The sequence below is a fragment of the Urtica dioica genome, chromosome 6 (assembly GCF_054948205.1).
Source record: "Urtica dioica subsp. dioica isolate 48M chromosome 6, U.dioica_male_clone48M_v1_H2, whole genome shotgun sequence".
NCBI lineage: Eukaryota > Viridiplantae > Streptophyta > Magnoliopsida > Rosales > Urticaceae > Urtica > Urtica dioica.
In genome coordinates, this window is record NC_142761.1 from 1,949,497 (window position 1) to 2,071,392 (window position 121,896).

The following is a 121,896-nucleotide window of genomic DNA, read 5'->3' on the forward strand; positions in this document are numbered from 1 at the left end:
TTTGCTGGATATTTGCCTTGATTTCGTTGTTCTTTTTGGACGATTTCTTCAGAGTCGTGATTTTATTTCCGAATTTGATCAACTGAACTGCGCAGTCTGGTAAAACGGACGTGGGCAATCCGATATGATCTGAGATAATTTTTGTTAGTCTTTTTCCTGAATCGTAGACTTCATGAAGTTTCTAAAAAGTCCAAGAACGTGTAAATCCGTTAAGAATTTAGTGAGAGATGATTTTTTTAAAATGGTGATTCGGAGCAGTGAAACTGGGTATCCCGAATCTGTGTTATCATAGTACGGAGTGTTTTTGAGATAGTTATCGTGATTCAAATTCGGCTTATAATATCTCGTTGGACAGCTACAGAAGTTAGCTTCGTTATGAAATTAGAATCGTTGCGTTTCGATTTGTGTAGCTAAAGTTATGATGCATTCTTTAGCTAGTGTCGGATCTGGGATTATTGAGTTTGTGTTTCGGATTTTCTGTTTGGCTGCTTGCTTTTGGTAACTTGTTTCCGTTTGCTTGTTATTGTATTGTACCTTAAAAAAAAAAATAAATAAATAAATAAAGAGATTGTTATTGTAAAGTTTGTCTTTGTTTGATGATGATTCGAGTTTTTTTTACGAGTTGTTCTCGTGTTTAGTTTTCTGGCCAAGAGAGTTGATTGTGTTGGCCGTGAGTGTTTATGTGCTTAGCTGGATTTTGTGAGCTTGTTTGGCTAAATATCGTTTTGTGACTTTAACTGGCTATTTGTGTGAGTCTCGGGTTTGTTTGGCGTGTTTTGCCCCGTGTATGTGTTCCGGCTGAATGTCATTTTATCTCGTATAATTACGGAACTTGGTCGGATAACGTGGACGTAATCGAATCTGAGAATCTGAATGTTTGTGTTTGTGTAAATTGATACGAGATTGAATTAGCAAACCATTTTCAAAACTTAAATACAAACTAAAGAAAAGAGAACCCCTAAAAAGAAAATCCCAATTCCATTTCTGTTCATCTTTCTCAAAACACCGTGTGGGTTGTCGCAGAGTCATCCGAATCGTGGTAAATAGGTCATCAATCAAGTTTCACTCCGAATTTTTTTTTCTTGCTCGAGACGACTGTGAAAGCCAGGGTTTGATTGCAGAGACGGCGTAGATTTCCGATGGCTTTACCGGCCATAAAATCCGGGGAATTGGTTTCGCTTCAAGAACTGAACCTTTCGTCGCCCTACTTCAAGGAAGGCGCTTCGCTTCGGGTCACTGCAAAGTAAGAACTCTGCTCTGTCCCTTTTTCTCCACTATTCGTATGAGTTTCCATATATTTTGGTTGGTATCATAGTAATTGAAGTGAGGTCGGTTTTCCGATTGTAAGATGAACTCGAAATAATTGAGAACTAAAGTGTTTGGATTGAATGGCCTAAGAAAAAAAAGCTTCTCAGCTCTATTGTATTGAATTGACTAAGTGCATGACAATCTTGGGCCGTATCAATTTTGGTATCAAAGCCGCTCGAGATGACGGAACGCTTTTGAAGAACATGGACCAAGGATCTAGAAGCCGCAGCGTCTCAGGCGAGCTCGGGATCGGAGAAGAACAAGAACAAATATGCTGAGGAAAATGCCAACAATGTGGAGCTCGGATCTACGAGGAGTAAGGGGCAGCGCAATAACGACCAACAAGAACAAAGATCCGATCGAAACAAAGACGAGCAAATTCAGCAAGATTTTCGAACCCTAAACGCAAACACTAGACCAGAGGATCGGATCGGCCAGTTTTCCGGTGCAGGCTACGGAAACGGCGAACTCATGGATCGTGGACGCACATAAAAGAATTTTACAAGATTTATAAATTCATGGGATATAACCTATACTTAACATGGTTGGGTGATTGCCTATTTGCATAAAATATAAATATCATTATCACAATAATCGATCTCTCTAATAATAAATGGTATAACTTGGCCATATGTTTTATTTTGTTTAATGCCGGGACTTAATTTTCTTTTTTCTTTTTCACATATCCTAGGCTACTAGACTATTCCGTGGAGACAGCCATTGCCACGGTGGTCGAAGGAAATGCCAAGTTAAAGATCAACACCGAGCACCTAAGGGATATCAGTTTTCGAGTTGGGTCTGTGTACCAGTTTATCGGCGAACTTCTTATTCAGCAAGATAACAAGGTTACTCTCAACAATGGTTCGTTAATTATATTAATCTATAAAAGTTGGTATTTCTTGTTTACTTCGATGTTTGCTTTTGCCCAATTTTTCAGGCAGTTTTGCAGGCTCGGATCGGTAGGAATGTTGACGGGATTAATCTCAGTCTGTACCATGAATCTTTGCAGCTTTTGAGACAGTTTCAAGCCGATCGTTTGAAGAGTCCAACTACTTGAACTCTGCGAACACGAAGTATAGTAAAATTAATGGTTTTCATTCATAAATGCGCTTATCGGTCTGGCCTTGTGAAACAGAAGTAGTTCATGTTTTTTTTAATCAGTCACAATTTGTAAACTAGGTTCAAGATATATGAGCATGTACCAAACTTTCCGCTTATATTAGTTTAATACAATGCAAACGTTATGGTATGCAATTCTGTCTCAAGGAGAATTTAAATTGATTGGAACTACAATTCCCTATAAATGGCTTATGTTATTTGTCAAGGTCTCTTTGATTTAGGCAAAAACAATTCCCTATAAATTCGTAACGAATAGAAACGTAAAAATAACATCATATACAGCCATCCTAAACAAATAGAAATTAGGACTATTTTATAAATTGAGTTCGAAAAATTTAGATAAATTGACTATTGTTCTCATTTAACTGCGTCAAATGGAGATGAAAGAAACCTGAGTCAAGCAAGTGATGGTTATCGGTTCGTGATGATTTAGTTAGCTAAAACCATTTATATTTATGATTACGACTTCACTAGTTGCGTGGTTGCGGGCTTAGTTTAGCTGTAGTTTCACACGCTTTCTACCATAATCGATATTTAGGATTCAATTCTTAAGTGGAATTTTTGTATGAACTAGCCATTTCAAACTTAGTGTTTAGCAAAATAACCAAAGTTTCGTAAGTTAGTGAATTTTGGCCACTTATATCATAAAAGTACTAATATACCCTAAATTATTTTCAAAATAATTAATCTAAGTTTCCAAAATTTTAATCCACTGTACTTTCTTCATTAATCTACTATTCGATAAACCAGTAGAAGAAGACGCCAAAAAATATAATCCTGCTTTCAAAAAATATAATCCACTCTTCGATAAACCAAAAGTAGAAAATGAAGAAGAAGATGTCAAAAAATTTAATCATGCTTTCAAAAAATTTAATCCACTATTCAATAAACCAAAAGTAGAAAAAGAAGAAGAATAAGATGTCAAAAAATTTAATCATGTTTTAAAAAATTTTAATCCACTGTGCGATAAATCTGAAAAAGAAGAAGAAGAAGAAGAAGAAGATGTAGAAAAACTCGACGACGATCTCCGACTTTCGATCTCTGACGGTGATCGAACACGAACAGCCTGCTTCGCGACTGATACGAAGAAATCGATAATGATGATGATGATGACGACGAGATGTAACAAGATCCTGAGCTCGAATCGAGGCGCTGAAGGTCTTCTAGCAAGATCGTGGAACACTCCGTTTTTCTTCATTTTCTTAGATCTCCGGATTCTGATCAGCACAGATTGACATGCCAGCTTACTTTCTAATGAACTCAACTAGCGATTTGATTATTTTGATTTGATTTGTTTTGGTGCAGAAATCATTGCGACGACGGGGCGGGGAATCTTGGCGGTTGATGAGTTGAACACGACGTGTGGAAATTGGTTGGGTTCGATCGGTTTGGAGAACAACGAGGTGAACAGGCAAGCGTCCACCACCGACGGCAAGAACTTCGTCAAGTGCCTCAACGATGCTAACAAACAGAGGTGAACAGAGTTGAGGTTTGGGGAGTTTAGCAATAGGGATATTTTGGAGGTTTATAAAATTTTGGTTATTTTGCCTCAACTTGTAAAAGTTGAGCTATTTTGCTAAACCCAAACTTTAAAATGACTAGATAGCCGCATCACCCTTCTTAAGTCGAGTATTTTTAGAGACACATTATAACATGTTGGGCATGTTATTTATCTTATTTATAAGGTATTTCCAATAAAATATAAAGGACAAAAAATATATGAAGATTCAGTATTTACGTGACGTGAACATTTTGGACGACAATGTTATATGTATTAAATTTAAAAATAAAATTGAAAATGCATGACATCATGAATCAGGTTCATAAAATATCTCGAGTTAAAAAAAAATTATGTAGTTATTTGAAAAACATAAAATTAGGAAAATAACCAACTTAAACGTTTGACATTGGTAAATAGCAACGTTTGGTAAATCTTAGGTAAATAGCCATTTTCAGACATAAATCTTATGTAAATAGCCAACGTTTGATATGCAAAAGTGGTAATACCTAAGATTTACGTCTGAAAGTGATTATTTATCTAAGATTTAACAAACGTTGGCTATTTAGCAATGTCAAACATTTAAGTTGACTTTTTTTTTCCTAATGGACCCTTTGAAATATGATTCATAATTCTGAGAGGAAAAAAATTACATGTTATTCTTTGGTTATCTTGGATGGGTACTTGAGCTTGTCACACCCCCAAATCCTTTATAAACATATGGTTATGCTGGCTTGAGAGAATGAGACGTTTAAGATGAGAACGATGAGTATATCTCGTGTAAAATATGACAAGATTTGAAATATTCAGGCATATATTTTTCCACAGACCACGAGGTCGAGGTTACCGGACCTTATGTTATGTCAATGATTGTTATTCTAAGATACTTTTAAGGTTGAAGGTTTTGGTCTCAATGGTTGTTGAATGAAGCTCAAACCCCTCATCGCCGATGAAGTTGTATATACATTGTCCTCTATGAGGACCATGACTTGCAATAAACATTGTCCTCTATGAATGCTTCCATACTTTAGTTCATAACAAGTATAACAAAGAGTTTGACCTTCTCGGACTGCCTTAAATGAAAGGGCGTAATCTAGTCATGTTCTCACGAATAAAATAAAAAAAATTAAACCTTCCATTCTAACTTTGGGATCTAAAATCATTACATAACATTATAAGCTGAGCTTATGATGAAAATATTTAACAAAAAATTAGCTAAATAAGCCGTCGAAAGTCTAAAAATTGCTAAATAGTCAATTTTTTGTAATTTTTTTTGTAAATAACCATCTCAACTTATTTACGGTACTAAAAAAGACAAAAATAACCAAAAACATTCTTGGCTATTTTGAGGTTTTTTTGTCTTTTTTAGTGCTGTAAATAAGTTGAGGTGACTATTTATAAAAAATTTACAAAATGTTGACTATTATATAAAACGTTATAAGTCAAATGACTATATAACTAAAAGATCCAATATTTAACCTATATCTCCATCATTTTGTATTGAAAGAATGTGTCGGTGATCTCAGACAACTTGTCTATTTCAAGAGGAGATCTCGGGTTTTTAGAAGGAGATGGTAATATTTCGCTGCAGTAAATACATTAAAAAAAAAAAAACAATAACCGCCTAAACCACAACCAATCTTTGTCTTTGTCTTTGTTTCATCGTTTGCTGACCTTGAAATGTTGGAAGTTTGTAAACATGGTAGACAAGCGTGTCGTGGGCGAAGAAGTGAGAATAATTTTGTATGTTTCAAATAATTTGACTCTCGCATCTTTTGGTTCATCTACGTCACATCCAGATGAAGTCAATGTAGTGCTAATTTTTTTTTATCATTAATTTGCCCACTTATATTTTATTTTACCGCATAACTTTTTTAATGAATTAATTTTGTTTATTATTACTGAAGAGTTGTTTGATGGTATTGTCTTTTAATGCTTACCATTGTTTACAACTTTTGTTTTTTTTGGTCAAAGCCATTGTTTGGGTAACAAAGAAGAAAGGGGAATTTTTATTTTTTCGGGTAAAACTAAACTTGTTGATTTGGGGTCAGCAATGGCGGAAACAGCACGATATGAAGAATATATTGTAGCTCAAGTCAATACAAATGTATACTTTACCTCAAGTCAAATCGAACTCATCAATAAAATCATGTGAAAAATGTTGATGTCGATTTCAACAATCACAAATTATAATAGGATATACATTTGATTTATTTAAATATGAGTCTCTAAAGACTTCGTATTAGAAACAAATATTTTAGTTAGGAGAAATGAACAAGGACGAATAAAAGAATAACAATATCTTTAGTGATGAACGAATAAATTACAAATGGGTGAAATGCCGAACTCTAGCAGGCGAACTCAGCAATGAGAAAATAGTAGAGAAATAATGAGAATAACTGCGTAGGCTTGTGTGTGCGAAAATCAACATATCGGTTTCTATTTATAGCGGAAGATAATTCGTCGAAGAGGACACGTGTTGACCAGCTCGGCTCTGCCACGTCGCTTGTCGAAGTCATCTTAGCTCTGGTTTTCGCGGCGAAGTCTTCTATCTGATCAAGACTGGTTCCTTCGACTGGGTCAACACGGCCGACTTGTCCTTCCTTTGGCGAACTGGGCCGTTGATTGAGCTTGGGCCGACCTTTAAGAGTCGATCTGGTCCTGGAAAAGTCGTCGAGAGTCGGACTGGATCGGTTGTTGGGCTTTGGTCGAACTAAAGCCCAACTAAAATGATTTTATTTTTAGAAAATTGATTTTTAACCCCCCCACAAAAAACCCTCATTAGATACGAGGAATTGCCACAAGCATCTCATAACATTTTTCTCATTTCTCATTAAAATCATAATTTGGACAAATATACTAGTAGGCTCAGTGCGCGAATAGTCTTTTACCCTTGGGTTTTTTACTTTTCTTTTCTTTCCCAATTCAGTCTCTCAATCTTATGTTCTCTCGTTTTCTCTCTTTCAATCGCAACGGTCCGTTGTGTCACTCGAGGAGCTCGCCACTCCTTCGCTGGTCCTCGAGCCCAATTCCTCCGCCGAAGGAAGCCTCTCCACCGACTCTCCGCATCTCGATTCTCTGCCGCCTCCGCTCGCGACAAGTCTCTGGAGAATCTGTTTCATCCTCATTCAGCATTCTCAGGCAGTGTTCCGTCATCGGAAGTTTGTCTTCAATCAGGTCAATCTTATATAAGTCGGCCTTCAATGGACCGATTTGCAAGGCCCGACACACATAATGATCTTCGAGCCTGGTTACACAGGGAAAATAAAGGGAGGAATGCTCTTTTTTATTAAGGAAAATGATAAATATATTCTCTTCTTTTTTTTTTCACTTTCCGAAATCAGGATATGTTTTTTCTTAATAGTAAAATAACGTTTTGGAGGGTTTTTCTTTCCGAAATCATGATATGCTAGTCAATCTAATACCGTGAGAGGAGATGTGTTTCTACTAACGAATTTATCTTAAAGAAAAACTCAAATTATAATGACTCACAAACAATAATTTGAGGATCTAAGTGTGACGATCTGCTACAACGAACATTTTACATCTTTAGTGTACAACGGGTATTTCTGCATGATTTACAATTATTATTATTAGTATTAAGTCTGAACTGATATCATTTTATTTATCCTGGACTGATATCATTTTTTTCCATGGTATGGATACGTGTGAAAAAGATGAATATATGAGATTGTTTATGTTATATTAATGCAGGCCCGGCCCATCCTTTAGGCAACTTAGGTGATTGCCTAAGGCCTCACCACTTTGAAAAACTAAAAGGCCTCAAAATGGCGTCTAATTAACAGATACGAACATACATGCGTCACACGTGTGGAAAAACTCGTTCCATTTTATAGCACTATAGACTTACTTTACCCTTGTCTTTTGCCCGATGTGGGACTTTGCCCATGCCTCAACAAGATGTGGTAATGCCAATTATATGACCATATGAGAAAAACAAAAATAGTTTTGACGTTTTTTATTTTTTATTTTATTTTGTATCCCTAATTTCCACATTATTCTTTGTTTTATTTTATTTTCCTTAGTATAAGATTCAACACAAATAATAATAATGCTTGATAACTTTAATTCATATAAACACTCTTAAATGTGTACCCAAATCAAACATTAAAATTATAACATATGAAATCTATTATTAATAAGAAATCTATTATTAATATTTCTCTTGTTTTTTTTTTGTTTTTTTTTAATTTATGTCTTGCAACATATTTTTTATTTTTGCCTAAGGCCACAATAGATATCAGGCCGGCCCTGTATTAATGTACCCTAATCCAATATGTATAGTTAAACAAAACGCACAAAACGTTTCTACAAGTCAAAATGAGCTTTGATGTTTAAATATGGTACACATAGTAATTTAGTTATATGTGTTTCATTTCTACATTTTTTATTTTATTTTAAGGCGTGGGTAGCTTAAAAGTACACTTTTTCTTTAAAAAAAAAAAAAAAAAAAACGCTCAAATCTGTCGATCATAACTAGTAAAATATGTTATGCTACTTGTAAACATTTCATTAAGAACACAAGTTTTAAATAGATAGTATGGGATGAAATATCTCATATTATTAGACAGCTGAGAAAGTACATGTCCACACGCAAAAAAATTAAATTCAATGTAGATGTTTTCTTGATTTTTGATCCACTCATATTATAAATTCAAAATCATAGATTACTAGTGAATTCAAAATCTATTTAATATATATATATATATATATATATATATATATATATATATATAGTTGATGTTGTACTTCGTCCTCCATTCATATGTAATCGTTCAGGTCCAAGGAAACAATTTGGTCCGGGCCCATGAATGTAATATGTTAAGACCGCGTGGTAGGTGTTGCATACAATCAGCCTAAGGTCTTGGAGAATGATCAAATTGACCGAGCTAACTTTAGTAAAGGCCAACTCGATCCGCATTCGCGAGATCACCTTAACGAAGGTGACCTCGTTCAACAAACTTAATCGCGTGCCCGAAGACCCGTACAGCACACATCACCCACAATTCGAATTCTTATACCGTTCATCTCAGACCGGGTCAAAGGAGACACGTGTGAGGTGGTACTAGAAAACCGGAGCTCGCCAACCGCCTCCTACAACTATAGATACAATATTATAGAGCATATTTCCACATGTCACATCTTGCGAATATTATTGTCCATTTTCTTTACATATTGTGTTATTGAGCCCTTGTCTTTAAGCTTATAACCTTTTGTTCATTATTTCGAATATTTGATAAGAAGCCCAGAGCCACCTTTTGTCAATTTATTTCTTTACATATTTTGATTAATTATTTTGGAATTGGGTTTAATCTCATTACGAAATTTTGAAGCCTTTATCTATAAATCTGAATCGACCCATCTTGATCACAAATAATCGACCCTTCATACAAATTATTTATTCTTTTACCTCCATCCCAAATACAAGCGGGAAAAACACATAATTTGTGTGTGTACGAAATAGCATTTAAAAGATATCCGAACATTTAATTTGGGTGACAATACTTCACCACTTCGCATGAGGATGTGAATTCAATCAATTGAAATGACGATTTGTCTTTACTATTTGAAGCCTAAAGAATTCATGAGCTGAAATATTTCATTTAATAAAATATGAAAATGAAGATGGGATTTAAATATATAAGAACGTGAATCACGGTCTCCACTACTATTCACAGATTATATCAGCCATGAACGTCTAATAACTAATTACGTACAACTATATACGACACGTGGCAGTTAGCATGGTTACTTGCATGTTCACTATAACAACAATCATTATCATTTACCTAATATAATTTATCTAATCCTGATTTTGTGGCCTAATTAAAACAATCTTTCCAGAAATTATGAGTGTCCTATATGAACAACGCTTGTCATCATCAAACAATTTTTGCAACATATTACCCTTTCAAAATCTCAATGCGTGTGTGTGTGTGTGTGTATATATATATATATATATATATATATATATATATATATATATATATATATATATATATATATATATATAAAATTTAAATTAATCATTCTTACTCCTAGATATAGTTACTTTTGTAGCTAGTTTTTTTTAACCTAAATTTCTTTATAGGCAATCAATACAATACCTAAATTCATTGAATTATATTAGTGATTTAATCTTCTGTGTATATGTTCATGCATAAATCTTCGAATTAGGTTTTATTTAGCTTGTAGGGACCATATAACGAAATATTTCAATTGTGATTACATTTGAAACTTAAATGAAACGTTGGTTCTTGCAATACCAACATTTCAAGTGGTTTAGTTCGTGTAATTTTTCTTTAATGTATAGAGTTTTTCTATTTCTTTGTTTTATCATAAAAATAATTCGTTGTGTCTAGTTAACCAAATTAAAAAAAAAAAATTAGCAAACCTACTCGTAATTGGCTTCCATATTGTCGTGGTGCTCAAATATTTTTAAGTTATTTAAGGAGATTATTTTTTTTATGTCTGCCAAAAAGCTTCATGATCCAGTCAGAATCATTAGGATTCTTATATGTATACATCTATAATTAATTAAAGTTTATCAGTTAAGTGCATTGACTCGGTCAAATTGGGATGAGATTAGCATCTGGTCCCCTTAGTATATATTCAATTATTTAAGAGGTCATTTTCTAAGAGTGCGTAATGAGAAGTGAAGAAAATGGTTTTATTAACGAATACTATATACATATATAAATATACTTTTTATTTAACAAGATAAATAAATACAACTAAATAATTTCATGTGGCAAAAAAAAATACTAAATTAATTAGTTATTTTACCAACAATATGTTAAAGATCTAATATGTCACATCTATAGAAATTTCCTAGAAAAAAACAGCGAAAGTTAGGTAAAAGACATAAGTAAAAGAGTCACTAAATATCAAATTTATTGGTTTATATATTAGTATACCCGAAAAAAAGGAGTCATTTTACCAGAACCTATAAAATTCAGGAGCCACAAATGTGAATATAAATAAAATAAAGGGTTTTATGGAAGCAATAGTCTAATAAAAAATCGAAATAACTAACTACCAATCATTCAAAGTTGTGAACGTCTTAGACAAAAAAGAGTGGAGGCTTTTAGACATTCTGAAAAAATCCATGCATATATAAGAAATCCATTTCCTTGCATGATAAAATTAATCTTCTTAGCCAATTAATGAAAGCAGCATCGTTGTGCTAAAGGTCGTAGGGAAATCAAAAGCAAATATAGTGCTCCACGTGTGTACATATATGAATAGTGCTTCATGAAATTAAATTATACAAGAAAGGCAATGGAATGTAATCAATATATTGGCCATAAGTCATGTATAATATAAGCTAAAGTTGATCGTACTCTCCAATTTATATATCCACAAATTGATAACCTAGTATAAACACAAATATTAATAATTAGTGACGCATAGGATGACGTAGTTTACTTCTATTATTTATTTTTTTTATAATATTTTGTCTCTGCAAATACCATTAATCAAAATTAAATCCTAATAAACAGTATTTAAGGTTTACCAAATAATATTGAATATAAAGCTGAACTTGCAACAAAAACAAAATAAAGCCTTCTCAGCATCCATAATGAAGTTTTTATAGTATTACTTTTTCTTTTTGCATGCGATTAGCTTAGTCCTAAATCATAAACTATATTGACATCTCGGCGTAATTATTCTTTCATTTCCTATGATAATTTCATTTGTGATCTGTCTAGCTGTGGATTATGTATCTCTATTTTTAAACTTGGACAATCGGACGGAATCGAAATTTTATTTGGCTATAAAAAATACCCACCAGAAACAGTAATTTTTTGTTTTTAGGAAGAGAATTTTCCATTCCGTATTTATCCTGGAACAGAAATTCCATTTCCGATAATATTTAATTATATAAAAATATATATAAATTTCTGAATACATATATATTAATGGTTTCTTTAATGAAACTACTGGTACTATTAAATAACACATTTTAAGACTAAGCTTTAAAATATATACAAGTTTTCATTGAAAATATATATATATTTTTTTTGAATAGTACGGATTTTCCATTAAAATTGGGTAAAAAAAACCCATCAATACAGGAGAATAACACCTTAGTACATTGATTACCCAGACCTAAGTCGAGGTGAATCTAACACTAAATTCCGGTAAAAGTACGAAATGTGCAAACTTCCGACAACGGGAAGAATTACAAGCACCAATAGAGCACACAAGAGGCTCGTTAAAAAACCCAAAGAATGGCGATGGAAAAATCCAACCAAACTCGGTCCGAAAACCACGAATAGGGTGGCTCTTCAACCTGCATAGATAAAAACCTAACAGGAAATCCACTACGGGAGTTGAGACTACGGCTAATCCGAGTCCAAAACAAACCAAAACAAAACAAATATAATAAAAATTAAAATGATCCATACTCCAACCAAGAACCCTAAAGTTAAACTGAAAATCAAAAACCAAAAGAAATTTTTAGAGCAACTACAAATTAATAAATAAAAAATTTAGAGAAGTAAATTTTAAGAAAACGTTTGAAGGACTAAATTACAACTACAAACTTATTTAAGAGCCACCATATTGTAAAAAAGAAAAGCAAAAAACCGTTTTTTTATATATAGCCATTATCCTATCAAGCACATGATAGGCATCCACGGAAAAAGACTATGACAAAAAAAAAAAAAAAAAAAAAAAAAAAGTAGAGTAGTTCTAATTTTATTTTATTTTTGTCCGTGTTCAACAAAAACAGTTTTATTTTTCATATATATATATATATATATATATATATATATATATATATATATATATATATATTCTCGTGTGTGGTCGTATATATAATGATTCCAAACCATGGCTCATACTATATATTATGTATCATAGGAGAATCGTCACATACCAATTTTTGTACACTACATTTAAAAATTTCTAAGAATGCCAATTTTCAATTTGAAAACCGCAACAACAAAAAATTCTAAATGAACTATAGCAGTAAAAGGAAAAAAAAAACCGTAAAAGAAAAAAACTAAATATATTAAGAAAAATAGATGTGTACCTCAAACATTATATTATGAGATTAGAAGAATTTGATTGGTATTTTCAGAATAAGCTTTCAAAAATTAGAATGCTATATTATAAGAACAATCCTACTGTATTACTGCATATATCTAGAAGAGCCAGGTGGAGTCTAGGCGGGCTTTAGTCCTTGACTTAGTTCTAAAAAATAATTCTTCTTAACTTATTTAAAAAAATAATACTCACATAACTTATTTAAAAAATATATTACAGTCTATAACTTCAATAAAAAAATGTTTAATCAATTTATTTCATTTGATAATTTATATTTAGGCATTAATTATACATTGATTTTAGGATACTGAGCTACATAGTTAACTGAAACTGATAAATTTGTAAAAACAAAATTGGAAATTTCGTTGAATAGTCATTATTTAGCTATTTTGTTCTTAGAAAAAACTAAAAAAAAACTTTGCCAATTTGCTTTTATAGATTAAAATCTTGGCTATTTTCTTAATGAAAATTTAGAACGATCATGTTGTCTAATTTCTTCTTAAATTTTTATATCTCCAATCGTATCATCATATTTTTTTTTTAATAATTTAGCCCCCCTCACCAGGGACGGATTTACATGGGGGGTTTAGGGGGTCGCGTGACCCCCTCAAATTATTTTGTTTTTACATTTTTTTATCTATTTTTAATTTGTTTTTAAAAAAATACCCTAAAAGTTTATAAATTAGCCCCACTTAAGATTTTATTTTCAAATTAGTCCCTGTGAATTATTTTTCCAAATTCGCACCCCTCGTGAGCTTTCCAATTTTTTTTGTACAGAAGGACCAGATATTCACCAATACGGGAGTTCGAGGGTATGGATGCTATTTTTTGAATTTCAATGGCCGAGTCGTTACAATGGTAAAAGTTGAAAGGGAATTCAAGTAAGTAATCCTTTCTTTAATTGATATTATTACTAAAAAATAATAATAAAACTCACGCCGCCGCCTATACCACAGTACACACGACCCTCTCACTTATAAAAGTGAAAAGAAACACAACCTTGTATAACACCACACACAACAAAACCAAATCAGAGAGAGAGAGAGAGAGAGAGAGTTATACATATATATGGCTAACAATTACAACAACAACATAAACTACAGAAATGATGACAATGATGATGATGAAGATCATAGCGGTGATTTAGAGGTGATGATTCCGATAGCGAATGTGGGGCGTCTGATGAAGAAGATATTGCCGATGAACGCGAAGGTGTCGAAGGAGGCCAAAGAGAGGATGCAAGAATGCGCTACGGAGTTCATCAGCTTCGTCACCGCCGAGGCCTCTCATCGGTGCCGCCGCGAGCGCAGAAAAACGCTCAACGCCGACGATCTCTGTTGGGCCTTGCAATCGCTGGGCCTCGACCTCCACGCCGGGCCCACCATCGCCTACCTCCACCGCTACAGGGAAGCCCTTAATAGTAATAACACTCCTCCGGCGAACGCCAACGCGGAGAGAGAGTGAGAGTGAGAGAGAGAGAGAGAGAGGTGGTTTAATTTTATCAGCACTAATTAGTATTACCAGTAATTAGTATTATTATGTGTAGTACTGTGTTTGTGTGGTGTTGTTGTTTTGCCGGGGTAGAATTCATGGTACTGATTAATTAAAATGAATCCCATATGGAAGTGGTTTTTAATTATTACTTTGATCAAGAAGTTTTTTTTTTTTGCTAGCTTTTTGTAGTGCCGGGATTGAATTCAGTACTTATATGGAATGAATCCTATGGAGTGGTTTTTAATTATTTTGAGAGGAAGTGTATTTTATATATATTGCTAAAGTAATATATATATATATATATATATATATATATATATATATATATATATATTGTTAATCTGATTTTTTTTCCTGTTATGTTGGTTTTGCATTAATCAATCTGTAGTTGAGGAACTTGGTGAGATTATTGGTTCTTTGTGTGTGTGTGTGTCTTAATTAACTTTGAATTTATATGTATATCTAGTATCTTATATCTCTTTAATTTGTTTATCAGTACTGCAATGAATCCTATCATATGTAGCGTTTTCTATTTATTAGTTTGATCAAGAAGTGTATTCACACACACCCATATACACACACACACACACACACGCATACACACACACACACATATACATACATACATATATATATATATATATATATATATATATATATATAAATCCATACTTATATAGCTTTGAGATGTACTAATTTAGTAAACTCTGTCATAACTTTCGCCTTAATTAAGATTATGCTTTGTGCAGTGATAGATTGTGGTTTTGCAAGCTAGGGATCTATCTTCAATTCTTCACCATTGTTGAGGTTTTATGTTACACTGATCTGAATTCTCTTCTCAGTAACGCCGACACTGAATAGGACGGTAAAGAGTCATTATCTATATCTTCTATACATATGATGTTGACTAGAGATATAAGAATCAATAGTACAATAATACTAAAAATATAGTTTGTTAAAGTGTTAGGGTTTGTTTAAGCGATTCTTTTGGGTGTTGGGGACCACTATATACCCATTGGCTAATTAATCACGCCCTGGTAATTAGTTAAGAAATTAACTAATCTCATGTACATTGTATCAAGTCTTCATTGTTTTTGCAATATATATACGACAAAGGCAAAGCTAGGAAAAGAGAGATTTGGTATTGGTTTCTACTTTCTGGAGCCCTGCTATAATAAATTTTTTATTGTTAGATTATTGTTATTTTTTTAAATTTTTTATATGGAAATCTGAATGTACTTAATAGACTTCTAGTTCTTCAACAAATATCTATTAGGGTTTTGGAATGTGTTAGGGTTTCAAAAACCATTTATTTTATATATAGTTTTAAAACCATTCTTTTGTAAGGAAAGCTATATATCAACCTATATGTAAATTTTGAGCTTAATTACTGGCTACTAATTTTTGGACATCTTTACAAAAAAAATAGATGGCCGGTATTAATAATTTGATAATCTTCAACATATATATATATATATATATATATATATATATATATATATATATATATAGCACTGCTTGGATCAATGACTTTGGTGATTGTGTTATTTTCAGCATTTTTCCAAATCAATTATAACTAAATTATAATTATACGTTTGCATATTTCAATACATCTTATTTATTACACACACACACGGATATATCAGATTTCATAAATTTCATACGTACGTATATATGTGTATTCTAATTCATGTTTCCAGATCCATTAATATATCTTGATCATGCCATGTAAATTTACCGTATTTCTATAACTCTTTATTTTGTTAACCCAATAATTCTATAACTGCTAAGTTTGCATAAACCTAAACACCTTTGAACTTATTTGATACATTTATACCTGTATAAAAAAAAAACTCTTTTTATAATAACCTGAAAAACTAAAAAAAATCAAGGTTCTCTATATGTTTATAAACTATTTATAATGATACTTACAGTTTTAATTTACTTTACATGAAGATCAATGGATAAATGGTTTTGAGTTACGACTCGTGTTCCTATTCTTTACAAAATTTAGCCTACACACCAAGATTTTGATTATAAGATTTTTTTGATATTGGTGTTGTCCATGGACCCGAGTAATTTTCATAAACAGATCAATAATTTTGACACATTGACTTTTCAATTTTATAAACGATTATTTATACTTTATAACCTAACTTTTTGTAGGTTTATAAACGATTATAAATTCATTCATTTCGTTTTTAACATAAAAAAACACCCAACCATTAACATTTAATAAAAAAATGTAGTTTAAAACCATTTACTTAGAAAAAATTTCTTCAAACTAAGGCGACGTCTTTTAGTGGACACCATTTTAACTTGTTTCTCAAGTAGTATCTCATATTTTCCATTGTCATTTTTTTTTTCTTTCCGCAAGAGACCTCAAAAAAGAGCATTCTAAGCTCTTAGTATACCTAATGGACACCATTTCAACTTGTTTCTCAAGTATAGTATCTCATATTTTCCATTGTCTTCTTTTTTTTTTCTTTTTTTTTTTTTTCCGCAAGAGACCTCAAAAAAGAGCATTCTAAGCTCTTAGTATACCTAATAGTCACCGACACTCCATAAACATGAATGAAACGTACATTGCATCCTCTCTCACACACATATGCCAAGCGCTTCACTCCCTTAATAAAACTAACAAAATGTTAAAAGTGCCAAATTTTGAACTTTAATTCAAGAAACGCCATGTTTATCATTGATTTTATATTGTTCGTTTACTCTCTTATCAATCTTGTGAGTTAGCTAGACTTTTTTATGAAGACCCGGCTTTCCGGGCCATCATACTGAGGTTAATTCTTTTACTTTAAAACATCATTTCAATTATTAACAAAATGTAGACTTTAAAATAGATCAACTTTGAAAATAACCACAATATTTAAAGTCTTACAAAAACATTTGATGAAAACAAGAGAAATACTTAAATCGGAATTCAAAACCGAAGTAGATGGTTGGAATACTCAACGGAAATAAAACCATGAAAATTCAACTTCAGTTTTGCAAAACTAATTAAACTTGAAAATATCTTAAGCATAAAAATCTTAAATCGAGTGTTTAGAAATTTGCGTAGCAGAAGTCTTTTAAATAAACGAGCAGAACTACAACCTCACCCTTTAGTCATCGAACGCCGCTGATTTACCTTCGTCACTTGTTCATATGTTGATTACCTACAACACAAACAAATACACATAGAATGAGCTAATGCTTAGCGAGAATAACTATATATAACTCACAAAAGGATGAATAATCTGTGTTGCAATGAGATTATTCTTACCTAGATATCGGATGTTACGATCGTAGATCGTCGAATGAATTGGACGCTTAAAACGACTCGGAACCTAAAAGGGATAAAATGCTACCGGGGATCAGATAAGGAAAGGATTTCAAGACATACTTTAGATTATGGAAATTTTCAGAAATAACATCCAACGTGAAATTACTAAAATACCCTTGGCTACTATGGTTCCGGAGGAAAAATAAAACTTTGTAAAAATTTCTGTAAAAATTTCAGTAACTATAAAACGTGATTTTGAGAACCTTTTGTGAAGGCGCCACGGCCAAAAGAAAATCGGAACTATTTATTAATAATAAAACAAATATAACATCTTACTTTAAGAACTTGTGAAAAATTGGTCGGCGGACCGATCATTAAATAATCAGAAAATATTTTGTATAACATGTAAATATTTTTTGATTACTTTTATAAAAATAAGACATATAAAACTAGCGTTTCCAAAAAGAATCAACGCAAAATAATAATTTTTGAATTCACAGTAAACGTTTTACGAAATAATTTTTATTAAATCCGAACTAGATAGAAGAAATACATACCTATTTTATTTTTCAAGGATTGATTTGCCTAACTAGAGCTACGAATTTCCAAGAATAAGAAGAAAAGGAGAGGGAGATGACTGAGAGAAAGCGTTAAAAAAAAAGGATTAAATGTTATATATAAGGCTTTATTAAACCCTAAAAACTCAAACCCTGCTAAAAGTCCAAACTTAATCCTACTTCTACACTTAAAATATTAATTATTACTTTTATTATTATTATTATTATATTAACATATACACATGCGCTGAAAGTAATGTATGTATTACGTAATATTATGTTATATTGTATTATATAAAATAACGTAATATATATATATATATATATATATATATATATATATATATACGTATTACATAATATGTATATATATATATATTACTATATTACTTACGTACATCTATATTATGTATTACGTACATATATATATATTTATATAATAATCTATAATATATTACAAGTCAGAATCACAAAATCAGTAGACTGATCATTCTTTTTTAACATATTAGATCGTGACACATCATAGCTTTTTTTCATCATTTAGACGCAACTCTTCGTATCCTAATTATTTATCAAACAAAACAAATACCTTTCTTATCGTTAAATGAAAAAAATAACTATATTCCAATCGACACAACTAACAAACCAATTCATCACTTCAAAAAATTATTCATCCCGCTCTCGCTCGCTTGCGCCAAGCCCCTTCCTGTTGGTTCCAAATATAAGATCGTTACCAAAGTAATGATAAAGAGTTAAAAGGGGAATAAGGAGAACACTATATTGGGAGAAAAGTTCCTTCTCTTTGTTTAGAAGATAATATGTCAAATACAAGTTTCTGAGTTAAAATGAAATGCATACAACTATGGCTATTTATAGGAAATGAAATACTACATTAAAATCTTTGCTCATCAAGTATCCTTGCTCATCAAGTTTACTTGCTCATCAAGTTTGCTTGCTCCCCAAGTTTGTAAAGACTTGCTCACCAAGTTAAGCTTATTAATCTCACATTCTCCCCCTTAAGCTTGACTTGGTTCGAGGTTCTTCACGCTGAGCAGCTCTCTCATCTCTGCGAATTTAACTCTCGCCAGAGCCTTGGTGAGTATGTTCGCACGTTGCTCTCTGGTGCTGACAAATTCCACGATGATCTCTCGCTTCTCCACACACTCGCGAATAAAGTGAAAGCGGGTGTCGATGTGCTTACTGCGTCCATGAAACACCGGGTTTTTCATCAATGCGATTGTGGACTTGTTATCCACGTAGAGAGTCACTGGTTTTTGCTCGGCTCCAGTCACTTCACTCAATAAACTTCTCAGCCACAACGCTTGACATGTTGCTGCAGTTGCTGCCATAAACTCAGCCTCACAGGAAGATAGAGCCACAGTTCGCTGCTTCTGAGATTGCCAGGTGATCAAATTCCCGTTGAGATAGTATGCCATCCCTCCGGTACTTTTTATGCCATCGACATCACCGGCTAGATCACTGTCGGTAAAACCGACCAGTTCTTCAGCTTCACTTCCTCTTCCATATTGGATCACGTAGCTCGTCGTTCCCTTCACGTAACGAAGGATGTGCTTCACTGCCTGCTGGTGTAGACTAGTAGGCTTCTCCATGTGACGACTCATCATGCCCACTGCATATGAGATGTCAGGTCGGGTGTGGGTTAGGTACCTGAGACACCCGATGACACGCCTATACTCTGTGGGATCCACTGGTATTCCTTTTTCATCCTTCCCGAGCTGTAACTTTGCTTCCATCGGGTACTTGCTCGGGTTGCAATCCGCCATCTTGAACTGCTTCAAGATCTTCTTCGCATAGGCCGTCTGTCTCAACGTGATGCATTCCTTCTTTTGATCGACTTCGATGCCGAGGTAGTATGAAAGTAGTCCGAGGTCGCTCATCTCGAACTCTTTCATCATTTGCTCTTTGAATCCGTTTATGCCTTCTGCACTAGATCCAGTCACGATCAGGTCGTCGACGTACACACCGACGATGAGGGCCTCCTCTCCGTTATTCCTCGTGTAGACTGCTTGCTCCTGAGAGCATTTCTTGAACCCAAGACTCTTCATACTCCTGTCGAGTCGAGTGTTCCATGCACGTGGTGCTTGTTTCAATCCATACAGGGATTTTGACAACTTGTACACCTTGTGCTCTGCAGTCTGATCTACAAAGCCTTCTGGCTGACCAACGTAATTCTTCTTCCAATTCACCATTTAGGAATGCCGATTTGACGTCCAGGTGATGGATTTTCCAGCCTCGATGAGCTGCGAGGGCTAGGATCAGCCTGATTGTGTCAAGTCTGGCTACTGGAGCAAAAACTTCCTCGAAGTCAACTCCCTTCTTCTGTACGTATCCTTTTGCGACCAATCTGGCTTTGTGCTTGAGGACCTTGCCTTCTGAATCCTTCTTGAGCTTGTAGACCCACTTCAGACCAATGGACTTGTGACCTTTTGGAAGGTCGACTAGCTTCCATGTCTGATTCTTCTCAATGGACTCTAGCTCTCTCTCCATTGCTTCCTGCCATTCCTTCTCAGTTGCTGCTTCGCGATAGCTAGCTGGTTCATCTTCACTAAGCAACAAAAGCTCATCAGGGCTCAACTCAAGCTCTCTTACTTCCCCATAGACATCGGATAGGGGACGGAACCCTCTTGGTCCGTCCTTGATTGACGAGTCTCCCGAGATGGTTCTTCCTGAGCTAGAACTCTCTGGTATCGGGGTGCTCATCCTTGATCCTGGGTTGGGCGAGCCTGGTGGTGAGCTGGTTCCAAGGGAACTAGTTTCCGTTGAGCTGGACATTGTTGGTCATTGGCTGGGACTTTCCCCCTCTTCCTGCTCGATCGCTTCTGTCTCTTCGAGGATGAACTCTACTGAGTTTTGTTCTTGCTCTCCTTTCTCGTCGCGCCAGTCCCATTTCTTCTCCTCTTCGAACACAGCGTCTCTGCTCACATGCGCTTTGCCGCGTCGGGGGTCGTAAAACATGTGCGCCTTGCTCCCTTCTTCGACGCCAAGGTACACCATCGGAATACTCCGATCATCAAGCTTCTTGAGGTGTGGTCCCACAGTCTTCACATGTGCGGTGCACCCAAAGACCTTCAAATGCTCCAGATGAGGTTTCTTCCCTTTCCATGCTTGGTAAGGGGTACGCTCGCCTAGCGCCTTCGTCGGCAAGCGGTTGAGCAGATAGACCGCGTGTCTAACTGCTTCTCCCCAGAACCTTGCCGGGACTTCCATGCTTTTCAGCAAACTCCTTGCTGTGTCCATCACAGTGCGGTTTCTTCTCTCCACTACACCGTTCTGCTGAGGCGTGTACGGTGCAGTAAGGTGGCGTTCGACTCCCTCTTCATTACAGAATTCTTCGAACTGCTGGGACGTAAACTCTCCACCTCGATCGGTTCTCAAAGTCTTCAACCTGTGTCCAGACCGGTTCTCCATGAGCCTCTTGAACTTCTTAAAAACTTCAAAGACTCCACTCTTCTCCTTGAACGTATATACCCACATCCAACGGCTGTAATCGTCAACAAGTATGAGAAATTACTTACTTCCGGCTAGGGTCGCCGGGGTAATTGGACCACACAAGTCCGCGTGCACCAGTTGGAGGGGTTGCTCTTCTCGGAACTTGGCCTTGATCGGAAATGGCACTCTTGCCTGCTTCGCGACCATGCAGCATTCACACAGCTGGTTGGGGTGTTCGATCTTTGGTACCCCAAAGGCCATCTCATTTTCTCCCATCATCTTGAGCGCGTAGAAGTTTACGTGCCCAAGTCGTGCGTGCCACAACCAAGCCGGGTCTGCTAGGGACGCCATTAAGCAGACAGGTTGGCCTATCTCTAGGAGTATCTTGTACAACCTGTTTGACGTTCTCTTCACCTTCATCAACAGGGCACCACTACTGTTCCACATCTTTAAGTACGAGCCGGCTAGCACCACTGTGTTTCCGACCTCCGTCATCTGACCAAGGCTGATGATGTTACTCTTCAGCTTCGGGATGTAGTACACCTGGGTCAATAGACGTTGGTCCCCGTTTTTGCCCTGGAACAGGATGGATCCTCTGCCTCTGATTTCGACGATTGATTCATCGCCAAACTTCACGTTCCCTGTGATCTTTTCATCGAGCTCTTCAAACTTAGCTCGGTCTCCCGTCATGTGGTTGCTTGCACCATTGTCTAAATACCAAACGTCGGTATAGACTTTCTCTTCTCCGTCTCTGAGGAGGTTCGCAATAACCTTGTCCTCGACAAGCATCACCGTTTCGGTGGCCGTCTTCTCTGGGTTGGGCCTCTTCTCGGCCATCATCAGCTCGGGTTCCGGGCTCGACTCTACATCGACTGACTCCTCCAGGTCGGTCTTCTCTCTGACCGGTTCTCGTCCGGGCTTGGCGTCTCTCTCGCCGACGACGCTCGTCTCCTGTTCGTCCCTGCGCACTTTCAAGTTCACTATCTGCTCGGTGAACATGAGTGCGGGTTGCTCGTCTTCATGGAATCTCATCAGATTCGCTTCCTCGCCGTGGTTCCTGTTGCGGCACTCCGATGCGTAGTGCCCGAGCTTCTGACAATTATAGCACTTCACCGTGCTCTTGTCTCTTCGGGTCGTGGTGCCTTCTTGATGGGGTGCGCTGCTGCCGCGACCTCGCATGTCTCGACCTTGCCCTCGTCCTCGGCCTCTACCACGTGGTCGGTCATCTCCGCCGTACCCGCCACGCCTCGATGAGCTGGAAGAAGACTCGACTCCATGGTTCTTTTTCTGCTTGGCCATCCATTCTTCATGCGTGAGCAGGAGGTGCTTTTCCTCTTCCTTGTCGCCATAGCCCCGAAGCCTCTCCTCGTGGACTTTTAGACGACCGACAACCTCTTCGACTGACATAGTCTTGAGGTCACCGAACTGCTCGATCGACGTCACGATCTGCATGTACCTGTGAGGTGCCGCTCTTAGGAACTTCTTGACCACGCTGGTCTCGTCCACTTGTTCACCTAGCGAGCGGATACCTGTTACAATGGATGTAAGCTTCATGGTAAACTCGTCCACAGATTCACCGTCTCTCATACGGAGAACCTCGAACTCGCTCTTCAAGGTTTGAACCTTGGCTTCTTTGACGCGGTCTGCGCCCATGTGCATCGTCCGCAACGTCTCCCATGCCTTTTTTGCGGAATCCTTCTCGGCGATCATGAGAAGGACATCTTCCGGAACTCCCTGATAGATGGCGGCGATAGCCATTCTATCCTGGCACACTTCGACAACTCCATCTTCTAAGGCCTCCCAAACGCCTTGCGCCTGCAGATTCACCCGCATCTTCAACGCCCACACTGAGTAGTTGCTCTTCGTGAGCATCGGATAGTTGAGCGTCACGTTTCCTTCCTTCCCGATCTTCGTCGCTGTTGTGTCTCCTCCGATGGATTTGCTAGGTGACTCCATATACTTCGGCATCGGCTCTGATACCAAATGTTGGTTCCAAATATAAGATCGTTACCATAGTAATGATAAAGAGTTAAAAGGGGAATAAGGAGAACACTATATTGGGAGAAAAGTTCTTTCTCTTTGTTTAGAAGATAATATGTCAAATACAAGTTTTTGAGTTAAAATGAAATGCATACAACTATGGCTATTTATAGGAAATGAAATACTACATTAAAATCCTTGCTCATCAAGTATCCTTGCTCATCAAGTTTACTTGCTCATCAAGTTTGCTTGCTCCCCAAGTTTGTAAAGACTTGTTCACCAAGTTAAGCTTATTAATCTCACACTTCCGTCCCCGCAGCCGACTTCAGTCCCGTAAACATATACTCAAAATAATGTATGTTATTGATATAGTATAATATAGTATTAATAATTATGATTTAAATATATATATATATATATATATATAATTATACAAAATATATTGATAATTAGGTTTACTAATATTGATTCGTATATTATATATGTTATACAGTATGGTAAAATATATTTATAGTAATCATTATGATAATTTACGAAAGTCTTTCATTATTAGGTATCAACATCAACTTATTTACATTTCTTATTTCTCTTATATATTGTCATATTTATTTTACCAATAGCAACTAGAGAGAGAAAGAGAGTAATAAATATAAAAGAATGACAAAAAAAAATCTTCTGGATGAAAGTAAGAAAAAAAGCCGCAAAAAAAACCGCCATGTGTCGCCGCCTGGCAACGCTACATGACGGTCTCTGGATGAAAGTGGGAGAAAAGTTCTCTTTATTATATATGCTATAGATTTACCCTTGAATCGTTAAACCATTGATTTATAATATATAAAGTATGTATATATATATATACACACATAACTTATTTATAATATATAACTTATACATATTATATCCATATTTTATAATGTAAAGAGTATATTAAATTCAAAAACACACTAAAGCACACATAAAAGAAAAACTTCAAAAACTATCACATAAATAAATCATTCACTACTACTTTACTAAAAAAAAACTAACGTCACTCGAACACAAATATTTTAGCTTTTTAATTAAGGTTAAAATTTGGGATTTTACACTTCCATTGAAGTCCCGAAAGAAAGAAAAAAAAAGTATTGCCTCACTAACTCAAATACACGACATAAAATCATGTGGAACAAAATACTCTTTGAACAAGTTTTACAAGTTCGATTATTACCCGTTCGATCCCGAGGATGGCATGACAAGTTCTGCAAGTCGGTGAAACTTCATTATCTTTGAGCTCCAGGATATCATACCTCAAAGTTTTGTCGTGGTTGAACACCACTCCAAATGCGTACAACTCATGGTCCGAGTCTTCGGTTATTCCTTGCGCCACAGGACGTGATTCGCAATGCACACATGTGCAAAGATTATCCTCCCTCGAAATAACAGAGTAATCACATTCAAAGAGCATGTGTATTAGATCAGAGTTTGTTATAAAGAATACAATATTGTATTTATACTCAATTGTAACTCTAATCAACTCATTCAGTCATTCTCTCGAACACGTTCTCAACAGTGACAACCGTCTCTCTCTACTTTGTTTCCCTCGTCTCGTCTTCTACATATATCGATCTAAATTCATTGTAATAATAGAATCAACGAAAATTCTAATATACTCGCATCATCAATACAAGCCTCTTTTTTTACATTAATTTTATTATCGTACCATTATTATCGCGCCAAGCCTCTTTTTTCACAAAAATTATTCATCCCGCTCTCGCCCGCTTGCGCCAAGCCCCTTCCGTCCTCGTAACCGACTTCAGCCCCGTAAACATATACTTAAAATAATGTATGTTATTGATATATTATAATATAGTATTAGTAATTATGATTATAATGTATATATAAAAAAATTATACAAAATATATTGATAATTAGGTTTACTAATATTGATTCGTATATTATATATGTTATACAATATGGTAAAATATATTTATAGTAATCATTATGATAATTTACGAAACTCTTTCATTGTCAGGTATCAACATCAACTTATTTACATTTCTTATTTCTCTTATATATTGTCATATTTATTTTCCCAATAGCAACTAGAGAGAGAGAGAGAGAGTAATAAATGTAAAAGAATGACAAAAAAATCTTCTTGATGAAAGTAAGAAAAAAAAAGCCGCAAAAAAAGCCGCCGCCTGACGACGCTACGTGACGGCCTCTGGATGAAAGTGGGAGAAATGTTCTCTTTATTATCTATGTTATAGATTTACCCTTGAATCGTTAAACCATTGATTTATAATATATATATAAAGTATGCATATATATATACACACATAACTTATTTATAATAACTTATATATATTATATCCATATTTTATAATGTAAAGAGTATATTAAATTCTAAAACACACTAAAACACACATAAAAGAAAAACTTCAAAAACTATCACATAAATAAATCATTCACTACTACTTTACTAAAAAAAACTAACGTCACTCGAACACAAATATTTTAGCTTTTTAATTAAGGTTAAAATTTGGGATTTTACACTTCCATTGAAGTCCTGAAAGAAAGAAAAAAAAAGTATTGCCTCACTAACTCAAATACACGACATAAAATCATGTGGAACAAAATACTCTTTGAACAAGTTTTACAAGTTCGATTATTACCCGTTCGATCCCGAGGATGGCATGACAAGTTCTGCAAGTCAGTGAAACTTCATTATCTTTGAGCTCCAGGATATCATACCTCAAAGGTTTGTCGAGGTTGAACACCACTCCAAATGCGTACAATTCATGGTCCGAGTCTTCAGTTATTTCTTGCGCCACAGAACGCGATTCACAATACACACATATGCAAAGACTATCCTCCCTAGAAATAACAGAGTAATCACATTCAAAGAGCATGTGTATTAGATCAGAGTTTGTTATAAAGATTACAATATTGTATTTATACGCAATTGTAACTCTAATCAACTCATTCAGTCATTCTGTCGAACACATTATCAACAGTCACAACCGTCTCTCTCTACTTTGTTTCCCTCGTCTCGTCTTCTACATTTATCGATCTAAATTCATTGTAATAATAGAATCAACGAAAATTCTAATATACTCGCATCATCAATACAAGCCTCTTTTTTCACATTAATTTTATTATCGCACCATTATTATCGCGCCAAGCCTCTTTTTTCACAAAAATTATTCATCCCGCTCTCGCCCGCTTGCGCCAAGCCCCTTCCGTCCCCCGTAGCCGACTTCAGCCCCGTAAACATATACTCAAAATAATGTATGTTATTGATATAGTATAATATAGTATTAGTAATTATGATTATAATGTATATATAAAAAAATTATACAAAATATATTGATAATTAGGTTTACTAATATTGATTCGTATATTAAGCTATCATGTATACTGGAAATTATATTGGTAGAGTATGAATTGAATTTGTTACATTTTGAATTGAAATGAAAGTAGTTTGAATAGAATTTATCGACATGTTGAAGAAAATTTTTTGATATACTGAAATGAAAGTAGTTTGAGTAGGATTTGAAATTGTTACATTTTGAATTGAAATGAAATTAGTTAGAGTAGGATTTGAAATTGTTACATTTTGAATTGAAATGAAATTAGGTTGAATAGAATTTATTGACATGTTTAAAGAAAATTGTTGACATATTGAAATGAAAGTAGTTTGAATAGAATTTATTGACATGTTGAAGAAAATTTGTTGATATATTGAAATGAAATTAGTTAGAGTAGGATTTGAACATGTTTAAATAAATTTGTTGACATATTGAAATGAAAGTAGTTTGAAACTTGAATAGAATTTATTGACATGTTGAAAGAGTTTTGTGGACATATTGAAATGAAAGTAGTTTGATTAGAATTTTTTGACAAGTTGAAAATGGATTGAAATTTTGAATTCAATGTGCAGGTATATCGAAGATGAGCGAGGAAGGAGTTCGTAAGCATTGCACCCCAGCAGCTGCAACAAACCCGAACCACTTTACATGTAATTATTGTGGGCGCGTTACGAGGGGGGAGGGAACACATAGATAAAGTTACACTTAAGTGGAAACGATCCGATGAACAATGTGAAGAAATTTCCGAGTTGTCCTAAAGAAGTATGCAAGGAGATGTTAACGTTACAAGCGGCGACTCTCCAAAAGAAGAAAAACAAGGTCATCCTTGATGAAACCGTAGACAAGCACTTGGCCGGACGCTTCGGTCCGACTCACATAGAGCTTGATCCCGACCAACAATACGAACATGATATGATGCAAGCTTTGAAAAGAAGCCGTCAAGAGACACAACCGGATGCTTGGAGATCTGGCTCTGGTGGGAGTTCCGGGATTGCACCACCATCTCCTCATTTTCGGCCAGATAGTGGACGACAACCTACTATTCCGGAAATTACAAATCCTAAATTGAAGCAATGACTAGGACAAGCCGTTAGCAGCTGCGTCATCCACGAGAACATACCAACAAACAAAGTGAAGTCACCGCACTTTCGACACATGATCAATGAAGCCGTGGCAGTTGGTAAGACTCGTGTATTTGAAGTAGCGGTTTTAATTTGACAAGTATCGTTGTGTTCAATTGTACTTGCATTTTCAAACTTCACAAGTCCAGGTATCCTGCTTTCGACTCCGTACGAGATTTATAACACGTACTTGAGAGACGGGGTTGCGTCCGTCTAGAAGTACATCGACCAGCAACGGGAAGTGTGGAAGGAATATGGATACACCATAATGTCGAACAGATGGACGGGACCGACGCGTTTGAGCATCATAAATGTTATGGTGTACTCGGCGGATAAGACTGTTTTTTTGAAGTCTGTTGATGCGCTAGATGAGATCAAGAACTATTTATACATCTATAAGATTCTGTCACCCGTGGTTAAAGAAGTCAGAGAACACAATGTTGTTCAGATTATCACTGGTAATGGTTCGGCTTACAAGAAAGCCGGAATGAAACTCGATCAACGATACAATCTGTATTGGACTCTGTGCGCCACACATTGTATTGAATTGATGTTTGAGGACGTGAGCAAATGAGCAACTGTCGCCGAAGTTGTTAAGAATTGTAGAGAAGTGACGAAGTTCATCTACAATCACGGGATAGTCATCTTGAAGATGCGAGAAAAGGGACAAGGAGAGCTAATCCGTCCAGGTCAGACGAGATTCGCCACGAACTACTTGGCCCTAACGAGTCTTAGGAGCAGTCGACCGGGGTTGAAGAAGATGTTCACATTGGATTGGTGGGACTGATGTTCCTTTCTCATAATGGTGGGCCATGTTTGGAATCAAAACCCCCACGTTGAGAAAGTTGGCGATGAGAATCTTTTCTCAGACCGCATCATCATCAGCGTGCGAGCGAAATTGGAGCACAATAGCACTTGTCCACACTAAGCAACGAAACCGACTGGCGTATAAGAGACTGGAGGAACTCATCTTTTATAGCTACAACATGAAGCTGTATACGAGATATCGAAAGTGACGTCGTCGACAGGAAGGATCTGTTGGATATGATCCAAAGATCAATGGAGGTAATGGTCGACAACGTCGACGATGATGAACTCCTACAATGGATCTGCCCAGTCACCTCGACGATGAAGACCGGAACCCGACCCACGCGTCGCCTCACAGGCCTGGGCAGAAGGTGTTGATGTGGACACTGTATTGAGTGAAGTCGTCGGTCACAGTTCGCATGGATCATCAGACGATGGACATGATCCTAACGACGGTGACGATGATGAAGGCGGTGATGATTTTGGCGGTTATCCTGCTAGTCAAGATGTTAGTGGTGGTAATGGTGGTGGCCAACCTTATGATCCATGGACTATGGAGCAAGTTTATCAAGCCACGCAAGTTTCAGATCACGGGTCACGACGTCAAAGATTTGACAGGTTAGTGTATTCGCATTTATTCATGTCGGAGTTCTCAAACAATATATGTATGTTGAATATGGAAAGTAATATAGTATATGTTTACCATACCCGGAGAATACTTTGACTTTGAGACCGTATCGTATTACGGTGGTGGAATACAGAGAGCGTCCGCGCATTACATGTCTTCTGGTAGTGATTACGGCGGTGACTTCCAACAAGGATATGAAGCGTACATGTCCTCTGGTAGTGAATACGTCGTCGACCACTTGATGTCTCAGTTCGACACAATATCATTCACTACGTCAGACACAGAGTGACGGTTCGTATAGTTGTCCTTCTTACCGTTACCCTAATCAATAGGAGTGTCACAACCACAAGGTGAATCCGTAAGGAAGCGGACGTCGTGCGTTCGGTGTACGCGTAGATCGGTTTGGTGTCGAACATGTTATAGCCTGTGTACCAATATCTCCACTAATAAGTGAAGCTATGGGGTACGATCAAGCCGACTACAACAACCATGTTCAAAACTTCCGACAATCGTACACGGGGCATTTCACTTGGTCTCAATATTGCGAGCTTCAAGAAAATCAACCGAATTTTATCTAACCGGGACATCCATCAGAATTCTATTGATACATTTAATTTTCTAGCGTAACTATTGTTAATCGTGTTTTTGGATTAGCATTCAGAACCGTCCGTGGTTCGATCTAGGATCGGACCCTGTGACCGCATGTAGGTTAGGTGTGGTGAAGTTCTTCTATTCTCGTCGTCTTTGTCTCACCAGAAAGTGGTTCCCGGCTCCTCGTCACTTCGCCAATAGTCGGCCTTCGTGTTCTTCGCGTTCTTTGCGTTCTTCGTGTTCTTCGCGTTCTTCGCGTTCTTCGTGTTCTTTGTCTTCTCGTCGGATTCTTCGTCTTCTCTTTGTTCTCTTCTCTTGGTCTTGATTCCTTCTTCTCTTCTCTCGGCCTTTGTCTTTTTATTTTTCTTGGTCTAATTTTCCGATCTTTTGAGTGCTTTGAGAGCTTTTGGGAATTTTGGGAGATTTGAGAGTTTTGAGAGCTTCTGGAGGTTTGTGAGATTTGAGAGCTTTTGTTCTCTTGAAATTTTTTGGATCCCCTTTTCTGAAAATATGAAGGGGTATTTATAGGATTTTGAGTGCAAAGTTATGGAAACTTGGTAGGAGAGATTCTCCGGTTTTGCGGATTTTACCGGAGGGATCCTCCGGTTTTGTAGGTTTTACGGGAGGGATCTTCCGGTTTTGTGGGTTCTACCGGAGGGATCCTCCAGTTTTGTAAGATTTACCGGAGGGATCCTCCGATTTTGTGAGTTTTACCGGAGGGATCCTCTGGTTTTGTGAGCTTTACCGCAGGGATCCTCCGGTTTTGTGAGTTTTACCAGAGGTGTCCTTCGGTTTTGTGGGTTCTACCGGAGGGATCCTCCGGTTTTGTGGGTTTTACCGGAGGGGTCTTCCGGTTTTGCGACGTTTTTGCATTTGGATTGTCGTTTTTTCCATACGAAAAATGACGCCATAACAACTATATGTTTGTATAACATATTTATTTCATGAATAATTTGGTAGTATGTCATTTAGTATGGAACATTTATGCTAAATATGTATGATTTGAAGACTTTGGTGTCATCACATCAAGTCCATGAAGAAAATCTCGCAGGTCTGATCGTTGAGGAACTCAAGGAAGGAAGACGGATTAGGAGAAAGCTTGAAGACTTCAGTAGCTGAGCCAAAAACTTTAAGTTTCCAATGAACTTGTCATTAAAATATTGGTTGCTTGTCAAAGGCTCTTAATATCAATTAATTAAGTAATCTAGATCTTGTTAATAACCATGCTTTAATTAGCTTATGATAGCGTAATTAATTCTTTCCATATTTAAATGGTTATTTGAGGTGCTAAAATCATCAACACATCCCGTGTCGAGAAAAGTCAATTATTCCGTTATACTTTTCTTGGCATCTATAAGCCGTAGGCATTGTTGCTTCCCAGTGAAAGATTCTTCCGAACGTACAAACTTCAAAAGTGCGCGCAATCTATCGGTTTTGGAATCAACCCTTAGGTGAGAGAATGTTTACCTTCTTTCAGGAAGGCTAAATTCCATATCTGTAAATCACTTCTCACTTGAACCATGTTCCGAAACTCCTAAAACATAAGCTGTGATTAGCATGATAGTGGTCTTTTAGCGAATGAGTCAAGAGTGCGGTAACATGATCCAGTGTCCATGATCACTTCAGGATTTAGATCAAGTCTCACTGTGACCATCATTAGCGACCTCGGTTGGTGTGTCATAATGGTCCTTAAACGATACATCTACAACCAAGACATGTCCGGGTCGTACACTTACCACAAGCGTAGAATGCTCCCACTAAGTGATCAACCTACACTTCTGTTCCACATATATGATTTTAAATTCAGCTACCCAAGCTTGAATCAATCATCAGAAGATGAAGAAGAAATTGAAAGCGATTAATGGGAAAAAAATGGGTTGTCGACATCGTGGAGCATAGGTGGAGTAGTCAAATGTGTAATCCATTACACATTGCAAGTACATTTATTATTGTAAACTTTTATTATTATAATGACTTGTTAACATTCTATCGTTTTGCAGCTGTCTTCATCAATCCAAAGTTGCAATTTAACCCGAAAATTACCATGGACAATACTCACGTATTCGATACCTTGCATCCGAAATTAGATGGGTCACTCTTGTAAAAGAGGTATAATTTTGCAAGGATGAATGTAGTTGAGATTTCTTACGATGTATATGAATGTATTAGTCTCATTTGATTTTGTAATAACAGTTGATCGCATTTCGAGAAGCTAGATGAGACTTTTCACAAAGAAGTGCTATTTCGACACGAGGGACATTCTGTGCAAGTAAGCGTTTTGTAAAATGTTATATACAAACTATGTCATAGAATGTTATGAAATGAAATTATATGATTTATGTCACATGATTGCAGGTGAGCAGATCTGGTGATAGTTTGGATTCAGATGGCGGATAAGATGGAGGTGGATCAAGCGAAGGATATGGAGGTGGATCAGGCGGAGGTGGAGGTTCTTATGGTGGTGGTGGAGGTTCCTATGGTGGTGGTGGAGATTCCTATGGTGATGGTGGAGGTGTTCGAGGCGGAATTAGATACGTACCGTCATCAGATGACGATTATGATCGTCTTCATCACCTTGCCTTTTTTTTATTCAGGATATGGGCGCGGATGTATGAATGAGGTCATGTCATTTACGTCTAGCAATGACACTGATGATTTGTCCTACAACTTCGGATCGGTGGCACTTGTTCCTCAAGACATATAGTCCTCGTATGATGAAAGATCTTCCTTCGACTTACAACTACGACTACTATTCACCACCCAATCTCGTCGTCGACACAATCCGGCCGTTTCCAAGTTATCTCATCCACTCATTGTCTGTTGCTCTAATTCAATGAGTACGACACTTGGACATGTACTTTCGTGCATGTGCTCATTACATGAGTTTGTATGATTATTTTATGACCGTTGCCCACAGGCGCTTTCCAGAGTAGTCATTTTTATTTATTATCGCTTATGGTGAACTATGTTATTTGGTTGATTGTGTTGAATTTTTTCATTTTAGTTTGTATTTGTATTAAATTTAGTTTGTGTTGTGTATAACTAATTCATATGTTTTATGACTTTAAGTTGAACTACTCGAATTATGCTTTGTAATGTATTGAAAACATTGTAAGCTATTTTCAATTTTAATATTATGTATGAATTTTTAAGTATATTTTTTCACTGAATTCCTTTCGGTAAATACGATATTTGATGGTATTTCTCAATAGTAACAGTAATTTCAACGACACATTTTATCATTTTTTTGCATTCCACGGTATTTTTTTTGACGTACCAGAGGTTACCAGTAAATTATGAACCCGAAACAGTAATCAGTATGATTATAATCGAGACTTTTGATATAATTATATAAAAGTTTAAGCTTACCTTAAAAGGGTGATTTGTCTTTTTTCTTAATTACAAGAGAAGTCGGAATTTCTTAAATATATATATGGAAGAGCCGAAGAGGTATGAATATAATAAGGGGTGTGTTTTAGAAAGAAAAAAAAATTGGGGTGCATATATAATATTTCTTACAATATAATAATACATATTAAAGAGAGAAAGACTCGAAATCACAAAGAAGTCCACATCTGATCTTTCATCTCTCTCTCTCTCTCTCTCTCTCTCTCTCTCTCTCTCTCTTTTCTTAATACCTTTTTTTTATTTATTATTATTTGGTTTATTTCGCACAGAACATTTTCCCCCAAAATTCCTCAATCGAGAAGACGGGAATTTAACCTCTATCGCCGATTCTCCATAGCTAGGGTTTTTCTGTCATTCTCTTTCCTCTCTGATTCGTCGATGAGTTCGCTTCGTGTTTGAATCAGGTATTTTTCCTTTGCGTTAGTGTTTTTGGTGGTTTTATTTTCTAGGTTTACGTTTCGCGGTAGTACTTCGATCGTTCTTTGCGTGATTGGCTGTGATTTGTCTCGATTTCCGCTGATTCTGAGGTTGAGTTACTGTGGTATGGTTTTCGTGTGCTAGTTTTTTGTTTGAGTGAGGGGTTTTGCGATCTCGAGTCTCGATGGTCTGTTTATCTCTCGAGGAAGTGTTTGGTTGAATCGGTTACTATTTATGCTTCGTTATGTCAAGAATTAGTTTTTCTTGCCTCATATAATCTGCTGAACAGTGATTAGGGTTTTCGTTTTTTCGATGCTCAAGCTATTTTTAGTGGTGTGTTTGGACTTTATCATTTGTTTGTATTTTCCGTGACAATTGGATTTATAATTTTGACGATGCATATTTCGTTCTAGGGTTTGGAATTGCTGATCAGGCCTTGTCAATATGGCGATGAATGAACGGAAGACTATAGACCTCGAGCAAGGATGGGAGTTTATGCAGAAGGGAATCACCAAGCTGAAGAACATTCTAGAAGGGCTTCCGGAGCCACAGTTCAGCTCCGAGGATTATATGATGCTTTACACGTACTTATTATTATACGCGATTGTCTCGTTCTTATTTATTTTGATGCTTAATTGTGTTTAAATTTTTTTTGTAGCTCAAATTAGGCATTTCATATCCTTAATTTAGGGTTTCTGCTATTGATGTAATTACAGAACGATCTACAATATGTGCACTCAGAAGCCTCCACATGACTATTCGCAGCAGCTGTATGACAAATACCGTGAATCGTTTGAGGAGTATATAACATCTACGGTGAGGAAATTTTTCATGTCTGTGTTAAAGCCTTTCATTGTGCTTCATGTTTATGGCACTTCGTGATTATCTAAAGCGCACACAGTATTTTCAAAATGAATGTTGAGGCATTAAATATATATTACCTGCGTGTGTGTTTTTTTACTCCCGTTTTTTTATTCATGGTCACCATTGTTTTAAAAGGCGTCTTCAAGGCGCACCTTGAGGCGAGGTGGTCGGAAAAAGCCTCAAGGCTTAAGCCTGGGAAAAAAAAGTCGACTTGCGCCTTGAGCGTACGCTTTGGGCCTTTTTTGGTTTTTTTTTTTTTTTTTAAGTAAAAGATTAATTTAGGGTTTTTTTTAACACATTACCTGAATCGTAAGTCTAAAACTAGTATTTTAGGGTTTTCAGTATCTGATATAGATTAGTCTAAAACGTAGATTAGGGTTTTTTTTGGATTTTCATTGTTAAACTAGTATATGAAGGTTAAAACTAAGCATTATCAGTCTAAATTTATTTTGGGATGATTCCAGATTTATAAAAAAAATTAATTTATGCCTATCTTTTGAGGCTTAAGCCTCAATACGCCTTGAGGCTTACGCCTCGCCTCTAAAACAGAAATCACCTCGATTACCTTTACGCCTTTTAAAACCTTGATGGTCATGCATATATATGTTCCCCTTGTGACTAATCTTACGATAACTCTGATAAATTACTGTTTAACTCAGGTTCTGCCCTCCTTGAGAGAAAAACATGACGAGTTTATGCTGAGAGAGCTTGTGAAGAGATGGGCGAACCATAAGATTATGGTCAGGTGGCTATCTCGTTTTTTCTATTACCTTGACCGCTACTTTATTGCACGAAGATCGCTTCCCCCACTCAATGAGGTTGGACTCACCTGTTTCCGAGATTTGGTGAGTTCACGAAATTTCACTCCTAAGACTCAAACATGTTGTTCTCCTTCTTTAGTTTGTGTCATAACTCTTCTCGTAATACAACCTTAACCTACATAATTGTCGTAGTAATGCTCTGTCTTTTATATTTTGGGAGTTTTTTTTTTTTACCCCATTTGGAGTTACTCTTGATATATAAGCTTTTGCGTATTTTTTTTTTCACCTTATTTATGTTCGCGAACTATGTGAACTGACATCACAATGCATTTTTATTATATTTTCAGGTCTATCAGGAGTTGAATGCAAAAGTTAGGGATGCCGTGATCTCTCTGGTATGTCAGAATTTTTTTTTTTTTTTTTGGGGTAAAATTTCAAGGTTAAAGTTATGTCATGTTGTGTCATGAGTCACATGAGAAAATATGTCTTCAGGTTGATCAAGAACGTGAAGGAGAGCAGATTGACCGGGCTCTGCTAAAAAATGTTTTGGACATATTTGTCGAGATTGGAATGGGGCAAATGGATCACTATGAAAATGACTTCGAAGCGGCTATGCTTAAAGACACTGCAGCCTATTATTCACGAAAAGCTTCAAACTGGATCTTAGAAGATTCTTGTCCAGATTACATGCTTAAAGTAAGCTTCATCTGTTTTTATGGACATCGAATATATGATATTGTGGGCTTAATGCCCTGTTAATATAAAGAGTCGTTTAAAATATATATATATATATATATATATATATATATATGATATTGTGTCTGATACTGTATGATAAATTCTAGGCTGAGGAATGCTTAAGAAGAGAGAAAGACAGGGTTTCCCATTATTTGCACTCTAGTAGCGAACCGAAGCTGTTGGAGGTTTGTATTCATTCCAGTAACATATAAATTTTCTCTTTGTTTTTCGGACAGAGCTTTGCCTTGGTTATTTCGTTAAAATTTTTATGTTCTGAATTGTGTAGAAAGTTCAACATGAATTGCTGTCAGTATATGCAACACAGCTGCTTGAGAAAGAGCATTCTGGGTGCCATGCCTTACTCAGGGATGATAAGGTTTGAACTCATTGTTTGAAGATTTAGAAGTCTATGTTGGGAAATCGATATATCATGACTAATGTTGAACTCTTTTTGTATGTCAAGGTGGATGACTTATCTAGAATGTTCAGGCTCTTCTCTAAGATACCACGTGGCCTGGATCCTGTTTCAAATATTTTCAAACAGGTTTGGCATATTTGTTTGGTTACTTGTGGAGTTGAAATTAGTCTTGAGATCTCGTTGTATATATTATCTCATCCTTTTTTAGACGATTTGTCATCTTAGAAGAATTTTGAAATTATTTAACACATCATCAATTTGATACAGCATGTCACTGCTGAAGGAATGACCCTAGTCAAACAGGCTGAGGATGCAGCGAGCAACAAGAAGGTATGTTAAGTCTGTTTCTTATCATTGTGGCAATATGTGATGTCTTCAAACCGTGTTTAGAGTTATGTGAGAAGTAAATATGTACAGCCTAATAGTTTCCTTTGATTTTGTCTGTGGATTCTTGTCCGTGATTTTTTATTTTTACGTTGTATCAGTTAGTTTGTAGTTAAATGGCCCTTGGTGATTATTATTCTGGCATGCTGATTATTGTTTTTTCTCCTCAGGCGGAGAAGAGAGATGTGGTGGGTTTGCAAGAGCAGGTAATTCTGGATACATATAAATCTTTAGACTGCTTTTTTTTTTTTTTTTTAGAATTGAAAAACTAACATTTTCTCTGCCCTGCAGGTTTTTGTCAGGAAGGTCATTGAGCTGCATGACAAATATCTAGCATATGTGAATGATTGCTTCCAAAACCACACTCTCTTTCACAAGGTTTGTTTTTTGTTAAAAAAAATCATTTGACCATCATAATTAATTACTAGTGATCCCTGTGTAGTTACTCATATTTTTTTTATGGTTTCGTTCTACAGGCTCTCAAGGAGGCTTTTGAGGTCTTTTGCAACAAGGGTGTTGCTGGAAGCTCAAGTGCAGAACTTCTTGCCACTTTTTGCGATAACATTCTGAAGAAAGGTGGAAGTGAAAAGCTCAGTGATGAGGCCATTGAGGAGACACTGGAAAAAGTACAGGCCATCACTAACATGTTTCGCGTTCGCCTCTATTTATCTGCTTAACTTGTAAAATCTCGGAATTGACTTTGAGATCAAATCTACAGGTAGTCAAATTGCTGGCTTATATCAGTGACAAGGATCTGTTTGCGGAGTTTTACAGGTATCTATTGACGTCTCCTTTATGCAATATCTTTTCGGGACTTGTATTTGAGGCTACGGTGCTTTCATCAGAAATAGGATGTTAGTTGACTGACCGGCTCATATTCATGTCTGGCAGGAAAAAACTTGCTCGACGCCTTCTTTTTGACAAGAGTGCAAATGATGACCATGAAAGATGTATTTTGACAAAGCTGAAGCAGCAATGTGGTGGACAGTTCACCTCAAAGATGGAGGGAATGGTTAGTTACTCTAATTTGAATTTTTTTATTACTTTTTCATGGCTGTGAGTGTTCGTGCTTACCAATAAGATATCCTTGTCGATCGATATTAGAATTTTTTTACAAATGTATTACCAGTGACCTGAAAAAGTGCATTTTTATCTGCTAGGTGACGGACCTGACCTTGGCAAAGGAAAACCAAAGCAGCTTTGAGGACTATTTAAACACGAATCCCCTTGCAAACCCTGGAATTGATTTGACGGTTACTGTATTGACCACTGGCTTTTGGCCAAGTTACAAGTCTTTCGACCTTAATCTGCCAGCTGAGATGGTATATTTTTCTGCCCCTAATCTGTCTGCCTTTTTTCTTTTTTAAACTTTATAACCTCTTTTTGTAATCAGTTTTTCTTTTCACGTTTTCTTTTCTAGGTTAAATGCGTCGAAGTTTTCAGGGAATTCTACCAGACAAAAACAAAGCACAGGAAACTGACATGGATATACTCGTTGGGAATTTGTAACATTAGTGGGAAATTTGAACCGAAAACCATGGAGTTGATAGTGACTACTTATCAGGTAAAAAAATCACAACGTTCTTAGAGCTCAACGTTTAATCCCCCTCGTACTGTTATTAGTGAGATATTCCTATGCTTAATAGTTGGGTCATTTTCTTCCTTTTCTTCTTCTTTAGGCCTCTGCGTTGCTTCTATTCAACTCAGCTGATAGATTGAGCTACTCAGAAATCATGACTCAGTTGAACCTGAGCGACGACGATGTTGTTAGACTTCTTCACTCTCTGTCGTGTGCCAAATACAAAATCCTCAGCAAGGAGCCGAGTACTAAAACCATCTCTCCCACCGATTACTTCGAGTTCAACTCAAAGTTCACAGACAAGATGCGAAGAATCAAGGTGGATTGCCAAATTTTTTCCCCCTCGTCTCTAGTTTATATATATATTTTTTTAATTTATGATTGTTTACCCGTTGTTCCTCTCGTCCACTTGTGACTCGCTTGTTTTAATCCCCAGATTCCACTCCCACCGGTGGATGAGAAAAAGAAAGTAATCGAGGACGTCGACAAAGACCGACGGTACGCGATCGATGCCTCGATCGTACGCATCATGAAGAGTCGAAAAGGTTTATGTCATCAACAACTAGTCATGGAATGTGTAGAGCAGTTGGGTCGTATGTTCAAGGTCCGTTTTTCGCGCCTGCCTAAAAGTCATTACATATTGCTAAATATATTAATGTCCCTGTTGTCGTTATCATAAATATTCCTTTTTTTTTTCTTTTTTTTTTTTTTTGCAGCCGGACTTCAAGGCCATTAAGAAGAGAATCGAAGACCTGATTACTCGGGACTATCTCGAGAGAGACAAAGATAACCCGAACTATTTCAGGTACTTGGCATGATCTGCCATTTTACGTTGCAATTCCTTTTTGCCCGACTGAATCGACGAGAGAATGGATTCCCGAACCAGCCATTAAAAAGAAAGAGAGATAAAAGAAGAGACGAGTCGCTTTCACGGTGGAAGGAATGTGTAGGAACACTCATATATGTAATACTCCGAAGTATGAGTGTGTTGAAATTTGTGACGCCCTTGGTAAAAAAAAAAAAAACAGGTAACAGAGAGGAGGGAAACAAAATTTGCAATGCTAGAGTACATTTTTACCTTTTGGAAGAAGAGCCTGGTTTTGGCAACAAATTATATTAAGATTTGTGGTTGGTTTTATCAATACCCTTTTGGAGTAAAAAAAAAAAAAAAGAAGATTGTAATTTAATTCCACAATGCGGTCCAGTGCTTCTGGGTGGGACCTCTCGGCCCTGACTTTTTATTTTCTTCCGTATATTTCTCTTTTATCAACGCCTTTCGTCTGTTAATTCGTATTTATATTTTTCTTCCTATCTAGCTCTCACTGAAATGCTAATGATGTGGTAAATATATTACGCCACCACAACATACAAACGGTCGATTATTAGAAACTTGTGAAGTTATGGAATTGTTCGTATTTTGATTTACGCTTTTTCTCTATCTATGGTTTTTGTGACCCTTGGTTTTTCCTTTTGCTTGATTGTCATGTGACCGGTTATGCAAGATAGGTGATTTATTAATCAATATTCAATACGTGGTGATGATAAGATAGAGTGGTATATATCATCCTGTTCATTTTTCGTTTATTGGATGTGACTGACTAGATAGATTAGATTAGATTTTAACTATATATCAACTTGACATGCTAAAAAGATCGATTGACTAGTCAACGAGGTTCTTGAAATGAAACTGACGTCGCGTATTATATACATTTTGACGAAGAGTTTTCTCTCATTTAGAGCATCTTTATATACTGCACAACTACAACGTCAAAACAAGAAGATGGACCAAGAAGACGAACAGGGCACAATTTTTTCTTTTAATAATGGAAGCAAGAAGCTTAAGACCTCATTAATGATTCACCGGAAGATTCACAAAGCGAGCTTAGTGAGAAGTTGGCCTTACCTTTGTCATACCCTAGTTTAAACAATGATGGGGGTGGTATTATCATTATCATCATCATTAACAACATTGTCATCATCATAAGATGAACTATGATTCATTTTTTTAGAGAAGGAAAGGGTAAGTGTTTAACGATAAGGAAAGTTTGAATAGGATACTAAAGTGAAAATGAGATATGTTTAAGAGATGTAGCACCTGATTTATAGTAGTATTCGTGGATAAGAAATCAGACAATAATTCAAAGATAAGAATAAGGAAATCTAATATGGCGGTGATAGTTAAGGATAACAAAATCAAATCTAAATCGCCAAGATTCATTTGTTCAATTTTTATTGATTGATCACTGTTTGGTAATGTGGCCATCAGCCATTAATTTAAAGATAAGGATAAAGAACTCAAATCCAACGGTTGTAGTTAAGAATAACAAAATCAAATCTAATCGCCAAGATTCATTTAGTCAGCTTTCAAATGTAATGTAACGTTTTTTAGAATTCAATATTTTAATTTCTATATTAAAGTAGTAATTTAAGCAATTATATTAAAATTTTATAATATGAATATGCATATAATTCTAACAAAAAAATATTAAAAATTTAGAATTATAAAAGATACATCAGTGAATAGCGTGATCCATATTTGGATCACCACTAGCTCTGTGCTATGGATTTAGCTCTATCTCTCCTTGATGATCCTAAGAAAAGAAGAGCACTTAAGCTATTGTGGCGCGGAGGTAGTGCCTCTTACACGCTATCCGACGCTCAACAATAGTGTGATTGCATTGGGGGGCGTAAGAATTTTCGAGAGAAGGATCTTAACGAAAAGTGATTTTAGCACTAGCTCTGTGCTATGGATTTAGCTCTATCTCTCCTTGATGATCCTAAGAAAAGAAGAACACTTAAGCTATTGTGGCGCGGAGGTAGTGCCTCTTACACGTTATCCGACGCTCAACAATAGTGTGATTGCATTGGGGGGCGTAAGAATTTTCGAGAGAAGGATCTTAACGAAAAGTGATTTTAGCAGAGTTTCTAAGTGTAAGGATTTTCGTTACATTTCCTCTCGCGGAGTTTCCTCTTGGATTTAGATAGCACGTGGGCCCACACCTTAACGTGCTGCGTGGTCGGTTGTTGGCTAGGTCGGTGGCCAAGAGCCGGTCGGGTGCTTGACGCGGTCATTGACCGAGAGCTGGCTAGGTAGTCGGCCAATCTCTGGCTTGACCGAGGAATCAAAGGCGGGCCACGTGTTTGGCTCCGTCATTGACTGAGGGCGAACCATGCACTTGGCTCGGTCATTGATCGAGGGTCGGCCAGTCTCTGGCCCTGTCATTGACCGAGAGCTGGCCCGATGGCTGGCGAGTATCTGCCTCAGTCATTGATCGAGGGTCAGCCAAGCGCTTGTCTAGGTCATTGACTGAGGGCTGGCCGGGTGTTTGGCCCAGTCATTGATTGAGAATTGGCTCAGAGGTCGGCCATTCTCTTGCCCGATCATTGACCTAGGGACGATTGGGCGTTTGGTCTGGTTATTGACCGAAGGCCGATACACTTAGTGGCTTATATATATATATATATATATATATATATATATATATATATATATATATTCCATTAATTGGTTGCTATTGTGAAAAACTTCATTCATATTTATACTAAATGGTAATTAAGTATAGAAATGACAAAAAGAAACTATTATCTTCTCTCTTCTCCAAAGTTTAAAATAGTATTGATTTGATAATTAGCTGAAATTTATTTCTCAATAAAAAAAAACAGGTAAAGACAGTATCTAGACGATATATAACCGATTTATAATTTAATATTTTTAGCTTTTATTAAAAAAAATGTATATTTATCGAGGGAACTCTTCATATTTATATTTGGATCTTGTTCAAAGTATCATTGATTAGTTATAAATATGTATTACTTAAATAGTTATAAATAATATTTAATTATATTGTTTTATGAAATATTCATCGCTAACGTATATGCCATCAAATTTAGATAAATTAAATTAGTATCAGTATTTTAAATCATTGCACTACACTTACCTATTATTACACTCTCTCTTTCTCTTGATTAGGTCCTTTAATTTTTAATTACTCTAGTATGTTAGCCGTTTCTTTTTGTAAAACATTACACAATTTATATCGATTAAGTTGAACTCTAATAATTATTTTGTGGTTCACGCCCGATTGAGATCCATGCCCAAAGAAGAAAATCATATCTTACATATGAGATTTAGATCTGAAGAAAAATTTAAAACCACACCGATTAAAGATCGATCGGTATAAAAGCCAGATCTTATAAATCTGGTTTATTGAAACATAATCAAAACATAAAACAAAACATGAAAAAAAAATAATAAATAAAAATTATTTTCTCATAGGTTGAGAGTCCTCCATTAATCGAGACCATCGGAGTCTCCCTTTCTCAGAGAAGGAAATGACACCGAAAATTAAAAGCTCAAACTTTTGATTTTTTGGAGAGAGACTAGATTTTTTTGGACCCTCTTTCTTTACCATAGGTCCATAGTACATTTTTGTAGATCTCCTCGCATAAGTATTATTTATGTGTGTAGATTAGTTAACAAACTATAAATATATATATATATATATATATATATATATATATATATATATATATATGTTCAATAAATTTTTATGAAAGCGAGGCCGTTTCAATGATCTTTAATGAATAATAAATATTACATGCTCTTTATATCATTATTCTCTTTAAATCGTCCGGCATAGCCAAAAACATTACATGCTCAATGAAAGTGAAATATGAACAAATTTAAATGAGAGAATTACAAACGTTTTCTTGGGAGACTATTGTATAATTTTTAATATATCACAATAATTTAACAATACACTTATATGTGCATCATATGAGAGAGTATACAAATTATGATACTATATTAAAAAATAATGGTAAAAAAAAGCATATGTTAAAATTGACGGACACATGAGTTATTTTAGATATAAAACGATTACAGGTGTTATTTTTGCGATAACTTCTAAAAATCTATCACGTTTTATTTTTATTATTCAAATTGGTTAAGTTAAAAAAGCAAAATCAACGGCTCTCTTTCCATTCAACAATTCACAGAAGAAAAAGACCAACTACTTTCCTTTAACATTTGGGAACATTTTATATAAATCCTCATATCTCTCTCTCTCTCTCTCTCTCTCAATGGGCATTATTTGTTTGTTTATTCCTAATTATTTATTTATTTAATTATTTATTTAGGACCCATAAGCTTAGATCACCTTCCTCAACACAAGGGTCTCTTCAACAGACAAGTTTGTGAAGAATTCGGCGACATCTTGCGTGAGCATTTTGCTTTTATTGAGTGGATATTCCAATTTTCAACCCAAGTCATCAATGGCTCAACAAAAGTGAAGTTTCGAGCGAAAAAAAAAAAAAAAGTGAACTTTCTTGTTCTTTCCCACGTACAATAAAAGAAAAGGAAAAAAAAAAGAAAAAAAAGATCTGTCAATGATCAAGCTCCAACTTTGAATAATGTTGTCACTTAGTTATTTGCGCATGGAATATATATTATGAATCGTTGATTCTAACGGTTTAGATTTGAGTACGGAAAATTGGTTATGATTTGAATTAAGCATTAGGACCATTGCTTTATTTTTTTTCCTTCAGATATTTGGGAACTAAAATGTTGATCACACTTTAAACTTCGGTTGATTTGAATAGTGTAAAACCCACCCAAATTGATGGGAGCTCTTTTGTAAATATTTTATTACGTCATCTTAGTACAAATATAATGTAATTGAAGAATGATTACAAGCATGGAAAAAGGACAAAAATGAGATTAAAAAAATAAGGCGTGATGCAATCGTTTATTGCTTGTTTACTTCCACTAAATTGATTGCATCACCTTTTCTTGGTTATTCCCGTCATAGCTATATAGCCATTTGACTTATAGCGTTTTGTATAATAACAAACTTTTTTATAAGTTTTTTGTAAACAACCACCTCAACTTATTTACGGAACTCAAAAAAACAAAAAAAAAACTCAAAATAAGCGAGAATATTTTTGAGTATTTTTGTTTTTTTAGTGCCGTAAATAAGTTGAGGTGCTTATTTACAGAAAATTTACAAAAGGTTGGTTATCTAGCAATTCTTAGACTTTAAGTGGTTTATTTGGCTAATTTTTTGTTCATTTTGCGGTTCAACATGTTTTGTAACTATTATACGAGTGTAAATAATTTTTTAATTATTTTAATTTTATAAGAGTGGTATTTTAGTTGTTTAATTAAATTTTACGAAAAATAGTTCTCAAACTAATGATTAGCATTTAATTCCTTTCTTATGAATGTTAATCTTTTTAGTATCAAAAGTGGAAGGAACGTATAATGGAAAAGTACAGTAACATTACATAAAATAAAGGGTTTCTTAGGAAAATAGTCAACTTAAACGTTTGATATTGATAAATAATCAACATTTGGTAAATCTTAGGTAAATAACAACTTTCATATATTTACAAACGTAAATTTTAAGTAAATAGTCACTGTCATATATTAAGTCACGTCATCATTTATGACTATTTACTTAAAATTTACGAAACGTTGACTATTTAGCAATACCAAAACATTTAAGTTGACTATTTTTCTAATTTTTTGTAAAATAAAATATGGAAGTTATAATCTTTAATTTGTCTTAAATATAACACCTCAAACTGGTGTGGCCAGATACTCACAAGTCACAACTTGAGGTACAGTTGGTCTCTTATATTCTAAGCCTAAAAAACAATAACAAAAGATAACAATTTTTAATTTATAGAATAATATTTATTTATAATTATTGGCAAGTTGTTTAAGTTCGTAAACATGATTTAAGTGATTTAGATGTCGTAGTTTATTAAAAAAAAATGGTTAAATTGATGACTATTTTTGCAAAAATAAAAGTTAATTTCATTACTAAGACACGATCACACAATAGTTTTGGAATTAGGATAAAAAAATATATTTTATTAAAGCTAGGCTTATACTCTTTTAATACTCAAATAACTTCTTTCTCACTTGAAATCAAATAATCTCCCGAACTGAATCAGTACTCTTAAATCACATGGTCATTTGAGCGTCCAAAGACATTTTTAGAAGATAAAGTTATAAGAAAAAAATATAAAATAAAAAAAATGTAGAAAAATATTGGAATGCTTATTTAGAAATTATAGTAATAGATTCTTATTCTTAGACATGCTCGAGATTTATATTGCTAGTTGCATCATCGTGTTCATCATATTCTTTGATCATTCAGCACTATAATGTGCATATTCAGATACTTTTTCTAACTTTTTCTTTTGTTATTTATAAAATGTTATATATTGTTTTGAGTGTCACTCTTCACTGACTGACAATCTAAAAACCACAATCTCATTCTCATTTCATAAATGGTTTTGCTCAGAGAGCACTAAAGGATGTCACTTCTGCTTATAATCATAAGAATCTACTCATCACTACCTTGCTTTTAATCTTATAGTGCTTTGATTTCATTGACTACATTCAATATAGAAACTATATAATAATTATAATTGTTACTATAATAATAAAATTACACACACAAACACATTTCACATGTATCTTGATATAATATAAGAGGGTCTTGCTCTAATATTCAAATCAGGATCCCAAGTCTTATTCTCTATCTTCTAATGATTTGATCAATCACAACTTTATTTTTCTCTCTCTTGTAAGTGCAAAGAAAAATAAAATCAAAGAGAGAATTTCATAAAACATTAAGAAATTTAGTGTGAGAAATTTAAAGAAATAATTTGTTAGACAAAAATATCCTTAATGATTAAAACAACACTGCATTAGGTACGGAAAACTAAAATGATAATAATTAGAGCTCAATAGCCAACTAGTCTATTTGAAACTTGAGTTTTCTCAAATAGCCATAGTAGTTTTAATTTTTATAGTCTAACCATTAACCACATACTAATGATGATGAAATAACACAATTACCCTATTTCATATTTTGGGCGCGTGTCACGAATTTAATAGCTGAATGAATTAAAAATTTTAAAAAGCACATTTTGTGTGTCGAACAAATCCAATGTAATCATGTGAAATAAACACTTAAAATTAATACAAAATGTAATAGTTGTGATATAGCAACTGAAATACGCATAAAAAAAAATACCCCACGCAGATCTCGACGCGAAGAACACCGTTGATGAGCCAGACCAAAAACTTGGTAATACTGTTAATGTCCGTAAATTTCAGTAATAATGATGAATTTCTGTTAAAATATTATGTGTGAAATTAATCGAAATAAACAAAAAATAAATTAAGAGATCTCGGATTCAACAATATTATGTGTAAAGACTATGTATCTATGAGGCAATTCATCAATCACCTTGCATGCCAAATAAGGGCTATAGGATTATAGTACAAATCTACAAGTGCAAACCCAAGAAACAAATATCAACCATACCCATCAGCAATGACGTGCACATGGAGAAAATAAGACTCAAACTTGACACAACGGAGACAAACTGAAATATATTTTTGAAGATGTTAATGTGGGAACGAGGAAGAATTTAAGAAATAAAATTAAAAAAGAAAGCATGGGCCGGTAATTATGGAAAAATAAAAATAAATGTATAATAACTTCGAAAAAAAATTGCTCTGCAGTTATGTGATTTTTTTTTTCACACACATGCTATACCTTCCTAAAAAAAATGAACCGAATAGTTTTTTTAATTAAATACAAGTTTAAGGTTATAATTGGGATTGAAATTTTACTTATATTGCCACATAAGTAAAATTGGTTATTTTATTAAACTTTGGCTATTTTGCAATCCTGAAATTTCTAGTGGCCTAGTTTAGTATATTTTTCTAATAATTATGCCCGGTTGCGGCTGTAGGTAACGACCATAAAATCATAGTTTTTTTTTTTTTTTTTAATTAGTATCGTATTTAGGGGTATTTTTGGTCTTAAGAGTCATATTTTTCTTATATTTTAGAAAAACTAAAGTTCATGTGTTTGGTCATATTTTTTTCGAAATTCTCGAATAAAAATAAAAGGAAAAAAATTTGTGGAGGAAAAACAAAGAGACACCATTGGGAATAAACGATCTTGAAACAAATCAAGCATCGATGATTTGTCACTGAGTTTGCAGATATTTTTCGTTATGCCTTGAGCAACGGAACAAAGATATGTTACTCTCTTTTCATTTCATATGAGAATCTAATCTCATAAGAAAAAAAAACACCAGTGAATTTCTTGTATTTGATTCTTGGGTTGTATTTCCTTTTCCTTGATGCCAATGACTTAGGATCTGATATAGAAAAGTGATGGGAATAAAAAAAAACACAGAAATAGACAAAATGGAAAATAGGTATTATGTTATTATTAATCACAGACCCCACAACAGTCCAAATCCAATGTCCTAGAGTTTAAGCTCCCACTTTGGCTAAGTAACTACTATTTCTTTATTGCTATTGGAATGGAATAGAACTAAAAAAAAAAAAAAGTGACACAAACACATTCAAACAGAATATGATTCTATTTTCTAACATAATGACAATGCAACAGTAATCTACATAACGAGTACTATGACTTGATCATTACAATCATTATTCTAGTAAAATTAATTGTTGGTTATTATTTATTTTGGTTCAAATCTTGGCAAATTCAAGAGTCCTTTTCCCTTCAAGCTTGCTTGTGACATAGTGCTTGCTATACTCTCCGTGATTGTACCGTTTGTACTTGCTCGGGTTTTCCTCGCCCACGAACTCTTCCATCGGACCGAGCTCAACGCTGTAGTCGGGCGCGAAAAACGTCGCTATCGAGAGCCGGTCTCTTTCCTCGTGAACCACGGCTCTGTGTTCCACGCTCTTGTACTTCCCGTTCGTAAGAACCTATTAAAAAAAAAAAAAAAAAAAAACCCCGAAAATATTTTTTATTATTGAATACAATAGTCGAATAACCCGAAAAAAATTATTGATTTGTTATTTTTTTTTTTTTCTTACTTCGATGGTGTCGCCGATGTTGATGACTAGAGCGTTTGGGACGGGCTGAACCGAGAACCACTCGTCGTCTTTGAGGATTTGGAGGCCCACCGGGCTGTTCTTCCTCTCGTGAAGAACTGTGAGAGCGCTTCCGTCGGAGTGAGAGCTAAGTCCCAAGACCAAGTCGGGTCTCGGGCAAGGAGGGTAATAATTCATCCTCGCGGCTTGAACGGCCACGCCAAACATCTCTTCGAACACGCTCTCTCTGACCCCGAGAGACGAGGCTATGCACTTCATGAGGTTCCAGCAAAGTTTCCTTATTTCGGCAGAGTATTCCTCCAAAGTCTCGCTGCCAATGGAAAGACAGAAAAAAGATGGTGAATTTCGATTCTCGGCGAGGTGAGAACAAAAGGGTTGTTTTCTTTTTTCGGGTTTTTACCAGAAAGACTCTGGCTTTTTCGGCCAGAGTATCGGGTTTCTTATACAGCGTGGCATGAGACCGAGAGCGAACATGTTACACCAGTCGAGCTTTTGGTCCTCGGAGAACACAAAGGCTTGACCGTAGCCTTGGACCGTCCCCGGGGCCATCGGGTACTTCTTCTTCTCCTCCAATGGCATCATGAAAAACTCAGTCGAAACGTCCATCATCTTCTCCAGCAAATCCGAATCAATCCCGTGATTAATCACCTTAAGAAGAAGAAGAAGAAGAAGAAGAAGAAGAAGAAAAAAAGGTCAGTCGCGTCGATATTTAAGTTAAAAGGACACGGCTTTCTGATGACTTGAATCGCAAGGCACCTGAAAAAATCCCCACTCTTGACAGGCGTTCGAAAGGCGGCGAATCTCGTCTCTGTCCCGAAGTGACGAGATCTTCGAGAAGTCTATGATGGGAATTTCGGCGATGGGTGGCGAAGAAACGGCTATAGGTTGATCGGTAATGTCTCTCACAAATCTCTCTGGCAATTTGATCTTTGCCTTTCTGAGCTCTTGGACATCATCTATGTGACCAACTTGGATAGCAGAAATCGGAGCTGGTGCCATAATTTTTTGTTGCTTGGGTTGGAAGAAAGACAAATATGGCTGTAATGCTCTAATAATGTATACCAAATTGCTATTTGATTATTTCCGGTTATTGTATGGCTTTGTTAAGCCTATATTTATAGGGCCATAAAAAGAGTAGTTTGATGGGTTTTTTTTTTTTTAATAATATATAAATAAAATAAGTGTTTTCAAGTGACCCGCATTTTTGCACTTTATGACCGAAGACTAGATTCTAGACAACAAGTCGGCCAACAATTGAGGCACTTTGATCAACCTCCATTTAGTTACATCAAAAGATTTATTCTCATAAAAATCTAATGAAACTTCACATGAATAAAAAGCTCTAATATTCATATCAAGGAAATGCAAAAGAGAAATTGCTTAATTTACCACCAATTTCATAACATTTTCTCATTTTCCACCAAAATGCTAATTTTTCCCAAAATGTCACCATCTATGTCAACAATGTTGACATCTATGTTTGCCATTCACTATTAGATGTTAACATTGTTGACATAGAGGTGGCATTTTGGGAAAAATTAGCGTTTTGGTGAAAAGTTGGAAAATGTTATGAAATTGGTGGCAAATTAAGCAATTTTTCAATGCAAAATAACCAAACTCTCTCTCTCTCTCTCTCTTGTTAAATTTCATCTTAAAACCAATTGGTACTGAGTGGAGAGACTCAATTAATATATATACACATATTCATTCACACACACGATCAATGTGAGACTATCTCACTTCAATATATCTCTCTCTCATCACTTCGATCTTACAGCTTATAGCGATCAAATTCCTATTGAGTTTCCGGAGACCGGTAAGAGAGAGGGTTAAGACATTGCCGTGCAAGTAAACGACATGTCGTTTGATTGACGTGAGACATCATTAGGGGTAATTAATTCCATTTTTATTGTTTTTTTATTTAACACATGTGACATTTATTTAAAACATGTACCGATCCGATACTAATAAATATAAATTAAATAGATAAAAATGTACCATCCTCTCTATCGATATTGAGATTCTTGTCCAATAATTAATTGGTAGCTGTACTTTCGCAGATGTTTAGCAAATTCAAATAATCAGCTCATTGTCTCAAATAATAGTGAGGAAAAAAAAAGCTTGAGCATTGTCATAGTATATTAATTGGTGTATTTTTTTTTTTATATAAGAACCTATAAATAATCAGGTTATTTTGTCATGTCATTTTTTTCAGTATTAAGAATTTGATATTAAATACATTCTTAAGCAACAAACACTCTCATTAGAAAAAGACAAACACTCGTGGTACTTAGGATAGCCCAGTGGTAATTCCACACCACCTCCTGTGTGGAAGTCGTGGGTTCAATCCTCACTGCAGCAAAGCTGCCTTAAAAAAAAAAAAAAAAAAAAAGACAAACACTCCAGATTCCAGATTTAAGAGGACATACATTATGCATATTAGTATATTACATATACAATATTTACTTTTTTTTTTACATATTGGACAAACACTCCAGACCGTAGTTTTTTTTTTTTAATAATTAATTGTTTTGGGTTAATCATGTTAGTTGACATGTGAAATATAAAAATAGTTGGTTGACCGCGGTTAATCATAAAATAATCGGTTAAAATTAACCGTTTGGTTAATTTTAATCAAAACGAACGGTTAAAATTATTCGCATGGTTAATTTTAACCGGATAAAATATAAATTAACAGACCAGTTAATTTTAACCGGATAAAATGCTCATCTTTACCGGTACCGCAAGGATGGTCTCTTGCTTAGTTGCAACCTCTTCGCTGGAATCTCCGTCGATCTCCTCTTGTCCGATGATGACAAGACCTGCGACACGAAGGTCAAGGCTAGGGTTAGGGTTCAAAGATCGGCACGATTAGCGGACCGCACAGGTGGAAATCTCTCAAGCATAGAGTTCCTTGACGTGATTGTGTTTCGGCTACGGGAGCGATGCTTCAGCGCTGCTACTACGACGGTGGCTGGAGATTCTGAGGAGATTTGGCCGTTATAGATGGGAGGCTTGCAGCCACGGATGAACGAAGACCATCTCATGAATTCCAGATTCGTTAATTAACCTTAAAAGGCGTTGGTTTGTATGCTTTTCAAGTTTTATACTTTCGAATCGTCAATAAATTTTCATTCATTATCGTTAATAGGCATTAGTTTTGTATTTTTAGGGTTTTTTTTTTACTTCTGAATCATCAGTAAAATTTTGTTAATTAACTTTAATAGGAACTGGTTTTGTTTGGTTTCTTACTTCTGAATCATTAGTAAAATTTATTAACGATAATTAAAGAAATCTTTAATGATCGTTAATAAATTTTATGCGTTATCATATTTTTGTGTAGTAATGATTTTAATTTTTTTTCGATGGAAGAGAAATCAATGATTTATTTATTTATTTTGAGAAATATTAATTGCGTGTATTTAGGAAAACAATTATTTAGTTGGTGGGATTCTAATTTTTTTTTTCTTATGAAATTAAACAATTAAGGATATTTGAGTAAAAAACTAACATGTTATATTAAAATTACAACGTTTCAAAATGACTGATTACAGGACGAAATCTGCATCATGCTAGGATTGGCCGAAAGTAGCATCAGTTTGAGTCAGGCATTCAGGCCATAACTCAACACTCTGAACTTAACTCAACTCAATCTTGTTTAATATATTTAATATAACCGCGAAGTATTAATCAGGAAATCTACAAGGATCCATTAATGGAAATAGGCCACTTGAAATCTAACCGTGAAGTATTAATCAGGAAATCTACAAGAATCCTCATTTAACCCTAGCCGTCACTGATTCCGTTTTGTAAAATCTCATGGACTAAACCACTTGAAACGTTGAATTTGTAATCTAAACAACGTTTTAAATATCTTTAAAATCTAACCACATTTGGTGACTTGGCCTCATTAATCATGTAGTATTTTGTGACGTGGCCTCATTAATCATGTAATATTTTACACGATTGTCCTAAGCATGTTCATACGTTAATTTTGGTAAATATACGTTAATTTTGATTAATGACTAATTTACCAAAATAAACAAAACGTTGGCTAGTTCCTTAAAATCAAGTTTGAAATTGACTAAATAGCTACAACGTCTTTTCTTTTTTCCCCTCCCTCCTAAGGCTTTTGTAGCTTTGGCGATTCTTGTTCGTCGGTGCTCCCTATGATCATAGGGGAAGAGATAAGCTTCAAGGTCTTACCTTTATTGAGTAATGATCGTATCATGTTTTGGAGATGTTGGAATGATGGTCCGAGTCCTCGGTATAGATATACGAAGAATGGGGCTGTGACTCCAACTAAGACTTTGGGAAAAGTGGTCCACGGCATGTTGAAGCATTCATTTTATTGTTTTGTGTTTTTTTATGTGAGTTTGGTGTGGTTTTTTTGTACGTCTGAAGGTGGAATAGTCATCGTTCGGTCTTCCTCAATGGAATTCCTATGATATATAAGTTTATGTAGGTTTAGGGCTTTGTTTCGAGGTCTTTTGGTTATGGTTGATCCAATTCGACTATCAACTATAGAGGTTATCATTAAAGAGTCATTGCCGTGCTCGATTATTTATATGCATTAGTGGTATTCTAACATTGGATTCAAGAACATGGTTTAAATGCATGGACGTTTTCATTCGATTCTAACATCGATGGGTCCGATTTGGTTTAAGATCAAGTTCATCTTTGTATTGAGATTGACAAATTCTGCTTTAGTGGTTGTATTTTCTTCCAACTTCTTTGATTATATAAAATCAAATAAAATATTGTGAGTTCGAAAATATGGTTATAAGATTGAAGTGCAATGTAGTGTTGAGACTTCGTTGAATATTTTTCTCTTACTCTTGTGCCAATCAAGTTTCTTTTCAGCATAGGGCATTGATTAATTGATTGTGCATGTTTCTCCGTTCATTATAATTTAGCCAAGAATATTTAAGCTGAAGGTCTCTCCTACAACAGAGCCAATTATCATAAAAATTATGTGTGTAATATTGTTATAAAATCAGTTTACGATAATATCGTCATAAAATACTATATTTTTTATGATCGCCATGAAATCTTTACCAAAAAAAATTGGATTTTATGACATCGACAAAAAAATGGTAATATTTTATGACAATATCCTCATTTACAAGTATAAAATTTACAAATCTGTCCATCATATCAACTTGGCAACCAAAAAAAAAATACTAAACAGCTCATCACTCACCACACCATTTCAAAACCGTTCTAGTACGGCTTTTCACATACTTCACCAAAAAAATCTTTCTTCGGAAGCCATCAACAACGTTTCTAGGCTGGCATTCTCATCACCCACCAAACCTTTCTCGAGAGGAGATTTAAACACAGAGCACCTCGGGATTATCCGCTTCTACAAGCTCAGTCCAACTCGTCTCACCCACAACAAAACCCATGGTCGACGAGATATTCTGCTCGGAGCGTGTCATTGAATTTGTGACGCTTCGAAAGAGTTTCCAAACCTCTTGTCTAGACAAACTATGTCGACTTGTCCAATCACCTGAGACATTCAGTAGCAAAGCTTCCTCTCCAAGAATCGAACCCCATCTTCGCAAATTTCTCAACGGCCACGCGAAACCAATCTGAATGGAAAGCAAAGTCTCTTATCATCGGGCGTTCCACGTTCCCTCAAAATGTCGGCATTAGCCACGACGTAGTTCTAATGGCCACAAATAATATCTGGGTGTCGTTTAAAGGTATTGATGGTCCTCTTATCGCATTCGAAACAATTCCTAAGGTAATCGTACGATGGTATAATCTGATCAGTTAAGCTGGTTCTCGTGAGGGTAATAGTTTTCTCGGTATCTGATAACAGCACAGCAGGGAATGCTCTTCTAACAAGTTTTGATATTTGGGTTTGACTGAAACCATGATTTCTGAGAAACTCTACAGTTTTGTCCAGTTTATTAGGAGAATCAAACTGAACAAACCTGGAAGTCAATAAAGCCATTTCAGGAGAGAACCCGAGTGAATTTTTGAGGTAAGATACGACAAAGGAGTTCCTTTTCTCATCCTCAGAACAAACTGAAACCATCTAAATCTCAGAGAGCTAAAGTAGCACAAAAAGAAGGTATTTTTGGAGAGCAAAAAGGAGTTGAAAACTTTTTATTTCTTTTTATTCGAACTACATTGTAGATAACAAAAAATGATACTCGAAAAAAAAAATTACGTGAATGAATTGATAATAAACATTTCATCAAATCAACCTAAAAACATGATTTCAAAGACCGAGTTTTTCCCGGTAGAGTTTCAACAGCTCCGAAGAATGGCTCTCGTACCGCCGCACGTACTTGTCCAGAAATTTCTCTTCGGTAGCCATCAACAACAATTTCAGGTTGGCCTTCTTCTCTTTTACCAAACCTTTCTCGAGAAGAGCCTTAAACACCGAACACCTCGGAATTATCCTCTTCTTCAAGCTCAGCCCGAGCACCGATGGATACATGGCAATGTGCGAACAAGGACTCGACCAACCCATCTCGGCGGCGAAAAAATCGACAGTCTCCGAGATGTTCTTCTCGGAGCAAGTCATCGAGTTCGGAAAGCTCCGAAAGACCTTCGAAATCTCTTCTCTCGAGAAGCCCCGGTGCCGGAGCATCCTGATCTTGCCGTCCCATGTCGACTTGCTCAGCGAGAGAGAGACCCTCACCGCGTGAGTGAAGTTCGCCTTCGAGGGAACGAAGCCCATATCGGCGATCTCTCTCACGGCCTCTCTGAACCGGTCGAGGTTCGAGACGAAGGATCTCGGGTACCGTTCGAGCCACAGAGCGATGTTGGAATCGGAGACCCCGTGATCTCGGAGAACGCTCGCGTTCGCGGCGATGCAGTTCAATCGGCAGAGGATATGCGGGTATCGTTTCAGGGCGTTGATGGTTCTCTTCTCGGATTGGAAAAACTCTCCGAGGCCGTCGAACGAAGGAACGATCTGGTCGGCCAAGCTCGACGTCAAGAAGCTAGGGAAGTTCGAGAGGGTTTTGGCGATTTCGGGGTCGGAGACTCCTTTGGATTTCAGGAACTCGAGTTTCGGGAGAACGGTTTTGTCGGTATCCGATACGAGAACTTCGGGGAGACCTTTGACCAGTTTCGATATTTGGGTTTTGGTGAAACCGAATCTCTTGAAAAGCTCTATGGCTTTGTCTGGTTTATCCGGGGAATCGAACTTCACGTGGTTCGAAACCGATGAAGCGGTCTCGGGAGAGAAGCCAAGTGATTTCTTGAGATAAGAAACGACAAAAGAGGTTCTTTTCTCATCATCTTCAGTAATACTGACTGAGAACAGTCTCAATCTCAGAGAGCTAAAATTCGGGTTCTGAAGAGAAATTAGGGCTTTTCGGAGGAACAGAGACATGGTTGGAATTCTGAGATTGGAGAACGTAAACGAACGAACTTACAGATTGTCGCTGTCGAATTCCTTCATGTCGACGAACCGATTTGAGTTTCCGGCGAGAGACTGATACGATAAAAAAATTAAGACTGAATTATGTTAGGGTTTAAGAAATTGCAAACGACACTAATGTGTGATTAAACGCAGTTTCTAAGCAAATTACATGTCGTTTGAAATTGTCTGACAAGGCGATTCCGGTATGAAAGAACAAAAGCTGTGTCTTTTAACCTAACAGAGCAAAAACTAGGGTTTTGGAGAGCATTAGAAATAGTTCGAGGTTCGAACAACAATGGTGGATTTTTCAAAAGAGAAGTTGAAAAAGGAACGAACTTCGCATATTTTGGCGGTCGAATTCCGTCCGTACACGAACTGATCTCGAGAATTCGAAGAGAAACTGCTTCGGAGGCAAAACCCCCAAATGTAATTTCTGTTTTCAGTTCTCCAACACCTAACGAGGCTTCTTCTGATTGTTCAAAAATCTTCAGCTTTGCCAAAGTGTTGATGTTATTATGTCTCTCTATAGTTTTCGATTAAGAAAAGAAGAGGAAAAATAAAAAAATTCTATTTACTGTATTTTTTTTTTTTAATGTAAAATGTAAAATTCTATTTACTGTATTGGTAGGCTTTGTTTTGACTTTTGACAATACAAAGAAAAGCAACACTGATTTTCTATCCCACCAAAACAGTTTATTAATTAACAATACAAAGCGTAGACGATAATCACAGAGTCTAATTTCATTTTCAACTAAACAATATCGTTCATATACCGCTTCTGTTTCTAAGAAAAAAAATTAGAAAAAATATAATATACTAGATCACTTAAAACCATCCCGGTTATCAAACGGTACCGGAAATATCATTTTCGACGACGTTTCCGACTCGAAGTGAAACGGAAAATTCCGTTTGTTAACAACGGAATTACCGTATTATCGGTAATGGTATTTCCGATAACACAATAAAAGATTAACGGAAATATAAAAAAAAAAAAAAAAAAAAATTTAAAAAAAAACGAGAAAAAAGGAAGAAGGAAAGAAAAAAATTGCTTACAGTGCATTAATGACATACTCAATCTGAGCCGTTAGATTTTACATCCAACAACCCAGATTTAGTTTTAAAAAAATGAATCTGCAAACATTTCGGGAGGTCGATAGTTCCTGAAGAGCTCTAAGATTTTTTGTCTGGTTTATCAGGGGGAATCGAACTTCACATACTTGGAGGCCGATAGAGACATTTCGGGGGAGAAGGCGAGTGAGTTTTTCATATAGGAAACGACAAAGGAGTTCGTTGTTTTGTCGTCTTCTAAGCTCTTTGAAAACCATCTCAATCTCGGAGAACTAAAGTTAGGGTTTTGAAGAAAAAAATGAGTGCCGGCTTTGCAGAAGAGCTGAAAAATTGGTTTCGAGATTGGACGAGCTTATAGATCGTCGCCATCGAACTCCACTATGATCTGATGACGACAAAATTCAAAAGCTCCAATTGCTAGAATTTTAGGACAATCTCGCCAATCCTTTGACTTCAGTCAATTCCAATTTTAAGATAGAAAATTAAATTGAAATCACGGTAAAATAATATATCATGGCTAATTAACAACAATTTTCAAAACCGTGGCAAAGTTAAAATTACAAAATTTCAATATAACTATTTTACTATAGTGCCTAATAATAAATAATAATCATCGACGATCAACTAATATGTGAGGGGTTAGTGGGATCAATCAATCAAGTGCATCTCACTATATAAGAACATCGCCGATTGCTGATGTTTATCACTTCTAATAGAAAATTTAGTTTTTTTTACCTCTTTTTAACTCATTTAATTTTCTAACTTTTTATTATTTTGTATCAAAATTATTATAATTATATCTATAAATCACATTTTTTTTATATTTAATATTTTTTTTATAAATAATATAATAATCAGAAGAAAAGCATATTCCTTCTATATATGTTTTGAAAAAACTCTAATTTAATTTTTTTTTTTTTACTATATACATAATAAAAAATACTTTCATTAGTGCGTCTCATACTATACGCGGATAACCTCGTACACGTGTTTCATTAAAGTTTTATTTCAAAGAGTTTGTAAATATGAATAAATATACTACCGGAGAAGTTGATGATAAACATATCCATGACTATGACACACAACGATTATAAATTGGTGATCAACACACAATCCAGTCCATCTTGATCGAAAGAAACATATGAGTTCGACAAGCATTTCATAAAAAAAAAAGAGTGAAAATTCAGGGAAAATGTGAATTGTATATTTTCCTATGAATCAGCATGTAGTAAATATTAGATTTGCATGTATAGTTAATTAATTAATCACGAGATTTGTGATTAATTAACCCGCTTATAAGAAAAAAACTTGTTACCCTTTCTTTAACTTATGTTCAATTATGAGACACTATTATTCTTATCCTAACCGAAATCAAACGCGAAAGTAAAAAAAAAATGAGAAAAACAATTTAATGATAATTGTATTCGAAGAATCAAATATCTTGATTGCTATAATAGAGCAGTGATGATTCAAACTCCTAATTTTTTTCTTCTTCTTGTTGATGAATCTATTCTTATTTTCGTTCATCTTCTCGATAGAGACCACAACGGAATTGTTGTTAACCTTCTTTTTCTTCTTCTTGATTTCATTTATGAGCTCACTCAAGTAACCACCAGAATCGACGATAAAAACTCGATTAGCGCCAAAATCGACCTCATCGATGTAGATTTCGTGGTCAGCGAGATCGATCTAAGAAACGAATTTGCAAAGATATCGACAATCGATCTCTTCTTTATCGTCCTCGATTTCAGTCAGCACCAAAGTTTGGTGAGCTTGTTTACTATTTTAATTTAAAAAAAAACTGCCTAGTTATTAGCAGGCGTCATAACTATGGGCAAATGTGTAAAACTAATTCAATTAATAAGATGCCACGTAAGCAAGATGGTTATTTACGGGAAATTAACGAAAGGTTGACTAAAACCAAATTGCTAGTGTTTAAGATGACTACGTAGCCAATTATTTGTTTAATTTTCTAACTTTTTATTATTTTGTATCAAAATTATTATAATTATATCTATAAATCACATTTTTATATTTAATATTTTTTTATAAATAATATAATCATCAGAAGAAAAGCATATACCATCTATATATGTTTTGAAAAAACTCTAATTTAATTTTTTTTTTTTTTTTACTATTTACACAATAAAAAAATACTTTCATTAGTGGATCTCATACTATACGCGGATAACCTCGTACACGTGTTTCATTAAAGTTTATTTCAAAGAGTTTGTAAACGTATATGAATAAATAGACTACCGGAGAAATTGATGATAAACATATCCATGACTATGACACAACGATTATAAATTGGTGATCAACACGCAATCCAGTCCATCTTGATCGAAAGAAACATATGAGTTCGGCAAGCTTTTCATAAAAAAAAGAGTGAAAATTCAGGGAAAATGTGAATTGTATATTTTCCTATGAATCAGCATGTAGTAAATATTAGATTTGCATGTATAGTTAATTAATTAATCACGAGATTTGTGATTAATTAACGCGCTTATAAGAAGAAGAAAAAACTTGTTACCCTTTCTTTAACTTATGTTCAATTATGAGACTATTATTCTTATCCTAACCGAAATCAAACGCGACAGTCAAAAAAAGAGAAAAAACAATTTAATAATAATTGTATTCGAAGAATCTCATATCTTGATTGCTATCATAGAGCCGTGATGATCCAAACTCCTTTTTTTTCCTTCTTCTTGTTGATGAATCTATTCTTATTTTCGTTCATCTTCTCGATAGAAACCACAACGGAATTGCTGTTAACCTTCCTTTTCTTCTTCTTGATTTCATTTACGAGCTCACTCAAGTAACCTCTGGAATCGACGATAAAAACTCGATTAGCGCCAAAATCGACCTCATCGATGTAGATTTCGTGGTCAGCGAGATCGATCTAAGAAACGAATTTGCAAAGATATCGACAATCGATCTCTTCTTCATCGTCCTCGATTTCAGTCAGCACCAAAGTTTGGTGAGCTTGTTTACTATTTTGAGATCGTCGTTGCACTATTTTAGCATGGACATCATTATCGGTAAAAAGATTCAGTACTATGATTAAAAAAACATTAGTGACCTACAACATTTTAAGAATTATTGATGGTTTTTGAGGTCCGTCATTTTGGTAAATGCTACATGAACAATAAATATTCATTCTTATTTTATTTTTATAATGACATTAACGAGTAGAAAAATCCCAACTAAATTCAGCGGTTGGAGAGAATTTTGAACAAGAGAATTCACAAGTCCATTAATTAGCTTGAAAACAATTGGGAAAAAATGGACACACACAAAAAAAAAAAAAAAGCCCTTATTAATATTATATAATTGTAAGCACAAAGGCCCCACAAATTAATTGACATGCATGATTGTTACGTACAATATAGTTGCACTAAATACAACATTCCGGCAGTCCAATCTCATCACTTTGTCTTATGCTATTACATTACATGTAATGAAACTGAATTAAAAAAAATAATAATACACACACTAACTAGTATACTAGAGAAGAAACGACAACGCTTAACATGATGACAATGCAACTTGCAACAATCTAAACATGATTAATTAACTTTGACTATATTTATAAGATAATATTGTATAGTGCTTGATATTACCGTCGTTATATAACGGGAAAATAACACATTTATACCTGTGTTTTAGTGAAATGTCGAGTTTAACCATCGGTTTTCAAAAATATCGAGTTCATACCCTCTGTTTAACTAAAATGACGAAATTATACCCCATGTTTAACTAAAATGACGAAATTATACCCTGAAATAGACAACAGTGTCACGAATATTCTTTTTATTGACTTTTCATTGACGTTGACTATAATATGTATATATAAATACCGATTATCTTTATTCATTCGCGCTATATATGTAATTTATTTAAAAACTAAAAAATAAACAACAGTCTCTTAATCGTGAAGAACACAGAAAGAGGCAAATGGGTAAACATCGATAGTTGATAGTCATCAAAATCGCATATTCGAACAGAGAATCCAGAATTTAGAGTTACAATTCGAACACGGAATGAAGTCATTTCTTAGGAGGTATGAGTTTTATTATTTAATTTCAATTTAAGGCTATTTTTATTTCAAAATTGAGAATTTGGAAGTTAGGGCACTGATTTAGATTTGATTTGGTTTTTCTTATATAAGAGTTAATATCAATGAAAGGGAGATTTGTGACGCTGTTATTCATTTCAGGGTATAATTTCGTCATTTTAGTTAAACAGAGGGTATGAACTCGACATTTTTGAAAACCGATGATTAAACTCGACATTTCACTAAAACACAGGGTATAAATGTGATATTTTCCCTTATATAACATCGTTCGTAAAATGACCGTGAAAATTCTTTTAGAGTCGATATATATGTCTAGAAGTGAGACCATGATAAATTTTATTTAGACGAGGTCTTTTCACGAATCTCTTTTTTTTCTTTCAATATCATAACATAATTTTTTTTTTTTTTTTTATGATGATATGTCATAAGTAAACTAAAAACACATTGACGTAGAACAAAACACAAAAAAAATAACAGAATCCGGATTCGTATCCCACTTTGCAGTCAAATCTACATACAGAATTGTACATTTATATACGTACATTTATAATTGTGCTATATTGATATTGATACTCTGGTTTTAATATGAAGCCGACTAATATTTCTTAATTATTTGAAATACTAGTACAGATTTTACCAATATAAAATTTACAGAAATACCACTTGCCGATGAGTATACTATAAATTAAAAGATATAATAAAAAAATTATATACAAACATTCTAATAATACATATTTATCATTAGTGAGTATAAATATGTATTGGTTAATAATTTTTGTTTTTTTTTAATAAGAGTGGCTAGTTCAATTAAAGTATCCTCACTCCACCAAATTAAGAGATGTGTTTGAGGAGTCATCATAAAAAATAAAAAAATAATAAAAAAAAAGTTTTTACTAATTGGGAGACCGCTCCTAGTCTTGTAATTAATGAATGGATTATGGAGAAGTATGTTTTGGCATTATTGACACAAATCTGAAACATGCATGTTTTTGCTCTTATTGATACACATTACGCTATACACACATCACACGCATGGAAGTCTGATATAATCGTAATCCATGTGGAATGATAACGATGTGTGAAGATATTGGATTACCTTTCTCATTTATTTCTTTTCCGTTTTTTTGACCTGGAATCTAACCAGTAAACAGTGAACATTAATTAGCATAGAGATAAAAAAAAAAATCCAAAGGTTAACGTAGAGAGTACTGTACACAATTTAGTTTATTTTTGACGTCATCAAGATTATACTTTAGGCATCCAATCCAAACCTTAGATAATTAATTCAATTATTTATACTTTTTCTTGCACGAACTGGGAAACTTCAAGACTATTTAGTGTTAATTAAGCCTATTATATGACTTTAATTTTTTTAATCATTTAATTTTATTAAATTCAGATATTTAAAATATAATTCTATAGACATTAAACAATGTACTAGAGTGTAAGCTTGGCTGAGGTGGTCACCATACTCATAATTTAATTAGTATATCCACAAATAATGTAAGTCTAAATTACAATTTAGGAAGGATGATTATAATGAGGACAAGTATAAGTATCTTGGACCGATATAATTAATGTATGTGATATATATTGTATATGCATATGGTTTGGGTGACACTACATCTTATTTGTGAGGTTTACTCCTGCGTAAGAACATAGTTTTAATCTCCCAAAATAACGAATTGTCTCATTATTTAAAGTTTAAAAATTTTCTTTGTAATATATTTCATGTAATCAATTAAAAAATCAATATACAATGTATAAATGAGAAAAAAAAGTAAAAAAAATGGCGCAGTTAAACTTAATACAAATCATGTGGTATTGCGTGGTTGGGTGATGGATATTTAATGGCGTATTTCAAACGCTAGTAAATAAAATTCTATTGGCCTTTGTAGAAATATGAAGGGGTGCTTTATTATTGGGTTATTTCAACAAAAAACAATCTAGCAATTACAAATTTAATTATAATATCGTTTTTTTATGAACGTCATTAAAGTAGGACTATTAAAACCCAATTGCGCAGGGCCGACCCTTGCCCGTGGCGAGTTAGGTTCACGCCTAAGGCCTCAAAATTTTGGAAATTAATAAAGGCTAAAAAAGTCATTTTTCATAATATCAAAGGCCCATAATTTGGTCGGACATGTAAGTATTGACCCATTTATTTATAAATGTAATTTTTTTAAGAGACCTAATTTTTAAATTTTGCCTAAGACTCTTAATTGCGTTGAACCGTCCCTGCATTTGTGTAGTAGTGAACAGACACATCTAGTATCCTCGTTTATGTCCATTACAAAAAAAAAATTGAATGCAATTGATACAAATTATTTTTTATAACAATATCAATTAAATTATTTCAGGTAACCATTAACCAATTGTGTTAGTTAACGGTAACGGTTAACATACCGGGTATTTGCACCAAGGCCCTTCGAGTTAGATTATTTTGGGAATTATTTAATTTAAAACACAAATCTTAGCCATTGTTTATTTTATTTTGACTCTTTAAAAAATTTACATATTAAAACTTTAAAGTGTTCTAAATTTACATTGTTGCCATTGTCATGGCCCGCCACCACAAGATGCGACGTAATAAGAGCTTTAAAACTCAAGTTATGAAAAATAACAAATTTTAAAAATTTCATGGACAATATATAACATATAATTCGTAGAAGTATTTGCATATAGTCGAGATTTCACTTTTGTAAATATATAAAAATGGTTTTACGTACGTTATAAACCAGAGTTCGAACTAAGATGTACAATCCTCACTTCGTTGCCATCACCAGTTTACATTAATTATATGTTTTCATTAATCATCACTATATAATTAATATACCAAATGACAATCCGTCACAAATTTTTGAACATTTTATATTCAATTCGTACTATGAATTTAAATCGAATAACAAATTTATATCAAACGACATATGTCACAAATTTGTTTTTTTACGAGGCATATACGCTTTGCTGGGTAAGAACCAACAATTTCACTTTAGAGACGGTGTGGAATCAGATCACATGTCTCACTTAAAATATTGAAAGAAACTTGAATAATTACTAACACGATTTGAGATGAAACATTTTGCTATGGTACAAAAGCTTGACCTCAATTTACTTGAGTCGAGCATTTTAAAGCTCTTAATTGAGGTTGTTATGCGGGGATAAATATTTAAAAATATAATAACAATTGAATTATTGGGCATAAACAGCCTTTTTGAACACGTATTAATATGTTCTTGGACTAGAGGTTAAAGTCAATATTTATTTTTAATCATATTCATTTACTATATGGATGTTGTAAGATATAAATACGATTTGTAATAGAACAAATCAAATAGCTGTGAGTGTCTCTAATAAGAATAGATGTTTCACGATCAATATAACCAAGTTGAGAGAAGTATAAATATATTGTTAATTACTTAGCAAATGTTGACATGGATGAGGACCTCGACATATTTCACAGTCGAACCATTCTCGACCTTGCGATCAAGGATAATTTAACTTTCTTGGTCAATTTAGCTATTTATGAATTTTTGTAGCACTTCTCCGTGCTTGATAGGTGGTCAATATTTTTACCTAAATAAATAATTGGAAAATATGTAAACTTTTTTATTTTTCTAATTTTACTAAACATCAAATGTGAGTCTACTTTGAGCAACAATTATTCTACACCATTTACCAACCCCATAGATTTGCTTTTCACATCATCAATTTTTTTTTTCTAAGAGCATAGTGAAGCACTTTTTTTTTTCAAAAAGCATAGCAATGCCAATTGGCAAACAAGCACCTTTACATATTTACATAACTTGTTAATTTAATGAAACTAATTAAATTACATGTTGGCCATAAAAGACTACATAATTTTTTTAATTTTTTTTTTAGATTTGAAGAATATCATTTTATCCTAATCATAGTTTTAAAAATAAGTATTGTCGCAACTAACCAATCATCTACCTTATTTTAATGATCTAATTCAAAATTTATTTTATTAGGGAACTAGCTCACTTATTTTAATTAATTATTCAATTAATTTAATTAACTGAATAGTTAATTTAATTAATTTCGACCCAGTTGACTATTTTCTTAATAAAAAAAAAACTTGCGCTAGTTTTAAAAAGATGATGAACTATTGAGCTATTGATTTAATTATTTTAAAAAAAATTATAAATAATTAATTTAAGCTTGTAATTATATTCTAAGTTGTTTATGAGTTGAATTTCATAAATAATATTTCTTTTTTCACACTTATTTTTTTCTTTCTATAATTGGAACAAAAAAATATATGTTATGAATAAAATCGTCCCAATCATAAAACAATTTGTTCTTGATAATTCATTTATGAAAATTAGACAATTCTTAAGTCTTGTCCCATCTCGGTTTGGTTCTCTTCCTTCAAAACCCAGCCCCCGCACGTGCGTTCAGTTCTTGTACCAATCAAATTTGATCATTAACAAAATATATAATTATATATGTTAAATTCCTAATTAAAAAATAACTTCAACAATTATCAATTATTTACCACCCATACCCTCTCCCGCAGTAAATAATCCATCTCCTGAAACAAAAAATAGAGACAATTTGATCAATATCACTTTTTTTTTTTTTTTTTTTTTTTTTAAATCTTATTCTTATTTTTCATTATTAGACATATCTTCTCTGTCTCATGTTTTGTGTCTAATTTTTTTTCCTCTTTTTTTTTTGGGTGTCAATTTAGAGTTCGAAATTAAGATTCGATCGTATCCCTAAAAGCTCTCTCTCTCTCTCTCTCTCTCGATTTTCACACCCATCTTTTAAGTTTTCCGTTTTTAGTTCTTCTTTCTCAATTTATAAATTCCTTCGATTTTTAGGGTTTTCGATGTGTTGTGTTGTGTTGTGATTTTATAATTTATATATCATATATACACACACATACACACATATATATATACTCTCATTGAGCACAGCGATTCTTCTCACTGAAATTTCTTCCCAAAGCTCGCGTTTATAGGGTTAGGGTTTTGTCCGTACGATTTCACAAGCTCGTGTAAGGGACTTTTTTTCTTCCCTTAATCTATGTACTCGAATTGTTCATTTCGTTGCATTGGTTCCGAAATTCCTCGCTCTCTCTCTGTTTTTAATGGTTCGATTCATCGCAAGTTCAGAAATGGCTGACTTTAATAATTTGTTAGGGATATTTTTATTATTTTTTTTTTTTGGTATAGCCGGTTTATTGGTTGGTCAATTGTGATGGAATTCGGATGAATTTGACGTTGCAGTGATTATCGATGCATTCGAAGCTCTCGGTCTCAGAAAGGCGTTGAATCTTGGCTAAAGTCAGAGGCAGAGAATTCTCTTTGGGTTTGGTACAAATGTTTGGTTCGAGCATGGATTCTTCGCGCGAAGTCGGTGGTGTTCCAAGCTCGGTGCTGATTCCAATGCGATTCGTCTGGCCTTATGGTGGATCGGTTGTGTTTGTCAGTGGCTCTTTTGCTCGGTGAGACTTTTGATTCCCTAATCCCCAAATGATCTTTTTTCTTCTTCCCTAGATCAGACAATCGAGTCTGTATTAGCTTAGATAGATTGGTTTGATGAAATGTAGTTTTAGTCATTAATCATGTAAAACATTTTTTATAAAATTATTTTGTTGTTTTTTGTGAAGGTGGTCGGAGCTAATACCGATGACTCTGGTCGAGGGAAGCTCTACGGTTTTCCAGGTCATTTACAGTCTCGTGCCGGGATATCATCAGGTTAGTTAAGGCGAGAAGATTCGGAGGAATTGATTCTCTTGAGGAAATGATTAATATTATATTTTCTGTTTGTTTGTTTTTTACGTGGATTTGTTGACGAAATAGGTTGTTTAAGTTACGTGAATTGCGTGTGCACTAAATTCAGGGAAAAAAGGTTAATCCACGCAAGTTCTTCAATTCTCATGCACACGAAGGAACTAATTAATGCGATTCCTTCCATGTTTGTTTGATGTTTTTTGGAGTGAAACGAGCGTTATGTTTTGGTGGTGGTTGGTAGCGTGTTTAATGCTATATGCGTTGTGAATCTTGTTGATTCATAGATATGATCTCTCTCTGATAAGTTAGCATAGATTCGGTGTTTATTTTATGGTTTTGTTGTGCACGTGGATAAAACTCGCCGAAGCCATTGGCTGCGAGCATTTTCTTTTCTTACTTTGCCTATGTTCTTATTGGCTCTTTTCGGCCGTTTCTCCTTAATATATATTAACTCGCTGAGTTAGAAATAGTCCTCATTGTGACATTCTGTAATAAATTCAATGCCACCATAGCCATTGTGCTTATCCATATATATTAATAAGAAACGACAATACATACGTTTTTAGTTTTGGTTGGATGATATGTTGCAAAGAGGCATTTGAGAATTAGAGTGAGTGTTCGATCGTCAATAAAAATATCCTTTCGAACACCTTCGAAAAAGACCCCTTCGCAGCCCAATATTTGTCATCTAAATTGTTGAGGGTTGACATTGATATATCAACTTTAACAAAAATCGATTTTCCGTCTCCCTGCAAACTCGATATTAATGTTTTTTTTTATATATATTATTATATGCACTATATTTACTTATATGTATGAAATTGATCGAGGTTTACTCTGGAACATGGGCTCATAGATTCAACAAATCCTCTGTGCAGTTCAAGTTTTTTGTCGATGGAGAATGGAGACATGATGAGCACCAACCGTATATGAATAGTGACTATGGAATAGTAAATACAATTTTCTTGGCTACCGAGCAGACTTACAATCTTAGTCCAACCGTGCCGTCTGGTCCTAACATGGACGTGGATAACGAGGCTTTTCAAAATATTGTAAGAATTGGATCCTGGGAGCTTGTTCTCGCTCTAACTTGGTAGCTTTTGAATTTTTCACACGCGCACACAAAAAAATGATAGATTCACTTCTAGCCTGTATTTGTTTCCAAGTGCTATATTTTGCCTTTGCACTTGTTTTACTCTGTATTGATTTGTAATGCAGGTTCGTATTAGAGACGGTAACATGATCGAAGCAGTGCCGAGGATGTTGGAGGCGGATTTACCGGGCTCCCGTCATCGTTTGTCTGCATTTTTGTCTGCACACACCGTATACGAGCTACTTCCTGAATCGGGCAAGGTTTGTTTTTATTTTTATTTTTTTTATTTTTAGTGCCGATTTCAAAACTCAAAACTCGGGGAAAATCTCTCAGTCTCGAAGTCTAATAGCATTCAACTTGCAGGTTGTTGCATTGGATGTGGATTTGCCTGTAAAACAAGCGTTTCATATCTTGCACGAGCAGGTACTTGGTTTTTCTCGAAGAGCTTCGAGTCTGGACAAGGATCAGGCATATTCAAACGGTTTTATTTACTCTTAAAATTGATATAACTGTTCAAATCATATTTCTTTCCAGGGAATCCCTTTAGCGCCTCTTTGGGACAACTCCAGGGGACAGTTTGTTGGTGTTCTAAGTGCGATGGATTTTATATTGATCTTAAGAGAGGTATGTCACTACTCAGATATATCACTTTTTTTGGTCCCGGACCAGATTTTATATTTCTAGTCCTTGCTCTCTCGTATATGCTTTTGTTGGTTAAATAAATGCAAATTAGAGAGGTTTAGTTTTCCCGTGATGTGTAAATTGTTAGAAGTGTAAGGCTGCTAGAAATGTTAATGCCATTTGAATTCTATTTTCTTTACGAGTTATGTTTAGTAATTAGTACCTATTAAAAGAAAATAGCAACGATCCTCAACCATCTCTAATTGTTTGTAATCATAAAGATCATTAGAACTAAAATGAGGTAGTTTGATCTTTAGCACGAGGATATTACAAATTACAAAAGGCTGTTTTCATGTCTAGTCATGAAAATATGCATCGAGTCATGGTACTTTTGGATTGTACTGACTCGCCTTTCATGTCTAGCTTGGGAGTCACGGCTCTAATCTGACTGAAGAAGAGCTTGAAACACACAGTATATCAGCTTGGAAAGACGGAAAAGCCTATCTTAATGGGCAAGTTGATGAACACGGGAGAGCAGTAGCAAGACGCCTTGTCCATGTGAGTTTTTATTTATTCATCCCAAATTGACTCGAAGTCGGTAATGATTTTCCTTGTTGTATGTTTCTATCTATGTAGGCCGGTCCGTATGAAAATTTGAAAGACGTAGCTTTAAGAATTTTACAGAACCAAGTGGCTACGGTTCCGGTGATTCATTCAGCAGCTGAAGATGGTTCTGTCCCGCAGCTATTGCATCTCGCTTCGCTTTCTGGAATCCTGAAATGTAATTTTGTTTAGTTGAACTTTGAATTTATTATCTCGTGACGATATGTGCTCTGATAATTTTTACTTACAAGTGGTGCCAAGTTTCCAGGTGTTTGCAGGTATTTTAAGCACTGTGCCACCTCAGTGCCCATTCTCCAACTTCCGATTGGTGCTATTCCCGTGGGCACATGGGTTCCGAACATTGGAGAATCAAATCAACGACCCCTTGCGATGTTGAGACCGACTGCTTCGCTTAGTTCAGCCCTAAGTTTATTAGTTCAAGGTTTGCCGAATTTCTGATACCAACGGGGATATGTATGTGGGGAATGGACAATGCTTAGTCTTTTTCTTTTCTTTTCTCTATTTGCCTGCATTATTTGGTCATGTAATTTTTTAACCAAAAAAATAATATAAATTTTTACGATTGTGTTTTTGCTTTTGCAGCTCAAGTAAGTTCGATACCCATAGTTGATGACAATGACTCTTTGCTAGATATATATTGTCGGAGGTTAGTTGGCCATGTTGACGATTTGACACTTTTGATCTTCGTTTGAGTCTTGTATTTTCTGTTCAGGTTTTTTATTCTATTTTTTTGTTTTTCTCCTTTCATGCAGTGACATTACAGCTTTGGCTAAAGATAGAGCGTACGCACATATTAATCTAAATGAAATGACAATTCATCAGGTAACTATGGTAGTCATTTTTTATTTATTTCTATGTATGCGAAACATAGTCTTTCTTTTCTTAAGAATGACATTTTGTCCTCTCTCCTTTAGGCACTTCAGTTGGGACAGGACTCGTATTCTCCGTTTGAACCGAAAAGTCAGAGATGTCAGATGTGCTTGCGCTCCGATTCACTCTATAAAGTGATGGAGCGACTGTCGAATCCAGGTAAACCATACTCTTTCTTTTCTTTTCTTTTTTGACGTGCGTATTTGGGCTGACTATTATTATGAATGTTTAAGGTTCCCAATGGTGAGTTTTGTACTAACCAAAAGTAGTTTAGAAGTAGTCACTCTTGCTCTTGTGGAACGTAAATTTCTTAGTATTTTTCTTGTTGATGAACCATTTGATACTTGGGTGATTTCCTTTGTCCATAGAAGTGGTGTTATCGAAATAAAAGAAAAGGGGAAAAATATGAATCAAATCCTGATACTTTTTTACACTAGCCTTGTGCGAATCATTGTTCACGTTTACCATTTTCTTTTCAACCTCGGGCAATGACAGGTGTCAGACGGCTTGTCATAGTAGAGGCTGGAAGTAAGCGGGTTGAAGGCATCGTGTCATTGACCGATATTTTCAGGTTCTTGCTCGGCTAGACATTTTCGGATATGGTTGGGTCAAAACCAAAGATGTGAAGAGGATTGAGAGAGTGGTTCTCTGCTACAAACTTCGGTTTCGTGGAAATTTTCATCACGTGGCGCGACCCACCCAACTGTTGATTAGAGGAAGAAAAAAAATAATGAAAAAAAAAAATTCAGAGACTTGAATCGGCGACTTTGATCTCGTTTTCATTGGAATACACAATTAGATTGGCCTCTTTGCTTTATGTCGCCTGGTTTTTTAGGATATTAGGCTTCAAGAAAGAAAAAGAGGCCTGTAAATTCAAAAAGGATTTGGGTCACCTCAAAATATTTGTTGGTATTCTTCAACCCCATTTTACTTCTTTTTTTTTTTTTTTTAAATTTTTATTGACCTCATTGTGCTGCTGATGGGTGTAGATAGCAGGGACATAAATTAGTTTTGTCACCATGAAGGAATTTTTATGTGCCAAAAAAAAAAATTGTGGGGGAGGAAGAACTTTGAACCATTGAAGTTATTATGTGTTATTATTGCTCTCACCTTGTTAATCTGTAATTGGCATCTTTGTTATTATTTTTATTTTTTTTCAGTGGTCTTTTGGTTATACCAAATAACACCTGTGTGGAACTGTGTTATGTAAGGCTGGGTTATAAAGTAAAAGTCTTTTTCTAGTTGATAAAGAAAAGGAAAAAGTATGGTGTTAATAATTGCAGGGAATTTATACCAATTCATTTTCAGTCATTATCAAGCTCATAAAGTAGTCAAAACTCATGACTTAAGAGCTTAGGAAGATGAGGTCACATACCAAGACAAAATTTTAACAGAAGTATAACTTACAATGAAGAATTGTAATCATGCCTCGTCATGATATCACTGTCGAATCTTGTCTACTTCTTTTCCCACTTTAAAATGACTTTTTTTTTAGTGCAAATACTATTGAACAATTATGTGACATTGTGACTGCTTTATATGTGAGCATATTATTCCTTTTAGCAAAATAAACTTCAAATTTCTTAAATTTAAACATAAATATTTTTTTATGAGATCTGTCATCCAAGAAACTTAAAACGTATTTGACAGCATAAAAATTGAATATATATATATATATAAAAAGAAAACTATTTAAATTATATTCTAACTTTAAGCATTATAGTAAAAGTTGAATTATTTTGGATTTTTTTAGTACAATTCTAGTTTAATCATTTTTTAACTTGTAAATAAGTTTTGTTGCTTATAAATACGTTTGAAGCTGTTAGGTTGACTTTCATCAAACAAAATATTTAGTATACTTACATACTAAATACTGTTATCCTCTTTCACACATTTAAAATGACACTCTAAATACAAAATGACGTCAAAAACCGGGCAAAGGAGGTCTAGCCGCATATGGGCGTCCTCGTGTATGTACAACCCCACCAAATCTAAATCTCGAGTTGTTTCCAACTTAAAGAAACTATACCAAAATGATCTCTCTCTCTCTCTCTCTCTCTCTCTCTCTCACACACACACACACACACACGCACGCGCACACACACACACATTTTTACATAGACTACCAATAGTTATTTCTTTCTCATTTTAATTAGGTGGCTGAAAATCAGGTGGCCAAATTCCGAAAAAGAAGACAAGAAGAAGAATGACTTGTAGTGATCATGTGACATCCTTATATATTGTGGAACTTCGAATTTTACCCCTCATCGCCATAGTTCTCTTTAAACCACTGAAAGAGACTCGTGTTCTTTGAAAATCTTATACTTCAGATTTATCTGTCTTAGTCATGGTCCTCTCGAGACTGTGAAAATAGCGACTTTAACGACGCACGTGACATCTTGAATTCTATCACCACCACGTGTGGCTAAAATGTTGATTCGATAATTGACGAGATCAATTGTTAAAGAATTACTTTTCTTTTTTTTTTTTCTTTTTCAAAATGTAAAATATTACCCACAACCAGACGACGTCGTATTTACCAACAACCAGAATCTATATATCACAGACGCATGGAATCTTCGAAGCCCTAATTTTTCGAAAATGAAGACAAAAGAAGATCCCTTGACCGACGAAGAAAAGAGAGCTCTGAGAGGAAGCAAATTCGCTCCTCTGCCTTCTTCTCGTTCCCAACAACCGATCAGGTGTTGATTTTTGAGTTCAATTTTCAAATTCGATTTTGATTTCGAAATTTAGGGTTTGGTTTCTGAAGATCCGGAATTGAACCTTCGAGATCAGGTTGGCTCATCCCGGAGGACCGTTGACGACGAACAAAGCCGCGGCGTTGGCAAAGTTTTTGGAGAGGAAGCTTCAGGACCCGAATGGTTTGGACTCCATTAATCCTCAGCTCCTCGAGCTCGCGGTAAAAAACGCCAAAGAAACTGTTCGTCTTGGTAAAAGTTCAATCTCTTTGTTGGGGCTTAAGAAAGTGTGAGAATGTGGATTATTACTACCTGGAACTAGGTTAGATAGTTGCAATGATTTGAAAGAGAACATACATTTTGAAGGAAAAAACAAAAAACTGTATAAGTAGGATTAGTGTTTTAGCAGAATATTAATTTGTGACCTTGAAAGAAATTATTGTACTTCTAAAGTAAGTATACATGGATTTTTTGTTTTTTTTCTTTTCTTTTAACTCTTTATTTATAGGTGGAACGAACATGTCTTTCTTTATACTTATACGCTATTATAGCTAAATAGTTAATCGAAATGAATTTGCAAAATAGTAAAAGGTTTATCTAGAATTAGTGAAGTACCAAAATGGGCAAGTACTGGGTTTTAATAATTGTTTGATCCCGTGATTAATTTTTTTGGAAGTTATAAATTGCTTGTATGAATAGGACATTGTCGAAAAAATTGTTAAACAAAGTAATAGGCTTTTTTTGTTGAAAATTTGAAACTTTGGCTATTAGTTATGCTCATCAATTAGTTTTATAAAGGCTATTTTGTATAAATTTTCCATTTTTGTATAGGTAGTTTACTTTATGTGAATGCTTTGTTATGTTCTATTTTCATTTTAATTTTATTTTATTATTGCAGCTTTTACATAGCAGTTTTTTATTTTTATTTTTATTTAATAGGCAGTGGTGCATCGAGTTCAGGAAGAAATATCAAGCATGTAGACTCGTTTAATGATATTGAGGTGCTTTGCTCTATTTTTTTTTTCATGCTATATATTGTTTGCTTTCATATATTATGGTTTAGTACTTAATTTGTTGCATTATACATGGTGGTGTGGTGTTAATACAATATAAACTTTCAGGACCCCTCTGAGGAAGAAAATGTTGAAACCTTGGAGCCAAAGAAACCAAAGAAAAAGAAGAATAAGAAAGAAAAAAAGAAGCGAAAAAAACACAAGGTTGGTTGGGTTTTTTGTGTTTTTGAGTTTCTATATATTTTTGTTTCTTCATGTCCATTTTTCTTTTTCTTTTTCTTTTTCTTTTTCTTTTTACTGATCAGCAGCAGGTAAAACACCAAGAGTGTATCATAGTGGAAAAGCCCAAAAAGAAGTTGAAGGTGTAGTGGAAATTGTTTTTTTTTTTTTCTTCATATTATTTTGGTGATAGCCCCTTCTTTCTTTGGCTTCAATTCTTCAAGTCTTCAAGACAAGGCTTTGCAATTATAGGATGGCAAAAGCTCCAGGGAAAAAGAAAAAGAAAAAGAAATCCTTCCTCAATTTAGTTGCCAATTATTTTGATTGTTCAACTTCGCTGACAAAATATGTGATTTTTCCAAAAAAAAAAAAATTATTGGAGAAATAATAACAATGTTACTTGGACATTTGTAAGCTAGATTACTTCGTGGTGCTCGTATATTTTCACTGCTGCCTGGAAATGAATTCTACAAAGTTCATTTATTGCTAAGAGTGGGAAAAGAGAACCATCCTTGAAACTCTCAGAATCAGTTGGTTTAAATAAATATGAAATAACAGAGGATATTTATGAACATGATCAAATCATTTTAATAATCAATTTCAACAAATGTATCCTATAAAAAAAATTGAACGAACCGTTTTTCTTAGTAAGAATATATTTATATTTAGAAATAATTAACTATAAAAAAAATTCACAAAAGGGCAATAGTCTTTTAAAAGTAAAATAAAATAAAAAAATCAACAAGGTATAATGATTGGTTATTTTTATAAAAATCGTTGACATAGCTATTAATAAAACTAGGGACCTTAAAACTAACATATAATGTAGCAAGGTTTCAACTTTCAAGTTCTATTTGAGCACCTCAAGTGAATTTTCGAGTTTAAACTGTTAAAACACTTCACTTTGGAAGTCTAAGACAAGATCCTATTTAGTTATATTTGCTGCTACTTGTTATTGGAGGACATGAGACGAATGAATATATTTTTTTTCAGCCTAAGAACGGAAAAGAGGCAAGTTTATCAAAATCTTCTGTAATATAAGAAAAGAGTTTATATATATATATGGATCCCTCACTCATGGAAAAATGTGGATTCTCGACTAGATAATAGTTTTGCCTAGCAAATTACTATACATTGCCAATAATAAATATACCACCAAAAGATTTGCGTTTTGACTTTACAGGGGGTGATAGAATTAAAAAAAAAAAAAACACTAAAAATGGAAAACTCATTTTAACATTTGAATCAAGAAGGTACAAGTGCTAATATCTGAGTCCTAATAATACCCATATATTTTTGAATCTCCTCGTAAACCGAAATGTTGTCTGGGCAAAATGGCTTCAAATCCGTCACCGCAGAATCCAATACCTGAGCAACTTCCGACGGAGGAAATTGCCGTTCCGTACATTTCTGAATTTCATTTCGCAGCCAAAGATCAGAATCGGAACCAAGAAAGAAAAAAGGTGATAAACGATATCCATCTATATGCTTTTTACCTGAATCATGAGCAACGTAGCTACACAGTGAGTGATGAGCTCTGAAGGGACTTTCGGTCCATTCTGGTCAGACTTCTGGTTTGACTCGGAGATCTTAGGGATTTCCGGTGCACCACCGTGAGGCTTCAACGAAGAGGGTTTTCCGGCGGCCGGAGCGTCGAAATCCTCTTCTGAGAGCCGATCGTTGACAAAGTCTATGGCCTCTTCTATAGTCTCCCAGTCTTCGCCCATCTTCTCCAAAGTCGAGATTGCCTGGTTCAAAGTCGGGTTTTATGAGCAGAAAATGACTTCATCAGAGCAACTTATATAATGAATCCGTGTGATACCATCCGAGAGGTAACATTGGGAATCGATTTACAGTGACCATACCTCCAACGCCACATCAACGACTTTCTTTGCTTTTGTCCTTGAACTTTCGACGATTTCGTCTACCTGAGATATGTTTTCTTTCAAAGTATAAGGCGAGGCCAACTTCGGGCGAGCATTATTATTATCATGCTCAATTAATTTAGCCTCCTGCTTTTTAATCGGTGGCGGGGAGATTCTTTGGTATCTGTTACGTTCTCTCAAGCTAACTAGAGCCAAAGAGACCTGTACATTATAGGACAATTTTTTTAATCTGATTTCTGCATTATAATCAACAAGGTTAACACTTAACTCAGTCCATACCTGCTTATTGACTTCCTTTAATTGCAAAAGTACAGCAGCGTGTTGCTTTTTGAACGCTTCTGAATCCTTGACGGGGTTTTCCAAATCCTTGTCGTTTTCCGAGGCATCATTCATGTACCTCAACTCTAAAACCACAGCTTCCTAAGAAAATTATAGATGATTCGTCAGTTTCAAGTTCTAAACGAGACTAGGAAATGGTACAATTTAATATAAATCTCTATGTCAAAGGATTCTACTATAGCATGAGCTTCGAAAGCTGTTAGGAATATAACCTTCTTGTCAAGAGCACGGAATAAGTCAGAAACGGCTTGTATGTCCGCTTCCTTTGTCTGGATCAGTGTTTCAATAGGAGGCTGGAAAGTTTCATATAATTTTCATATTAGCATTTCTAGTTGTAAAAACAATGATGAATCACTCTAGATGATAAGGAAAGAAAAACAAGTGTTTTAATCAACACCCAAAATATCTTAATATCAAGTAAACCGCTAACCTCTTTGCATCTCAATAATTCATCAATGTCCTGTATTGGTGCTGACATAGAATGAATCTCGGTATTGACAATGCTTTTTTCTGAGTTAACCCTCTCAGGCGCATCAGTCTTTTGTTCTATCAACTTTTGTTCAGTCAACTTTTGTTCAGTCAACTTTTGTTCAGTCAACTTTTGTTCTGTCAACTTTTTTTCTACGATCTGTTTGTTGGGTTGTTGCTCCTTTAGACTATGCCTTCGTAGAGAGGCTGGAATGCTCTCTGCCAGTTTTCTACTCATACACTCGAAGTCCTGTGATAAAAAATAGAGGTTTTAGTTTGTACACTTGGCATTAAAGAAATAAATATTTCATACCGATAAAAACAATGCAACCATGAAAAAGAATTACCATGACATACAAAGATCCTAAACCAGCCAGGTCAAACTTTATTAGATATCTATTGTGTTCAACAGCTATTACAATCCCGTTCTGAAGCTCTCTGGTCACAGGGTGAATAGCTACAATATTCTGTCCAACAGACATAGGCTGCGCTAAATCTGTTGGAAGTCCTTCTCGGGTACCAGCTCGGAGTTCAGCATAATGTTTCCTAACCGATTCCCGGTATTGATTAAGCTTTTCTCTTTCTTCGTTCAGAAAATTAGCAGAAAATCTCCGCGGCCTGCCAAGTGAACTGCCATGAACAAGAAGATACACATGAGCCACCAGCGTACATAGAATCTTAAAACAAAGAGGGAAATGAAAAAAAAAAATACCCTTTTATGACATTCCATTCAACTCGAGTCAAACGGGGAATGTGATCTAATGCTACATGCTTAAGGTACTCCACAAACTCGCTTCTTGCAAACCATGGATAATCAATTGCACCGTAAAACCACTCGTATGTACACCATCTTCGTGCTAAACGCCTAGATAGGCAATTAGAAAGCCTTACCTGTAGACATACAAAGTATAATTTTTACAATCAAGCAATTGTATTAGATGTCAAAAAGATGAATCGGGAGATATTTTACCTTGAGATCATGTTCCCTACTATTTACTAATGGAACATGTAAATATGGTCGGTGATTTGATCTCTTATTAATTCTTGTATCTTCTTTCCTAGGAACTTCTGTCGTATTTGGTTTCTGAATGCCCACTTTCCATCCGACTCTGGCTTCGTTACTAGGAACTTCTGTCTGTGTAACCGAAGCGCTTACTTTCCTTTTGGAATTAGTACCTAAGTACGTAAATCCCAGAGCATTTGCAGATTTTTCTAGTAAATTTTCAGATGTTTGAGGAGACCGTTGATCTTTATGGATAGAACTCTTCGCCTCCTCGGTAGACTGAAAATCATGCACAATTTATTACTATAGAACATAAGAATAATTGGCACATTAAACCTGGTGCCATCGATAACACTAATCAATATAATAATCAATATAAACAATTTCAACAAGCAACGGATAGGCTATCTTTTAACAGGTAAATGAAGAATAATGAATTAGTAGAGAGAAGTACGATTACAGCACATGCGAGAGTGAAAATAATTCCTACAGTATTGACTACCCATCACAATTGATATTCCCAGAGAATGGAATAACTCTCGGGATGACAACACACCTCAATCTTCTGATTATCACTTTGATGGGGATCAGCTTGAGCTTCCTTTTCAAGTACCTGCAACTGATAAAGCAGCTCGCACATGTTCATCAATTGTGCTATAAAGTATAAACTAAAAGATAAACACTGTTTTATGTGGTTCACATACCCCGACAAAAAATTGTTTTTTTTTTTCGTTTGGAATGTGGTTCCAAGCCATAGCTACTGATGACAGAATAGTTAAAACTTGGGATTCCTATGACTTCTAAATGTCATTGTTGTGATCTTCACGGGGCTGAAACGAGCACTAATTTATTTTTTACTAGTGAGATTGCTAAGAAGATATGGCAGGTGTTTCGTGGGGTTTTCAAACATACAAACAGAGAGATTACTATCCCTCACTTTGTTGAGAACTGGTTTACGGGTAATATAAAGAATCGGTTGGTTAGACGCAAAATTCAAGGGGCTTGTGTGATTCTCTGGGAAATTTGGAAGGCCAGATGTCTTAGCCGATTTGATGATGGATCCATGACTCGGGAAAAGATTCAGCGCAACATTGAGCATTATATATCTCTTCTACAAATGGCAAAACTGAAGAAAGATGATAATAAACTACGCAGTGCTACATGGCTTTCATGGAAGCCGCCGAACGAAGGCTTTAAGTTGAATATTGATGGTGCTTTCCGCAATGGTTGTGGGGCGATCGGAGGTGTCATCCGTGATGGAAGAGGTACGTTTATATGTGGTTTTGCAGGTCCGATCAAGGCTACGACTAGTCTGGACGCGGAGACGGAAAGTTTGGTAACTAGCATTCTCAACCTCTCGAAATTTTGGGCGGATATCACTACCATTGAGAGTGATTCAAAAGTCCTTGTTGATTCTCTTACTGGTAGAGTTAAACCTCCTTGGTATATTGGGTGTCGATGGAACATGATCTCGAAAGCCGTAACGAACGTTTGCATCAAGCATGTGTATCGAGAGGAGAACATGGTCGCTTAGTAAGCTTGGTTTTTCTTTGGATTGTTTTACTATTTTTAATTCTGATAGTTTACCGACTCATATACGATCTTTGATTGTAAAAGATGGCACGGGATATAGATATCATAAAAAATTTGTGTAATCTATATTCTTCACCTTTAGTCTGTTTATTTGATAGGTAATATTTCTGTAATCACGGTTTTCCTCCGCCACAAGTGAGTGCGTATTAATAAAATTTCGCGGTACCGTCCATGTTAAAAAAAAAACACGTTTTATGAAAGAATCACACATGGAGACATTTTTTACCTTCATAGGGGACTTCTGTTTCCTTTTTTGCACTGGAATTGCAGATTCACGGTCAGCCGCCTTGGCTTTTCCCGGTTTAGGTAATTCAGAAGGAGATTCTTCAACAGCAGAAACTCCATGCTTTTCATTCAGAGCAGCATCAGCGTTCACTTCTTTGCCCTCAACACGTGATTCTTTTCAAACATAAAAACCCACATAAAACGAGTCAAATAATGATAGTAACCATCATATTGAAGAATATCAAGGAAGATAGCATATAAGACCATTGATACCAACAATCTAAGGTGCAGAAACATTGAATGGAAATAAGAATATAAATTCCTAACCTGTAACATCAGTTGTTGATCGCATCATCAAAGACATATCGGCTAGAGTTTGCAGGGCATCAAAGGCAGAGCCTTCATCTACAAGGGGGGAAAAAGTCAATTAGAAGATCAAGATAAATCTACTTATGCTAGTGAATTATGGATGAGCTTTATGAGAGAATCTGCCCGATATCTTGTTTTGGTGAATAAAAAAAAAGATGGATAATAGACAAATATATCAAGTCCTGATTTCAGAAATAAATAATATAATTTTTTACTTAAATAAGAAGGGAGAAACACAAATGGTAACGTATGATTAAATCTCTTGAACATATTACTTACCTCCAAAAAGAGATTTTCTACTTTTCTTTTGTGAACCCTTTGAAGGGTGTCTTGTTTTTTTACCATCCACAGTCTCAGTTTGAGCTTTTCTTTTGACAGCAGAAGCTTTTTTTTCAATTGTGGTTTTAACTTTTTCTTTAATATCATCGAAATGATCGTGCACATCATTTTCTACTTCTCGCCTTTTTACATCGCGGTTTTCTCTTTTTTCCTGCAAATCATTAACTGCTTCTTTTCTCCCCGTCGTATAACTTTTGCCTCTGAAACTTTCCATGTTACCACCTTCAAGTCTTAAGCTTAGTTGGCGACTGCCATCATGAAAACTAGTGTAATGCCTCTCTGAACTGGACGGTTGAGTTCCCGCGCTCTAAATAAAAATGAATTCATATTGTTAAGTTTCATTGATACATCCTTGCAAAAGAAAAGGAAAAAAAAAAACACAAATCCTGATAATAATCAATCTAAGAATAAAGCGAAACAGGTTTGGTATTACCATCCGGCCAGCATCTTGAAGTGGTGAACGCCTGGCAGATTCTTTCTTCCTATTTCCCACCCGAGAAACTTTGCGAGAATCACTTCGTTGAGAAGCATTTGTTAGAGCCATCGCTAGCTCATGTGTTACATCGTCATCGTCCATAATGAATTTCAACCTCTGCTTAGCTGGTGAAGAACCTTTTTCTTTATCTTTATCGGCATAGTTAAATGGGACTCGGGGAGTCCTCTTTCGAACAACACGAGGCAAACTTCCTGCACGGGAAAAAAATGATACATTTTTAACTAGCAAAACAAATTTAATAAACTGGTAATTATCACAGACAAAGAAGAAGATTCCCCACCTGATCTCTTCTTGGTAAAAAATGACAGGTAATTATCACTTGATGCAACTGGTTGAGATCGCGATTGTGTGAAATGCTCATCTGAACTTTTAGAAGAACGATTTCCCTTTGCACGCTTCTTAGGCCGTGACACTCCTGCATCGTCACTATTTTCACGATCACTGTTACTTCCTCCCTGGTGTTTCAAAGAAAATGAATCATTATTTACAGACTGATGCAGACAATCTCAGTGGACACAAGCATTAAAATAATTTTCAGGTAATTGATTGATTAGAATCCTAACTCACCAACTGATCATAATGATCAACCATCATAGCCACTAGTCCTACCACAGAAGCAGCACCCTCTGGTAGGGATAAGTAGGCCTGAACAAAGAAAACATAACAGAATCAATATATTGTTACTTGTGTCAGAAGTCAACTGAGCAGAAACCACCAAAAAGTGTCAAATAGGGCATAAGTCATCCTTAAAATTTATTAAGACTGCACCCCTCTCACAAAAAAATAGCAAACAGGTTGATTATTCTTAAAATGTGTTTATCACAATAGAAGCAGTAAAGAGGTTTAGCAAAACCATGAGAAATTCAAATTTTGTTTTACAAAAGAGCGTGTATGGATAGCGACGATGGTCAGATGTAGCAAGAGTTATTAACTTTGATTTCCCCTAGTCAAGGACTCAAAGTATCTGCAAAACTATTTGTAAAAAACTGCTTTAATATGTGCTACCTTAAAATTTTTATAGATTTAGTTTAAGTTTATTATTTTTTGGTATTAGCAGCTAAGTCCATAAAATGGTGAACAACAGAAAAATAAGTGTACCCTGAAAATGAAATTCCACACATTTGATGTGTTATAACTTATACCGTTATGTTACGAATTTATTTTATCATTCAGGTCAAAGACTATCACTATGGCATAATTTAGTGGTAATTACATCTTACCAAATAAAGCTTGCGAGCAAGTCGCACAAAGAAATAAATTTGATAGCCACACATACCTTATTCATAGAATAAAGTGCTTCAACCATCTCTGCAGATCTATTACGAACTCCGGTTGCTACCTGAGAATGAGATTTGTTAGAAAAACTAAACGCCGACAGTCAAGACTAGTCACTAACTGCCGACTAGATCGTGTTGCTACAATGCAAGTGAAGATAAGAAGCAAAGCAGTCCAAAATTTTACTCTTCACCAACGTATATCACAAGGTATAGATATGTCTAGCCTTTTGAAAATCTAAACCGACCTTTTTCCAATCTTTCCCGTGCTTTCGATATGCATGATAGAAACGCTCAAGCTCTTGCTTGCTCCACTGAGGCCCTAACAGATTGGACAACTTCCTCTTCTGCAAATTTCAGAGGGAAAAAAAAAATCAAATTTGGCAGTTAAATACAAAAAGCTGTCATCCAAAAAGAAAGAAAAAAAATAAAGAGATTGCAAAACTTTCAAACAACCTGGATTCTTAAGATGCGATTCAAAACTAAAATAATATGGGTGTTAGAATTCAGACTTAATACCTAAGATAAGGGAAATAAAAAAAGGAAAGCCTCTTTATAAAAATCTGTACCTAGACCAACATCATATGCCATAACACTTAACATGACTAGGAAGCTTAAAGATCGATTAGTGTTAAGTTGCAAATATGCAACCAGCTCATCAAATACTCTATAAAACATATAAATAATTAAAAACAGAAAACCTCCATATCCAATATACTATACCAAATTACACGTTTTAAAAACTATCATTCTCAAAGACGTGTGCATAGACGATCAACATTTGAAGTATTCTAAATAAGCATTAACATTGTCAGTGTTATGCAAGACCAATTTTTTTTTCATGACTTACCTTATGTCCGTTTTTGTTAGGACTCTCTGCAAGTTTCTTAGGAGCAACTTCATTCGCAAATTGTTTATTCACACTTCTTGATTTTCTTGATGGACCCATGGCAGATTTAATAAGCTTTCTGAAAACATAACAAGTGATGTTAAGAAAGAAAATTAGATTTTCAGATCATGTTGCGCAAGAAATAGAAAAATAATCTATAAACATAACACAAAAACTCAAGAGTTTCACGTCATTTACAAAATCTTAGAAGCTCAACTTCTACAAACTAAAACAATAATAAATTTTCTAAGAAAAAACGTTTTCAACTTTATGCCTTTGTTTTCTTTCCATTTGTTTCATACATCCCCAATTGCCAACTTGCTGTCCAAGTCTGTAAGCAATCATATACACAACCCCATATCACAAAAATGTTGACGAGGCATCAATTACAACTGATTCGGAATTACTTTTGTTTCGCTCCGATAAAGAAAATACCAAAGAATAAAACAAACAAAAAAATCTCGATTTCTGTGCTTCACTTTTTTTTTATCACGGCGATCCGAAATTGAAACAACGAATCAAGATAAAACACTAAACTCTCCGAAAAAAATAAAGATTGAAACCCCTAAACCGTCGGAAAAGTAACATCCATAAAGTACTTCATATTTTTCCCGCCCTAAGTTTTCGCAGCAACCAATCGGGCACCGAAATCCCTAAAACCTAAACAGCAAGCAACAAACTGAAACCCTAAAAAAACAACAAAATAGCCTAGTCTGACAAGAAAATACCTGAATTTGAGAGCCAATCAAAGAGATCGATCAATCGACAAGGAGAGACCGGAAGAAATCGAGAGAGCGAGTCGCTGACCGAATCAAATCGCGTCGTCGCTCAGGGCATCGAATCGGAGGCGACAAACCCTAGGAATTTAGCAGGTAGTCGAAAGAATCGAGCTGTGGAAAAGAGGTAGAGAGAGAGAGAGAGGGATTGTGAAGAACGACGAACAACAATAACAAGAATGAAACAAAGAGAGAGAGACAGAGAGAGGGGAAATTTGAGGGCATAACCGCGAAACTTTAAAATAAATAAATATAAGACCCTCGTAAATTTTTTTGCCTCGGTTTTGAAATTCATTGTATGTGTTATATATAAATCACTATAATTACGTAAATTACTCGGTTGTGATAGAAAATAACTATAAGGTTAACTAATTTGCTAAACCCACACAATACCGGGTAATTTCTTTTTTCATATCAATCACGGCGTTCAAGTTTAACTACAAATGTGTATATATATAATCAAATTACAATTTAATTTCTTGAAGAAAAACCTAGACATATTATGTAACCACCTAAATCAGCATACAAAGAAATAATGTGAGAACAATTGAGCGATTTCAGATCCCCATGAAAAAATAAATGAGGACGTATTTTACTATTTTACGAGTTTTTTCAGTGAAGAAACTCTCATCATCTTTGGATCATGTCCAACTTTTGTGCATTTGCTAATAGATCAAGATGTAGTTTTGCATTTGTTGACATGTTTTCATCAACAAAGAATTCTTGATGAGATATAAGATTCTAAATAAATTGGCTTATTAAAAGATATTGTTTGAAGATCTAACTCGTGTATGATATTAATTACACGGTTCTACCAAGCAAAAACTCCGAATCATTCTCCCCAAGTTCGTCGTCTTCGTCATAAATAATACGATTGCCCCCAAAAAGTTATTATCTTTCTTTCTTGACACAAATTTGTCAAATGATGTGTCGACAAGTTTGTAAACTCCACAGAGTTGATGGTGTAGACTCCACAATCAAAGACCACTTCAAAAAAAGTTAAGTTAATTACATAATAATTTTTTTTACAAAATTAACCTGTAACAAAAGCTACATGGAACTCGTAATTGTGACATCCACTCCCAGGTGCCATTTGAACAAAGGAAGTTTATTGCCAATTTTTTTTAGAACCAATGAACTTATAAGTTGTGTGGTATACCTTTTGACCAACGACAATCCTTAGCGGTAATTTGCAAAATTTTATTACCATCGTAGAAGCACGTGTAATGTAGTACCAATGAAAAAGTTATTATAAGTTACCAAGTCATCAAACCATTCTCCTCGCCTCTAAAGTTTCTTGTTGAACAAGTCCATTTCATGCTCACACGGAAGTATACACGAGCCTTGTATTTGCAAATGCATTCTCAATATAAACAATTGTATTTGTAATTTAAAATTTATATCACTAATATTAGGCTTAAAGTGTGAAAATGTATTTTACAAATAATAAAGAGATATATCTATAAAATATATTTCATTCTAAAAACCAATAATTTTTTAAATTCTAAAACGGTTGGAGGGGTGAAACTTTTAAGGGCTCGGGGTGAGCTCGAGCACCTATACTCCATGCTCTTCAACAAGCCCATTTTACCCAACAATTTCCTAGAACGGGCTACACTGGCTTGAACCCTTAATAAATAGGGTTGGTCCATGCATCCCTTGTGCGGCCCAAACCAACTGGCATCTCTACATGAGATATTTTTTGGGAATTTTGCGTCAATGTCACAAATTCGTCGGTTTTTTGCATTTGTGTCACAAAGTTGTCAAAATTGCATTTGTGTCACGTATTTACATTCGTGTCACATGTGCAAATTTCAAATTACTCTCTCTCATCATTTAATCTTTTTATTAGTTACTCTATGTCTTCTGAATTTTTACAATACCTCATTAAAAATCACTTCATCTTCCTATAAAACTTTCTAAAATTTTTGCGCGTGACTTATTTGCAATTGGATTGCCAATTTGTGACATAAGATGCAAATACCACATATTTCTACCTCTTTCAACCTTTTCTATGCAAGCGGACCACTCAAAGTTGGGAGGTCAATAACCGAAGAACCTAAGAAAGAAGGACTATTTGTGACATGATCATCGTCGTGGCCTAATACATATGCTCGTCGCATAGTTGCGACTATTTGATCAATCCCATCTTTTATATCATGTGGCTCTTCTATATCACATGTCTAAACATTAAATAGAGAGATCTTTTAGTTTGTGTCTTTAACGTCTTGAAGAAATCGTTTTGACACTCAATGTCTCATCCCAACTAATTTCCTCTAGAAGCATAATATAGTATTAGTCAACATTCTCAACCATACGCATATACTTCCCGTTGATACACTTCTTAGTCTGTATCCCAATCAAATTTTCCTCAACGAAGACATAAAAATTGAGCTTGAACTCAACTTCATCATTAGTTAATAAAAAATTAACGTCGTAAACAACATATAAAACTTCACTTTAGACCAATAATGAATACGTACTCAAGATGTCCAATTTGATTGTTTAGAGTCTCACGCCATAATTTAGTTAACTGCCATACTCGATGCATGGTTGAATCTCACATCTCATAATACAATGAGTAAGAACTGCGGAGGAATCCAGATAGCTTTATGTAAAAAAAAAAACTGCTTGAACGGAGTCTCTTTGAGTCGTTGTAAGAGATCCATGTTCTTGAAGCTGTTTTCACAAGTTTGAGGCATCTTCTTCCACCATACGTGACTCAACAGAGATAGTGGTTAGTCTCCGAAAAAGGTATGAAATATGTTAAAAGACGTTCAGCAACAAACATATAATTAAAAAAAATAAGAAAAACAAAACATAAAACATGTTGATGAACGCTCCGCATCGGATTCACAGACAAAAAAAAAATCACATTTGAATGTCATTGAACATCATTAGTACTAATTAATTATCATTGGATGTCGTTTAATTTTTATTTTATCTTTATTTTTATAAAAAATCTCCTTATATTTCATCAGTCTTCGCCACATCGGACGTCGTATGCATTTCTTCGATTCTTAAGGAACCAACCAACGATTGGATCTCATAAAAAGCCATAAAAATTAAAATAAATAGGGATTTCGATTTTAAACCAAAACTCACTATAAATCTAATAAAACTCATATCAAACAGAAAGTGGTAATACTACTTCTCCTCCCACGGGATCGAATCCCGCCGGGCGCATTGCCCATATTTGTTTAATTCTAAGGTGTGTTTGTGTGGTAGCATAATAGATTCTCATATTTGTCCAACCCTCATATTTGTATATTTCTGCTCTTGTATTATTGGCTAATAATGTCTTCCCTAAAAAAAAACTCATATCAAACAAACAAAACATATATAAATTACTTATAAACTAACAAATCATGTCAAATCCAGCAATCGAGAATCTTGTCTTTTGACATTTTTGGAGTCTCATCAATCCTCTATGGTGAAGAATAATGCAACTCGTTGTCGGATAGGTCTTGGCGATCGTCCAAACTCATCGATATAGAGATAGAAAATGAGCGAGTTCGAGAGAGAGTTAGAGAGGAGTGAAAGAGTTAGATAAAGTAAATTATAATTACATTTTTCATCCAAAACATTCCATAAACTCTTAAGTCTAACGATATAACATAATATGAGATCTAGAAAGTCAAATTTTTATATTATCAATCATAAAGCCATTTGCAATCAGATGGTATATCACTATATATACACAGTAATATTGCTTCCGGTCACACGATAAAAATCAGTAGCAAATTTATCGTGTATGTACAGTATCACACCAAATTTAGAGTGATATTCTATCACAAAGCAAATGATTTTTTTTGTATTACTTTTTGACTATCAGCTATGTATATATATTTATTAATAAAGAGAATAAATAATTTAAAGAAAATAATAATGGAGAAAAATAGTTCTAGTGTTGGATTTGGTGTATGATTGGAGTGGAAGAAAAATTTAGGCTTAAAACACAAAAAAATAGTGAGATTTCAACATCAAATTTAGTGTTTAAGTTCGAGATGCTCTAAGAAACTAATCCGTCACCTCTATTAGAGCGACTTATAGTTGTTTTTATTATTATTACTATTATTATTATTTTTTAAGACAAATCCGTCATTTATCGTTTAGAGTATAAACCCTAGCATTCAGGGTTTTACTGTTTAACTTTCCGACTGTGAAGCTCGAGACTTTGGCTCAAATTCAATCAATCACCGAACACGAAACGGGTCTCAAAATCAACAATTTTGTAAGTTCATCATCGCTATTCAACCACAAAACAGTTCTATTTGGGTGCTATAGTGTAATAAGAGCTCACTGGTCAACAAATTATATCTGGTCGATTGTTTGGAGAAACTGAGTCGATTTATGGCTAGCATTCTTCTAAATTTTTGTTACCCTAACCTTTCGATTAGGGATCGAATTGTAATGATCCAATGCTTTCAGCGTAAGTTGTTTCAATATTTTTAGATTTCGAAAACAATTTTGGTTTTCACTTTAGATCCCATTTTTACAGATTTTGTCCACTATCCACGAACATTCTGCCATCAAGGTTGCTTAATCCGTTTCGATTTTTGATATTTTTAATTTTCTTTTCTTTTCATTTCTTTATACGGTTTATATGTATTCGTCTGTGATAACTATATAGTATATCTTAAAGAAGAAGAAAAAAAAAATAGATTTTGTAGAGTCAAATGACATCATTATGAATTTTCTCTTTTATTTTCAGATTTCGGTGACAAACGAGCTCAAGCACTGAAGCTGAAGCATTGTTCGTTCGTTCTTCATCTCCAAAGGAAAGACCATGTCTTGTTCTCTCCGAAAAACCATTCTACTTGTTCGTCGTTCTAGTGTAAGAGATTTAGCAGAGACCGGTGATGTTTGTAGTCTCAGATGGTTCTCACTCTCAGTCGCTTCAGAGTCGAAGAACAACCAACAATCTCTTACGGTCTCTTATCTGATTAACTCGCTCGGGTTCACCGAAAAAGCTGCTTTATCAGCTTCCAGGCTGGTCAAATTCCGTGCTCCCGATAAACCAGACAAAGCCGTAAAGTTCTTAAGGAATTTCGGTTTCGAACTCGACCAGATCACCAGGCTCGTCAGGTCATTCCCTCGCGTACTCATCGCCGACCCCGAGAAAATAATTCTGCCCAAATTGGAGTTTTTCATGAGTAAGGGCATTTCGCGGCCCGATCTTATCGACCGATTATCTGTTTACCCGAACGTCTTGCAACGAAGCTTGTGTAACTCCATAATTCCTTCGTACGAGTACATAAAAACGTATCTCGGGTCCGACGAGAGGACCGCCGAGGCCGTCAAACAGCTTCCGGATATCCTCACGTACAGTGTCCATAAAAGCTTCGGTGCCAACATAGCGACTCTGCGAGAACACGGAGTTCCCGTGCCGAAGATGATCTCGCTGATCAAGTGGGGCCCGCGAGTGCTCAAGAGGTGCCCGGTTCAGTTCCGAGAGGGCGTGAAGGAAGCGATGCAGATGGGTTTCGATCCTTCGAACTCGAGGTTCTTCGTGGCGGTGAGTGCGATCTTGCTGGGCAATAGGGAGATTAAGGTTGGTCTGTACAAGAAACTTGGCTGGTCCGACCGAGAAATCTCGGAAGCTTTTTTGAGGAATCCGTGGTTTATGACGATATCGGAAGAGAAGATCACGGCGGTTATGGATTTCTTGACGGTGGAAATGGGATTCAAGCCCTGCGACGTTGCTAAATACCCCGGAGTCTTTTCGCACGATCTGAGGAAGAGAGTGATCCCGAGGCTTTCGTTTTATCGAGCTCTGTTGTCAACAGGTTTGGTGAAGAAACAACTTTCTTTATGTTCGCTGTTGGTGATTACGGAGAAGAAATTCTTCGAGAAGTATGTGTCGGCTTATGTTGAAAAAGCTCCCGAGTTATTGAAGCTGTACGAGCAGAAAACTGGTCTTTCAGGGAGATCATCACTCAGAAACAAAGATTCAGAGTAGCAACTTTTTTTTTTTTTTTTATTTTTATTTTATTTTTTTAAAGAGATAAGAATTGTTCTTATGGATTTGTTTCCTATTTCCTTATGGATTTGTTTCTTGTGAAGCTAATAGTAAGATGTGTCCAGGGTATGAACACAAGCAAGTCAAAAAAGGCTTTTAAATATAATAAAACTAATAAATTAGTTGAGAAGCAGCAATACTTGAAGTTAGAGCATCTTCAGTGGAATGATGATAAGCCTTTTAGAAAAAAAAAAAATAAGATGTAGAATTTTTAGCACTAATTGTCTAGATTTTTAAGATTAAGCCAACATTGACTATTTAACAAATTGGCAAATTTCATTTGACAATTTAGAGATTTATATAGTTATTTTGCCCCATTTGACAAACCTTTTGGGCGAGTTAGTCGAGATTTGCCAAAACCCAAAATAAATTGTCATTATACAATTAATATTTCTTTTTTACCCTTAGCTTAAACTTCATGAACATTTTTATTAAGCTTGTATAACCAAATTGAGTTTTCTAATATAAAGTTTGACCGATTATTAATTCGAAGCTTGATTTTTTAAATCGAACAACGACAACCAAAAAGGATGCGACAACGACTCCACTGCGACTCCCGATTGGCCAATGAGCTTTTAATCGAGCATTTTTTAGATCTAAAAGTGTAGTGGTGCACTTTCAAATTTTAGGTCTAGAGCGTAACAAAATCCCGTTCGAAGAGTTTCTTCTTTTATATCATAAATTTTCACATTTTGATTGGCCGTTGAAATTGTCCATGTGTACAATAGATCCATAAAAGGTCTATAATCGAGTTGGAGTACTATCTGTTGAAATGCTTATAAGACCATGTCTATTTTAGTCTTTTGACCATAATATATTTATTTTACCAAACGCTAAATCAGCTTTTGTTACCAGCAACAACTGTTTTATAAACAGTTTACCAAACACTTGTCAGTTTAAAAAAAAAACAGTTTTTTTTTTTAAAACAGAAACCAAAAGCACTTTTAAAAAAAACAAAGCTGTGCCAAACGGTGCCATAGCCATATTCACACTTTAAGATTGCAATTTAGCCAACCTTTAGTAAATATTTGGTAAATAGTCATGTCCACGTATTTACATCTGTAAATTGACTAAAATACTTCATTTCAATCCCCGCCCAATATTATTATACATGGGGTATTTTAGTCAAATTTATAATTGTAAATACGTAAACGTGGTTATTTATCAAATATTTACAAAAAAGTTGGTTGAATAGCAATCTAAAAATGTAAATATGACTAATTTGCTAATTATTTGAAGAAAAAAATGCTCTAGAGATGATAATGAATGTGGTGGCGTCAAACAGGAAGATCAATAAAGAGAAAAAAAAAGTCGTTGTGTTTAGATGTAGAAGGGTATCAGGCACGATATATTATAATAGTATGTTAGGTAATTAATTAAGTAAATATGGAATCAGTGTTATATATTTTGGTGACTAATTCGTTTTATATGTCTAATTGGTCATCAATTTGATTGCGGTGTCGATCTCCGCCTACGGATCGAAGCTCGGATTCTCTGATTTCGTCATCAATTATTCATCGTCAAGGAGCTAGAGGTCGTCCGAAAAGACAGGCGATGCTGTTCTTCTTGGTGAGCTTTCTCTCCGAAGCGTAGGGTTAGGTAATTCTAGAGTTTCTGATAACGTGGGTCAGTTTTTTTGAAGAGAAAAAAAAAAGAAAATGATAAAGGATAAAAACATAATTGTACAAAAAAATGTAAATCATCATTTTGGATTAAATTAAGAGATTAAATTAAACATAATAAATTTTGATCCTAAATTAGTGTGAATATTATAGTTTAGAACTAATCTCATATAGCACAACTTTTAGAAATCGATAAAGCTATATACTAATGTCAAACCAGGGAAACATAATTTTGTGCACTAGAATTTACAAGGCAAAGATAGTGAGCCAGATTAGTGTTGTGTCGTTTTTTTTTTTTTTTGAGAGCAGTGTTGTGTCGTTTTGTTTTTAAACAATGATGTAATAATAAGTCGAGCAATATTAACAGTGTAGAGAGAGCAATATCATTTGAACGACATGTAGTTTGCTCAAAATGACTATAATATCTTGAACCCTGACATTTGGGGTTTTAGGGCTCGCGAGACCATTCTCAGGATTCGACCGCGAAAAACCTGCAAGTTCGTTACTTTTCGTTTCCGATGTCAAAAAAACACACGTTTCAGCTCCTCTGCAAATCCCTTATTTTTCGTGCCAGCTCTCAGGTTTCTCTTCAAAACCCTAACTTTAGTTCTCCGAGGATTAGATGGTTTTCAGTTTGTCCAGAAGACGATAAAAGAAACTCCTTTGTCGTTTATTACCTGAAAAACTCACTCGGGTTCTCTTCTGAAATGGCTTTATCAACTTCCAAGTATGTCAAATTTGATAATTCTGAAAAACCAGACAAAGCCGTAGAGTTTCTCAGGAGTTACGGTTTCAGCGAAACCCAAATATCGAAACTTGTTATAACATACCCACCAGTGCTCTTATCAGATGCCCAGATAACCATTTTGCCGAAACTGGAGTTTTTGATATCCAAAGGAGTCTCCGAGCCCGAAATGACCAAAATTCTGTCTCGGTTCCCGACTTTCTTGAAAAGCAGTTTAAGTGATAAGATTATACCCTCTTATGACTACTTTCGGAGTTTTTTAAAGTGCGATAAGAGAGCCATCAATGCCGTTAGACGGTACCCGGATATCCTCTGCTTTCACTTCAACTACGTCGTGTCTAACTGCGACATTTTGCGGGAACACGGAGTCTCCAATGCCAAAATAGCTTCGTGCCTCGAATACAACCCGAGAGCCATCGCTTCTCATCCGGATCGGTTTCGCGGGGCCGTCGAGAAAGTCGCGAAGATGGGGTTCGATTCTTCGAGAGGAAACTTTGCTGCTGCAGTGATCGTGTCTCTGTCGTTCAGCGAGTCGACGTGGAAGAAAAAGGTTAAGGTGTTTCGGAGGTGTGGTTTCTCCGAAGACGAGGCTTCGAAGCTCTTTTGACGCTTTCCCTATTCCATGAAGAGTTCTGAGCAGAAGATCTCGACGACGATGAATTTTTTCGTGGGTGAGATGAATTGGAGGCCTTCCTTGGTTGCCAAGCAACCAGCGGTCCTTGGACTGAGCTTGAAGAAGCGGATAATCCCGAGGTGTATGGTTTATAACACTCTTCTCGAGAAAGGTTTGGTGAGTGAGGACAGCGTCCAATTAACTACGTTGTTGATGGCCTCTGAAGAGAAATTCCTGGAGAAGTATGTCAATTCGTACGAGAACGACGAGTCGGAGCTGTTGGAACTGTACCAGGAAAAACTTAAAACTCTTTGATTAATTTTTTTATTTTATTTCTTTCTAAATGTAGATCAGGATTTTTTTTATTTTTTTGTTCTTCCCTTTGCCATGTTGATCTGACTGAGAAATAGGTAACTTAACAGAGTAAATACTTGGTCAACAAACTGTTCATACTATTTACAACTCCAATGAAACTATTCAAATCAGATCCTTCTTCTCCTAAAGCCGCTGAAGTGTTTTCGTCGAATTCTACATTGAGTTTCAATCCTTTCTAGAATAATTCAAGTGGAATTTTGAAGCGCATTAACCTTGTGTTACCGCAACAATAAATTCTTCGACCATTTAAATTTGATCATCAACGCAAAATCAGAACACACTAATTAACTATCACACGTCACTACTATTGCTAAATAAAATTGTGCATTTACATATTTCAAGTGTGTGTCTCGCTGTATTCAGTGTTCATCTCTGCTTTCCATTGGCCTGGCTAAAGCTTTTGACATTAACCAAAAAACCCCCAAAAGATGTTAATATGTCACCTTTGCTCTGACTGTCACCATAAGGAACCAATAATGAAAATCCAATGTGAAATTCAAACCACTCAACCAATTCAATCTCAGAAATTTGCTAATAATTAAACCAAAGACCCACAAAGAAAAATCTCAATTCTTGAAGTACAATAATACCAAAAAGTCTAGAATAAAATCCTTTAAATAATGAGCTATCTCTATCCCCTAAACTATAAAGATTGCAAGGTCAGCAGCCCAGGGCCGATGGGAAGAGTAAGAAAAAAAATTCTAAATTATAAAAGTAGCTATGAGAGAGAGAGAGAGAAGTGTCAAGACATCCACAATCTAATTCCTTAAAAATAAAATTTAAGCCAAAACATGGAGAAAAACTGAAAATGAACATTCAAAATTAAAATAGAATCGCAAACATTCGTCTATACTTGGACTTCAGTGAACCGAGAGGCAAAAAAAATACACAATTTAACAACTCGGACCTGAAATTAAAGAAAAGAGACCCAACAACTCTCTCGGCAAAAAAAAACGTTTCCTTTATATTCCGATTTCATTCATAAAGGAGTTGTCTTGGTAAGTTAAAAAAATTAGTTCTTTATTTTGGATCCACATTCCATTAACACTATAGGTGGTTCTCGAAAGCATGGGATAAAAATTCTATTATTGCAATAAGTTTGAAAAAAAACACATGCAGTTTCCACTAATATAAAAAGTCGGCTAATTTAGTAAGCAATTATTATCAAATGACCTATTGAGTTGAAAAAATGCATTAATAATCTATTATGTTATAATGATAGACTTTTTATGTAGGTTTTTATGTTTCTCTCCTATTAATTCATCGCATTTATATATATTTTTACTTTAAAAATAATTAGTCTTACGAAAAAATTTTGTTTTATAAAATTAATTATTATACATTCGGCTATTTAATTAATTTTAGACAAATTTTTACTATTTTGAAAATATTTTACTTTAAATGGCTATTTTGCAAAAAAGAGTGGATAATTTTTTTGAGATTTGTTAATATTTGGCCTTTTAATAGGGTAGCTACTAAAACAATGACCAAACTATGTATTTATTTAGTGAAATAGCCAATTTTAGTCAAAGTGTCAAAAATACCCTCTTACTTGATACGTATCAGACCAAAATGAAAATGAGAGATCCAAGGAAATTGGATATGAAATCTAGCTTCGAGAATCATAGACTTCTCTCTCAACCCCCGCCCTTCGGCCACACTCCAGGAGCTGCAACAGAGTCGTCGTTCTCCACCTGCCTGGACAGACGCGGATCGCACCACTACCAGAATCAGTCGGATTGCACCGTTGGTCCACCAGAGGCGACGAAGACGACGATTGCGACGCCGAAGATCTGATTTACAATTACTTCGAAAGCGAAAATTGCATAATCTGAACCCTAAGTCGAGAATTTCGTCGTTTTCATCTTCTTCTCTAGCGCCAAGAGGATCGTCGGCGGTCGGAGGACGGTAGTGTTTGAGCATCAGGCCGGTTCCTGCAATTCACTTTGTCATCAGGCCGCCATCGCCGTCGGTGACCTCTGAGGTCCAAGGAAGAGACATACGATGATTAATATGATTAACTGTGATGAACCTCTTTCGAAAACAATTTCAGATATCGACGATGGAGATGAGAAAGCGCGCAAGGGAAAATCTCAGAGGGGGAGAGAAACAGAGCGCGCGATAGTTAATTTGATTAACTGTGAAGGTTAATCTGATAAACTGTGAAGGTTAATATGATTTACTGTGATGAAACTCTTCCGAAAATGATCTCAAACATCGGCGAGTCTAGCTGTTGCGCCGATCTGACCGTTCGAATGTTGCAAGTCCAGTTTTGCGTATTAATTTGATAGTTAAACGGATTAACTGTGAAGGTTAATCCGATTGATGATCCTCTTCTAGAAACGATCTCGAACATCGGCGAGTCTCGCGGTTGAGTCAATCTGGCCGTTTGAATGTTGCAAGTCCAATTATGCGTATTAAATGTGATAGTTAATCCGATTAACTATGAATGCTAATCGGATTAGCTCTGCTTGTGTTAATCTGATCGCTACTCCATCCCGACGAAGATCACAAATTCGGACTTCTCGACGGTGAAGAAGGACTCGACTTCGCTCCGACGATGAAGCCTTTCGATGATCTGTCAACGAAGAATGGTGGGGAATTGAAGTCCGTGGCAAAAAAATTGGTTGGAGGGATATAATAAAAATATGATATTGTTTGTTAGTGAATTTGGCTAGTTAACTAATTAAACTCATTGTTGAGCTATAATTTTAAAAGAGGGGTTTAATTTTAGCTAATTAACTAGTCCACTTTTTGTTTTTTTTTTTGTGTGATTTATCTTACTAATAGAAAGCACTGTCAATTAAACGACATGTAGTTTATTCAAAATTACATGACGCTAAGGAAATTGAAAAAAAAAAGAGAATAGTACACATTGTTTGTAATGTCTAAAACCCTAGTATTTGGGGCATTTGCGTTTGAAGCTTTTCATGTCGCATCTGAATTTCGTCGTCATCAGAGTGGTATTCGACGGCGATAATCTATAACCTCGTTCCTTTCGTCTCCAATGTCGAAACCTATGTCTCAGCTCCTCCGCAAAGCCATTCTCTTCCGTGCCGGCTCTCAGGTCTCTCATCAAAACCCTAACTTTAGTTCTCCGAGATCGAGATGGTTTTCTGTTTGTTTAGAGGATGAGAAAAGGAACTCCTTTGTCGTTTCTTACCTCAAAAACTCACTTGGGTTCTCTTCTGAAATGGCTTTATCAACTTCCAAGTATCTTAAATTTGATACTCCTGATAAACCAGACGAAGCCGTAGAGTTTCTCAGGAGTTACGGTTTCAGTAAAACCCAAATATCGAAACTTGTTAGAACACACCCAAGAGTGCTGTTATCAGATACCGAAAATACTCTTCTGCCCAAATTGGAGTTTTTGAAATCCAAAGGATTCTCGGAGCCCGATATCGCCAAAATGTTGCCGTTGTTCCCAAATTTCTTGAAAACCAGTTTAAGTGATAAGATCATACCCTCTTATGACTACCTTCGGAGTATTTTAAAGTGCGATAAGAGAACCGTCAATGCCATTAGACAGTTCCCGGATATCCTCTGCTTTCACTTCAACTACGTTGTGTCTAACTGCGACATTTTGCGGGAACACGGAGTCTCCGATGCCAAAATAGCTTCGTGCCTCGAACGCGACCCGAGAACCCTTGCTTCTCATCCGGATCGGTTTCGCGGGTCCGTCGAGAAAGTCGCGAAGATAGGGTTCGTTTCTTCGAGAGGAACCTTCGCTGCTGCGGTGATCGTGTCTCTGTCGTTGAGCGAGTCGACGTGGGAGAAAAAAGGTTAAGGTGTTTCGGAATTGTGGTTTCTCCGAATACGAGGCTTCGAAGCTCTTTCGGCTCAACCCTAATTCTATGAAGAGTTCTGAGCAGAAGATCTCGACGACGATGAATTTTTTCGTGGGTGAGATGAATTGGAGGCCTTCCTTGGTTGCCAAGCAACCAGCGGTCCTTGGACTGAGCTTGAAGAAGCGGATAATCCCGAGGTGTATGGTTTATAACACTCTTCTCGAGAAAGGTTTGGTGAGTGAGGACAGCGTCCAATTAACTACGTTGTTGATGGCCTCTGAAGAGAAATTCCTGGAGAAGTATGTCAATTCGTACGAGAACGACGAGTCGGAGCTGTTGGAACTGTACCAGGAAAAACTTAAAACTCTTTGATTAATTTTTAATTTTATTTCTTTCTAAGTGTAGATCAGGATTTTTTTTTCCCTTTGCCATGTTGATCTGGCTGAGAAATAGGTAAGTTAACAGAGAAGATTTTCTTAGCAATAGTCATATTTATGTGGGAATTTTTTTACATACCTGCTGTTATTTATAGTTGGTCAACAAACTGTTCATACTATTTACACCGTCGAGTCGGGCTATGGATTGACTGACGGTGACCGATTCGCGATTTCTTCTTTGCCGGAGGGTATCGGAGCCCCGTTTGGAATCTTGATGCGCTACCAAGATTTAAAGTAGTTTTTTTTTTGGGCATCTCAGATCGATTTGTCTTAGACTCGACAGAGTAGCGAGAGAGTGTATTGCAGCGATTAGTTTTCTGATCCGTCTGTTCGAGTTCCAAAAGGCAAAGCAGCAACCTTTTCAGCGCAGAACGGACAGTGATACGAACTGATATTCTAGAATTAAATGAAATACAAACAATACAAAATACAATGGTGATAACTTCTAGTTTCTCTACCATTTAGGAATTATTCTTTATATCCCTAATCTCGACCAATTATTCTTATTTATAGGCTAGCTAACTTCTAAGTATTCCATATTTAACACCCTAGTTATCTAGATTTGAGGTATGCCAAATCCCATGACTTTGCTCTTGAATCGGTGGAAATCGATTGCCTTCTCGCATCAAGGCGACTAAAAGGCGGCTATCAGAAAGAAAGTTGATAGTAGAGTTAACAGTTGTTACGTTACTTCCTTCGAGGGTAATAGAGTAATAACCCATACGCTTGCTCGTGAGATCGTTGTTCACGATAGTATTATTAACGACATTACCATGTCGCTCTCCAATTTTGCATACCCTTTTCGGGATATACGGTGGTCGTTTTCGTACAACTTTCTTTTCTTTTGTTGTCTATTTGAGAACTTAGGATGTATGACATCACCGTTTTCCATTGTCTTGGCATACTTTGTATAAAGCTCACTTCTAATTTTTCTGAATTTATCTCCAGCACTAACAATCAGTAAGTTCTTCTTGTTGCTATCAACATTGTGTGTCTATGCATGAGAACAAAGAAAGCAAATGTGAAATATAGAGCTACTAACAAGCATGAAAGGAGTTCCTCTTTTACTTCAACATACAAATCACATATAATATACAAAAGCTAGGTTAGATATAATATACACTTACTTAAAATAATAAGTTTCGCAATTAGTAATGAAGTAGTTAATCCAGATTGTTTATTGACATTACATTGTATTGATTCATGAATTTCAAGTGGAATTTTGAAACGCATTAACCTTGTATTACCGCAAGAATAAATTCTTCGACCATTTAAATTTGATCATCAACGCAAACATAAATCAGAACACACTAATTAACTACAACACGTCACTACTAATGCTAAATAAAATTGTGCATTTACATATTTCAAGTGTGTGTCTCGCTGTATTCAGTGTTCATCTCTGCTTTCCATTGGCCTGGCTAAAGCTTTTGACATTAACCAAAAAACCCCCAAAAGATGTTAATACGTCACCTTTGCTCTGACTATCACCAAAAGGGACCAATAATGAAAATCCACTGCGAAATTCAAACCACTCGACCAATTCAACCTCAGAAATTTGCTAATAATTAAAGGGTAATTAAGCTATATAGCCTCCTGAAAATAGGCAATTTATTTTTAGCCCACATTCAGTTAATAAATGGTAAATAGCCCGGATGATTTATTAACAGCCAAAATTTGACTAGACTACCCTTTTCTTTTTCCCGTCCAGTTTCTATCGGCTTAGTCCACGTAATCAGCTCAAATATTTCGTTATTAATGCTCGCGAAAATCTAGGAAGTAATTATAACCGTGCAGATGCGTTCACACGCAACAGCCCACATTAATACTTTCCATAAAAAAAAAAGAAGAAGAACCCCAAAAAAAACGCGAGAACGCAACTGCCCAAATTTGAACCGAAATTAAAATCCAACCCCTTTATTTACAAACAAAATCGAAACCCAGATAAGAAAGCATAAAAAACAGCGACGAAGAAATTGGACGAACCCAGGTTAGTAAATAAATCGAAAACCTAGAATCGTATTGTTCTTCTTTTTTTAATTTTCTTGGCATGGTTAAAAAATCGTCAGTACTTACCCAAACGCAAACACTGAAAATATGTTTTTTCCTTTTTTTTAAGCTGACGAAATCGAAAGTAGTAAAGAACAATGGCGAGGAAATCGCCCTCAAAGAAAAAGATCAACCCTGAAGTGAGGCAAGAAAATGAAAATAAATCCAGTCGGAAAAAACAAAGGCAACAAAGGCAACACGACCACCACTAATAATCACAACCACCACCACGTCATAGTTGATGAAAAAGCGTCACTTCGTCCTCTCTCCGCGATCTGCGTCCAAGGTCCCGATCTGCGACACCGCGAAGAACAATTTTTTTTTTGGTTGTTGTTCATAGAAAACATATTTACAGTATATTCGTGTAAATAAGAAGCATATTTACAGTATATTCATTGTAAATACGAAACATATTTACAGTATATTCATTGTAAATATGAAACATATTTACAGTATATTCATTGTAAATAAGAAGCATATTTACAGTATATTCGTGTAAATAAAAACTGCAAAAAATTCTATAAATATTTTGGACGTTCTAAAATATTTTGGCAGCCAACTGAGATCATGAATATCGTAATTGAAATATTTGAATTGTTTTCCAGAATAAAGTCAATAAATGAGGAATATTTTGCAGATTGAATATTATATTTTGCCACAAAATAGAAATTGATTGCCTAAGGTCAACCGGTACCTATAACTGCTTTCCTAATCGGTTTCCTTAAAATTTTTTTTAAAAAAAAACTGCCTTATTTATTTAATTCGAAATTTGAAAAAAAATGCCTAATTAATTCAATCTGCCGAATTAAATAAGGCCAAAAATATAAACCTAATTTATTTAATAAGCTGCCACGTAAGCAATATGGCTATTTACAGAAAATTAACGAAAGATTGGCTAAAAATAAATTGATACACATTCCGTGGCTTAAGCAACCAATTATTTGATAATTAAACCAAAGACCCACAAAGAAAAATCTCAATTCTTGAAGTACAATAATACCAAAAAGTCTAGAATAAAATCTTTTAAATGATGAGCTATCTCTATCCCCTAAACGATAAAGATTGCAAGGTCAGCAGCCCAGGGCCGATGGGAAGAGTAAGAAAAAAAATTCTATATTATAAAGGTAGTGTTTGGTAGTTAACTCAAACTGTTTTTTGTTTTTTGTTTTCTAATTTTTGTAGTTGTATTGAAAAACTGTTTTGTAGTTGTTTTCAAAAAGCTGTTTGGTACAGTTTTCATTTTTGTTTTTGAGAAATTGAAAAAACTGGAAAAACCGTTTGATACACTTTTCACTTTTTTTTTTGAAAAAATGAAAAGTGAAAACTATTTGGTACATGGAAACAATTTCTTAACTCAATTTTTTTTTAAACATAAGTTTAACTACACAAAATATAAATATGACATTATTGTTTAGATTGAATACAAAATTTTTTTTGTCATCATAAATATGAATATGACATTATTGTTTAGATTTAATAATCGTAGGACCCAAAGACATATCCACTGTAAGGAATCCAAGTTCTCAGACAAAACTTCAAACGATACGAGAAAATGTAAACTCGAACGAGAAACTATGATAAAGATCGTTTCTTTTCTTCTCCGAATCTCAAGGAAAACATAGTCAAATTTCTTATCGCGACGCTCGAGTAACCGAGATACCAAACGTTAACTCAAAACGATTCGTATACAAAATTATTTAAAACCCGTGATAACACATCACAACAAAAAAAATTCATAAAATCCTAACGGACACTCGCGAGCCTCCGAGCCAAAGCCGAAACGCCGTATCCACTCGACGTTCTCCTGGTCACAAAATTTTCGGCCGCGATTAAAAGCCCGAAATGTCTCGTTAATCTTCGATTCGTCATCGATAAAAATATCGACTCCACAGCCCAACTTCAAATTCATATCATCACATAACAATATCAGTTCATAAATCCCGTTCAAACCAACACGAGTTTATACTCGTCAAATCAGCCATAACGAGAATCAAACCCGAGTAGCAGCTGGAAAACGTATCATAACTTTAACTACACAAAACGAAAACCAACGATTCCAAAACCATAACGGAACTAACATCCGTAGCTTTCTAACGACCTATTTTACGACCAATTTCAAGCACCATAGCTATTTGAAAAACTGTCCGCAATTTCGGGTCGCTGCTCAGGAAATTCACAGTTCACAGCTTTAAACACACAACTTCAAAAATTCATAACTAAATCAATACTCAATGGATTTACACGTTCTTGGTCATTTTAGAAAGCTCATAACGTCTACTATCCAAGAAAAATATCAACATAATTCATTTCACAACACAGAAGACCGGATACGTCCGTTTATTCTCAGATTCGAACAAAAAAATTCAATCCAAGAAATCCTTATTCAAACATCAAATCCACAGCATACACATCATCAACCGAGTCTAATAAACGATTAAACACAATAATTTCTCTGAAATCCATCACCAAAGCAAAACCCCAAAATCCAACACTTCATGAACCCTAGATTCAAAAATCCATTTCGGGTTTGAGAAATTCTCACCCAATTCCTGTGAGATTCGGCCTCCTCGGTGGTTTCTCTTTCTTTCCCGGCGTTCCCTTTCCCGGTCGGCGGCTCGCGGCGGTCCAAGTCTCCTCAACCAAAACGCGCGGGGGAGCTCGGTGTTGGAGCGCGCGTGCGAGAAAGAAGAGAAATGAAGGAGATGGTGATGACCGGTGATCAAGGAGATTGAGCTAAATTTTTTTTTTCTCTTGTGCAGATGGACGCACGCTGGAGAACCAGGAAGAAGAAAAAGGAAACGTGAAGGAGATAAGAAGAATAAGTGAGGAAGAGAGATAATGACAGAGGACAGACTAGGCCCGTGACTACACGCGAGAAAAAAAGTGAAAAAAAATTCGGAAAACACCAAAACCCTGTTTTCAATTTCCTTTACCCTGTTTTCAAAACAATTCCAAAATTTTTTAAAACACTACTTTCCCATTTTTTTTCCTATTTTTTTCACTCAAAAAGTGAAAAACACTTTTTGAGTCACGTACCAAACATGGCCAAAAGTATCTATGAGAGAGACAGAGAAGTGTCAAGACATCCAAATCTAATTCCTTAAAAATAAAATTTAAGCCAAAACATTAATACGTCTGGAAAAAAAAACTGAAAATGAACATTCAAAATTAAAATAGAATCGCAAACATTCGTCTATACTTGGACTTCAGTGAACCGAGAGGCAAAAAAAATACACAATTTAACAACTCGGACCTGAAATTAAAGAAAAGAGACCCAACAACTCTCTCGGCAAAAAAAAAAAAAAAACGTTTCCTTTATATTATGATTTCATTCATAAAGGAGCTGTCCTGGTAAGTTAACAAAATTAGTTCTTTATTTTGGATCCACATTCCATTAACACTGTAGGTGGTTCTCGAAAGCATGGGATAAAAAATTCTATTATTGCAATAAGTTTGAAAAAAAAAACACGCAATTTCCACTAATATAAAAAGTCGGCTAATTTTGTAAGCAATTATTATCAAATGACCTATTAAGTTGAAAAAATGCATTAATAATCTATTATGTTGTAATGATAGACTTTTTATGTAGGTTTTTATGTTTCTCTCCTATTAATTCATCGCATTTATATATATTTTTACTTTAAAAATAATAAGTCTTACGAAAAAATTTTGTTTTATAAAATTATTTATTATACATTTGGCTATTTAATTAATTTTAGACAAATTTTTACTATTTTGAAAATATTTTACTTTAAATGGCTATTTTGCAAAAAAGAGTGGATAATTTTTTTTGAGATTTGTTAATATTTGGCCTTTTAATAGGGTAAAACAACGACCAAACTATGTATTTATTTAGCGAAATAGCCAATTTTAGTCAAAGTGCCAAAAATACCTTCTTACTTGATACGTATCAGACCAAAATGAAAATGAGAGATCCAAGGAAATTGGATATGAAATCTAGCTTTGAGAATCAGAGACTTCTCTCTCAACCCCCGCCCTTCGGCCACACTCCAGGAGCTGCAACGGAGTCGTCGTTCTCCACCGGCCTGGACGAACGCGGATCGCACAACCACCAGAATCAGTCGGATTGCACCGTCGGTCCACCAGAGGCGACGAAGACGACGATTGCGACGCCGAAGATCTGATTTACAATTACTTTGAAAGCGAAAATTGCATAATCTGAACCCTAAGTCGAGAATTTCGTCGTTTTCATCTTCTTCTCTAGCGCCAAGAGGATCGTCGGCGGTCGGAGGACGGTTGTGTTTGAGCATCAGACCGGTTCCTGCAATTCACTTTGTCATTCCGATGGCGGTAAAGCCGCCATTGCCATCGGTGACCTCTGAGGTCCATGTAGGAAGAGACATATGATGATTAATATGATTAACTGTGATGAACCTCTTTCGAAAACAATTCCAGATATCGACGATGGAGATGAGAAAGCGCGCGAGGGAAAATCTCAGAGGGGGAGAGAAACAGAGCGCGCGATAGTTAATTTGATTAACTGTGATGAAACTCTTCCAAAAATAATCTCAAACATCAGCGAGTCTAGCTGTTGCGCCGATCAGGCCGTTCGAATGTCGCAACTCTAGTTTTGTGTATTAATTTGATAGTTAAAAGGATTAACTGTGAAGGTTAATCCGATTGACGATCCTTTTCTAGAAACGATCTCGAACATCGGCGAGTCTTGCGGTTGCATCAATCCGGCCGTTTGAATGTCGCAAGTTCAATTGTGCGTATTAAATGTGATAGTTAATCCGATTAACTATGAATGCTAATCGGATTAGCTCTGCGTGTATTAATCTGATCGCTGCTCCGTCCCGACGAAGATCACAAATTCGGGCTTCTCGACGGTGAAGAAGGACTCGACTTCGCTCCGACGATGAAGCCTTTCGATGACCTGTCAATGAGGAATGGTGGGGAATTGAAGTCTGTGGCAAAAAAATTGTTTGGAGGGATATAATAAAAAGATGATATTGTTTGTTAGTGAATTGAACTAGTTAATCAATTAAACTTATTCTTATTGTTGGAGCTATAATTTTAAATGAGGGGTTTAATTTTAGCTAGTTAACTAACCCGCTTTTTGTTTTTTTGTATTTTTTTTTTGTGTGATTTATTTTACTTATAGAAAGCACTATCAATTAAACGACATGTAGTTTATTCAAAATTACATGACGCTAAGGAAATTGAAAAGAAAAAAAAAAGAGAATAGTACACATTGTTTGTAATGTCTAAAACCCTAGTATTTGGGGCATTTGCGTTTGAAGCTTTTCGCGTCGCATCTGAATTTCGTCGTCATCAGAGTGGAATTCGACGGCGATAATCTGTACCTTTCGTCTCCAATGTCGAAACCTATGTCTCAGCTCGTCCGCAAAGCCATTCTCTTCCGTGCCGGCTCTCAGGTCTCTCATCAAAACCCTAACTTTAGTTCTCCGAGATCGAGATGGTTTTCTGTTTGTTTAGAGGATGAGAAAAGGAACTCCTTTGTCGTTTCTTACCTCAAAAACTCACTTGGGTTCTCTTCTGAAATGGCTTTATCAACTTCCAAGTATGTTAAATTTGATACTCCTGATAAACCAGACAAAGCGGTAGAGTTTCTCAGGAGTTACGGTTTCAGTAAAACCCAAATATCGAAACTTGTTAGAACATACCCAAGAGTGCTGTTATCAGATACCGAAAATACTCTTCTGCCCAAATTGGAGTTTTTGAAATCCAAAGAATTCTCGGAGCCCGATATCGCCAAAATGTTGCCGTTGTTCCCAAATTTCTTGAAAACCAGTTTAAGTGATAAGATCATACCATCTTATGACTACCTTCGGAGTATTTTAAAGTGCGATAAGAGAACCGTCAATGCCATTAGACAGTTCCCGGATATCCTCTGCTTTCACTTCAACTACGTCTTGTCTAACTGCGACATTTTGCGGGAACACGGAGTCTCCGATGCCAAAATAGCTTCGTGCCTCGAACGCGACCCGAGAACCCTTGCTTCTCATCCGGATCGGTTTCGCGGGGCCGTCGAGAAAGTCGCGAAGATGGGGTTCGATTCTTCGAGAGGAACCTTCGCTGCTGCGGTGATCGTGTCTCTGTCGTTGAGCGAGTCGACGTGGGAGAAAAAGGTTAAGGTGTTTCGGAATTGTGGTTTCTCCGAATACGAGGCTTCGAAGCTCTTTCGGCTCAACCCTAATTCTATGAAGCGTTCTGAGCAAAAGATCTCGACGACAATGAATTTTTTCGTGGGTGAGATGAATTGGAGGCCTTCCTTGGTTGCCAAGCAACCAGCGGTCTTTGGACTGAGCTTGAAGAAGAGGATAATCCCGAGGTGTATGGTTTATAACGCTCTTCTCGAGAAAGGTTTGGTGAGTGAGGACAGCGTCCAATTAACTACGTTGTTGATGGCCTCCGAAGAGAAATTCCTGGAGAAGTATGTCAATTCGTACGAGAACGACGAGTCGGAGCTGTTGGAACTGTACCAGGAAAAACTTAAAACTCTTTGATTAATTTTTTATTTTATTTCTTTCTAAATGTAGATCAGGATTTTTTTTCCCTTTGCCATGTTGATCTGACTGAGAAATAGGTAAGTTAACATAGAAGATTTTCTTAGCAATAGTCATATTTATGTGGGAATTTTTTACATACCTGCTGTTATTTATACTTGGTCAACAAACTGTTCATACTATTTACACCCTGTCGAGTCGGGCTATGGATTGACTGACGGTGACCGATTCGCGATTTCTTCTTTGCCGGAGGGTTTCGGAGCCCCGTTTGGAATCTTGATGCGCTACCAAGATTTAAAGTAGTTTTTTTTTTGGGCATCTCAGATCGATTTGTCTTAGACTCGACAGAGTAGCGAGAGAGTGTATTGCAGCGATTAGTTTTCTGATCCGTCTGTTCGAGTTCCAAAAGGCAAAGCAGCAACCTTTTCAGCGCAGAACGGACAGTGATACGAACTGATATTCTAGAATTAAATGAAATACAAACAATACAAAATACAATGGTGATAACTTCTAGTTTCTCTACCATTTAGGAATTATTCTTTATATCCCTAATCTCGACCAATTATTCTTATTTATAGGCTAGCTAACTTCTAAGTATTCCATATTTAACACCCTAGTTATCTAGATTTGAGGTATGCCAAATCCCATGACTTTGCTCTTGAATCGGTGGAAATCGATTGCCTTCTCGCATCAAGGCGACTAAAAGGCGGCTATCAGAAAGAAAGTTGATAGTAGAGTTAACAGTTGTTACGTTACTTCCTTCGAGGGTAATAGAGTAATAACCCATACGCTTGCTCGTGAGATCGTTGTTCACGATAGTATTATTAACGACATTACCATTTCGCTCTCCAATTTTGCATACCCTTTTCGGGATATACGGTGGTCGTTTTCGTACAACTTTCTTTTCTTTTGTTGTCTATTTGAGAACTTAGGATGTATGACATCACCGTTTTCCATTGTCTTGGCATACTTTGTATAAAGCTCACTTCTAATTTTTCTGAATTTATCTCCAGCACTAACAATCAGTAAGTTCTTCTTGTTGCTATTAACATTGTGTGTCTAATGTGAAATATAGAGCTACTAACAAGCATGAAAGGAGTTCCTCTTTTACTTCAACATACAAATCACATATAATATACAAAAGCTAGGTTAGATATAATATACACTTACTTCAAATAATAAGTTTCGCAATTAGTAATGAAGTAGTTAATCCAGATTGTTTATTGACATTACGTTGTATTGATTCATGAATTTCAAGTGGAATTTTGAAACGCATTAACCTTGTATTACCGCAAGAATAAATTCTTCGACCATTTAAATTTGATCATCAACGCAAACATAAATCAGAACACACTAATTAACTACAACACGTCACTACTAATGCTAAATAAAATTGTGCATTTACATATTTCAAGTGTGTGTCTCGCTGTATTCAGTGTTCATCTCTGCTTTCCATTGGCCTGGCTAAAGCTTTTGACATTAACCAAAAAACCCCCAAAAGATGTTAATACGTCACCTTTGCTCTGACTATCACCAAAAGGAACCAATAATGAAAATCCACTGCGAAATTCAAACCACTCAACCAATTCAATCTCAGAAATTTGCTAATAATTAAACCAAAGACCCACAAAGAAAAATCTCAATTCTTGAAGTACAATAATACCAAAAAGTCTAGAATAAAATCTTTTAAATAATGAGCTATCTCTATCCCCTAAACTATAAAGATTGCAAGGTCAGCAGCCCAGGGCCGATGGGAAGAGTAAGAAAAAAAATTCTAAATTATAAAAGTATCTATGAGAGAGAGAAAAGTGTCAAGACATTCACAATCTAATTCCTTAAAAATAAAATTTAATCCAAAACATGGAGAACGTCTGGAAAAAAAAAACTGAAAATGAACATTCAAAATTAAAATAGAATCGCAAACATACGTCTATACTCGGATTTCAGTGAACCGAGAGGCAGAAAAAAATACACAATTTAACAACTTGGACCTGAAATTAAAGAAAAGAGACCCAACAACTCTCTCGGCCAAAAAAAAAAAACCGTTTCCTTTATATTCCGATTTCATTCATAAAGGAGCTGTCGGGGTAAGTTTAAAAAATTAGTTCTTTATTTTGGATCCACATTCCATTAACACTGTAGGTGATTCTCGAAAGCATGGGATAAAAATTCTATTATTGCAAGAAGTTTGAAAAAAAAACACATGCAGTTTCCACTAATATAAAAAATCAGCTAATTTAGTAAGCAATTATTATCAAATGACCTATTAAGTTGAAAAAATGCATTAATAATCTATTATGTTATAATGATAGACTTTTTATGTAGGTTTTTATGTTTCTCTCCTATTAATTCATTGCATTTATATATATTTTTACTTTAAAAATAATTAGTCTTACGAAAATTTTTTGTTTTATAAAATTAATTATTATACATTTGGCTATTTAATTAATTTTAGACAAATTTTTACTATTTTGAAAATATTTTACTTTAAATGGCTATTTTGCAAAAAAGAGTGGATAAATTTTTTGAGATTTGTTAATATTTGGCCTTTTAATAGGGTAGCTACTAAAACAATGACCAAACTATGTATTTATTTAGTGAAATAGCCAATTTTAGTCAAAGTGCCAAAAATACTCTCTTACTTGATACGTATCAGACCAAAGTGAAAATGAGAGATCCAAGGAAATTGGATATGAAATCTAGCTTCGAGAATCAGAGACTTCTCTCTCAACCCCCGCCCTTCGGCCACACTCCAGGAGCTGCAACGGAGTCGTCGTTTTCCACCAGAATCAGTTGGATTGCACCGTCGGTCCACCAGAGGCGATGAAGACGACGATTGCGACGCCGAAGATCTGATTTACAATTACTTTGAAAGCGAAAATTGCATAATCTGAACCCTAAGTCGAGAATTTCGTCGTTTTCATCTTCTTCTCTAGCGCCAAGAGGATCGTCGGCGGTCGGAGGACGGTAGTGTTTGAGCATCAGGCCGGTTCCTGCAATTCACTTTGTCATTCCGATGGCGGTCAAGCCGCCATCGCCGTCGGTGACCTCTGAGGTCCACGTAGGAAGAGACATACGATGATTAATATGATTAACTATGATGAACCTCTTTCGAAAACAATTTCAGATATCGACGATGGAGATGAGAAAGAGCGCGAGGGAAAATCTCAGAGGGGGAGAGAAACAGAGCGCGATAGTTAATTTGATTAACTGTGAAGGCTAATCTGATAAACTGTGAAGGTTAATCTGATTAACTGTGATGAAACTCTTCCGAAAATGATCTAAAACATCGGCGAGTCTAGCTGTTGCGCCGATCTGGCCGTTTGAATGTCGCATGTCTAGTTTTGCGTATTAATTTGATAGTTAAACGGATTAACTGTGAATGTTAGTCCGATTGACGATCCTCTTCTAGAAACGATCTCGAACATCGGCGAGTCTCGCGGTTGCGTCAATCCGGCCGTTTGAATGTCGCAAGTCCAATTATGCGTATTAAATGTGATAGTTAATCCGATTAACTATGAATGCTAATCGGATTAGCTCTGCGTGGGTTAATCTGATCGCTACTCCGTCCCGACGAAGATCACAAATTCGGGCTTCTCGACGGTGAAGAAGGACTCGACTTCGCTCCGACGAGATGATATGTCAACGAGGAATGGTGGGGAATTGAAGTCTGTGGCAAAAAAATTGTTTGAAGGGATATAATAAAAATATGATATTATTTGTTAGTGAATTGGGCTAGTTAATCAATTAAACTCATTGCTGAGCTATAATTTTAAAAGAGGGGTTTAATTTTAGCTAGTTAACTAGCACGCTTTTTGTTTTTTTGTTTTTGTTTTTGTGTGATTTATCTTACTAATAGAAAGCACTATCAATTAAACGACATGTAGTTTATTCAAAATTACATGACGCTAAGGAAATTGAAAAAAAAAAAACGAGAATAGTACACATTGTTTGTAATGTCTAAAACCCTAGTATTTGGGGCATTTGCGTTTGAAGCTTTTCGCGTCGCATCTGAATTTCGTCGTCATCAGAGTGGAATTCGACGGCGATAATCTGTACCTTTCGTCTCCAATGTCGAAACCTATGTCTCAGCTCGTCCGCAAAGCCATTCTCTTCCGTGCCGGCTCTCAGGTCTCTCATCAAAACCCTAACTTTAGTTCTCCGAGATCGAGATGGTTTTCTGTTTGTTTAGAGGATGAGAAAAGGAACTCCTTTGTCGTTTCTTACCTCAAAAACTCACTTGGGTTCTCTTCTGAAATGGCTTTATCAACTTCCAAGTATCTTAAATTTGATACTCCTGATAAACCAGACAAAGCCGTAGAGTTTCTCAGGAGTTACGGTTTCAGTAAAACCCAAATATCGAAACTTGTTAGAACACACCCAAGAGTGCTGTTATCAGATACCGAAAATACTCTTCTGCCCAAATTGGAGTTTTTGAAATCCAAAGGATTCTCGGAGCCCGATATCGCCAAAATATTGCCGTTGTTCCCAAATTTCTTGAAAACAAGTTTAAGTGATAAGATCATACCATGTTATGACTACCTTCGGAGTATTTTAAAGTGCGATAAGAGAACCGTCAATGCCATTAGACAGTTCCCGGATATCCTCTGCTTTCACTTCAACTACGTCGTGTCTAACTGTGACATTTTGCGGGAACACGGAGTCTCCGATGCCAAAATAGCTTCGTGCCTCGAACGCGACCCAAGAACCCTTGCTTCTCATCCGGATCGGTTTCGCGGGGCCGTCGACAAAGTCGCGAAGATGGGGTTCGATTCTTCGAGAGGAACCTTTGCTGCTGCGGTGATCGTGTCTCTGTCGTTGAGCGAGTCGACGTGGGAGAAAAAGGTTAAGGTGTTTCGGAATTGTGGTTTCTCCGAATACGAGGCTTCGAAGCTCTTTCGGCTCAACCCTAATTCTATGAAGCGTTCTGAGCAGAAGACTCGACGACGATGAATTTTTTCGTGGGTGAGATGAATTGGAGGCCTTCCTTGGTTGCCAAGCAACCAGCGGTCTTTGGACTGAGCTTGAAGAAGCGGATAATCCCGAGGTGTATGGTTTATAATGCTCTTCTCGAGAAAGGTTTGGTGAGTGAGGACAGCGTCCAATTAACTACGTTGTTGATGGCCTCCAAAGAGAAATTCCTGGAGAAGTATGTCAATTCGTACGAGAACGACGAGTCGGAGCTGTTAGAACTGTACCAGGAAAAACTTAAAACTCTTTGATTAATTTTTAATTTTATTTCTTTCTAAGTGTAGATCAGGATTTTTTTTTACCTTTGCCATGTTGATCTGACTGAGAAATAGGTAAGTTAACATAGAAGATTTTCTTAGCAATAGTCATATTTATGTGGGAATTTTTTACATACCTGCTGTTATTTATAGTTGGTCAACAAACTGTTCATACTATTTACACCGTCGAGTCGGGCTATGGATTGACTGACGGTGACCGATTCGCGATTTCTTCTTTGCCGGAGGGTTTCGGAGCCCCGTTTGGAATCTTGATGCACTACCAAGATTTAAAGTAGTTTTTTTTGGGCATCTCAGATCGATTTGTCTTAGACTCGACAGAGAAGCGAGAGAGTATATTGCAGCGACTAGTTTTCTGATCCGTCTGTTCGAGTTCCAAAAGGCAAAGCAGCAACCTTTTCAGCGCAGAATGGACATTGATACGAACTGATATTCTAAAATTAAATGAAATACAAACAATACAAAATACAATGGTGATAACTTCTAGTTTCTCTACCATTTAGGAATTATTCTTCACACTCTAATTTCTCATACCATTTATATCCCTAATCTCTACCAATTATTCTTATTTATAGGTTAGCTAACTTCTAAGTATTCCATATTTAACCCCCTAGTTATCTAGATTTGAGGTATGCAAAATCCCATGACTTTGCTCTTGAATCGATGGATATCGATTGCCTTCTCGCATCAAGGCGATTAAAAGGCGGCTATCAGAAAGAAAGTTGATAGTAGAGTTAACAGTTGTTACGTTGCTTCCTTCGAGGGTAATAGAGTAATAACCCATACGCTTGCTCGTGAGATCGTAGTACACATGCAGTATTTGAATTGAGAAATGGACCGGATTGCCCCCTTTTTTTTAGTGATATGCATCTATGCTCCATTTCAAATTTGTTTATAAATAAGTGCCCCTTTTTTGTGTAAAATTATATGCAAATGTGACGCATTTCTAAAAAGAAAACGTGAAAGGGGCATAAAAGCCGCAATCTCAAACTCTAGGCAAATAATGTAATTTTTACATTTAAATTGTCTGTATAATAAAATAAAATAAAATAAAAACTAATTGAGTTCTTCAATAATACCCAAATGAAAAGATGGAAAAAGTTAAAAGGCCATGAAATTGATATTTTGATGTCCATAATTCCTTGCATTTGACAAAAAATAATATTTAAAACGAAATTAAAATCACTTGTGAAAATATAGAGCTTTGAAATACCAAAAATTAAAATCCCCAGATTTGAAGGACCTCAATAGAAATATTTGAAAATCTCTCATGCATTCACTATTTCGTTGATTTTTCTCACTCTTCTTCTACTTAATCAAAATTTATAAATGATAACATTTATGAATAAGTGTTCCAGTGGAAAGGAAAAGACGAATAAATACTTGTAATAAGAGAGCCCGTTGATAATTTAGGTCCTAATGGGTAGTCCTATACTCCATGTCAAATAGACATCAAGAATAACAACATTAAATGAAGATCCTGACTGACTCCTATGTTATAGAAACAACATTACCTTGCATCATCCTCTGATAGTACGAGGGTCTGATTATGAGGATCTTCGAATCATACCTCTCTGATAGTATGGTGTATTCCCTCTCGTCTAGGCTCCATCTCACTGAATCAATCCGTTCGATTCAAGCCTCTTCGTATGGCGAGTCTAGCATCTCACTTCGTTCGATTGGTGCCTCGAGCATCTACGATTCCTCATCGGTCATATAGGAGCTGGGGACTTTACGGCTCACCAGATGGCCCCCAATGAAAAATGTCTAAAGAGAGCAACAGCAACCCTGCTACAACTTCCCTTTTTCTTTCCCCCTTGATGACCTCAACACTCTCAACGATTCATATAGACCAGCTACAACCGGCACCCTTATAGCTCTTCCCTTTATTTAAGACCTAAAGACAGGCCTCGAAGAGCAGGTGTAGCTACCCAGCAAGTGAATGATAGTTTTATAATGAGCCAATGTTGCCAGTATATATCAATGCCATTCAAGAGAATCTAGAAAAGGTATCAATGCTGCAATGCATTATTCATAGACTCTACGGATTGATTCTATGAATAATGCATCAACGCTTCTGACTCTATCATACAATTTATTTCTATTAATGATGCAGTTATCTTGGTATCATTTCAGTTATATCTTGGTTCTTGAGTCGAGTCCCTTTCATTGATATAGGTGCGCGATTAACATGATACCATGAATCGACTATCCTACGGCTCTTATATTCTATTCTTTGAGTCATCCGAATCAAGAATGGGAGTTATTCTATTAATGATCCCCGTCATAAGTCTATTAATGTATTAGGACTTCCCGAAGTATACCATGAAAGGCCTTAGTTAATATCAAGGATATAGATATAATATATCATGACCGTATTAATACCGTATTCTATTCGTATTTTCTTGAGGCGATTAACTGCATTGAATTCTATACTGTTCATGAAACTCACTAAAGAAATGTCAAGTAATAGACCTTTCAATAGACTGCGCTTCTGAAATACACTTCGATACCTGATATTAACCAAGAATAAGAATCATCTCCTGATCAAACTCCATATAGAGACTTCATTGAAACACAAGCATTGATACATTAATACCTAAGTAAGAACTCCTATAGAATATAACGTGATAACTCCAGCTCCAGGTTCTGTTCTTGAATTAAAGACCAGAATGCATTAACTAGAATCCCTACCGTAGGACTGCATTAAAGAATCATGAATTATAGACCGCGAAGATCAGATTTAAAGTATTAAATATCAATGGTATATCATTATTCAAGAACCAATGTACCTGGAGTTAGAATGTAAAAACTAACCGTTTCTTTGCCGTCCATATCTGCATTAACTAACATTGAATTTGAATTAAAGACCGGAGTTACATTATAGATATACCTTTTTCCATAAGACATCAAGAACTAGAACTGCAGCATTGACATTTTATAGAAACTGGCCGTACATTCCGTTATTAATAGCATGAATTATAGAGGGTGAGTTCATGCAGTTATTTCTTGAGACAGCATTTCAGAGCATTGATGCGTTTTTTGGAAGAGGCGGTACCATTTAAATAAAGAGTAAATGCAACAACACCCATTACATTCTATAGTAGTGATTCGGGATTTCTTTCCTTGATGCCTTTCTTGAAGCCCAATTCATTCCTTGCATTAGAACTAGAGAGCATGATATCAATGACATTAACTCCATTGTATTCAAGAGACAGGTCTGTATTACTGTTACTGTATTAAAGAATTCCCATTAACTCCGAGACTCCCCATAATAAGATTGCATTATTCATCCGTACTCAGGTCTCTATCTTGAAATGCCAGTTAATCATGTTTGAATACAAACAACATTAGAAAGAACAATAGACCACTATGCATTAATAGATATTCGGGTACCCAACATTCTATTATAGCCCTATTTATTCATTAAAGAATTCCCATTAACTCTGGGACTCCAATTCATGAAACAAGAACAATGATATTCTATGACCTATATATAACAACAGATACCATGAATTATTAACAACTGAAACGTTAGACATGAAATATAGGTATTTCTTGTATTAATGACAGAGAACTGGCAACATTGATAGCAAGATATAAAATACGTTGTATGAGAGTACAGATCTTACTAATCGACCAGCTCGATAGACTCGTATGTTGAAGGATAATACTTTACGCTGTCAGTTTATACGGTTAGTTATACAATCTTAATACCCTTAATGATAGGCAAGAAACATTATAGCTGTCTTTAAAAGCATTATATAAAGAGAGTTATTAGAGAAGATTATCTATGAAACAAATAGAACAACATTCATCATCCTACGGGGTCTCTGTGCGACTAAAGGGAAAGTCGCACAGAGATATTGGTTCGAATCCAATTCATGATTCCAGTTCAGAAGGACTTCATTCAATCGAAGTTTAGGATGGAGCTATCACTAATAGACAGATGGGATTGTTTGCAACAAAGTGTATATAGAGCAAGGGCTCTTGAAACTATATACTATAGAATAGGGACTCGACCAAAGGCTCAGCCGAAAGAGAAACTTTCTTAGTCGAAGGAGCAACTGAATTCAAATCTCACTTTTTTTCGGTTGTTAGCCGTCTCAGTAAGGGTAGTGAGCAAGTTTAGGTTTAGGAATTGGAATAATTCTTAGGAAGCGAAGCAACCTCTTCTCTTTGCGTGACTCCTTCTTAGGGCGTGCATTCCGGCTTCCCGCTGAAGGATGTGTTCAAGTCGCTTCTTTTCCGCTTTCAAGCTGAATCAAGTGGGGAAGATGGGAAGTCCAGGTCAAGGTTGATTGATTAGTTCTGTGATTAGGTGAAGGAGAAAGATTAGCAGCTTCTTCTATAAACGGAATTTTCTACTTGCCATGCCAATAACCGGATTGGATCACGATCCAGTACTGTAGGAAGAAGGAAAATCTCTTATATGAATAGGATTCAGTGCTCAAGTCGTCCAGTCCCGAGTGGGGAAGATTGGTTCTATCCGTCAAGCATTGGAGTCGTGCCTGAATCCTTTGTTCGTTCTTCTATCATCTGCACTTGCCTTCCTCAAAGGAAGAAATAGTGAAAGTAAGTATCTCACGGGGCAACGAAGCCAGTGCATAAAATTCCTTTTCCGAATGAAAGGCAATAGGGGACGTACCCTAACCTAAGGAAGAAGGAAGCTAGAAGGGAGGATTTTCTTTACTTTACCGCTAGAACTTTTCTTTCACGAGTGAACTCGGGCACGAGCCTACCTTGTATTGTAAGAACCAAAGAAGGGGTACCGGCCTACCTACCATTACCATTTAGGGAGTGAACCGAGTTAGAGGCCTATGCTTCCTTTACAGATAGCCGACCCGAGATCTAAGGTTAGTTAGTTTTCTTTTCTCCGTCTGATAATCTAATTTATTTACCGATAAGAGCTAGCTCAAGTAAGCGTAACGACATAAGAGAGCAGGAAGTACTATCATAGCAGCACATACAGAGTGCCAGTTTCGTTGGGTTTCCATAGCAGAGAAAAATAGCTATTCCAAATCGAATGAATATTAAATCGAATAAATAATAAATAAGGGGTCAGGAAGTCCAACCAGACTACGGCTACGGCTCCAAGTGAGGAGGGCGTCTTCTGATTAGCAGTGTTGAGCTGGGATCGGTCTCAAGCTATCGGGATCACTCCCAGCCATAAGCAATCCCCTTACTAAACTGCTACCACTCCCGGCACACTTGCTATACTTTTGCAGCTGAAAGCTCCCGATCACTCTTCACTCTATTTGAGGGATTTTATTCAAGGGCCGAGAAGAAAGGTTATGAAATGCATTTTAAGGTAAGTAAGGTTAAGGTATTGTTCGACTTCAGGGTTCTGGCCCACAAATTGATTGCGCCTATAAAAAATTTATCCAATGAGTTGATTTGCTCACTAGAAATCCTTCTATTCTCAGTTTTCGGGGGTGAAAGCCTATTACCAGACAGAAGAGGAGGTTTCTACCCCAACCCAAAAACCTTTTTCTTTTATTTAGTGCCTGTCTGCTTTCTGCCTGAAGCTTTCAAGCATAGGATTCCCACTAAACTGAAACTAATCCCGTGCTCGCGCATGAGAAGAAGCTGAGATATTCTAGGTGTATACCATAGATATCTTCTTATCTCTTGCCCTATAAAAAAGAAAGGAAAGCTCACTCTACAAAATAAGAATGAAAAACACTCGACATACTAAACGGATAAGGAAGAGAGTAGCGTTAAAGTAAAGGAAAGGTGGGAGAGAAATGAAAGTCACTAGGGCCCGGGAAGACCTTTCAATTGCTGGAAAATACTATTTATAGATTGCTCGAGAATATCTAGAGATTTTTGAAGAATGCCCATACCCATAGACTGGAGAATATTTAGATTTAGAGAGGCCAAATTTCACTACAACTCCCTCAATTAGAGAAGCAGGGGAACTGGCAAGAAGAAAAGAAAGATAGACCAGTGCTCATACTTAGGAATAAGCGATTAGGCTAGACAGCGAGTAAGCCAATCCAATTCGAGTACTTATCCTTGCTAAACAGTATCTTAACTCTGGCCAGAGACAGCTGGATTGGGGATCGGAAGCAGAGACCGATATGCAACGAAGCTCTAAATGTCTTGCTTTCAAAAGTATCTTTTCCTGTGAAGGTTAATATGATTAACTGCGATGAATCTCTTCCGAAAATGATCTCAAACATTGGCGAGTCTAGCTGTTGCGCCGATCTGGCCGTTCGAATGTTGCAAGTCCAGTTTTGCGTATTAATTTTATAGTTAAACGGATTAGCTGTGAAGGTTAATCCGATTGACGATCCTCTTCTAGAAACGATCTCGAACATCGACGAGTCTCGCGGTTGCGTCAATCCGGCCGTTTGAATGTCGCAAGTCCAATTATGCGTATTAAATGTGATAGTTAATCCGATTAACTATGAATGCTAATCGGATTAGCTCTGCGTGTGTTAATCTGATCGCTACTCCGTCCCGACGAAGATCACAAATTCGGGCTTCTCGACGGTGAAGAAGGACTCGACTTCGCTTCGACGATGAAGCCTTTCGATGATCTGTCAACGAGGAATGGTGGGGAATTGAAGTCTGTGGCAAAAATATTGTTTGGAGAGATATAACAAAAATATGATATTGTTTGTACTAACTATGAATGCTAATCGGATTAGCTATGCGTGTGTTAATCTGATCGCTACTCCGTCCCGATGAAGATCACAAATTCGGGCTTCTGACGGTGAAGAAGGACTCGACTTCGCTTCGCGATGAGGCCTTTCGATGATCTGTCAACGAGGAATGGTGGGGAAATGAAGTCTGTGGTAAAAAAATTGTTTAGAGAGATATAACAAAAATATGATATTGTTTGTTAGTGAATTGGGCTAGTTAACCAATTAAACTCATTATTGAGCTATATTTTTAAAAGAGGGGTTTAATTTTAGCTAATTAACTAGCCCGCTTTTTGTTTTGTTTTGTTTTTTTGTTTTGTTTTGTGTGATTTATCTTACTAATAGAAAGCACTATCAATTAAACGACATGTAGTTTATTCAAAATCACATGACGCCAAGGAAATTGAAAAAAAAAAGAGAATAGTACACATTGTTTGTAATGTCTAAAACCCTAGTATTTGGGGCATTTGCGTTTGAAGCTTTTCGCGTCGCATCTGAATTTCGTCGTCATCAGAGTGGAATTCGACGGCGATAATCTGTAACTCGTTCCTTTCGTCTCCAATGTCGAAACCTATGTCTCAGCTCCTCCGCAAAGCCATTCTCTTCCGTGCCGGCTCTCAGGTCTCTCATCAAAATCCTAACTTTAGTTCTCCGAGATCGAGATGGTTTTCTGTTTGTTTAGAGGATGAGAAAAGGAACTCCTTTGTCGTCTCTTACCTCAAAAACTCACTTGGGTTCTCTTCTGAAACGGCTTTATCAACTTCCAAGTATGTTAAATTTGATACTCCTGATAAACCAGACAAAGCCATAGAGTTTCTCAGAAGTTACGGTTTGAGTAAAACCCAAATATCGAAACTTGTTAGAACACACCCAACAGTGCTGTTATCAGACACCGAAAAAACTCTTCTGCCCAAATTGGAGTTTTTGAAATCTAAAGGACTCTTGGAGCCCGAGATTGCCAAAATGTTGGCGTTGTACCCAAATTTCTTGAGAACCAGTTTAAGTGATAAGATTATACCCTCTTATGACTACCTACGGAGTATTTTAAAGTGCGATAAGAGAACCGTCAATGCCGTTAGACATTACCCGGGTATCCTCTGCTTTTACTTCAACTACGTTGTGTCTAATTGCGACATTTTGCGGGAACACGGAGTCTCCGATTCCAAAATAGCTTCGCGCCTCGAACACGACCTGAGAACCTTCGCTTGTCATCCAGATCGGTTTCGCAGGGGAGTCGAGAAAGTCACGAAGATTGGGTTCGATTCTTCGAGAGGAAACTTTGCTGCTGCGGTGCTCGTGTCTCTGTCGTTGAGCGAATCGACGTGGGAGAATAAGGTCTATACGTTTCGGAGGTGTGTTCCGAGCGGAAGATCTCGGCTGCCATGGAGTTTTTCGTGGGCGAGATGAGTTCCCTTTGGTCTTTGGACTGAGTGTAAAGAAGCGGATAATTCCGAGGTGTATGGTTTATAAGGCTCTTCTCGAGAAGGGTTTGGTGAGTGGGAAGAAAGTCAACTTAAATACATTGTTGATAGCCTCCGAAGAGAGATTCCTGAAGAAGTACGTCGAGCCGTACGAGAACGACGCTTCGGAGCTGTTGGAACTGTACCAGGAAAAACTTAAAAGTCTCTGAAATATTTTTTCTTTCGGAATAGTGAATTTTGTGGTCGGAATATTTTCCTGGTGTAGTATATAGCTCATATGTTTTAACGCTATAAACGATGAGACAACGTTACTGCTTATTGCGAAAGTAAACTAATTAAGGAATTCCATTCTTCAATTGTACTCAAATTTTATTTGTTTATAATCTTTAGATTAGATTTACACAAGAAAGGATTCAGGGTTCCAGAACTTCCAAGTATTCTTTACAGAGCTTGGTTTAATCTTTTTGTGCAGGACCAAGTAAATTATCAACTTACTTGCAGCTGAAGCAAACTTGTTTCCTTTCCTGCCTTGGTGACAAGTACGTAAGGACTCTTCGATTTAAAAAAAAAAAATCGCTTTGAAGGAAATGGCTTCACCGGAGTGTTCTTCCATTCTTTTTTGAAGTTAGACATGAATGACAATTTCAGGAACTTGAAAAGCCGAGAACTTTCCAACAATGATTCATCGTTGTCCTAGAACAATTGTTGGTTAAAACGTGATCATAAAGATACTAACTAGAAAACACCAAACTGATCTGCAAAAGAAAGTTGTACATAAATAGAGCAAAACCAAACATGTCATCTCAGTTTGAGCCCAATTTAGCTCCAGTTTCTCAAAGAATCCTTGCGGTTTCTTGTACCGGATTTTTGTGGCGTTTCGGACATAAATCTGATTTGGTCTGAAACCAATTTTTTTTTAGAGGAATAGTGTGAGTTTGTTGGATTGGATAGCCAAACTCATAACTCTCTCACAGAAAGTGAATATCAGATGACTTGCATTTCCTAATCTCGTCACTATCCATGTTTTTTTTTTCTCTTTGGCAAATGGCATGGTGAGCTTGAGAACAACATTTAGATAAACTTTAATCTTAAACAAATTTAAGGAGAAAACAAAGCAGTGTTTCTTGATTGGTTCCACGATATGAATATCTAAACAAGGGTCATTAATGCAAAGAATACTAATTTAAGACAAGTTCTAATAACTTGGAAGCTCAAAACAACAACATCCAAGCACAACAAAAATGGCCCAAAGACCTCAAGATATTACAAAATTGCAAAGTCGAGAAGATTTTGGGAGAGAACAAAGAGATACGATGAAAGAAGGCTAAAGATCAAACTACCCTCACATAATATAGACATAAAAGAATAGAATGTATCTCGTTGAAACGATTAAATGTTGAGCGTAAATTTATTTACCATAGTAAATCAAATAGTCCCAACAAAAAAATATAACTTTTGACCCATTTTTTTTTATATTAGTTTATTTACCTTATAAATTTACAAATTAGCCCACCCTTAAAAACGTTTTTTTTTTCAAATTAGCTTCCCCGGTTAGTTCTCTTTCTCCGTCCTTGGTTATAATGATTACAAGCCCTAAACCCCGCGCGTTGCCGCGGGATAATTGATGTATTTCTTAATAATGCATTATCTATAATATAGTATATACTAATCATAATAATATAATATAGTATATACTAATCATAATAATAATTCCGCGGACTATAAATTATATTTGAAAATAATAAAAAAAAAAGTCAATAATTGTAGTAGTGATACTTAATTGCATGTAGTCTTTCTTTGCCGTTAGCGAGTGTAAAAACTAAAAACTATTAGTAAATTGACAGCTATAACAATAACGTTTGGCAAATTAGTTTAGAGCAGTTAAAAATTGATGTTTTGTTTTATTTTCAAACTTATAAAAAGAAAATTTCCCTACGGCTATTCGCATTTAATTTTCTTTCCAAATAGCTATTTTTACCTATAATTCAAGCTTAAACCATTTAATATGTTCTAACTCTGCTTATGAGTTACAATTACAATTACAATTACTGTAAGTTAACACCTATGAGGTTATTTACAGTTTTTTAAGAAACGAAATTTTTTTTACTTTAATTTATCTGCTTTGTAAGTAATTAGACAGAGTTGAATAGTGTATCATGGGTCAATTCATCGGGAGGCTGAAATGTTGGAATAGTCTGTGATTACTATCTGCACACGCAATTACAGTTTCACAGTCTAAGCCCTAAGGTTAGACCAGCCTACGCATCTATTAATATAATTAATTAATAAAATACAATAAAACTAAAACGTAACCTAGAGTCACACAAATTTGGCCCAGAAACCGGCCCATCATTATGTGATATGTTTTGCTTACCTGTTACAATTGCCAAACCAACCGGTTAACCTTATCCACGTGACCGACTCGGGGAAGGCAAAAACCTGTGGCCAAAATAATTATAATAACAAAGCCCAACTTCAATTATATAAAAAAAAAAGATAGAAAACCAAAATAAATGAAAAACAACGTGTCTATCTGATTGAAAAGAAATGAGGTGGTATTTAAGCGGTTACTTGCTTGGTTTCATATAGAGGGTACGCTACAGCCGCTTAAGTTAAGAGAGAGAGAG

At 35.6% G+C, this 121,896-nt stretch overlaps 13 protein-coding genes and 1 pseudogene across 22 annotated transcripts in view; 11 read left to right on the forward strand and 3 right to left on the reverse strand.

Moving 5' to 3' along the window:
* The window catches only part of MDO1 (telomere-capping, CST complex subunit), a 2,902-nt gene extending 361 nt beyond the window's left edge, over positions 1–2,541 (forward strand). For 3 of the 4 annotated variants that reach the window (XM_089616454.1, XM_089616456.1, XM_089616455.1), the window contains exons 3-5: positions 1,122–1,243; positions 2,000–2,153; positions 2,246–2,541. In XM_089616454.1, coding sequence (XP_089472580.1) covers positions 1,140–1,243; positions 2,000–2,153; positions 2,246–2,365 — 378 coding nt within the window. In that variant the 5' untranslated portion in view covers positions 1,122–1,139 and the 3' untranslated portion in view covers positions 2,366–2,541. Of the gene's footprint in view, positions 1–1,023; positions 1,040–1,121; positions 1,244–1,999; positions 2,154–2,245 lie in introns of all 4 variants that reach the window. The other variant, XM_089616458.1, reaches the window with a different exon arrangement.
* Positions 2,542–14,022: 11,481 nt separating this feature from the next.
* LOC149392813 (nuclear transcription factor Y subunit B-4 pseudogene) lies at positions 14,023–14,747 on the forward strand (annotated as a pseudogene).
* A 19,041-nt stretch (positions 14,748–33,788) lies between these two features.
* Positions 33,789–40,085, forward strand: LOC149392814 (cullin-1). The gene is made up of 20 exons (XM_089617767.1): positions 33,789–34,058; positions 34,485–34,655; positions 34,788–34,887; positions 35,595–35,780; positions 36,044–36,091; positions 36,189–36,392; positions 36,542–36,619; positions 36,721–36,810; positions 36,898–36,978; positions 37,120–37,182; positions 37,407–37,442; positions 37,528–37,614; positions 37,713–37,862; positions 37,955–38,010; positions 38,128–38,248; positions 38,397–38,558; positions 38,657–38,800; positions 38,916–39,134; positions 39,252–39,419; positions 39,532–40,085. The coding sequence occupies exons 2-20, from the start codon at positions 34,516–34,518 to the stop codon at positions 39,631–39,633; spliced, it is 2,235 nt and encodes a 744-aa protein (XP_089473893.1). The 5' UTR covers positions 33,789–34,058; positions 34,485–34,515; the 3' UTR covers positions 39,634–40,085.
* A 7,969-nt stretch (positions 40,086–48,054) lies between these two features.
* LBO1 (2-oxoglutarate (2OG) and Fe(II)-dependent oxygenase superfamily protein) lies at positions 48,055–49,826 on the reverse strand. Its single transcript, XM_089616483.1, has 4 exons — positions 49,476–49,826; positions 49,120–49,367; positions 48,702–49,029; positions 48,055–48,590 (listed from the first exon to the last, which is right to left on the reverse strand). The coding sequence occupies exons 1-4, from the start codon at positions 49,716–49,718 to the stop codon at positions 48,348–48,350; spliced, it is 1,062 nt and encodes a 353-aa protein (XP_089472609.1). The 5' UTR covers positions 49,719–49,826; the 3' UTR covers positions 48,055–48,347.
* Positions 49,827–54,828: 5,002 nt separating this feature from the next.
* On the reverse strand, positions 54,829–56,579 carry LOC149392816 (uncharacterized). 3 transcript variants are annotated; one of them, XM_089617427.1, is made up of 2 exons: positions 56,443–56,579; positions 54,829–56,178 (listed from the first exon to the last, which is right to left on the reverse strand). In XM_089617427.1, the coding sequence occupies exon 2, from the start codon at positions 56,074–56,076 to the stop codon at positions 54,952–54,954; it is 1,125 nt and encodes a 374-aa protein (XP_089473553.1). In that variant the 5' UTR covers positions 56,077–56,178; positions 56,443–56,579; the 3' UTR covers positions 54,829–54,951. The 3 variants fall into 3 exon arrangements, with proteins under 3 accessions (XP_089473553.1, XP_089473552.1, XP_089473551.1); XM_089617426.1 differs by having other exon boundaries at positions 54,829–56,355; XM_089617425.1 differs by having other exon boundaries at positions 56,276–56,579.
* Positions 56,580–66,019: 9,440 nt separating this feature from the next.
* Positions 66,020–71,347, forward strand: LOC149392817 (sucrose nonfermenting 4-like protein). Its single transcript, XM_089617332.1, has 14 exons — positions 66,020–66,275; positions 66,508–66,725; positions 66,891–66,978; positions 67,893–68,066; positions 68,233–68,367; positions 68,471–68,530; positions 68,642–68,731; positions 69,152–69,286; positions 69,365–69,509; positions 69,600–69,773; positions 69,935–69,998; positions 70,105–70,174; positions 70,267–70,381; positions 70,718–71,347. The coding sequence occupies exons 2-14, from the start codon at positions 66,601–66,603 to the stop codon at positions 70,807–70,809; spliced, it is 1,467 nt and encodes a 488-aa protein (XP_089473458.1). The 5' UTR covers positions 66,020–66,275; positions 66,508–66,600; the 3' UTR covers positions 70,810–71,347.
* A 1,307-nt stretch (positions 71,348–72,654) lies between these two features.
* LOC149392818 (E3 ubiquitin-protein ligase) lies at positions 72,655–74,643 on the forward strand. 2 transcript variants are annotated; one of them, XM_089616879.1, is made up of 5 exons: positions 72,655–72,924; positions 73,019–73,173; positions 73,861–73,922; positions 74,043–74,138; positions 74,240–74,643. In XM_089616879.1, the coding sequence occupies exons 1-5, from the start codon at positions 72,824–72,826 to the stop codon at positions 74,300–74,302; spliced, it is 477 nt and encodes a 158-aa protein (XP_089473005.1). In that variant the 5' UTR covers positions 72,655–72,823; the 3' UTR covers positions 74,303–74,643. The 2 variants fall into 2 exon arrangements, with proteins under 2 accessions (XP_089473005.1, XP_089473006.1); XM_089616880.1 differs by having other exon boundaries at positions 74,243–74,643.
* A 548-nt stretch (positions 74,644–75,191) lies between these two features.
* Positions 75,192–84,002, reverse strand: LOC149392819 (protein ALWAYS EARLY 3-like). Of its 3 annotated transcripts, none has more exons than XM_089616877.1 (20): positions 83,763–83,998; positions 82,996–83,113; positions 82,390–82,492; positions 82,148–82,206; positions 81,439–81,516; positions 81,152–81,326; positions 80,809–81,062; positions 80,316–80,682; positions 79,995–80,072; positions 79,669–79,841; positions 78,406–78,468; positions 77,817–78,128; positions 77,559–77,737; positions 77,194–77,476; positions 76,809–77,096; positions 76,591–76,671; positions 76,319–76,459; positions 76,019–76,240; positions 75,650–75,901; positions 75,192–75,563 (listed from the first exon to the last, which is right to left on the reverse strand). In XM_089616877.1, exons 2-20 carry the CDS (start codon positions 83,092–83,094, stop codon positions 75,399–75,401), a joined length of 3,372 nt encoding a protein of 1,123 aa, XP_089473003.1. In that variant the 5' UTR covers positions 83,095–83,113; positions 83,763–83,998; the 3' UTR covers positions 75,192–75,398. The 3 variants fall into 3 exon arrangements, with proteins under 3 accessions (XP_089473003.1, XP_089473002.1, XP_089473004.1); XM_089616876.1 differs by having other exon boundaries at positions 82,148–82,210; positions 82,394–82,492; positions 83,763–83,997; XM_089616878.1 differs by lacking the exon at positions 75,192–75,563 and having other exon boundaries at positions 75,801–75,936; positions 82,148–82,210; positions 82,394–82,492; positions 83,763–84,002.
* A 3,876-nt stretch (positions 84,003–87,878) lies between these two features.
* LOC149392820 (transcription termination factor MTERF15, mitochondrial-like) lies at positions 87,879–89,789 on the forward strand. 2 transcript variants are annotated; one of them, XM_089617403.1, is made up of 2 exons: positions 87,879–88,044; positions 88,525–89,789. In XM_089617403.1, the coding sequence occupies exon 2, from the start codon at positions 88,600–88,602 to the stop codon at positions 89,770–89,772; it is 1,173 nt and encodes a 390-aa protein (XP_089473529.1). In that variant the 5' UTR covers positions 87,879–88,044; positions 88,525–88,599; the 3' UTR covers positions 89,773–89,789. The 2 variants fall into 2 exon arrangements, with proteins under 2 accessions (XP_089473529.1, XP_089473530.1); XM_089617404.1 differs by lacking the exon at positions 87,879–88,044 and adding an exon at positions 88,170–88,242.
* Positions 89,790–91,917: 2,128 nt separating this feature from the next.
* LOC149392821 (uncharacterized) lies at positions 91,918–93,080 on the forward strand. Its single transcript, XM_089617590.1, has one exon. The coding sequence runs from the start codon at positions 91,973–91,975 to the stop codon at positions 92,804–92,806; it is 834 nt and encodes a 277-aa protein (XP_089473716.1). The 5' UTR covers positions 91,918–91,972; the 3' UTR covers positions 92,807–93,080.
* Positions 93,081–96,115: 3,035 nt separating this feature from the next.
* Positions 96,116–97,454, forward strand: LOC149392822 (uncharacterized). Its single transcript, XM_089617052.1, has 2 exons — positions 96,116–96,923; positions 97,009–97,454. Exons 1-2 carry the CDS (start codon positions 96,195–96,197, stop codon positions 97,345–97,347), a joined length of 1,068 nt encoding a protein of 355 aa, XP_089473178.1. The 5' UTR covers positions 96,116–96,194; the 3' UTR covers positions 97,348–97,454.
* A 7,258-nt stretch (positions 97,455–104,712) lies between these two features.
* On the forward strand, positions 104,713–106,041 carry LOC149392823 (uncharacterized). Its single transcript, XM_089617697.1, has one exon. It carries the CDS (start codon positions 104,801–104,803, stop codon positions 105,950–105,952), a length of 1,152 nt encoding a protein of 383 aa, XP_089473823.1. The 5' UTR covers positions 104,713–104,800; the 3' UTR covers positions 105,953–106,041.
* Positions 106,042–108,968: 2,927 nt separating this feature from the next.
* Positions 108,969–111,269, forward strand: LOC149392824 (uncharacterized). Its single transcript, XM_089617053.1, has 3 exons — positions 108,969–109,007; positions 109,080–109,148; positions 109,925–111,269. The coding sequence occupies exons 1-3, from the start codon at positions 108,969–108,971 to the stop codon at positions 110,903–110,905; spliced, it is 1,089 nt and encodes a 362-aa protein (XP_089473179.1). The 3' UTR covers positions 110,906–111,269.
* Positions 111,270–118,409: 7,140 nt separating this feature from the next.
* On the forward strand, positions 118,410–119,966 carry LOC149392825 (uncharacterized). The gene is made up of 4 exons (XM_089617054.1): positions 118,410–119,183; positions 119,320–119,450; positions 119,660–119,747; positions 119,895–119,966. The coding sequence occupies exons 1-4, from the start codon at positions 118,410–118,412 to the stop codon at positions 119,964–119,966; spliced, it is 1,065 nt and encodes a 354-aa protein (XP_089473180.1).
* The last annotated feature ends 1,930 nt before the right edge of the window (positions 119,967–121,896 follow it).

Coding starts and splice junctions, on each gene's coding strand:
- LOC149392819 (XM_089616877.1), bottom strand. CDS start 83,094: ATGGGTCCATCAAGAAAATCAAGAAGTGTGAATAAACAATTTGCGAAT. Junction 81,517..82,147: donor CACTTTATTCTATGAATAAG/GTATGTGTGGCT, acceptor TTCTTTGTTCAG/GCCTACTTATCCCTACCAGA. Junction 78,469..79,668: donor AACAGAAGTCCCCTATGAAG/GTAAAAAATGTC, acceptor CTGCTTTATCAG/TTGCAGGTACTTGAAAAGGA.
- LOC149392820 (XM_089617403.1), top strand. CDS start 88,600: ATGTCTTGTTCTCTCCGAAAAACCATTCTACTTGTTCGTCGTTCTAGT.
- LOC149392822 (XM_089617052.1), top strand. CDS start 96,195: ATGTCGAAACCTATGTCTCAGCTCCTCCGCAAAGCCATTCTCTTCCGT. Junction 96,924..97,008: donor GAGGAACCTTCGCTGCTGCG/GTGATCGTGTCT, acceptor TCCGAATACGAG/GCTTCGAAGCTCTTTCGGCT.
- LOC149392814 (XM_089617767.1), top strand. CDS start 34,516: ATGGCGATGAATGAACGGAAGACTATAGACCTCGAGCAAGGATGGGAG. Junction 35,781..36,043: donor TCACCTGTTTCCGAGATTTG/GTGAGTTCACGA, acceptor TTATATTTTCAG/GTCTATCAGGAGTTGAATGC. Junction 39,420..39,531: donor AGTTGGGTCGTATGTTCAAG/GTCCGTTTTTCG, acceptor TTTTTTTTGCAG/CCGGACTTCAAGGCCATTAA.
- LBO1 (XM_089616483.1), bottom strand. CDS start 49,718: ATGGCACCAGCTCCGATTTCTGCTATCCAAGTTGGTCACATAGATGAT. Junction 49,368..49,475: donor AAGAGTGGGGATTTTTTCAG/GTGCCTTGCGAT, acceptor CTTCTTCTTAAG/GTGATTAATCACGGGATTGA. Junction 49,030..49,119: donor AAAAAGCCAGAGTCTTTCTG/GTAAAAACCCGA, acceptor TTCCATTGGCAG/CGAGACTTTGGAGGAATACT.
- LOC149392823 (XM_089617697.1), top strand. CDS start 104,801: ATGTCGAAACCTATGTCTCAGCTCGTCCGCAAAGCCATTCTCTTCCGT.
- LOC149392818 (XM_089616879.1), top strand. CDS start 72,824: ATGAAGACAAAAGAAGATCCCTTGACCGACGAAGAAAAGAGAGCTCTG. Junction 72,925..73,018: donor CGTTCCCAACAACCGATCAG/GTGTTGATTTTT, acceptor CTTCGAGATCAG/GTTGGCTCATCCCGGAGGAC. Junction 73,174..73,860: donor CAAAGAAACTGTTCGTCTTG/GTAAAAGTTCAA, acceptor TTTATTTAATAG/GCAGTGGTGCATCGAGTTCA.
- LOC149392824 (XM_089617053.1), top strand. CDS start 108,969: ATGGCGGTCAAGCCGCCATCGCCGTCGGTGACCTCTGAG. Junction 109,008..109,079: donor CGCCGTCGGTGACCTCTGAG/GTCCACGTAGGA, acceptor AAACAATTTCAG/ATATCGACGATGGAGATGAG. Junction 109,149..109,924: donor GAGAGAAACAGAGCGCGATA/GTTAATTTGATT, acceptor CTAAAACCCTAG/TATTTGGGGCATTTGCGTTT.
- LOC149392816 (XM_089617427.1), bottom strand. CDS start 56,076: ATGTCTCTGTTCCTCCGAAAAGCCCTAATTTCTCTTCAGAACCCGAAT.
- LOC149392821 (XM_089617590.1), top strand. CDS start 91,973: ATGTCAAAAAAACACACGTTTCAGCTCCTCTGCAAATCCCTTATTTTT.
- LOC149392825 (XM_089617054.1), top strand. CDS start 118,410: ATGTCGAAACCTATGTCTCAGCTCCTCCGCAAAGCCATTCTCTTCCGT. Junction 119,451..119,659: donor GCTTCGGAGCTGTTGGAACT/GTACCAGGAAAA, acceptor TATAATCTTTAG/ATTAGATTTACACAAGAAAG. Junction 119,748..119,894: donor ATCTTTTTGTGCAGGACCAA/GTAAATTATCAA, acceptor TCTTTTTTGAAG/TTAGACATGAATGACAATTT.
- LOC149392817 (XM_089617332.1), top strand. CDS start 66,601: ATGTTTGGTTCGAGCATGGATTCTTCGCGCGAAGTCGGTGGTGTTCCA. Junction 66,726..66,890: donor GTCAGTGGCTCTTTTGCTCG/GTGAGACTTTTG, acceptor TTTTTTGTGAAG/GTGGTCGGAGCTAATACCGA. Junction 66,979..67,892: donor TCGTGCCGGGATATCATCAG/GTTAGTTAAGGC, acceptor TCCTCTGTGCAG/TTCAAGTTTTTTGTCGATGG.